At 38.0% G+C, this 144,179-nt stretch overlaps 1 protein-coding gene across 1 annotated transcript; it reads left to right on the top strand.

The window, feature by feature from the left end:
* Positions 1-57,577: 57,577 nt before the first annotated feature.
* On the top strand, positions 57,578-130,129 carry NKAIN2 (sodium/potassium transporting ATPase interacting 2; the record flags this gene model as incomplete). The annotated part of the gene is made up of 3 exons (XM_082303420.1): positions 57,578-57,745; positions 111,491-111,551; positions 130,044-130,129. The coding sequence occupies 3 exons, from the start codon at positions 57,578-57,580 to the stop codon at positions 130,127-130,129; spliced, it is 315 nt and encodes a 104-aa protein (XP_082159546.1).
* Between the last annotated feature and the right edge of the window lie 14,050 nt (positions 130,130-144,179).

Genomic DNA, 144,179 nt, shown 5'->3' with positions numbered 1-144,179 from the left:
GCATTTACATATATGTTGCTGTGTAGGGGTTTTTTGCCTAGAGAAAAACTGCCGTTTAACTTCCAATCACCTAGATAAGGTCTCTTCAATACTCCTACATGTACTTAGCCAGAGATTTACAGCATCGTTTCAAGGGATATTTGAATCTTATTTCTGCTACATTTACTAATTTAATATCTTGTGTTATGTCTTCAAATAACATTTATTATGTTCAGTGTGACCAGAACAATTTTATTGCCCTCTGTTGTATGTTAACTTGGAGAAAGTAATCCAACAGTGCTGCAAATTACTCTTTTTTGAGGGAGTGGAAACATGCTAACACCCAGAAACTCTGGCTATCTGCTGGTAGAGGTAGAACAAAGAAGCCTATAGGTACAATATTCAGGACAAAGCATTCTGGAAAGGGTTATAGGCACACTGAGCATCTTCTGGAAAGACTGAAAGGATTGAGCTGAAAGAGAACAAACAGAAGGAAAAAAAAGATGATGCTTTTATTGTTTATCTCTTATGACTGACTGGAAAGATCTTTAAAAAGCACTCTTTGATGAGGGTTGTCTAGTTCTGATTATTTTATTGCAAGTCCATGCCACTGCTGTGTGTTTTGATATATGTTCCTTCTCTTAAATAGTTCAACCTGTTCCAAAGTAATCAATGCATCTGTTTCTGTATTCCTCAGGCTTACATACACTGTGCAATCATTAATGAAGTCTGTGGCTGATATTTTATGCTTCTCCACACCCAAAAGTAATGAGAAACTATTTTATAGCCAGACATATCTTCTGACTGCTTACTTTACAAAAAGAAAATTTTCAGAGATGACAAAATCAGAAAGAGTACCGAAACTACTGTTAAGATTCATATTTTTTTTCCCCTAGGATTATTTTTCAATGGTCATTTATTTCTAAGAAAATTTTTAAGTAATATGAAGAATCTAAACAGAAGAGAAATGCTGAAAGAAAAAACATGCTTATCTGAAGTAGTAAAGGATTTTCAAGACTACCTGTAAAACATCTGTCTTATTTCCCACTGAGGACATTGTTCACTTCTTCTGAAGAAATTGTGCACCTTCATCAGTAAGACCAATCTGTAGAGACATAACAGGAAAAAAGGATTCTGAAGTCCAGATGCTGGATTTCCAGGGATTCAATCATGACAGGTCTGATTTGTTGTTTTCAGAATGGATGGAATTCACTCCTTCAGGCAGCCTGTGTACAAAAGTCACTCTCCAGTCTATTCCAATCTACTTTAAGCTCCTAAATATAGACTGTTACTGATATTCTAAGTAACATGCAGGGAGAAATTTTGTTTCATTTACATGCAATTGGTTGCCTTCACAATTCTCTGAGGAGGACTTTTGGTAAGGTGAACTATCAGACACAACCTTCAGAGGATGAAAACAAACATGGTACCCTACCTCCCATGCGGAGCACTTGCAGAGTAACAGCTGTGCTGAACTGCACCCACTGCTGAGCAAACACATTTCAAAGCCTCACTTTCTGCACTCAGAATTACTTTGGGATTGTTTGTTTTTCAATTGTTTTGCACTCCAAAATTACAGTAGGATACATGAAAGCCAACCCCATTGAAGTCTTTGTATCAAATTTCACATCAGGGTTTTATCTTATGTTGCAACAAAGGGAATAATTTCTGATGTGCTTTAATATATGCTGCTGTACCTGCTCAGAAAATGAGGTAGTTAGTATGAAATTTCACACAAAAATTATATATAATTATCTCCCCTCTACAAGGGAATGTACTAGGCCGAATAGTTGTAAGGAGTATTTAATGCTGTTTTAGAAGATAAAAATGTAGGCAGACAGATTTACATTTAAATTATATTTCAATCAACCTTAAAGGTTCAGTTTACACAGTGAGGGTATAAAATGTTAGCTCATTAAGTATGCACAATGTTTTGCATTGCATGAAGGATATGGATTGTACTTTCAGTTTCCGAGCAAATTAAACCTGCTGTCAGTAAGTACACTGTAGCAGGATACAGTGGGCTCTGTGGAAACCAACTTAAACAATTTATGCTACTGGGTATCAGTTGGGTGAATTGGATTTCAGATAAATCCTCAGTGACAAGCTTAGGTTCTTCTTGCAAGACTAGGAAGAATCCGCATCTCTTTTTCTGATCACATCTTTAGGACAATACTTTTACACTCTATGCAAAGGAGTTGAAAGAGTTGTGGTGGGAGATCCTGCACAGAAGGCACAAAAAAAAATTATTATGCAGTGAGAGACAGTCTCTATGATTTAGCAGTAGCTGCCTATGTCTTGCCACGTACACATTAGGGATTGATCCGGGAACATGTGTGTAGCTGGAGACCAGCCCACCCATCCCTAGCCCTCTTCCATGTGAATGTAGTCAGTGACCCCAGGGTATCCTTCTTTTTCATTTCACTCAAAGATGCTTTTTTTCAGCCCTTTGAAGTCTGCATAAGGAGCCAGATTGTGCGTTAATTCATTCCAGTCAATCTACCCCATCATACGGTTTTCCTTAATCACTGTGTTATAAAAAAGAGGTGGGCAAATCCTGCCTATCCCGTACCTCATGGTTTACGGGGTTTTTTGCATAAGATGTAATTAGTAAACTACACTTGAAATCGAGTTTTCAAACACCACCTTTCCACTCCTTCAAAGTGCTCTAATGAACAGCCAGGGAGACATCATCATACATAACTTCTTATGGTATTCACTGTGCTTAAAAAAGATATTCTAAGAACTTTCCAAACATTGATTCATCATCCAGCTGAGAATTCTGAGAATTCATCTGCTGAGAAAAATGTTTATGATAAAGATGAGACCATGAAGTAACTGCCTGCATTTAATTAAAAAGTATTTCAAATAACTGTATGTGCAACATAAACAAAACCAAAACAAATTTGAAGATAACCAAATGTCTAAGGCAAGATAATTTTATTGAACACGTACAATTTCTTGGTAATAATGCATTCACATCTTTAGGCTAGAGGGTTCTAAAGCCCTTTACAGACTGCATGCACTGTTTTCAGTGTATTCATAAAAACAGACAAAAATTTCTAGGTGGTACTCTTCAAAATTAAATGATTCAGCAAAGTCCTTTTATGATTCTTTCTCAAAAAGACTCTGTGAGGCTTTATATTGTCATTATATCCTCCCAGTCAAAATATTGTCCCAATATGCTGCGACTCCTGAAGAAATTGGTTTCTATTTGTACAACACCCAACCGTATTTTCAGCCATCTTATGTCTGGACAATGATCACAGCAAGTCCAATTTCCAGCCATAAAGTCTGTTTTTCCAAAAGTGGCATCCATCTCCCAAAAGATTTCCATCAGACACTTCTGTGAGCATCTTTTAAGTTTCCTCTGGATGCATCTGTCATGCAATTAGGTTATGGATGGGCTGCTGTGACAAATAGGTTGCCGTTTGCCTTTTGATGTACTTCTGATTTTGATGTTTTCAGTATTTCCTTCTTTTAGATGCTGTCTTCTGGGAGCTGTACCCACTCTATTTTATGTTTTGGATACAATACTTGCAGCAGCATCTTTTCTTTGTGAATCCAAAGAGCACATTATAATGTGTCATATTTTTCCCAGGAGTGAATATTATTTTGAATACTTACTGTATTGTGAAATAGCGTGCAGACTAAAGAGTGCATTTAGTTACTGGTTTTTGTGGCCTGAGAAATCTTTCAGTTGGTAAAATAAATCATAGAATCATAAAATGGCTTGGTTTAGAAGGTACCTTAAAGGTCATCTAGTTCCAGGCCCTCTGTCATGGGCAAGGACACCTCCCATTACAGCAGGTTGCTCAGAGCCCCATCCAACCTGGCCTTGAACACTTCCAGGGATGGGGCATCCACAGCTTCTGTGGGCAATCTATGCCAGTGCCTCACCACCCTCATAGAAAAGAATTTCTTCATTCTTCCAAAATATTTAAGTCTTAATGTTTTCTGTGAAGCCTTCATTTGGCTCTCTTGCCTGTGGCTTATGATACCATCTTTAATTATATTATGATTTAGTATTTTTTCTCAAGATCTCTGCCTTTGTTCATTGCACAGTGGACTGGATCTGCAGATAAATCACATCTAAGGAATGAAAGAGACTGCTGTCTGAGGGAATTCCTTTGCTGAGGTTGGAATTGTGAGGCAGGAATCTGAAAGAGAGAGAAAAGCTAAGACAGCTGTTGCTGCTCTGGAGGAATAGGTTCTACTCATCTCTTTACTGCCTGAGTTTCTGACTGGCATTACTATCCACTTCTAGAATAACTTTTTTCTAGTTGTTTTTTTCTTGTTCTCTTTTTTGCATTAATTAAATTTGCACTGAGATATCTTTCTAAGAAAAAAACAAATTGAATACTATTGTAAATTTAAAAGGTGGGAGACCAAATTTATCTTTTTATTATTTAAGTAATTCTATAGTTAAATCCAGCAGCTAGTCCATACTGCTTTGTTCCCAACTTCTCGCTGATACAATTTTCCAATTCATTCATGTCTTATTTTTGCCTGGCTTTCCCTACACCAATATGGACTATTTCAGGTCAAAGAGACTTAATTCATTGTTAAAATTATTTATTTAAATTCCAATCAGCATGAACTTTTTTAAAAATAGCTTCAAAACTTTCCTCAGTCTTGCTTTTCATTACTGCATTTAATGAAGAAATTATGAAGGCAGATTTTAATGTCATCAATGTGAGGATATTGCTTTTGAATTTTGCAGCACATCTAGGGGCAAAAAAATAAAATGCCCCTTTGAAAGCAATGTTTTGTACTGCAGGTAGTTAGGCAACTCCTTAGTTCCTCTGCACATGAGCAGTGACTAATCCTATGTTTCATTTATGCAAATGAATCACACAATTCAGAATCTGCCCCTAAACCAGGCAAGTGATCTGCAAATAAATTTGAGTTAGGTCATGAAGAATATTGTTGTCTGAGGGCTCCAACTCCAATTTTATTGTATTTTTTTCTTTTAGTTGTCTAATGTCCTTGTAGCTTAAAAAACCAAATTGCCTTGGTGTTAATGAAGCGTAATTACTTCCACTTTCTAAACACTAAATATTCTCTTTCTTTTTTCAAAGCTTCTAGATCAAAACACTAGCACTTAGGAACAGTCTACATTCATACTCTTCATTTGGGCTGTTAAAGGATGGGTTTTCTCAAAGCAATTAAGCAATTTAGGAAGGTATGTGGTACTACTTTTATGCACTGGTCAGCATAAGGTAGAATAAATGATTTAGAGCTCTTGATACACTAGCTGTCAAGTGTATCAGAAGATGTCTATGGTCTAAAAACACTTTCTCAATATCCAGGTTATAAAATAAGAAGAGATAAAGGACTGGAAGTAAAAAAAAACCAAGCAAACAAAATAAGCGCCATAAAATAAAATTAAAATTGAAAACTTTATCCAGGTCAGCCTATATTCCAAATTCCTACTACAAGTGTTTCTTAAGTATCTACTCCATTTTTATGCTGCCATCCTTCTATTGCAGGTAAGTAATTAACTCTCCAAAAGATGAGTTTAACTTAGAATAGGAAATACTTTAATTTAGGGGAGAAGACCCCTAAATTCTTCATACAAAAAATCAATTTCCCCATGAACTTGCCTCTAACACTGAAACTGCTGCCTATTTCATCATAAAGTTTCAATGTCTTCTGCTCAGTTTATATCGTCATAATACTATTACTTTTATGAGATAAGGAGGCATAGGTAATTATGCTATATACTACAAAAAATTTTTTTTCAGCTAAAAGTAGTTGCAGGCTTTGTGCATTAAGGATGCTACCTTTGTACTGCACGCTAAGGAAAAGTAGTAGAAATTATACTAACTAGAAATATAACTACTTCTTCAAATATTAATATACTCCCCATAGTCGCTATAACTAAAAGGGAAAAATTGCTTTTGAGCATTTCACATTCATCAATAGTTCATGAAAATACGTAACAAGTTATGACACATCTAATAAAGATGAAAGGGATGAAAATCCTTGTGAATTTTTAATATGGATAATAAAGGGCATTAATACAGCCTAATTATATTAATAAATAATTTAAATTACTTTTTAAACTATGCTTTATTTTTATTTGAAATAATTTATGTGGTTTTCTTGGAGGAATTATATACATGGCATTATACTGCCAGCCACTCTACAAGGGGAAGTAAAAGTTGTTGTACTGATGATCTGAGGAAATATGGCCATTTAAAACATTCTTAGAACATTTCAGCCAAAATGCTGTATCTTTTAAAATATCCTTTTAAATCCAAAGTTTAGATAACTATTAAATAACAGTAAAAAACACTCAAAGGTCTGTCCTGAGGTTAGATGTCTGATTGGTCTGCCCTCTTAAGGCAAATCAATTTCTGTACACATTATCATACAAAGGAGTTATGTTGCTGGCTTTGCAGGGGACACATTTCATTTTCAGTCAGCTCAGGTATAGCTAAGTTAAAAGAAATGTTGGTATTTCATTTTAAACCAGGGGCTTAAACCAAAGTTCAAGACTAAGTCCCTAGCTTTACCTCAGTGAAATATTGTAACTTTATTTTCTCAGCAAAGTAAGCTAATATTGCATTGGAGCTTTAACTACTTAGCAATTCAAGGTTGACACACTTTCAGCAAGATCCATGTGCCCAGATTGAAATTTGTCTTTTTCACCTTTGCTGCATTTTCACACGGGAGTGTACCAGTGTACCTCCCTTTCTCTCTTCCTTCATCTCTCTCTGTGTTCCCTGGCTGCAGCCTGCTGACACTTACCTAGAATCATAGAATTATAGAATATCTTAAATTCTAGGGGATCCATAAGAATCACCAAGTCCAACTCCCTTCTTCCCACAGGACTACCTAAAACTAAACCATATGACTACAAATATTGTCCAGACATTCCTTGAATTCAGTCAGGTTTGATGCCATGACCACTTCCTTACAAAGCCTGTTCCAGTGACCAGCTACTTTCTCAGTAAAGAAGCTTTTTCCTAATGTCCAGTCAGAACTTACCCAAACACAGCTTAATTCCATTCATTTCCTCATGTCCTATCACTGGTCACCAGAGAGAGATCAGCACTTCCCCCTCCTCTGTATCCCTTGGGAAAGCAAGGAGGACAAACCCTCAGCCTTCTCCAAGCTCAGCAAACCAAATGACTTCAGCCTTTCCTTGTAAATCTTGTCTTTGAGTCCTTTCACCATCTTCTCACTCTCCCCTGCATACACTGTAATAATTTTATAGCCTCCTTACATTGCGGCCCCCAAAACTGCCCCCAGCACTTGAGGTGAGGCCGTCCCAGTGCAGAGCAGAGCAGGACAATCCCCTCCCTTGCCTGGCTGGCGATGCTGTGCCTGATGCACACCAGGATTTGGTTGGCCCTCCTGGATGCCACACTGGGAGGACACACTGGACACACTGCAGGGCACACCATTCAACTTTGCATCCACCCAAGCACCCAGATCTCTTTCCACAGGGCCTCTCTCCAGCCTCTTGTCCCACAATTTGGCTATATAACCTGTAAAACTTGCTGTAGTAACTGGTTTGGTCTTACCATCTACCTGAGTTTTTCCCCTTCTGGCACTGAGAGCCAGGGAAACAGTTATCACAGCCACCTGAATCAGCCAGGGCAGCAAATTTATACCAGGAAATATATATTTTATTTTTTAGTAAGATGTATTACTTGCAATGCTCTCACCTGAGGACAGGTGCCCCCAGAGGTCCAAAGGAATTTTGTGTCTGAAACTCAAGTGTGTCTGATTTCTGCCTTCCCCACCTGAAAAGTTCCATGAAAATCTGTCAGGGCTGTTTCTTTACAGCTCTAGAGACCTTTAGTCCTTCTCTTCAAATTACATTTCTGGTCTTAAGCGGGGACAAGTCCAAAGACCCAGAGTTACTAGTTGTGTGCTGTCCTGTGTATCCTGTGCACAAGTTGCAAGTGTTCACTGTCAGGTGACTTTATTGTTCTATCTCCATCCTCTTGTTTAAAAGATCCCAGAGAGAAATACTTAAACCCCAACACTATGCCAATAAGCAAGCCAACATCTGTATTAATAAAGCATTAAAATCTCTGCATGTTTATCACAACCTCCACATAGTTAACTTCTGAAATATTTATAAATTGTGTAATCTTTTGTGGAATTATCTGCGTTTTATATTTAAAAAATAAAATTAAAAAAATTATCTGTCCTGTCCAAACAGTGGATGCTAACAGGAATTTTTGGTAGGAGCCAAATTGCATCTTTGCAACAGCTGAGCAAATCACCTGCTTTCCAGAGACAGAGTGTGACTGGTGCACTTCTTACACCCAGGGAAACACCACCTCCATGGCCTCCATAGCAGAGTAAAATCAAGATTTTTTTTTTTCCTCTCAGTCTACTTAAAGCTAAGGGTAATTGAATGGGTCACAAAGATGATAGAGAAGGAAAATGTCTCACTGTCCAATAATATTACAAGTCCTAAAAAAAATCAAAGAGAAAAAAAAAAGCCCAAACCACCATTCAGTTGCCTAGAGAATAACAGCTTCATAGATATCTATAAACTACCCTCTCATGTAAATATTCAAAGAAATTATTTAGTCATGCATTAGAATAAAATAACCCAGTACAGCTGAGGTAAAACATTTAGGAGCAAAGTTTAGTGATTTTATTTCACAAAATATTTATAAGTTTTAAAAAATGGTTGCATTCCAATTAAAAGGAAAAACATACAAAAATTTCCCTCGGAATCATGCAAGAAGAGAAGTGGAGCAAAACCTGCCCTAGCTTTTAGAAAATTGAAATCTTTCATCCAGAAAACACTCAAATTTGAAAGGAAGAAAGGTGACAGAGTGTGTCCACTTCAGTGAAAGAAGATCATGCTATATCAGGTTCCCTGCTGTCTGCTTTTGCAGCAGATGACATCCAGAGGTCCCTTGACAGGATGTGTCTCCTTGCACAAGGACACCTCTTGCCCATCATTGGAAACCAAGATGCCCCATGGGCCAGACCACCTGCAGATCTGGACCTAGGGACATGGCTCATAAACCCCTCATAAAACAAGGTGTGTGTCTGTGGTGTACTTCATCAGCATCCAGCTTGTATCCCATTTGGGCTGAGAGCGAGCTCAGGACTGCCTAAAACCTTGTGTCAAAACATTTTGATGTTGCTAACATTCCATCTTAACATGACATTTATCTCCGATTCAAAAGACTTCATAGTTTTCCCACTGTCTTCAGTATTTAAATAAAAAATAAATTCTCTCTTTTGATTAATGTCATCAGAACATAACTACACAGTCATCACAACAGGGCATCTTCATCTAAGGTATGTTTGGGGTTTTCTCATGCACTTGGACACCTGCTAAAGAATTCAGCTAGATGACAGTAATGCTACTGCTTATGGGAGAACCTCAAAATGACAGCAGTATGTGAAGGGATACTGCCAAAGCAATAGAGGAAACCAATGTCAATAAAGTTATATAAAGTCAGGACTGAAATTACATTTTTGTTCTTCAGTAATGATATTCAGCACTACCACACCTTAAAGAAAAATATGTTTCTTGGTGCACTAAAATTGAATCCTGTTCTTTAACAAAAAATGATTGATCTTATAAAGACCTACATAGAATAGTATTAAAATACATCTGTTGACATAGTAACCTTTGTTATCTCTCCTTTCTTCTTCTGTATTATTTTGCTCTTTTGAGCCTGTCTGTAAGAACTGCATATCAGACCATAGATAAAACAAAGCATTTTTTGGGTTGTTCTCAATAATTTAGTGCATTACAGAGACCAAGTTTTGAAAGAATTGGAAATTCTTTACTTCCTTTTGCTGGATTTTAGGCTGAAGTATGGGTACCTAAAACTCTGGGAGAAGGATGTCTTTACAAAATAAAAATCTCACAAGGGGCATTTAGGTAACTTCTTCAGACTATTCAGACATGCCAGTGATTAGATGTATGTCAGCTAAAATCCGTGCTTCTGAAAACAATGAGCAACTCTGTTATATGTAGATTTGAAACATCTAATAATAAAAACCCATTGCAAAATATAAAAACCTTGGCTTTTTCTGCTAAAGATTACTAAAGCTGTGAGAACACTGCACAGGTGACCCAGGGTCAGAACTCCAGGCTCTCACCTGCCAAGTCAGCTGTCATGGTCAATTCATGTCCACAGTTTTGTTCCCAGCTTGGTCTTGCCATTCAAGCAGCACAATTTAGGGCCAATTCCACTCAACAACTTGTTGCTGTTATGGGATTTTGCAGAGTGCAAGCATGCTTGTGAAAAGGGAGCTTGTTTTTCAAAAGGAAAAGAGGAGTTCAAGGTGAAGGCTCAGTTGTTTACCTTGCTACTGGTGCTGCTTGGTCAGATGTGAACTTTGGGGGAGGATCAACATTACTGATTGTATTCACTATTCCTATCACTTAATGGTAGTAGGCTAAAGTTTTACTTCACTATGGTCTTAATACAGTCTATTGCTATTGTTTACCTGTTTAAATAATATTTGTGGAATAACATCCTGTTTGGTTTTGAACTCTGGTTTACTTTTCGTGTAACAGAATTTTCATATGTGCAGTTTGACATCCTGGGATCTGAGGGATTTGTCAGCCATTCTTTAAGTTGAATAGTTTAAAGTGAGAATAGTCCAATGAAGTACACCTAAACTCATTGGGTACATAGTCAAATTAAGTAAATTCATAAACTCCAACTGACCTACTTATGCAACACATGCCCATGAAAACAAATCTAGGCTTTCATATCCAACCTAAACAGTCTAAATTATACATGTGCAAAGAGACAAAATTTTGAAACCTTCACATCATGAAAAAAAATTGAGCATATTTAGTGTGCAGTTGCTGGAAGGTGTTGGTTGAATGTGAAGGTCTTGATGTGACAGACAAACCATTTTGAGTAGCGCCTTATGCAATGCAGTTACACTCCCTAAGAGAAATTTTGAGAAGTTGTGGTTTAGATTCTGGTAAAAATGAAACATTTCGTCTGTGGCAGACATACTTTGACATAGCTCTGACTAGACAAATGGTTATAGTTCAAAGCCTTTGTAATATTGTTTTGCATGTCAAGGATAATGTGACTTACTCTTCCCCGTTTGTTCAATAAATGTAGGCAAGAAGAAAATCAAAACTACCTTTTAGACAATTTGTGAGGAAAGGTTTCAACTTAAACTAAGAGAAGAAACACGAAATAGAGTTGATGAGCAGTTAGATTCACCAGCAGAGTGTCTTTTTCTAATATAGAAAATAAAAAGCATGTGAGATCTGAAAGTGAGAAAAGTAGTAGTATTCTGGAACCCTGAAGAAAAATTAAGGAAAATTCTCAGTTAAAAAAAAAAAAATTAAAGACCTGGGATTAGCTACAATTAGAAATTAGCATACATGAAATCATAAACTTTATATAATTCAGACCTTTGCAAGGCAGATTGGTTTTTCTCAGTAAAATATTAAATCTCTGTTCAAGTCTTTCAAACACCTTCTGTGACCAGGGGAAAAAATCTGAATTTTGAACCTCCATGGTATCTGGGAGATTTTAAATTGTGATTTCAGTTCTAAACACTGTCAGCTATTTTCCAAATATGAATCGGATTCATGGGCCTGACTTATACTTTCCTTGAAGTTTTTAGGCTCAGCCTACTGCAGCTTTTTGTATGAGCACTGTATCTATGTAGTTGGGTATGTGTGTTTAAAATAAGTAACTGAAACCCACAAGGAAGGGAGTGCATCTTACAGTAAGGTATCTCAACCTGTAATGATTGCCTCTATTTACTGCTGTTACTATCTGCTTAAATTTTTAATATTTCTTTTTGTGAAAATTAAAATTGGAGTTTAAATTTCATTATTTCTCGAGTGTATTTGTTTCTGTTCACCATGGTGTTCCCTTCATTGTGAGAAAAGCTCAACCTAAGAGAAATGCGTTAGAATATTCTACTTCTGTAATTTTACTGAAGATAGAGTAGCAAAGTTTACAGAAAATCCAGGAATTTATTAGATGAAATGGAAAAGATGCTGTCAGGATTAAAGCAGCAAAATAATCAGAACTGCTAGCTTCTCTTTCCTCTACCTGTATCAGTTTAGGTGTTTTTCTAAGCCTCAGAGCCCTTTTTTGAAAGGAATATCAGTGTCCTTTTTATTATTTATATTTTCTTTTGAGGAGTCTGTAATCACTTTTAAAGTATTGCACTCCCAAATCCCTTTCTGGCACACCTTCTTCTCTGTAGTTCTTGAGAGTTAAGCCTTTTTCCTCTCCTCACATGTATTATTTATGTGAGTAGGCAGAAGAGCTGAAAAGAATAAATTGGTAGATCCACCACTGCACGCCACTCAGTAGAAAGGTTAGGGAGCACAGCACAACAAAAAATGTGCCATAACTTTCCAGATTTCATTGAACACTTTGAAACATTATACCTATTGGGCAAGATATACCTCTGCCAATAGAACTGAAAATTGATCATGGCAACAAATACTTGTAAAACTTGTACCTACAAGAAATGAACCCAAACAATAGTAATAATGAACCCAAACAACAGAAATAAGTCAAATCTCACAAGATTCTCCTTTACTAATTTTAAATATGTCTAGTAAAGAAAATGCAAAGGTAGACTGTCTATCAATTAAGATATTTTATGGAGGTTTTTAATTTCTTATGTCTTTCCTATGAAGAATTTTCTCTCTGTCTAGCCACTATGCAGAAAGAAAACGAGAATACCTATTTCGGGAGCTTTGCCTACACCTGTTAACTTGGTGACAGGAACAGTGGAAACAGTAAACTTCTGCAAATGTAGGCCAGTAGTAAGCTGCCAGGTTCTGCAGATAAAAATGAGAGTATTAGTATAATCTCTTCTATGGGATGTTCCTGGCGAAAAAGAGCACCATAGTATCTACTGGAATAGGCATTCCCACATCTCTAAAGAGTTGTTTAAGAAACACATTCAATTGTAGCAGTACCAAAAAACCTCCTGGACTTAGTCTAACCCTAGGCAAGTGAGCCTAGAACCCAGTGTGATGTGCAGCAAGGCAGAAAGAAAGGCTTCTCTGAGCTGAACTACCTCAAGGTGCAACAGGTTGATATGTTTCAACTGTGAAGTCCCTGAGTCAAGGCACAGAGTGGCTGTTACCTGAAAGAAGCATCCTGAAATGTAACAGTCATTGAAAATATAAAATTCAAATGAAATTATAATTTCTTAAGAAGTGTAAACCTCTGAATGATGTTTCTAAGAGGAATCATGCACGCACAGGTACGCTGTGGGAACCATAGCTCTTTACAAGTGTTTATGGTATCTTTCACTGTGTTTTTATACTTAAGACTTACTGATAAGAGAACAATACAACACTGAAATTTTATGAAGAAGAAAGCTTTATTTACCCCAGATGAACATTTAAAACCAGAAAGTTAGAAGATATATGAGGAAACTTCTCCTATGAGCCTCTCCATTAAAGAGTTTCTCATCTTTAGTGATTGTCTTCTATACTCATAGTCTACTTCAGAGATTTGCATGCCATTTAATTCAAGACTACTTCTGCTAGACTGTTGTTTGGTGATAATCCTTTACTGCTATTCATGTCCCGAGTGTTGTAGTAATATCCTATCAATCTCTATCAACATGAAGGCTGCATTTTTCTTATGTGCTTTACAAACACACATAAAATGCAAATGCACACAAATATATATTACTTTATCTCTCTGCTTAAAATAAAACAAACACTTAAAAAATGTTTTATTTTTAATTATAGTTTTTGTCACTGTGAGCTTCCCACATTTTTCCTTAGAGTCTATTCAAATATTTTCAAGTAATAAATTAGAAAGGAGAAAACCCTAGAATATAATGCTTATGCTCTGGTAGATAAACAAAACTGCACAGTATATCTTAGCTAAGGTTTTTTCTCTAGTCTTTTTCCTTCTGAAGGTGAGGACACAGTAAAACCAGGGAATGGAAATTCATGCTTTTATGCCATACTACATACTCTAGAAAAGAAGTTTTCTGGATTACTGAATGAAGACAACTGAAATGGAGATAAGATGATATTATGATTTTTTACTTCTGTGCCTAAAGCTATTTGTGATGGAGCAAATTGCAAAGTGAGGTTACAATTCAAATTCCCTTTTCACAACATGCAGTTCCTGTTTACTGATTTAATGAGTCTATAGAGCTTAAATTTAAAGAGTTGCCATTAATTTTAAAAGTCCTGGTCTTGTAATTCTTTGCAAACTACTTGTGTAAGGGATGAAGGATTGTGCACTATTTTTTTCTACTGATTTTGGACTTTTGCAGCCTGCAATGTCTTTTTTTCTCTGCACAATCAGTTATTCATTTGACTTTATCTGTTACCAGTTTGCTGTTACTTTTCCTGCAAATTCTAGCTGGATGTAGGAGAAAGAGTTGCTGATCAGCGCAAGAAGCTCACCAGATTTAGCAGGGTGTGCCAGGTCAAGCTGTATGCCTGTAGCAGAGGAGTCAAGAGAAGGTTCCTGGCCAGGCACAAGAAGAAGGTCTCAGTGATTGTGTGGATGATTATGATTAGCTTTATTCCTAATACAGTATCTAAATATTGCCAGTGCAATATCTATACAACTCATCATCTTCTACAATGGATCTTAGTATAATCCAGTCATGGTCCCTCCTGTTGAGTCATGAGCTTTAGTGAGACCTGCTTGCTTCCTAAACTTCTCAGAGAAGTCTAGGTGTGGCTCAGTCCACTGACTTTCAGATTTAGCCAACAGTCTATGTCTAAAGGGTTATAATATAAGCCAGTTCAGCTACAAATTCTGCAAAGCAGAAGGTTTACAGTCTTTAGCTTTGCAGAATTCACAATTACACAGCAACAAAGCACCTAGGTAGCCACCTGATTTTATGTCTGTATTTGACTGGACCTTAGTGCTTTATACTCACCCATCCAAAAGTGTTTCCCATCTTCAAGCTGGACATAGGGAGGGGATCTGCATGGAAGCTGCCTGAAACCTTGGTAGACCAGATCCCCAGTCTCCAGCAGCATTTTGCACCCTTTTGCAGGTTGATGTGCATCAAAGTCAATCACAAACATCTCAGCTCCCCCATTTCTGGAATGCATTGCTTATGTGAACATCCAAACAGTTCTTTCAGAAATACCAGCCTGGTGTTCTTATCTTAGGACAAACCCATCAGAAAACTGGAAAAGGAAGGAGGTTGTGGGGGGAGGACACCCTTTGGTCACCAACACAGTGCCATGTTTGATCACTACAATTAGAATTTTCCTGACCTGAAAAAACTTTGCTAACTGCACGTACTTTCTCATTTTTACATGGAATGAGAAAATGTTATGGTCCTCCACTCAATCTGTGGAGACAGAAAAATCTGCATGAGAGGAGAAGACAAATAAAGGACAAATAAAGCAAAACTGAAGTGTGTTGCTTCTCAGTTACCACATGCTGAAACATTCATCTTCCCTCTGACCCAATTATCCAGACTACGATTTTAAGTAGATGTAGAAAAAGGTACCATATATATATATATATATATGTATGCATGTATAAAGGAACAACATTTTTTTAATTCTACAAGAGACTGTTTCCCTTTGATTGTAAAGGGATTCTACACACCTTGCTTAGCTTGTCCATTATTACATTTTAGATGTTTAAAAGTAGGTACTACAAATACCTCCCTGCATGCCCAGAAAAGAGATCAAAGCAAACCTGCCCCTTACTTCAGTCCCAGTTACTACATTGAGTAAATAAAGCCTTCTTATACAAGACTCAGGTGGGATTCAACAGGTGGCAATGCATAACTCTGTGTTTAAATCAGTCAGCTTTCTCTCCTTTGACAGTTAGCAGAATTATATTTAACAGAGTTAATATGATCTAGGATGCAATTCATCTCATAAAAAAATAATCATCTAATAATACAGGACATATAAATCACAGTTTTAAAGTGGATGCTTGCCTTCCCTGGCTGTAAAATGGAAGCCTATAACGTGGTGATGGAGAAGCCTGGCACCAGGATGAGAGCAACAGGCTTGTAAAAGCCTGGCTTCCAGAGTGCAGTTCACAGCTTTTGCTTACAGACCAAAGCTACACCTTAAGGTCAAGCACTAAATAGCCTAGAAAAGTTATTTTTCCTGATGCCTTCTGTTGTCTTCACCCTCATTCATTCATTTAAGCTAAGTTATACTCTCTCATAATTAATTGGACTAAAAACATGCTCCTGGATACTTGTAGCTGCTCAGCTGACAGGAGGCAGCTTGTTAAGTCACTGCAATTCAATTGTGTTTGATTGTACTGCTGTAACCTGAAGCTTTGGCTTTCCTCTTCTGTGGGTTTAAATCACAACTTGCCTGAAGACATTAGATTTATTTCACAGAATAAAACCAACATGAGAAAAGAATCAGGGCCTTAGGCCACCCAGCTTATACAACAATAAAAGGGAGAAGGGGAATTTATGGATGACATCATCAAAGTGGGTCATAAAATCAAACTTACAGCTTGAAAGTGCTATACTAATTAAGAAAGTGTATAGCCAAAGTTGGACACTCTAATGTAGATCATAAAATTGTACAAAAATATAAAGATTTTTTTTAATAGAAAAATAACTGCTGAACAATAGCTAAAACCTACACAAGTCTTGAATCATGAGTGCTTTAACTTGATCAGAGGCAGAGGAGTTATCTACTGCACAGTGGAAATTTACAGCTTAGACAAACCATTGAAGTGAATATGAATCTTTAGATACTCAGAGTGAGTATTTCCTGTCATATTGCAGGTATCTGAGGCATGAAGTTTATTTGATTATTCAGTTAAATACATTAAAAAGCAGAAGCAAAACCAACACACCATACAATTCAACATTACAAAATAATTATTCTCTTCAGTCAGTGCTTTAAAAACAAACCCATTCCCGAACAGCTGGAAGCCTGCAAGTGACATTTATAACAATTGCAAGTGGTAGTTAACATAATGTAGCATAAGAAAAGCTTGACTCTTTTGGTCTTTTTTTTTCACATATTTTATTTCTAAATTTACATTTGGTTTATGATTTTCATGTAATATCTTGCCTATTCTTATATCTCTCCTGAAAAGTTCTAATTAGCAATTCTCACTGGCTTTGGTGCACCTGTCACTAGAATCCCTCCTAGTGCATTTTAACATGCCCAAAGCCTGCTCCAGAGTGCTTTTATACCACTATGTATATTTTGCTTGTTTGTGTGTTTCAAATTCAGATACATCCCTGTAAGCGCAGGTTTATCTGCCAAAATGAATAGTGCCAGGTATGTTAGTATAATGGTACTAATAGCTTATGAATTGCTTCTAAGTGTGGTAGAAATAAAGAGGCATTTTTATGGGTTTTTTTTTAATCCTGACCATTGGTTTGTGTCATTTAGGGCAGATATCAATAGAAAGCAAGGTAAACCACACTAAAGAGATACTCTGCAATGACTCATTCCTGAAGAAGAAGAAAATTAACTGGGAGAAGAATGTAAATGCTCAATTTGAAAGGCACTAGCCTGTTCTTATTATCTCAGTGGAGATGAATCACTACACTGACTAATACCAAGGCAGATCTATTCAGACTCAGATTCCCAAATCCAGAAATGACCCACTGAACTGGATTTATTGTGCTAATACAGCGAGTCATGATGCTGCCAATGAAGGACTACGTTAGTAGTGTGAGAGTATGAATGGATATTCCACTTAAATGACTGTCCTGGTTTGACACTGGCCCAGCGCCAGGCACCCACGAGAGTCACTGACTCACCCTCCCCTGCCAGAGCTGGGCAGAGAAAGAAAAAAAGTTAACAAAGGCTTCATGACTTGAGATAAGAGCCGGGAGGAAACACTTCAAGGGCAGAACAGGCTTAACTTAAAGTTACAAATTTACAAAGCAAGTTATAGACACTGCTACCAATTCAGATTTTACTGTAGCCTAAACCTTGTCTAAGATTGTTCATCCAGAGCACAATTTTGTCTTATGACAGCTTATGAATCTGTGTAACCTGGGTTTTATTTCAGACATTTTGGGATGTAAATCTCTCACACCTCACTGAATCTTATCAAAATTAGTGTTGATATCTGTAGTATTCAGAAAATGAAGGAAAGGTCAATACCATTAATTCAACTTCAACTGAGGTCATGCCAACCTCCAAGACAGATCCTCATGTAAGATATGATGGCTCATCTCCTTGAAGAAACCTGCAGCATGGTTCATTTCTTGGTTATTATAGAAAAATGTATTTAGTCATCAAGGTCTGCTGCTGGCAAAGAAAGGAAAATAAAGACTTGTCTAGCTCTCAACTTAGGAAAAAAAACCTGGTTTATTTCTTTATCATCAGGCATCTGTATACCTGTCTGGCCACAAAGCAAGTGTTGTTTATTTGGGTCTTACTGAACGCAAAAGCATTGTGCATTTTATAAGTATAGTCTTGCTCAGAGACAGTGCTGTATACAATAAAATCAAGGAGGAGTACACAACCCCTCACCAACACAGTCTATAATCTGAAAGATAATAAACATCCAGAGAATGCAACAGTGAAAAAGAAGGGAAAAATTCAATACAGCTTTTTCATTTGGTATAATGCCTTCTTTTCCATTTTATCTTTCACTCTTTTACTAAAGCTTTTGGGCAAAGCTGCTGACTGCAGAAGCTATGACCCAGAGCATACAAAGCACATGTTCACAGAGAACAACCTGTACAGCAGTCCCCTTCAGAGAATGAAAAGCCTGAAAGCTGTGGGAAGGAAGGAAATGTCTGAAGGAAGCTTCAAATTTTAGGAATCAAAAGATCTGCTTTCAGAAAATGTCTGAAAAAGTTTCAGAGTTGCTGTTGATTATCTGGTGTGCCTATAGTTAAGTAAGCCAGTATGTCCCTTTATTCCAGGTTCTGTACAGATTTAAGGAAAAATCTTTTCTTTTTGACTGAATTTGCAGGGAAGACTCAGATACTTAATAGGAAAAACATATATTTTAATGTAACAGTGCAATGTGTAAGAGTACTAAATACTGTTTGAGTTCTAGACCTCTATACCATAGTGAATTAATTATATTTAAAACTGAAGTGGAAACAATTTCCTACCAATAAAATGAAAGTTTATTGAGGGCAAGTAAGGTCTAATAATTTAATATGATTGGATTGTGTTTAAACAACACAATAAGGCATTAGAAGCCTGGAAAGTAAGGCAAGGAACTTAGATACTGAAACTGGTGAGGAAGCAGCAGCGGAGTACTGAGGAAACTTGCTGGTCATTTGATGGCTGGTATTGTAACATTTACCAACTGTCTTTTGTTCACAGTCTGGAAAGAGTGCTCCTAAAATTTTTCCCTGTTTGAGGTTTCTGATCATTCTGGAAGGATGAGGGTGAGGCAGCACGGACAGGGGAACTGGTCGCAATATTGGCAGTAGGATCCCCAGACTGAGTCAGATCACTTGGGGCACATCAAAATGTGCCTGCTTCTACAGGTGGCAAGGATGGAAATCTCCTGTTTCCTTGTAACATCTGTCTTTGGGCTTTCCCAACTGTGTAATTATTGCCTAAAATCCATATAATCTCATCTTCTATTGCAGTCTAAAGGTATGGAATCCTGGCATTACTTTGAGTAGGAGTGGCCAGCTGAAGCTGTCTGACAGTGAGTTGTCTAAAGCGAAGATAATCAACTTGAGGTATTCATCTGGGTAGGTGGGATGATACATCCACTGGAGGTGGCAGTCACTCCTTAATCCTGACAAAGGAGGCCAAACAGCTAACTTGGTCTAGAAACTTGACTGTTTGATCAGTCAGCCAAAGATAGGTAAGATGAATCTTAACCTCTGCACATAAAATTCTTCCTATCTATTACGAAGTTGTCCTTAGTCACAGAGTGCCTTAAGATGACAGATGCCAGCAAGTACCTTTTACTGAAGCAGATGCAAGAGTATTTCAAAGCAAGAGTGGTTCAAAGTGGTGCCAGGGGACAGTTGGACTTGGACATTAAGGAAGCATTTCTTTACTAAGAGGGTGGTTGACCACTGGAATAGTCTTCCTAGAGAGGTAGTTGATGCTCCGAGCCTGTTGGTGTTTAAGACATTTGGACAAGACCTTTAACATTATGCTTTAATTTTTGGTCAGCCCTGAACTGGTCAGAGAGCAGGAATAGTATGTTCCTTCAAATATGTCCCTTCCATCCAAAGTACTCCATTCTATTCTATTCTATTCTATTCTATTCTATTCTATTTTCATTATCTTTCTGTGGGGTATTTTGGTATTTTACTGCTGAAGATCAGCAAGTTCAGGGTCTTGTTAGATGAGCATTTTTACAGTCTTTATATTGGATTATCCTTAAAAGAGTTATAAATGACGCTCTTAACAAATTTTTCCCACAAGTTGCTCCTCTTCTTCTGGTTTGGGGGAAAGTCCTTGCGTAGATTGCAGATTGTTCTTGGGAGCCCAGACAAAGTTTTTAAATCCATAAATTTTTGTCCTTTGAGCATTGATCTTAAAATAGAGATATATAGTAGTGATTTCTCTGCTCAATTTTGTACATAATATCCCTCCAGCAATGAAAAAATAAATATATGCATGCCAGATAGGTTTTTTTAATCTATCATCAGCCCTTGACACCAGTTCTGCCTTACTTCATTGCTCTGGAGTTTTGCCTCAGATGTGTCACACACCCTATTGAACAATTATCAGCAAAATTAAGTTGAGCTTTTATCCTGCTCTGTCCCACTGTATGGACTACATTGCCTGGCAAGATTTGTAGCAAAAGTTGAGCTCTGCCATTAATTACAGTGTGTTGATAAGAGTAAATTCCATTTGTATCATTTGCCTTGGAAGTGCAGGTGAATAAATTAACTGGTGTAAATGTCCAGGGTTCGTGGGTAGTTTTACATTTCAAATAGACTTTTCTCAAATGATCCCTAGGAAAAATACTGGCCTTGGACACAAATCTGAAATAGAATCCCCTAAGATTTTCAATCTATTTTCATTGCACTCCTTTTCCTCACTTGCTGTCCAGAGGCAAAAAGGGTGTGAAACCATGAAGCAAATTGTAAAATCAATTCTGTAATTCCTTCTATTAAACTCAAGTTTGTTTTCAAGCAGGTGTAGAAAGATTACATTTTTTCATTAAGTAGCTAGTATAAAAGTGGATATTTTAAAATTTGAAATTATTTTGGATTATTTTTAATTAATACTGATGTTTTGCAGCTTTTCTATATCAGTCAAATGGTAAGAATTGTCAATGGTGAAAATTGCAGATGAAGGAGTACATATGCTATTAGCAAAACAAGTCGATGTTCTTGCTATTGGTAGTTGATAAATTTTTCTGTCTGTTCTTAACCAAGAATCTGTTCATGTGATTTCTTTTCCACAAACTTAGAAGTCTGCTGTGAATGCAGGCAAGTCAGAACAACAGTCTCTTTTATTTTTTATGTGATTATATGGGTTGCACAATTCAACTATGTTTCAGTATTTGCAATACTGCCACTCCAAGGTTAAAAACAGTTGATTTTCAGAACAAAGAGAAGCATTATTAATTTCCAGAAAGTATTAATTTCTCTTGGTATATTGGGCAGCATCTAGAAGAAAATAAGTTTTCCCTTTATAGAGGATTTTGTCTTTTATGGTTGTGAGTATCTACATGTACTGTGAAATTTCTGTGAATACTGAAGGTGTCTGTGTGGGAAAGGGTAAGAAGAAGCAGTGGAGTGGAGCTGAACTCTCAGCTTAAAGAAACCTTTTATGTCTTTCTACCTTGATTTGTAGAGCTGCAGAGCACTGCTTAGCTTCCACTGAGGTATCCAGAAAGAGCTTTATTACACCTCAAGGCAATTGAATGCAATTCAGCCTGTTTTCTTTTGGAGCGTGAACTCTCCTGTACTTGAAATTGTGAGAAAATATTGCAGCAGGAATAGTCAAATCTGCTTATATGTGAAGAAGCTATATATGTAATAGAGCTTTGTCATTTACCTCAGTTTCTTAAGGAATATGCCACCTATATTAGCTACCAGATAGAGCTACAGGTAAAACCTATTTTCAAAGATCAGCTTATTGGTCTTTTGAAAGTTACCAAGGCCATTAAATCTAGACCTGATGTTAGAAATGTGAACTTGGAGATAAACAGGGATCCTCCCAGTCTGGAATTGTGTTTGAGCTCTCTGATTCTATTACATGCATCACAGACTCAGTGGTGTAGCCTTGCAGAAATCTGTTATGAAATGAGCCTCAAGGACCATGAAGAGATTGATCATTTATATCAAATAATGTTCTTTTTCTGGTTTATTCTGTTTGTGCAACCACTGGAAAAACATTTCATTTCTTGACAAAAGTATTGTTCACCATCCAACCACACTTATGAAGCTAAAAGAAATAATTTATTTTGCACCAGTACATAGAATTCTTATTAAATACTTTGCCATTGTGTTGAGCAATGTTCTGCATGCCTTTTGACTTCTTCTTTTTTGTTTTTTTTCTTACAAAAGTATAGTAATTGTACCTTTCTTTTCTGTATTTTGGATACAACTTGATAGGAGGGTTTATAAAAACTGATTCTTTTGAATTCTATTGAACAAGGTTTGACTACTTAATTTTACCAAAAAAAAAAAAAAAGTGAAAAAAGACAGAATTTCAGATGAATTGACTTCTGAAATATGTAAGACCTTTGAGAAAACCTCAACAACATCTAAGTACAAGGAAAATTGCATCCTGTATCACCTCATTCTCCTAGCTGTTGCTTTTGCTTTTGTCTGCAATTTCAGAAACAAAAATATCACACTGGGAAAAAAAAGATCAATGTGTTTCAAAAAAGAAAAAAGTGTAGAATGTCGTTCTTCTGAGACTTATTCAGTGGGATGTTTAGGCTTGTGCCTAGCTTTTGCCATGTAAAAGCATTAGGCTACAGGCCAGGTGGAGGTTGGAGTCCTGAATACCTTGCTTATCTGAGCCTCTGAACAGAAGATGTTTTTGTAACATAATAGTTTTTATAATGGAGTTCAAGCTTAAGGTAAGCCAGGTCCTCATTTATGGTTCTGCTCTTCTTCATTGTTGTGGAATCACCACCAAACATCTGCAAAGATGCTGGAGAAAGTTGCCAGAGAGTTCCTTAAAACGTTTGATATGTCAGCAAAATCCCTAACAAATTAGTGCTGTTTTTCTGATGCAGCTAATCCTGTTTTCTCCAGTGATACAGTTCCTTTTGATCTTTAGGTGAAACATTTGCACAGTCACAAACAAAAACGTAGCAGAGTGAATTTCTGCAGATAGCAGATGTGATATGCACTATACTTTCTCTCATGGGTGATAATATTCTCACAAAGACACTCTCTAACTCTTTAATAATTTGAATTTAAAAAATAATCTTATCATATTACAAGGCAAAGCTGTAGTTGACTGCAAGTCCAATAAACAAAGTAATGTCATTTTTTCCTGTCATAACTCTGATGCTATCATGAGAAAGGATATCTTGACTCTAGAAAGGTCATTTCTCTTAAGCTGTAGGAGGACTAACAAGCTAATTATAAATCCAGCTGAAGGGAAGACTTATGGACTCCATCCATAATTATGTCTGGAATTGGTTTATTCTGAAAGTATGGTGAACTCAGTGGAATCTGCTGAGATTTCAGGCACTGTGCATAGATCATAAAAATAAATCCTTAACACTGTTCTAATTTTTTTTTTTCCATATAGACCAAGTTATTCTTCATGTAGAGGTTTTGTTTTAATTTTTTCATTGTATCAAACAATCATACAGTTTTGTAATACAATGTATTCTAAGGGCTATATATATTTCAATATATAAATGTATACAAAATTTGACCTACATTTAAGAGAGGACATGAGGCTATTTTGAGCCCAATAGGAAAAAAGGATGTGTTCAGCTATTTCCTGGACTAGGGCCCTAGTTGCAGCATAAATGAAGAATAATGGGAGTTGCAAGGGGGAATATTTCTCCCGTACTGCCAAGTGACTGGGAAAATTAAAGGAGAAAAAAAAATGAAATCTCAGAGGTTTTTATAACAAACCTTAGGATCAACATGAGAGATGGATGTGAAAGACTGTATTTTTTAAATTGTTTTACAAGTTCAAAAAATAATCGCTTTTCTCTCTTCATTTTAAAGAAGATTTTAACATCAGATGAATGACCTTTTTATGTACAATCAATAGTCCTGAATATGTAAATTATACATTGTAATCAATATATAGGAATAAACACTAAGGCAGAAATATTATCACTGACAAAAACATCCTCATATAGCTGAGAAAAAGAGGAGATGAAAATTTATTCTTCTAAATATAACCTCATAGCAATTTTTTTCCCCTCAGTGTGAATTAGTGGTTGGTACTGAAGGACAAACAAAAAAATAGATTTGAGATATATAGTTATAATACTCATACTAAAATTAATATCAATATCAATATGAAAGGTACTAAAATAAACTGAAAAAAACCACTTCTTTTGAATCCCTCAGCTGCAGTTCAAGAAACCTGCCATATTTATTGATTGGTATGGGATTACTACAGCAAAAGCTTTAAAGAGTGGAAACTTCCTGAGCAATATTCTGTCATTGCCAGTAAAGAGTTTAATGTTATTACTTCATCCTGAACAATGCTACCTTTTGAAAGAAATTTGTGCAACGTGATCCATTTGTCAAGCTGATCAAAACTGAGCTCTCCATTAACATATGATAAAAAAAGAACTCATAAAGAATCAGACATGTTGACAAAAGTGGATGAAAATGTGCTTTATTATGTTAACTGAATATGTAGAAATATCAAACAAAAAACCAGAATTTGATATAATTTTTAATTGTCCCCAAATGTTGTAATAAATGTAAAAGTGAGAGAAAGCTTTGAGATAGTATTGAAATTCTCAACTCTGATTATTTTACAAAGTCTAAAATTCCCATTCAAGAGCTTTTTTCCAAAGGCAATTTCCCTAGATAATCAAGAAAAAGCTTTGCCTTTGTTCGCACAGCTATGGAATGCACTTTCAGTTTGTAGACTGACAAATGAATTCAGAAACGAACATTACATTTGTTCTATTTTCTCTGACCAAGCAGAAAAGTTCAGAGGGTTTGTGATTAAAATGCATGTCTGACCTTGGATTATTAAGTAGGGAAAAAAAATGAGTATATATTAAAAAAGGTTTATTTTGATAGTGTTTCTGTTCTTCAGCCTGTCATCCAATAAAGCTGAACATTTAAGTCTTACTATCAAGCAGCTTTAACTATTCTGTCAAGCGTGACTTTTTAAACCTGTCGAGCAGTCATTCCTTTTCTGCTGCAAAACATCTAACTGCAAGCTTCCTAGTCTTCCTCCTAAACAAAAGTTTCAGACTAAACCCCTACTTTATAAAAGCCTTTTTATAACCTTACTTACCGACAAATTTTGAAAGATGCTCCAACGTCCACTTCCGATCAGAAGCTAATTTAACTGATGTTTCTGCACTGAGGTCAGAGCAACTTCGATAAACAATAGTTAAGTCAGGAACATTGTGAAGCAGCTAATATTTTTGCCCATTGGTTGCCACCTGAATAATAGTGCTATGGTATTTTGTTATCAAACTGTCAACATTAGATTAAAAGTTGTATTTTTCAGTTGTAGCACAGGTTATGTAATTAAAGTGGTGTCTTTACATTCTTCTACCTCAGCAGGAAATTCTAATAAAAAAATCTGTATCGTTAATAAGCTACTGAAAGTAAATGAAAGTGTCTTTCTCTGGCACTGGATAGTCTTAGAAATCTGTATTTGAGACTGCCTAATAATACATTCCACTAAGACATCCCAGTTTTCAGTAGCTTAGGTCTTTGCCTTAGGTCAACTTTTCATGCTGAAATTGTCCATACTTGCTCCATACTTCAGATTTTTCTTTTTCTTTTAGGGAGATGGGTGTTAAATTTCAGCACAGGTTCAAGTACTTCAAAGAATGAGAGTAGATAGTAGTTTTACCAAAATGAATTCTCAGGTATTTGATGCACTTTAGACCATTTATGCTTTAGAACAGCATTTTGGCAATAGTAGTAAAGACTACTGTTGGAGATACACATCTCTTCCCCATATGAAAGTCAGATTTGGCCAAATTAGCAGAGTCTTAAAATTTCCTGGTGCACCTGTTCAGTCAGTGCTGCCAGGATTTGCCACAGATGCCCTGTGCTTAAGCCAGGCACCTTACTCCTGCTCTGGTCTCACAGTGTGCCGGCTGCACTGAGCCCACTAGGGCTCCCCCAGGAACAGAGCACACATGCCAGAAGCAGAGAGGCTTAGGATCAGCAAATCCTTCCCATGTGGCCTGGGGAAAGAATGAGTTGTGAGACAGAATTCACATTTGAATGATAATATAGTTTTTCCAGGAATTGAATATAGATCAATAGCTTCAAAACTCTTCACAATTTTATAGGAGTTTCTGTCAACTACTACGTTGTAGGTGGACAGCAAACATTGCTTCTATATCTCACCAAAAACCCCTGAAAAATTCCACAAACTCTGTTCTGGGTGATCTGAAGCTGTGACTGCAGCATCCCATGGCAAATTTTCTCTCTGCTTAGCCAGTGAAGTGTAAGAAAAAGTGAACCCTTTTAAGATCTGTTCAAGAAAAAAGCTACTAAGTCTTAACTGAGAATGCTCTGCTTTTTGAAGATCAAAGGGCTAAGTAAATATTAGGCAAGAGTCTTTATATACATTTGAGTGTCACGAGAAGTTGGTATCATCCAGATGTGATCCCAGCTGGGGCTGGTTCCAGGCTGGGGTGTTGGAGGGATTGCCTGCTGTTCTCCTTCAGAAGTAGAGTACTGAACTGTTGAAACTTCTTTTCACATATAGATAATGGGAGTTATTCACTTCTGGAGGTTCTTTGTTGCCCAGCAGTCTTTTCCAGTGCCCCTGACCCAATGTTTTCTCTCCTCTGACAAAAAACCACCACCAAAAAGAGCTTCCCTCTCCCCTGACTATGCAGTTGTACTAACAAGCTTAGCAACATAAAGAAATTGGTAAAATGTTTTTACTACTTAAAAAGTCTTAGGACAACAGAGACCAAAATTTTCTTCATGGCTGGATCCTGTGCTTTGTTATAGTTCCCTCTGAGAAGGTTCTAGGAAATCCAAGGCATAAACAAAAAACCCAAGCCAAAGATCATTTTCCTTCTGACTCAGCCTCTCTGAACAATGTTTCTGACCCCTGAATCACGTTCAAAAGACCCAAACCCTCTAGCCTAAAACTACATTGTTATACACTTTGTTTCAGGGCACCATGACAACTAAAATGAGAAATCACATAGAATGTGCAAACTGAGCTAAAATTATGCAACCAATTTTTTCACAACTTGAATTATGATAGTGGAAAAGAAGGGCAAAGAGCTCTCTTGAAAATTGGGTTCACCTTCACACTTTACATCCAAGATCTTGCTTTTGGGGACTTGACAAAGCACAGCAGTATATGGAATGTCATACCTGGTTTTAGTGATTTCTGTTTTGTGGACAACTTCACATCCAAGATAGAATGAGGCACTCTATTCCTCATATCAACTGAATACTCAAAAAAAGTTTCTCACTATACAGAGTTTTTCTACATTACCATAATGGCAACTATTCCCACTGACTTACAAAAATGAGTCATGAAATCAACCTACACTGTGTTTTCTAGGCAGCATGGTGAGACCTCAACTGAGTTTGTGGCCACCTTTGCGCAAGTAATTGAAGAGGACAGGTAGTGACTTGTGACTGATACTTGAAATCAGATTGACACCTCCATGTCTGAAGTTTCTCTTTCTATTTAATTGCAATAAAGATATTTTAACAGGCAAAAGGCCCCTGGAGACTTCGGTCCTCAAAGTAAAGACTTGAACAGGCTTATTGAAACAAGTTCACACCATCTCCTTGTAATTTTCCACAATGTTTCTAGTCCTTTTTGAAGAGTGTACTGTGCGGGGGCAGAGGCAATATTAACAACATTTTTCTAAAGTATAATAAACTCTTCTTAGAAACTCAGTAGCATACTGCATTTTGAATGTGTTCTGTACTAGCCTATGTTATTGAGAAACTCTCCACGTTTTAGTAAAACCACCATTCTCAGGGAAACAAGCAGAATATCAGCAATAACATGTATAAATTCAAGTGTGCTTTAAAAAGTATATGCCTGTAATTTCAAAACTGCTGACAGTGAGTTAGAGTTTTCTGCATCCACTATAAAACTGGGCAAAGCCTTCTGCTTTGTCCTGTTTGTCCATAACATTTTTTTGAGGGCTGTTTTTAGCAGAGTTACTCTGAGTAATTAATGGAGCAGGATTGTCACCATTGCACAGAACAGAACCTAGGAAAGAATGGCAGGTCATTTCAAAATGTGTCAAAGCAGGACTGTTTTCTCTTGGAAAAAGCAATATAGCAAGTTGTAAATCCCAAGGTCAAAGCAGTTTTACAGCTTCAGTCAGGCATCCTAAAACCAGTAAACACACAGCATTTCATACAATATGCAATTAAAATGATCTATATACACAAATAGAGATCAAAAACTTACTTTGCACCCACCCTTTCCCCCTCCAAACAATAGGAAAGGAAACAAACAACACATCACAGACATGCGTCATTTTGTTTTAGTATTGGAAAACAGCCAGAGATTATAATGATGAGATCAGTATAAGGCTGCTATATTGAATGAAATGGAATTGCTTAGTGACAGCAGAGAGGCTGATTTTGTGACAGCAGTTCTGGACCACAGAGCAAGGTAGAACAAAATGGTTATAAAAACACCCACAGTCGTGTTTTAGCTCCATAGCTGATATCAGTAGCAAATGGCTTTGCTTTGTTTTGAGTTAAACATATCATGATTCTTAAAAACTTCATGGAGGTGGATGAAAGCATCAATCTATAAATGGAGGACTTAGCAGGCACACAAACATAAAAGCAAAGCTCCTGATTTTAGAAAATGAAAACATCTTTTTACTCTGTACTGAAATGCAAGACACAGATTTTCTAATGTTATAGAAAGTGTTACGGAGAGAAAAAAGAAGCTGTCAAAGCACCAAGACAGTCTCACCAAGTCTCCTGGGCTAGTATGAAATTATTTACTGGCTATACAATGCTTCATAGATTTTCATTCACAGTGAATGTCTGAATTTGCATATAATGGTTAGTTCTTTGAATTCGCTTTGCTGCTTGTTATTATTCTCTAATCCTTTACTTTTCTAAGAAATTACAGTGGCCTTTGGTAAACCGTTTCCATGAGACAGTTGCCTTTGCAGATATCTAGACTTTGCAGATTGGTGCCTATTACTAGATTCATACAGAATCGAGCATCTCCAAAGTGATAAAAAGACTATAGTAAACCATGTGCCTAGAATATATTCCTACTGGGTTTCAGACCACTTCTGTGTAGGATAATATTAAGACCTTTCTGAAAAATTCATATTATTCACTAAGCTAAGCACACAGTGCCATTGAAATTTATGTGGTTCATTCTTTTCATTTCTGCGTGGGGCAAAGTCAAGAATATCACAGAATTATACTCAGAGAACAGATACATATGAAATATGTAGCAAATGTTATAATTAATTGCTGAGAAGACAATGTCCAGTTCATTACTTTTAAAGACATTCTGATAGCATCACTTATAAAGTACTCTGATATCAAATGATAAAATGGTACATTTTATATTTGTTCTTGGGTAGAGAAAAGGAGCCCTGTGAATGGAAAAACACCTCACTATGAAAGATCTTGTACTAATAAGGAAAAAATTTTAATACTGAAAATTTTAAGATAATAATTTAATTATTTCAGGATGCTTTATCCTGGAATGGAAAAAGTTAACATTGCATTCAGGTTAATTTAGAGGCAGATTGTATACTAAAGGATTGACCTAATTAATTTTGAATTTACACTAGCAAGCTGAAACTGTAAAAAGTGGTTTATAATCTTGCAGTACAATGTGTCTTTAGGCAGTTCTCTGAATAACTGTCACACATTTTGGTGAAGGTTCTGTATTACTGTATCTTATCAATACATTGATGTACTTCATGAAGATACCAGGTTTCTGGGATCTGAAAAATATTATTCATTTTTGATATATAAAAAAAAGCAAAGAACTTTTGGATTCTTTTTGGGTTTTGGTAAACTCAAAAAAAAATTAAGAGGTAGATTTGAAAATAAGTCATTTTTCAAATGCAGTGACTAAAGAGTAAAATAAGGTTACATTCTAGGCATTTTCTTGGAAGTAATCAATACTGTGTGACAAATTTTCAAGTTACAAATCCTGGGGAGGATTTTTTATCCCTCAACTCACTTGTGCATGCATTTTCCCTAGCTTTAAGCAACAATTCATAGGCTTTTAAAATTTTTCAGTAGTACTCACAGTCTTAACTTCATCCTTATTTCCCCACTACTATTAAATCTCTGCAAATCTCTCCTAAGTAAGGAGAGAGGCTTCTTAAACTATGTAGTAGTGCTACTTCCTTTTTCACAGAAGGATGATATGTGGGTTTTTTATTATTTCATTACTACAGTCTTTTTTGCTTTTATCCCCATAGAAGGCATATAATTAAACTTGATATAATGGCAGAGTTTTGTTCCTTATTAAAGTATTGGCATCGAATGAGTTACGCAATGGAAAAAATTACAGAGACATAATCAGTAAAAAATTTTAATAATATAACCCTGTAATTGTTGTGGGTTTTTTCAAGGAGTGGTATGACAGAAGAGCAATTAATTTCAGCTCTCTAAAGAATAATGCAGAAAGTATGTTAATGAGCATAATAATTTTTGTCTGTATTTAGTGTGCTTATGCCAACATGCTGTTCATCCTCATAGTAAGGGTACAGACGACCCTTAGTTCAGAATGTTTGGAATCTTGAACCCCTTGCAAAATAGACTGTGATGGCTGACTCTATTATCTGAATGCATGCAACTGTGTTGACAAAAAAAACAAGTATGAGAAAAGCAAAACTTACAAAATTAGAACTAAGGGACCGCTGGGTCACTTAAACATAATTGTTACATCAGACCAGCTACAAAGGTGCCATGAAGCATTTTATTGCACCTCACATCCTAGTTCTGCCTGTGAGGTTTGTGCAGAAAGCACTGTTCCAGCAGGTTTTGTCACGCAAGTGTGCTTTTGTGTCAGTAATTTGCTAATGCTGTCACCTTGCAGAATGAAGCAGCATTAATTTTAGGAGTAGCACAGTAACATTCCCCAAATGATCACAGAAGTTGGAGCACCTGCATCTGGTCTCTGCCTGCTGCTAGTGCTAAACCCTTGTCTCACAAAGATGATCTGCCTTTTTATTATCTTAGGTTTGGTCTGAGAAAGAGAGAATTTCTCAGTTGCAGGGTGACTCCAGCACAAGGGTTGTGGCTGCAACAGACCAAAACCTCCTAACTGAACAAGACACAATTATAAATCCTTAAAATGTCAGACTTACTGTGTCCTTACAAATGCACTTATGCCCCGTGTTTTGTAATAGATATTGACACTTGTGGAAGCCTAAAGAGCTGTACTTCTACTTAACAGGAGGGAATGTCATTAGCTCCAGCAGATTTCATGAATATGCCCATCAGCTGCAAAGTCTTTGTTCCCATCCACATCCTGGGCTACATACAACTCTGGTAAACACTTATTTAAAATCTGGTTCTTAAAGATCTCTAATCAATCCTCAAGAGAACCTAAGACCTATAGAAAATGTTTTATAGTCCCTTTCATATAGAGGTGCAAAACTCTATATCTAAACATATTTTTATTCTTAGGCAGGGTTGCCAGATGTTCTTCTTTGGTAGGTAGAAGGCCAGTTAGAAAGGAAAGAAACATTCAAAAAAAGTTGAATTTTTCTAAAGTTTGCAACAGTGAGTTCATATGTTTCACTTGTATTATACAAATGATGAGGTGCCTCACTGCCATAGAGCAGAAGTCTGGACTCCACGAGGATGTTGCAGGCAGCGCTGAGACCGGCAAGGGGGTCAGCACACCTCATGGTACCATGGAAGGAAGCAAACTGTGTCTGGGTGGGAAACAACTTCCTGGATCAGGCAACACAAGTGCTCCTCACTTTCTGTAAATTCTAGAGAAGATAACATCTAACCATGATTCCATGAATCCCTTCCTAAATCTGGGATTTTATAGCAAACCAAAAAAATCTACAGAACAGATAAACAAAACCAGATTTCTGGCACATGACAGAACACATCCTGTAAATATCAAGACAAAAACATCCAGCTTTATGAATTTAGAACTTTTCTCTTAGATTTCCTGAATATACCTCTGTAACTTGGAAAGACTATGAAAGTTTTCAGAAGCTTCATTTCATTTAATTTTTTATCTTTTTATATTTGTCACTAAAATTCTTATAATTCTGAAAAATGCAGAAGATTTTTTAGCAGATGAAAATTCAGCAGCAGATGTCTGGCAATATCTATGCATACCAAAAAAAGAATTGTGAGGTGTGTTTCCATCAAAAAAAAAAAAAGAAAAATTCCAGGTCTATGTAGGGAATTATCTAATATTAGAAGAGAGTAAAAAAAAAGCAAAAGATGAAATTACAGTTGGAATTCCTTTTGAACCCTTTGTGTGAAGTTTGCACTGGTGGTATTAAACAATTTTTAGGTTGCTGTGGTGGTGTGCAGTTGAGAAAACTGTGTGCCACATGGAGGTTACTGTAGTAGTTTACATCTTGAGTGGGTTGTTAAATTTGCCTTGTAAATATAGCTAGTAATTGATCCAGAATGGGAAAACATTGTTTATTCTCATTTCCTCCATAGCAAGAGTTTTCATACATTCAGTTAGAACCAGGAACAAGCACAATTCATTTGGTATTCAGTGCTATAGAGGGAGCTGAACTGCCCACCAGGAAGGAGGGGTGGAAATTGCTTCTGCTGGTGATGCTACCACCAGAGGAGGAAGTTTTTATAAGCTCTGAGTATCTATCTCTTTGCAGTATTCAGTGTTGTGGTTTACTTGGAGGAAGATGAATTTGGGGTCTAGAAGCCTGTGGGCTGGCAATTGGCATTCATAGCCGCAGATTGATGATATATTAAATTGATTATAAGCAACATGGAGTATAAAATAGTCTTGATCTAGCGAACTTTTCTTCTTCTGAGCTGAGTTCTCTTGAAGGAACATCCTTCTGCATATTGTACAGAAGAGTTTACAAAAGCTATGTAACTTGCAATGATATGTTTTTCAAGTAATTTGACTGCTTAAAATGTAATGTGGTTGTCAGACATGGATCTAAATGGGGTAACTCACTATAAAAGATAGTACATTAGGCTGGGGTTTGAGTTTTTGTGGGATTTTCTTAAGAAGGAGTTTTCTTTAGAAAATATTTTGTCCAAAAATATTGTAATAAATTCAAACTGTATTTTCCCTTTTGCAACAAAGCTAATTCCTCTATGATTAACAGAGACAACAATTTATTTACTTTTATGCCTATCTCCTCATTAGCGAAAATTACCTAGAAATGTTCAATATTAAATAGTTATGCATTCACTGAAATCCTCAGAGGTGAGAATTTAAAAATAGGTCAAAACATCCTGTACAAAATGTACTTTTCTAAAAGTATTGCACTTAACAGCACCATAAAAAGTGATCGAAATTGCATTAAGACTTTAATTCCCAACTCAATCAGACACATGCAAAAAAAAGGCTTCTAATTGCCTAAAATACATTTTGAATCTGTTCCTTTTTGTATTGTTAATATATGAAATGGATAAGTTATTCTCATCTTTATCTTCTGAAAGGAACTTCTAGACTACTGTTAACTAAAGCAAATTCTAATCTTGAATCCTCATTAAGCAAAATAAGGAAGATAGGATTTGGTCTAATGGCCCAAAAAACAAAGTTGGAAAAGAATAACTCTCGGGTCCCAGTTTGTCAAAATCAAGTCACTTTCCTGTCTAGTTTTCTCCACCTATCATGATTTTATTACTCCCACTATATACGCCATGCTATTCATTAATTCTAAGTTCTTTTAAAACATAAGGAGTCAAATGTTGTTATTAAATCAATGAACAAAATAATTAAACTGTCTAAACAGCATTGCAAAGAATAATTAGCAATTAAACAGGATGCTATTATCTGTGCAGTTTGATGATGAGAGCAAAACGAAGACAATCAGAACCTATCTGAATATAGAAGAAATAAGCAACAGTGAAAATTTATTTAAGTTTCAATTCATTAAAATGCACCTAAATGACTCCCAAATATTTTAGTCTGTTAAACGATCAGATCTAAGACTTTGAAAATAATTTTCCCTTCTATTTACAAATTAATTTTGTTACTTAACTTCAGCTCTACACAACCTAGCAGAAACTCCTTTCTGAAAGTATCAATGAAATGCAAGCCTCCAGCAATTTCATCAGTGTCAACTATAGCTAGTATCAAAAATATAGGTAGTACCACATTCACAACATATTCTTATTCTGTGTGTTCTTAAACCCAAATATTCCCTTTAGCTACATGTGTTCAGATCTCAGTGGAAGTCACTGGTAATTGTATCTGGCATCTCTGGGCATAACATGATTTATTTTAGAAATATGTGCTTTGAAACTCTATAAGTGGCAGGTAGATTGTCAAAGACCATGTCATTGCTATGGTTATATTGGCAGAAGAAAAAAAAACAACCCAACTATATGACCTGCACTCTGAAAGAAAACCCAGCAACTTTCTTAGTTATTATTCCATTAAAATGAAAAAACTAATTCTCTCTCAATAAACAATGTGATTTTCTGCCCAGGTGTGGCGACCAATTTAAATCCAAAGGTAGAAATAAAGCATAACATATAAATTTGTAGAATCTGAGGTTATTAGGAAGTCCTGTTTGGGAGTGAACCCATCAAATATTTCAATCAGCAACCTGGATTCTGGGAGATTCAGATCCATTCTTTGTCACAAACTTAATCATTCTTAGATACAGATTTTTCAAAGGATTTAAATACCCATCAAAATGGACATAGGCTTTTATATGCCATGGAAATCCTGCACAATTCTCACTTCCCCACAAAGAAAAAATGTGAAAATAATATTATTCTACTGAAGCAGGAGACCATGAACATAAGTACAATAATCTTGATTTATTCAGACAAACAGCACTATCTAATGTAGGTGAAGTGGCAGAAACACATGCTCTTCTCTGCAGTAAATGTGAAAACACCACTATTTCTTGTGCTGCCCCAAACAATAGACATATCAGAGAGCTACAGTGTCAATAAAGGAATGCAAATACTACATCATTTGCATATAGAATCAGGCCACAGGAAATTCAAATTAGCCACTTTATACAGGCACCAATCTGCTGACTTCTCATGAAATATTAGGAAAGTGGAGGAGGCGTTCAATTCTCAATGTGTTTTCTTTCTTAGAAGGTTTTCCAGATTATTGTGTCATCATTAAACATGTGAAAACAATCAACAGAAAAAATGTTTCATCCTATGAGTACAGTGGAGGATGGAAGCAATAAACAAGGAACTCTGCAGGCCATATTTTCATATAGGGCATCTTTAAAAATATTGAAAAGAAAAATATTTGGTGAATAATCACCAAATGTGATTGATAACCAACATGAGATTAAAATATTGTACAAAAAAAAATTTGATGTCATTTTTAAAGCACAGCATTTTGATTTATTTTAGTTGCCATCATAGGAATAACCAGGTGCAGGCCTGTAAAAAAATGGGGTAATTTCACAAAAACACTTGTGTGATCTGCTGACAAGAGTCTCATTTTCACAAGTTATGTAAATACTCTAAAGACTTTCTCTGAGATGCTCTAATAAAAGTATTCTTGATCATTTAATTAAACATCCCACAGAATCTAAGAGAAGATTGAAAGAATATTTAGATGTCAGCACAAATGTGCTAATTACCCATAAATCCCAGAAAACAAACAAGGAATGTTAGTGGTTTTTAATCAGAAAAGCACCTGATTTAATAAGAAATCTAAGCTGAATAACTGTCATATGAAGTGTCAATTTTGAGCAATTCACTAGTTACTCTAGAGACTAGGGGAAAACACATACAGGTGAGTTCCCTCACTCTTTTAGAGTGTATAATCACACTGTGCAGACATCAGATGGTACCAGCTTGGGTAGAGAGGACCAGTGAGCACAGCAGTGAAGTGACAAGGCAGAGATCTCCAGACAATGGAGCAAATCTCAACACACTGCCCAAGGGAGATAATCAAAAGTAGGTGCAGGGCAGGCCTAAAACTGTAAATGCTAGGCTGCCATCCAGGTTACAGGGTAGGACAGCAGACCTGTGAAGAGCTGGGATTTGAGATATATCTAGGGGGAAGGCATGCAGTCCTGAGAGGGTAGCACAGGGAAAAAGCAAGAACTGGGAGTAGGAATAGACTGTTGGAAGCCACCATAAAAACCTTGCAATGATCAGTAAGACGCAACAAATGAACATGCTGAATAAACTCAGTGGTGAAGCCAGGCCTCTAGGAAACTGACTGACACTGCTAGTTGATAGGAGCTGGTAACTGGCCGCAGCACTCTAGACATGCTTATTTCCTGTACAAATCAAAAGACAGATACTGGTCAAGACTGCATCCTTTTTTTTATTTGACTGCCAGGCTTAATGATGTTGACCAGCTTTGCTTAACCATACTTTTCAGACATGATTATACCACATACATCTCAGCTGCCCAAATATGTTCCATCATCCAAACATCTGCCAATATTTATTATATCCTCATGAAGCATGTCATCTCTTTGTTGTTTAAGAGAGGCAGATAAGTTTAAATAATGTAACTAGTTGTTCTTTGTTCGAAGTTACCAATTTCTTGGATGTGTCATTTAATCAAAACCAATGCTACCACTATCAGTCAGTCTAATACACTGTGGAAGTGATCAGGTCTTCATCTAGCACAAATACAGTGGAGAAAAGGTGTTTCTGAAGCCTACCTTTCTTCTTATTTATTTCGTTATTAGATTTGATATAACTGACTGAATTCAATTGATTGAATTCTATGATATTTTTAAGGTTTTTAGATACATGAAGATAAGCATTTTCAATTTTCATCTGTAAAAAACAAAAACAAAAAAGAACAAACCAAAACCCAAAAACAACCCCACCTCAAAAGAAAAGGTCTTAATGCAAATAGAATTAAAATTCTTTATTAAGCTTCCCTCTTGAAAGGCAAATCCTGAAAAACATTAGGACAAAGTACAGTACAGCTTCAAGAAGCCAAATGACATCAAGAAAACTAAAAAGCTACACAAATGAATGATCAAACATACTGGCTGAAAGCATAAAGTCATAGTAATCCATGCCTGCTCAGTCGTCTCGCACTGCATCATTCTGTCTGGAATGTGCACACTCTGTGAAATACAAAAGGATGGGCAGAAAGAAAAGAATTCATTTTGTCCCATTTATTAGTCACCTCCTGGTTTTCTGGATACTGTTAAATAATAAGGGAATATTCTCACCTGCTATTGTGAGTTACACTATCTCAGATTAATTTCACATGTTTCATAGAATTGTGCCCGAAGAAAGAACTATTAAATGAAATTCTGAACTGAATATTGATGTGGCGTTAACAGCCTTTACCAATAAAGCTTAGGGGTTTAAGATGATAAAGTAAGCAAGGTCAGAACTCTGCAAACTAAGCCTTTTAGCATGTGTATGTTCAAGTCAAATTTATTATTATCTAATGAAAAATATGGCTCAAGAGCTTGGAGGGTTTTCTAGCGAGTAAAACTAAATGAACACAGCATCTAAAGCCAGAAAGATCTAGTTTAAATCCCATAAAAGAACACTAGAAACAATCTTCCAGAGGGATCAAAAAATGTTTAAAAATAACAGTGACAATAGCAATGCATTTTAAGATCTTGATATACCAGAGGAGGCCATTTTGGAATCCGTACCTGTAAAGAAATGGGGAAAAAAAAAGTTGGCCTGTGTAAAACTGTGCAAAGACTTTTCTGCAACATTATCTGTAGCATCCCTTTTATACCTATAGTTGACAAACAACCAAGAAAGTCTAGGAAATGTTTGCAGAAGTTTATATGGTAAACACATAAGGCTATTCACAACCTATATCCATTGCAAAAATACTTGGGAAGTTGTGTCGCATCCTTGAAAACCCTAAAATCAGAGTTCTTACTCAACCGCAATTCATGCCTTGTTGTACGTCAACATTGTCATGACACAGTTCTCATGTAATTTTCACATCCTACTATTTTCTGCAAAGATATTTCTTGCATCTATGTAGATACATACTACAATGTGTTAACTTAGTGTTCACCTCTTTCTTTTTTCTCTTCCCTCTTTGTTCACTGGGTAATGAGGCTACTTTATGCTGTTCAAATTCTGCTACTTCCGCCTCAGTGGATGGCTATCAAAAAGAAGGACACTGAAAGAGAAATGACAAAACATGAGGCCTTTTGTTTCCTCCTTGCCAAGCATACTCGATCAAATATATAAAATTGTTTCAGATGCCCTTTCTACCAGGAAAAGGGTAGTATTATACTGCACACCAGAGCAAAGGAAGTAGAAAATGAAATATGACCTTAAAATATCATTTTAATTGCAGTAACCTGTGAGATGGCATTTTATGTAATTTTATGTAGTCAGAACCATGACAGCTTTATTTATTTTTTTTTTAGGTTAAATCTAGATAACCATATAGTCACAGCAATGTAGATCTTATTGCCCAAAGCCCAGACAGGGTCTCCAAGCAAGTGGCTGAATATCTTCTTAATTAATATTACTAAGTAAAATTAGTTAAATTAAAGCTAACCAAGACATACACATCTAAGCTGCAAACTCACACTGAATTTCAATGTCACAAGACCAATTTTTCCTCTTTGGGTAGTTCAGTTAATATGAGCCAACATGCTGGAATAACTCACATGTCAGTTTGTAACATAATTATCATAATGACCAGAAGATAGATGGAATTTCAGTAGAGATTATAAAACTAAATATTCATTAGAGCAATTTCAGTGTGGTTATCTAGGAAAGTTCAGGGTCTGGATCAGTTAAAATAGAATTAGAATTTACTTATTTTTTAATATACAATTTCCTGATTATAGAGGAATCTGTAACTTGTACTCTACATTTCTGAAGAAATATTCCATACACAGTATGGTGCTAGCTGTGTTGAAATGAAGGTTGAATGGTAAAGATTCTGCTCTGAATTTAGATGTGCTACAGGAAACTTTCTATACCAGTGTTGATTTGGTTTTTTATATAGACGTGACTGGTCCTTCTACTCTTTGTTTTCAGTGTACATATTGCATATGCAACATACATATCCATATGATCTGTAATCTTCCTCTTCTTTGAGTTGTGACAGCTCAGTTGTTTAAAACATGGTGCTAATAATGTCAAGGTCAAGGGTTCGATCCTTGGGCCCATTCCTTTAAGAGCTGGACTCAATGATCCTTGTGGATCCCTTCCACCTCAGAACACTCTGTGACTGCAGTTTGCCAAGTGTCAGATTGCAGAGTTATTTTACCAGAGCTTTAGTTTACAGGCCAGCATATACTCCTATACTCGTATGTTACTAAAGTAAATGAAGCAAAATCAGAAATCCCATTTTAAATAGATTTCCCATTAAATTATAGTTTTCTGTTTAGTGATCCAATTGTGATGATCTGAACACATTAACAATCAGGAAGTTTGCTAATAAGTATTTTCAATAAGTTTTATACTCTTTCTGCATACTAAACTAAGGAAAGAGGTTCATTATCTTGATAGATTAATTAAAAATAGATTTCTAACTCTGAGATCAGATAAATAAAGATAGCTTTAACTATGGTCTACCAACAATAACACAGTAAGAAACACTTTTCACAGATTCCATACTGTTCTTATTTTTCTATCCATTTTTTTAAAAACCTTGATACAGTGAATGAAAATGTTTCAGATATGCTCTTGATGAAAGAAAATATGATTAAGTTTTTGTTTAAGGCAAATGAATATACATTGCTCTGTAATAACGTGCAAATTGGGCAAATCTGGAAATATATCCTCTGAGAGAAGGCAGGTCACAACCATCCCCCCACCAGGTTCAGGAAAAAATTAATTGTCCTTGAAGGAAAGTGAAAGAGATAAAAACTATTTATTTAACAAACACACAGGAAAAGGATAATGATGCTAAATAATAGAACCTGTCGCTGTGGGGAGAAAAACCTGGGAAAATTTCAGAGTCCTTCCATAGATCTCTCTCTCCCTCCTTGGAGCTGGGACAGGGTGGTGGGCCCACCTCCAGGGTCAAGGCCTCGGTGGAAATTCCTCCCGATGTGTTCTGATGTTGAAACTGTCCAGCAGAGAGAAAAGAGAAAAAACAAAGTCTCAGGAAAACGAAAGTTCAACTCTCCATCTTTCTCCAGAGAAAGAAAAAGGAGCTGAAAAACTGGCTGAAAGCAAGCAGGTTGCTTTCCCCACTCTCGCTCTGCTGCTGCAGCTGAACACAGAGAGCCGTCTCTATCTCTGTGTCCTTGAAAACATGAGAATAAACTGCTTAGAAAGTTCCCTCGGTTTTGTCTCTCCCCCCTCTCAGGCTCAGTTTAAAGGCATAGAAAGGCATACATACTAATTTCTGGGCATAGTGCAGCGATAGGGAGTACAACAAGTCACCCCAAGACAATTAATCAGAGGAATAATACACCTCTAAGAAAGTAATAGCTGAATTTCACTAGAAAATACAAAGTATGATTGTTCAATTCATCATTCAGTGGTAATATCAGAAACTCCATTACACAGAATTGCATCCAGAGATCCAGTGAAAATGTTCATGACTATTGAGCAAACACTGCCACTAATGACTGATTTAGAGAGTTGCAGAACATGACCCTTGCACACAGAACAGTAATCATAAACTTTAATCAGCTTGTATTGCATGTTAGTCTAATGATTAATGTCTAATTTGAAGTGAGAAATAGCTGATATTTCAAAAGCATATGAACTCTGTGCAGGGATCAAGAACCACTGGATCTAAACCAATCACAGGTATATTACATGAAAACAGGCTGGTAGTTACAGCTGGTAGCAAAGGAAGTTGACACTGGACTTATTCAGAATAAAGGTGACAACTGGTATGATGGCAGATAAAAAGTTGAATAATACTGAGTAGGAAATCAGGACTTAACAGTTATGGAAATTGTCATCTTAAATTTGAAAATAGAAAAATAAGTTTCAGATTTGTACAAAGAAAACTGAACTTCCACACAGGGTTACCTGTCTCACTTAGCACAGACTAAATTAACTACAAGTTAGCTCACCTTTGCGAAATCTAGCCTGTATCAAGGACCATTTAATTTGTAAGCAGATGTAAATTTAAAGATCCTAAATCAAGTGAGATCATATTTTAATATTCTGAATAATACGTGAAACAAATATTCCCCATGATACTACAAGCTATTTCTGACTCCAGCACTTTTCATTTGTGTTGCTTTTTTTCTGTATCTGAGACTTTTAATAACTGATAATTCATGACTTCACTTTCTTTGTGACAATTTAACATTTGTGTTCAAGATAATGCTGTCAAAAAAGAAAACCCAACAAAAATCAGGTGTGTTAAATGTCATTGTTGTTTCCTTTTATTGCATCTGTAGTTTCAGTTGCAAATCAATTCCTCTCTACAGAATTAGGTAAAAGTTAGCTGCCTGTAATTTTTTCCTTTTTTTTGGTTACTTTATCAACTCAGTGGTGCCAAAAAATAACTCTGTAGAAGTTTTTGATATTATTATGCTCACAGTTTCTCTTGTATTCTTTCCAGCCTTGGGGTGGGATATAAGGTATCTAACAGATAACATGGTGTTCCCATGGGGAAGTTTTGAAGTTTGGAATTTTAATCCAGAGCGGTACATTCACGGCAAAATGATGGCAGAATGGTGGGAACTTCCTACAGCACTGTCACAGTTCCTGGAGGTCACAGACACCCATAAATCAACTATTTAGTTGATTAATTTGGAAATCAATTTTCCAGTATTGCAGACACCCAGGAACCTTATATCGGAGTCCTCAAATTTTTCATGCTGCATGAGTTCATAGCTGGTTAAGGCCAAGTTTCCAAAAAGCTTCAGAAGTTTTGGAATCATATGTATGTGTCAAAGTGAATAGTCTTCTTAGTTTTCAAGTAGGACTTCAGTATTCTTCCAAAGGAAATGCCACATTATATATTTAACTAAAAAGAAATTTTTTTTTCAATTCATGAGGGAATTTCCAGCTTATCAAATATTTGCTCTAATACCACATATTAATACTATTTCTAGTTGAAGTACCTTCATATCACATCTCTCTGCAGAAAACATGCAGTTTGCTCACAGGTTAGATATATAGATATATACATATATACATATATATACATTTATAATTATTTATTTTTAATCTGATTTCTATTTATTCATCTATATTTCTGGGTTTATTTGTTAAGCATATGGAGTTGAAGATATGTACATTTGGATTAGTATCTCAAGCTGCTCTAAAGCCAAAGGACCGCAAGGCATTGTTCACCTCATTCTGAAGAAAATTTCCACACCTTTTGAGATCACTCATACCCGAAAAGTACCTTTCCAGCTCCATTGGTCCATAGGCAACTAGCTCAGAAGTAGACAGCCAAAGCTAGGGAAATGCATTCCAGCTTTTACAGGTCATACTCTATTTCAAGAGTTCACTGCATAGAGTGTGCAATATTATAGGAATTATCCTAGCAGAAGCTGGGAACATAAGAAAGGTGAAAAATTTTATAGAGAGTCATTCCCTTAAAATTACTTCTATAAACAAGGTTCCTTTTTCTTGCATTAAAACTGCTCATATCTCTTAGAAAGCTCTAGGGAAGGTCTTATATTTAAATTCAGTTGTGTTTATGCTTTACATGTTGGGTACTTCCAATTATTATATTAAATATATCAAATCTCTGTGGGATGACTGGTGATAAGTGTTACATATTTATAAATATTATGTATTCCCAGATTGTGCTTTGGGTTATTAGAATCACAGATACACATTGATCAATGGCTCAGTAGGTCAATTAGTCCATGTCAGCGGCCTAAATATGTATGAAAATGTGACAGAACATGCTCTATTTTGTTCTTAAATGCCAGTAACAGTAGATCAAGTAGACTCCCCAGTCAGGTCTCTCCAGTGTTTTCCTCTCCTTTGGCTTCAGAAACTTTTTCCCACAAGATCTAATTGCTATCTTCTTTGCAATTTCTTTGCAATGCAGTCGAGTTCTGGGGCCAGTGATGCTGTACCTCCATTATAGCCAGGGAAAGAGGTTACTCAGTTCACTTCAACACCCAGTCATGCTCCCAGGCTTCTGAGCCAGGAAACCCCAATTTCTTCTATCATTCTTCACATGCTGTTTTCAGACATCTGCTCATTCTAGTCCACAGTTTTTCTTGAAGATTTTTGAGTTGAAACCCTGCCAATATTAGAGAGAGTTTGTGAACTCTGATAACTTTCCCTTTCCTTGTGAAAGAGAAACGTCCAGGAGTTTGTTACCCATACTGTGTTTGTATATGTAGTTATTTCAACACAAATGTGCTTTCCAACTTGTCCTTGCTGAATAGCACTTTACAGGACAAATCTGAGGTTTCTCAAGATGATTTTAAATGCCAGTCCTTTCCTAAAATGTTCTTGCAATCTCCCAGTATCATATATTAACAAGCCTTTCCTCTTTTCTGTCATTCACATAATTAATTAAAATATATCAGTATTGGACCCAGAACAGATCACAGCATAACATCATTTCATGTTTCTTTCCAATATGAATGTTATCTAGTGAAATTTCCCTCTGGATACAGTTTCCTTTTTTCGCAGAATGTTTAACGGGTAGGTCAGAACAAAAATTGTTTTGACAACATTAAACTTAGTCTCATATGACATTCATTTTAGTGTGGTAAGGAATCACAGTATATTTATCAATCTCAGCAGGAAAACCATACCCAGAATATAAAAATACCCATATTACCATCAATAAGGAAAGATATATTAATGGATCCAGATATATGTAAGACATAGTAATGACTTGGAAAGTGTTTATCTGAATATGTGGTCTCAATGTAATAAATTTAATCTCACAAATGCTGTGAAAGGTCCATTAATTTAATGGAATTATTTCCCGTACCAAAAAAAAAAAAAAAAAAAAAAAAAAAAAGAAAGAAAGAAATTCTGAAGTTATCTTGGATTAAGCTGTAAGTCTCTACAGGTTAAAAGACTGAAAATTACATGAGGGCAGCTTAATGATGAAGTTGTACAGGATGCTGTGCGCTCAGCCCAGGCAATAAAAAATTGTGTGTAATTAATACTCTATTGTAGTGCTGAGGTACACTAAGGCAGAACCAAGGAGTTTGTCATTTCCTAATCTTTGAGGACTTAACCATGTAATCTTTATTTTCAGTCTTAACTCTGCCATTCATTTTTGAGATTAGATCCTTTTATTTATTTAAGAGATGTATGCCTTTAACGTTATAATACTTTATAGATTCATCTTTCACGTTACACTAAAGCATTTATTTTAGATTGGAAGCATATAAGGCTTTAATGCTGCCTTCTCTGGGCAAATTCAACTCTCAGTGAAGTCAGAATTGCACTAATGCACATTGCAGAAAACTGCTTTGGTCCTGGGAATTCAGAGAAACTTTAATACTTCCAATGCTTTTCTTCAGGAAAGAAAAAAATCAACGATGCTGATATAAAAGTTATGTGTCTTTATGTAAACAAAAGATCCCTCTCATAAGTATTTTATGAGAGTTTTACTCCAAAGAAAAAGACAAAGCACATGTGGTATATTGCTGGCATTTCAGAGTGAAGTGATTCTGTAGATTCTGAAAAAATGAATTATTTATTGAAATTTATATATTCTTCCATTGGGCAGATATACAGTTCCTTGAAAATATTTTTACCCAGTCTAAATTTATTAAATGAGATATGCTATGTTTATTCTTTGAGCAAAAAAAACTGAACTCTGCTTCTTTGAATTCACAGCATTTTGCAATATTCCTAAGCACCAGGAAATCAAAGAGCTCTTTGTATCATTCTTCTCCCTGTGACTGTTCTGTTGTGTGTACCAGCTTTCCAATTCCAAGTAATAAAAGCATCAATCTTCTAACATCTTGACAGTGGAGTTCGTATAATTCTGCATTAGCACTAAACACAAACAAAAAATTTAGTATAAGCAGCCCCAAGAGACACTTCAACCAGATAGCTCCATTTCCCTGGGCTAAATCAGCTCCTCAAAACTCAGTTTAAGAAACTGACACAGACACTACAGTTAGAATGGTAAATCTACTCCCCATCAGTTTCTTAAATAAAGTTTTCAATCACTGATTTGGTCTACAGAGACAGAGCTCTGTTCCAGGTACTCCTCTCAAGCTATGCTCATTAAAGACCATTGCTCCTAGTGTTTCATCTTAATCCTGGCTGGAGATTGGAGGGTCTTTGAGTACAGAGCTGGATACTGAAGAGATTTTCTTAAGTAAATTTTAGCTAGCCGGTAGGAAATGCTTGCAAGTAAAATATGAACACTGAAATACTGTGGTATGATTCAAAAGGAATGAAGGCAAGAGACAGAAAATATCGTGAAATAAACTTCCTGAATTTTTGCACATTTTCATTTTTTTCTTCCCAAGTAATGTGCTTTCACTACTACCATGGCCCGCAGTATGTTACAGTAGGATTTTGAGGGATAGCTCATAGATATTCCTGCTTCAGGAAGACAATCCCTTCTGTAATTGGGGGGGGTTGGGATTTTTTCTTGATTTGCGTGGTTGGTTGGTTCATTGATTAGCTGGGATTTTGTTTTTTGAAGGACTGCAACAACCTTCTAAATCTTCAAGGAAAGACACATTAAATCGCAAAATTATTTAGGTTGGAAGGTCACCTTGTGTAACTCTCTTCTCAAAGGAGGGCCAATTAAATAGCATTGTTCGGGTGCTTTTTTTGGTCAAATTTTGGATATTACCAAGTATGGAGTTTTTACCTCATTTCTGGGCACCCATTCTAGTATTTGGAAATTCTCATGGTTTAAAAAGATATTAAAATAGAAGTAGAATTCTCTGTGTTCCAACTCATGTTTGTTGTCTCCTGTCATTCTGCTGTGGACCTCTGAGAGGAGGCTGCCTCTGCATTCCCTAAACTCTCACTTTCAGTGGTTACGGGCAGTAGTAGTAGCATCCTCACAATCCTTCTGCTATTAACACTGAACTGGCCCCACTCCCTCCACCTCTCCTCGAATGTCCTGTGCTCTAGTCCACAACCACCTTAGAACCCTTTACTGGATTGGCTCCACTCTGTGTGTGTCTCTCATACTGGGAAGCCCAGAACTGGAGCGGCCCTCCAGGTGGTTTCTCACCAACCCTGAGCAGAGACAAAGAATCACGCTCCTCAACCTGCTGGTGACACTCCACCTAACACAGCCCAGTTTTTACCCACCAGCATTCCCAGGTTCCTTTCTACAGAGCTGCTCCCCTGCCAGTCAGTGTTCAGCCACAGAGAGAGCTCCATTCTCATTGGAAAGGGAGAAAACTGCTGATGGTCCTGTCTGAAAGCAGAGCCAGAGACCCCTCACATTCATTCAAACACTCATGGGAACACTCAATGTAAATTTTAAAAAGCCAATCTTCCCTTTTCCACAGCCCTGAGAGATGCAGCAAAGCATCCAAACAGAAGCAAAGCGTCCAAACATAACTTCAGCAACAGTGAAGTTGACAGCTGATGTGAACTGTCAGTGAACTGTCATTAAAACATAGATGATCTAGGAATTAATTTTTAAGGATGCCTGCCAGGTACTACACCCTACTCTTCAATTAACAGGGTTTGCTGTGCTGTATTGTATAAAATATACATTTGTTTAACACATGAAGTAAAGCAGTTTGATTAGATTTTAATCAGTCTGTATTGTTTCTCTTTAAAGAAATTTTAATTTATCTCTTAAAAACAGAATAAAGTTTCTGCAGGACTATCCTTGGAAAATACAAGAAAAATAGCATTTGTTTCATCATTAAATAACATAGTTATTTGTTAACCACTCTATCTTCTACAAAATACCAGATGGAAATATTCGAGTGTAAGAGAAAAGAGTAATCATGGGGAAAAAAAGCTGTTGTAAAAAGTTTTAGAAAGAAAGAGCATGATATCTGGGAAATTACTTTTTACCACCTAATAGCACTCTCAGTTCAAAACCATAATGCCACACACTGAATCTGCATATTTTTTCTGCATCTTATGTATATCATACAGGCTGGTATATATGTTGTACAAACTGGTGCTAAGTATAAGCTTAGCAAAATAATGGATCTTTTTGTTGAGCTGATTTTGCCATCTTAATATAGGTGTTCTTGCATTATATGTAAGAACACATATATTCTTATAAATCCATTATGCTTTACAGTTTCATATGCCACACAGACAACATGCAAAAGAGGGACAGTCTAGTCATCTGTGGATTAGACCTAACTGATTTAAATTGCTGCAGTTTAATTTGCAGTACATGAGATGCTTTCCTTCATACTAGCTAAAAAAACCCTAGCATGGTATCGTAAGATTATTCCTCAGGGGGTGCTTTTGAAAATGTAATAAAACCCATTCATTTATCCAAAGTTATGCACTGAGTCTTTTTAAATGGCTTTGAATTGTCCTTAGGAGGCTGTGGTTTACTACAGTGGTGGAATTTTCAGGTCATAGCAGTACCTTACAAGAGGAAAGGACACCCACTTGGAAAGTTTTCTAATGTCAGCTTGTTGAAGATTATAGTTTGTTTGTTAATGTAGGTGATGAAGTTTCTTTTTATCAGTTTCCATGAGACTTGAAATGTCAGAATAGAAGTTGATGAATTGCTTACTTTTCATCTCTGATTCAAGGATTTGAACCCATATTCCCTCCACTGAATATGAGGGACTGCTAACATTTTTCAGTTTACAAATGCAGCCTAGGCATCTCACGTTTGGAGAACTTCAACATTTTCCTAGGAAATTTTTGAAACACATGTTCCACAGTGTAGCTCATTTTTTGGTTCTTTTCATTTTGAAAGCAAAAACTAGCTAAAAAATGGATTTTCTCCATAGTAGTCTCAATATTCAAAATTCTTTCTGAGGTACATATAAAAAAAAAAATAAATAAAAGAGAGAAGAAAAAGAAAAAGAAAAAGAAAAAGAAAAAGAAAAAGAAAAAGAAAAAGAAAAAGAAAAAGAAAAAGAAAAAGAAAAAGAAAAAGAAAAAGAAAAAGAAAAAGAAAAAGAAAAAGAAAAAGAAAAAGAAAAAGAAAAAGAAAAAGAAAAAGAAAAAGAAAAAGAAAAAGAAAAGAAAAAGAAAAAGAAAAAGATAAAATTATCAGCTCTAGAACAGGAGAAACTGTATACCTTTTTTCTTAAAAACAGTTAAAATCATTTTCAAACACAGGAAACAGCCAATGCACAAAACATCCATAATTCACTCTGTGTTCAAGATCAGTTAGACCTTATTATTTCTGGGCTTAGATGACAGTATTGGATAATCGTATTAGTTTTAATAAAACTAATCTGTGGTCCATGTTGAGTGACGTGATATCACACCACAAAGAGAGCAGTTTCACCTACTGCTAAATTAATTAGTTCATGTAAAGTGAAAAGAGTTTGATTTATCAAATCTGATATAGCCTTAGGTATTCTGATAATAGCCATCATCACCTTCAAGGACATGAATAAACACTTTATGAACTAAAGTTTATCAGAGTCATGTTCAACATAACATGTTCTTGTGACAGATGTCTTTTCGCTTAAAAAAATGAATACGATCTTTAAGACAGGAACTGAAGGAGGTTTTTAAAATCTGTAGGGTAAATAAAGCTCAAGCAAAAGTAGCTCTTGCCACACATAAGCATTGAGAACTGTGACACGGGTTTTACTATGTCACTTGATGGATTACAGCTGTACAATCCCATAAAATTGGTAAAAGTCATATTAAGGAGTAAAATGTGTTAAACTAATGGTCAGAAACCTTAGCTATTCAGCAGGGTTGCAATAAAGTCTGCTACATGCAGGCTTTGTGCACATCATGCTGGGCATGTATCAATGTTTGTTCAGAGATCTGACTTTTCTTTTACTGGCCCAAATTTGCAGGGTACATGAATGTTGTACAGCTTCAGATCTGAATCTAATACTGTGGATGATGACAGCTATCAGCCTGGTCAGTAGTGGAATAAGTTACAGGGAAAGACCCTGAGGTAGATGATGCAGTACAGTTATTCCATACCTTTTCTTGAACAGGGCTGAAGGGCTACGTAGAGAGAGCCCACACTTCCCCTTCTGTGCTTCCTGAAAATCAGTCTGTGGCTGGTGTGCTGCTCAACATCTTATCTAGGTTTCAAAACAAGCTTTTCAGAATCCTTCAGGAATATTTATCACTCTGTTTCAACTGGGTCCTTTCTACTGACTTCGGAGGAATTCAAACCATTTAAATCTGGATATTTTATTTTGCACTGGGAGTGCAAGTGGGTTGTGAGAACTAGCTATGCTTTTTAAATTGATGCTTTAGCTCATTGCAACCTCCCCACAGAAGTAAATCCTTTTGAAAATATTCACTTTGGAATAGATACGAATTAAACTGAGAAAGATGACTCCACATTCTTTTTTAGTAATTTTCTCACTTATCTAGGCTTCATTTTAATTATTATGAGATCTTAATGCTTAAAAAATCACCACTGACTAGAAATGCTTAGTCTATAGAGCACAATGTACACAAACATATTTCTCCTCAGCCTGGTATTTCAGGAAGCCCTCTTGTTTTACAATGGTCTCACTTTTCCTAAGACTGCTTTGGGGACAGCAATGCCATTTTTGTGATCTTAGAACTCCATTAAAGTCTTCTGACTGTTTCCTGCGCACGCTATAGGCAGTAGATAATTATTTAGATTTTAAAAGATAAGAAACAGAAAACATAAATGTATCACTGTACACATGCTTTTTTTGTTTTACGGTACCTAACACTAAGTAGTAACCAACAGCAGGGGACACTGAACAAACTGCATCAGCTGGAATGTCCTTCTGCCTACATTCTATAAACTTTCTGATGTTTAAGCTCTACATCATACGCTTCTGCATCCTTCTTTACTAAATATTGGACCATACTAAAATTTTTCCTTGGACAGAGATGATCAAGCAAAGTATTTTTGAGGTGGTTTGGTAACTTGGTACACCATTTGTTCTAGAAAAGGAATGAATTTTAAGTATATTAATTTCATGCTGCAATTTTAATCAAGGCCTAGACCTTTCTGTTTGCAGCCTTCAGAATGGTGATGCCAACTAACTGGAAGCTCTCCATCATCTTTTGGATATAATCCAAGTATAAGATGTCCTTGTGATGCCTAAAGATTTTTGCTATTTGTATATTTTTCATGTACTCAAAGATTTGTAGACTGTTTATACATAGTTATATAGCTTCTAGTACTTTTCCTGCCCTTTCTCTCACATTTTAGAACAATAAACTAACCCCTTCTAACACATTCCTGAGATTCTATTTAGTCTTATTCTCAAGAAGAGGAATTCTAACAAGGACACTCTGTTTTGCACTAGAACTTAGAAGACATAACAAGAAATAGGGCAAAGAAGCCCCTGGAACAACTCCAAGGGGCAGACCCAAGGGTGGGTTGCTGGGGTAACTGTTATCTTTTTGGATGTACCTGCTCAATACACTAATTATTAACCTTTTAAAATTTGTAGTAAATCAATCGTATGCATGCGCAGAGCCATACTTGTGCACCTGAAAGCTTTCATTAAAGATCTGGTTTTTAATATTGTTTTGAAAGTTTTTGTCTTTGATTCTGGGCAAAACTTGTGATTAGAGGGATTTTATTCAGAATTAAGAGGTTATGTATATTTTTGTCTGAAAATTCTAAGCACTATTGATCTGTGTATTAGCCTGGGTAAACCAAGACAGGAGACATACTTCCTTTACTGTTTAAAAATAAGGGGAAATAAACAGTCTCGAGAGAATAATGAACTAAACATCTTTAAAAGCGTTATGCCTTGCCCATAAAAAACTGGTAGTAATATATTGGGAAAGCAGTATAATCATGCATTTTCTGCTCAGTATCACTAACCAGGGTTTGGAAAGCAATCAGAACATTCACTTCACTTCAGAAAGAGATCCGAAACCACACTGAGTTTAGCTCAATCATAAAATTCCTTGCTAGTTTTGTTTCATGGGACACAGATTTGGTGTGGGAATAGAGACCATGTGCCACAACCCTGTGGAAATCACTTAAAATACTGGATCAATGCCCTAAATCAGGCAATTCAGTCCACCTCACAGCAGAAAGTTCAAGGTATCTGGGAGATCATAATTTTCTAGTTACACAAGTAAATAAGGTTTTGTACCTTCAGGTTTAATCCAACAATTAGAATAGACTTGTCTTTTGCTGGAGGGGAAAAAAAAAAAAAAAAAAAAATAAATAAATAAAGCTAGTTTTCATAAGTTTTAATGAGATTTGGAGATTTGGAGATTTGGTAATCCCAGGGACAGAACAATCTAGATCACCTGGAAACACTCACATTATCAGAGCTTGGAGATAAGATGTCTTTGTCAGAGAATGGCAATTTGTCAAAACAAGGTATTATATTTAACTCAATTTCCTTAAACAAATTTTCTCAATTCCAGAATGATATCCTTGATTACTGCACAATGAGAAATAAATAAGATTCCACAGTATTAGCTACTACTGTGGGATGTGAGTGCCTCTAGTCAGCTTTCCATTTCAGTATATTTTTTCACAAGCTTACATCCTCCAGAAAGTAATTTTCCAAGAAATTAAAAAAATTATAGTTCTCAGGATCTTCACTAAATATGTGCAATAGCTAAATTAAAATTTCTATTTGACTGCAATTCTCAGTCCTTGTGATAAATGACATTGGGCTACTGTGAAGAGCTAAATTCTCATGTTCTCATGTTCTGCACAAGAGAAATTTCAATGGATCTTAGTCCAGAACACTCTAAAAATATTCAGTTTAAATACGAAAAAAAATATTCACAGAAGAGTAATATTCATGCAGTAGTAATAATTACGGTAACCTTGCAATATAAACTGAAAGTTTCTACTCCCCTTTTATGATATCTTAATTGAAGAACTAAATAGAGAGAAACTTTTTGAAGAAAGATGTTAATAAAATATGTTGATGCCACTGAACTAATTAATATGCTGGAGCTTAGCAGGTATCTTTTTTTAATGAGTAGGAACAGAGCAGATTAAAATTTTTAGGTTTGTCAATGTATGTATTTAATTACTAGAAAAATATGAAGATCTAAATTAATGTAACATTAATTGTAGCTTTAATAACTTCAGAAGATAATTGACAGGTGTAGTAGAATATTAATTGACAATGTCAGTCTTTGTATAGCAGGGCCTATGCTTTTTGAGGATTGTTTATAGTAATTTATTAATATAGCATCCTAGTTTCATTTTAGAGAAGAAAATCAGGACATCTGAGTCATCTCTATCATGCTGGTAACTTTATAACTAATTCATTGAATCTTTCGGAAATACACTGGCACACAAAATATATTAGTAGCTTTTATAACAGAATACTGAGAAAAGCTATCAGTGGGGCAATTTTTGCCAGTTTTCATAGATGAACTTCAAAAGTATATCAGTTGTAGATTCAAACTGGTTAAACCTTATCTGATTAATGACACATATCATATTCTGTAACCAATTTTCAATTATTCTGGTACAAAATTATTTTATAAGAGGAAATTGAAGAGAATTCCAGTTACTGAAAAAAATTCAAATGAAAGGGAAAGCATCGCACACATACAAAAATTGGGGAGGCAAAAAACACAATTCAGATGCAACAAAATAGAAAAAAAAAATCTTTAAATATCCATTTCCCCTGCATAACTGTACAATAATTATTTTCTGCATGTCAACTTTGAGCTAATAAAAACCAAAACCAAACAAACAGAAAAAAACCCCAAACAAACAACAACAACAGCAACCAAAAAAAACATAGCTGATAGGTTCTATTTTGGTTCTTCAGTGAGGAGAGATTTTTTCTTTAGACAGGAAAAAGTCTGCTTGCATGAGAAAATGGTACTGCCTGGTGGGAGTTAGTTTTAGTGGAAAAGTGAGATAACAGAAGGAAAAAAAAGCCTGTAGAGGCCTCTGTGCATCCTAGGCATCCAGTAGTACAAATGCTTTCAGACCATGATCTTTTATCACTGAAACCTTATGTGATCATTCACTCTCCAAGCAGCCTATTCTTGCTAGCTGGAGTTTGATAAATGAAACAAGTGGTTACATGGTTGTATTCGACAAAAGTTGTACAGAAGCTTGGCAGGTTTGCACAGATTTCAGCAATTCCTAATTAGAGAAATAGAAGAAACTTATTTCCTGAGACACAGCAAGCCACAACCACTGAAGTCAGTACAATTCACCTTCCCTGAGTCTGCGAGATCTCCTGGACTTTCAAGGAGAATCACCCTGAACAACTCCTGCCTCTTTTTTCTCATGGCACTCTTTAGAGTCAGCTTCTGTAAGGTGAAACCAACAAAAATCATTCAAACACTAATATATTGTGATTTCTGCTAAGAGATAGTGCGCTTACTAATATGTACTAGTACTAATACAACACACAGAGCTGCCTTCCTTTTGAGCACTGCTGTCCTCCTGCTGTGTCTGATTGCAAAGAAGCTTGTATTCTTTTTCTGGCAGCTTTTACAAAGCTTTCTGTTGCCATATGCTGTCATCAGCTGTCCTCCGCCAGAAAATACTATGTACGGGGCAGCTGACCCCAGAAAACGTTGCTATCTAAGGTATTAAACATAGGCACAAAACCATCAGAGCTCAAAATTCTTTACCAACTAAGCTGAAATGAAATTACAGACATAATTTGAAGATGTCTCATATACTAACCTCAGAAATCTGAGCCTCTGAGACTTCCAAACTCCAAGATTTGTCTAATCTCATAGTACTTTTTCTGACCACTACAAATACCAGCACTTTTTCAGAATGTCAGCAAAGACATCCTACAAAGTATTTTCCTTTGGTTTTTTTTCTCCTTTATGAGTATGAAAATCTACTTTAATGCACCAATTTTTCCTAACAAGCTTTACAAATACCAGCAGAATTTACAAAAGCTGCACAGTGATCGGCAGTAAAACCCTTACAGATGAATTTCTATGTCCACGAAGGAAGCAGCTGTTTGTTGAATTTAGGATAATGAAATCTTCCTTGACATACAGACTTTGAACAACAACATATTGGTTTGCCCAATGTGTATCAACAATTCTTGTTAGTTTTCATAGCTTCAAGGCTTATCAGACCATTTCTCTGCATTTCCCTGAACAAAGTTTGAGCCACAGATGTTGAAAAGAAAACAGACGGCAAATACACCAGAGAGTATAATAAATCCCCAGCTTCCAGTGTAGACTTTGTCTATGTCCACTAGAACTGTATTCAAACAGGGAACAAAGTAAATAGCAAGCAGAGTTTGTCCAAAAATAGCTCTAAATGCTGTCAGTAGAAGAGTTGTTAATGATAGATACATCATCCCCTTCTTGGCTTCCACAGTCCTACAAGGAGACTCAAGTCCTTAAGTGTTTTCTCACTAAGGGAAACTTTTTCATAAGCTGGGTGACCTTCACTAATGAGCAACAGGAACTGCTCTGCTGATATGGTTGCGTGTAAGGGGACATGGCTTGAAGGTTATAGGCAAGTTCAAAGCGCATGGCAATTGATACCTGAGATTTAACTCTGCAGCAGCTTTGTAGTTAATAGGCCCCTTCTATGCTTATTCTGATCCCACATATTTTGGGGATAGAAATTTACATGGTGAGACTTACATGTTGACTTCTCAAGATTTTATTTCATCGTCATTCTCAATCCATCCAAGTTGGACCTGAGCTGTGAATGGTGTCAAATCTTACCAGAACCAGATTTCATATCTTATTGTTTTGCTTTCTGAAGCTGACCTTCTTTCCTTAACTGGCTCAGTATGTAACAACTGCTTCTTGAAAGCCTTCTCAACCACATGATTCAAAGTTCTTTAAGATTTGAAGCTGGGCTTTAGTAGGATTTTTTTTTTTTAATTATAAAGACTTAAGGAATATAACATTTCTATGCCAGGTATCGGGTCTATTTTATGACCAAAGGAAACAGAATAGCATTTTACTGATTATTCAGAGAAAGAAATAGAATATAGATCTGATAAAGATCTATATTATTTTTTTACTGGTAAGCACTCAAAGACTATTCCTGAACCAAACAAGACCTAATCACAGCATTTAACTTAACTGCAAAAGATGATTTGAAGGCAAGGGAATTTTGAAAATATTTCAAAAAATCATCTGGGGGTAAATTCAGGCATGGAAGAAAGCTAGATTTTGAAAAGTTTTATTTACATATGTAATTATAAATATTTTAGTGTGTAATTATATTTCCCATGTAACTTGGAAATTTACTTGTGCTTTTAACTAGTAAAGTTTTTTGATTATTGCACCCTTTGTAAGCAAAAATGGCTGCCTTTAGAGAAATTATATTCTACCCACAGAGCCCAGTTTTGATTTTTATGTTTAGCTCCTCCTGATCTATTATCACTTCATCTGGCAGATGCATAACAAATATTCACTTCCTGCAAGACAGTTTATCCCTTTCTTTTTCAAGGAATACATTTTTCATCCCTAGTCCGCACTTCGTAAAATATATTTAGTCCATCATGATTCTTCTCAAGGTATTGCAAATGCTAAAATAGAGATAGATGATGAGTCCTATTCATTTGTGCTGCATCTCTGATAAGAAATTAGAGGTTTAGAATTTTCTGTGGTAACTAAAATGGCTGAAAGTTCTTTTGACAATAGCATGATGGATTCCAGTTTTATTCATGGAGGAATAAATCTGTTACTTTAAGCAAAGTTACTCCAAAGATGTCAATTTTTCAACTTCTTACACCAAGTGAGAAGACCAGTGTTTTACTCGAGGGGTTGTAACAGCCCTGCCTTCAGAAAGAAAAATAACCTACTGGCTTGGGTGAAAGGTAAAAATTCCCATTTCCAAGAAACACATGGCAGACACTTTCCAGTGTGGCTTTAGTAGGGAAGGATCCATATTGAGGAAAATGAAAGGAGAGGTTTGTTAAGGATGCAGACTTGTAACCATACATCAACATATATATGTGGGCAAAATTCACATTGTTTATAGAAATAGTTGCTGTTGCTTTGATCACCTTCAAATGCTTGAAGTTAGTTGCATGATTAAATTCATATGAAGCATTTTAAATTTCCTCATACAGCTCATTATTTGCTGGATTTGACTGTTGTGAGAATGAAGGGTAATTTTTCATTGCAAGCATATTTAAGGTCCTTCCTGCCATCTGATAGCTGTGTGTGCTTATGCAGGGTAGCAATTGATTTTTTTTTTTTTTTTTAATGTACTAAATTTCCATGCTTTTGGTCAAGAACTGCAACTTAGAGAAAAAACACTAAGCTACACTGCAGTGTCAAGTGCAGTCACAGATGGATTGACATGTGATATTATCCAAAACCTGTCCAGATGGAGTTACCTTTTCATGAGTTAGTGAAAAAAGGGGAAATAAGTGGGACTGAAAAAACGACTGTTTTGAAGGGAGGGAAATGTGGCTACAACTTATCTGCTACAGAATAGCATTCTATTCTTTTTGGCGCGGTAAGCCTAATTAAATAGTTACATTTTAAAATCTTTATGAGAATCTTAATTATTAATGACATCAACAGGCTGAAAAAAATGTAGGTTAGGTGTGGGGAGAGTTTGGTTCTGCAAAGACATTACTTACAGGAAAATTTTTTTGCATGACTGAGCACATGTGCACACAGACTAGATAGTTACATTTTACAATGAGGTTACAGTTATAAATTATTTATAATGTGTTGGGTAAACACTGTAGGCTATTACAGAATCCACAGAGTCCATAGTTTTGTTATAGCTATGTGTAACACCCTCAAGTAATATGCAATCACATATAATTTATGAAAGCAATATCCATAGTATTGTTTATGATGTATATTAATAATTTATTAATCCTTTATGAACTATTTATAAATGCAATCCTAATGGAAAGCATGGCTGACTTGTTACTCCATCACACTAGCTGTATGGGAGTTAAAGGTTGCACGCCTCTGCCCCACCTTTTCAACTAGCCAAACAGTCTTTAGGCAAGGCAACACTCACTATTTCCTTACAGGCTCCTAGGAAATTAGAAATCAGAGAGAGACATTGTAAAGAGATTTGCCTGCAAGTAAATGCACAGGATCTTTTTCTTCAATCTTCTCCAATATTTCAGTAGAGCTACCACAGGTCTCCTTCACTGGGTCCATGAGACAAAACTTGCAGGTATACAGATGTGTGTCTATTAAAGTCTATGAAGTCTTGTTTCCAGGGGATTCTTGTCTAGTTTGGTACATCAGACCAACAAAACATGGGCCATCAATCCTTATGGTATCCTCTGGAAAATGGGCCATCAACAGAAATGAGTGCTATAGTCTAGGCTGCCATGATGTCTAGGAACAGATCCTGGCTTGCAGGATTATTTTTCTGCTCCAAAACATTTCCGCCTGACAAGGTACAGCTACTTCTCCTTGCAGCGGGCAAGCTCCACTAACTTTCATGTAACAGTGCAGTTTTATTGCAGCTCTTTGCTTCTTTGTGTGTGCTGTGAAATCTCTTGCTGAGGCACTGGATACCAGAGTACCATCCCCACGCATTAATTCTTCTCATGTTTTTCTGCAGGAAACAGATCTCATTCTGACCTTTAACATCTCAATGCACCGTTCTTGGTGGATGGAGAATGGGCCGGGCTGCACCGTGACCTCAGTAACCCCAGCACCAGACTGGGCACCAGAGGATCATCGTTATATCACTGTCTCGGGGTGTTTGCTTGAATATCAGTACATAGAAGTGGCTCACAGTTCTCTTCAGATCTTCCTTGCAGTAAGTGTTTACAAATAACTTAATTCTACCACCTTTTCTGGATTTCTTCTTTTCATTACTGGAATAGTGGATGATTGTGGCATTCATTCACAACCCCTGGCTTTATGTGTTAGTTTAGCTGTGAAACTCAATTGTCATGCAGCCAGTTCAAGATACCTGCATGCAAAAAGTTTCAACATACATATTTATTATTGTGCTAAGAACTGACATGACGCACTCTGTTTTTCTGATACTTAATATATAAGCTGTGATATAACAGCAAGTTACACCTATTGTTGTGAAAGGCAAATTAAATATGAAATTGAATACAAAAGACAAACCAACAGTGAAAATAAATTCAGTGATCAGTTGACAGGACTCAAATGTCATCAATTTGTCTTCAACCATATTAATTAAGAGACACTAGACTACAATGGGAGAGGTTTTCCCTGCTCCCCCTCCCCCCCCCCGAAAAAGTTATACTTATATGAAAATCAAAACCAGAGATCTTAAATCCTTTTTAGAAGTAAAAGAATCCACTGTTGTACTGAAGAAAATTTATAAGAAATGAAAACTGTTTGCTTGGGGGAAAAAATGTATAATGGAGCTCACAGCTATCCAAATAGTGGTCAGCTTTCCATCTGTCTATTCCCCATCACTTTTTATTATTCAAGCTTGACTCATGGAATTACAGCTTCATAGAATCATTTTTGTTGGAAAAGGCCTCTAAGATCATCAAGCCCAACCCTCAAGCACTGCCAAGTCCAACACTAAAGCCTGTACCTAAGTGCCACATCTACACATCTTTTAAATACCTCCAGGGAAGGCGACTCCACCGTTGCCCTGGGCAGCCTGTTCAAGTGCTTGACAAACCTTTTGGTGAAGAAACTTTTCCTGATATCCAACATGAAGTTTCCCTGGTGCAAGCTTGATTTCCCTTCATGCAGGCCAGGATGCCATTGGTCTTCTTGGCCACATGGGCACGTCGGCTCGCATTCAGCTACTGTTGACCAGCACCCTCAGGTCCTTTTCCAACAGGCAGCTTTCCAGCCCCTCTTCCCCCAGCATGTGGCACTGCCTGGGGTTGTTGTGACCCAAGTGCCGGAGCTGGCACTTGGCCTTTTTGAACCTCATACAACTGGCCTTGGCCCATCGATCCAGCCTGCTCAGATCCCTCTGCAGAGCTGTCATACCTTCAAGCCTTCAAAAACAGATAACCAGGCTATTTTTCTGCCTTTTTTTTTAGTTTTATTTTAATGAACGATGAACAAGAAACACAAGGTATATGTAGTTCAAGCTCAATTCTGTTCCTGGTGCAACAAATTTTTTTCTGTGTGTTGAAATAGAGCTGTGTTTTCAGATAAGCTCATTCTTTTCAAGTCAGAGTAATGGTTCAAAATAACAAACTGTTAGTAATCTGCTAGCTGTAACTAAATACATCTGTGTTATATTTCCATTCACATTACTCTAAATGTGAGTATCACAGGTAAAGAGCTGCACAGTGTAAGTATGGGTCAATTTTCCAAACCTAGTGCTTGACTACTGTTTACATCACTTTCACATTTCCCACTGAGGCCATTTTTCTAATAGAAATGCTAGTGTAAATTCACTCCCATATTAAATGGGATTAAACGGAAAGCAGGAATTAACTGGTACAGCTCAGTGACGTATAACACAAAGTAAGAAGAGCAGATACTGCTTGCTTTTCAGCAAATTAGCTTTAACAAAACCAAGCGTTAGATCAGATTTATCTCCAGTTATTAGAAAGAAATTAATCTTTCCCTTCAATTTTCCTCTATGGGCACTTAAACAGATCTTGTACTTTATCTGCAAAACTGTAAATAGCAACCTACAAATTGGTTACTTGTTTTCTTTTTGCATTTCTGTATGTTCATGACAATGATCATGCTAATGCTTTTCTTGGCTTTTTCATGGACTGGTGGCACTGTAGCACATTTTTAAGGATGCTTTCTACTGCCTACAGATAAAAGGTAGACATCCAGCTTCATTGAGGACCACTTTTGTCAGCCTTTGGAAATATTATACTGAGTGTATTTTGTACAGCTTGCCAGTAAGCTCACAAGGATTGGAACTACCCAAGGTTAGGCTCACATAGATGTGATATTTGCTTGGAAAGTGGAAAGAGCATGACAGCCAAGATACAAACTATAAAACTAAGATAAAACTACACCCCCCTCCCTCCCCCCCTCTTGTAAAAAACAAGTCTTATGGTAGGCTGTAAAATATTTCAAGGATGGGAGACAGATGTTCTGCTGATGAAGTGCAGAATATTTACATCTCCAAGAGAACTTTTCTCCATGGAGGAATGTGTCCTAGAAGCAAACAGCACCCGATTGTCCACCATACAAATGCTGCTGCTAATTTTGTGTAAGTCAACACAGATTTTAGATTTTTAAGAGTGAAAAATTTTGGAGAATTTTCATTTCTCCCACTGCTTAAACAAAATAGCAATTAAAACAACCAGAAGGTTACATAATCCTGAAAGTCAGGGGAATTCCCAATGTGTATAGTGGTGGTGTTCATTGTGTAATACCAGCCTTAGAATAGAAAAGAGAGATAGATGTGATGATGCACAGATATTTTGCCACTTTCTGCTGAGGCATATATTTTGCTCAGGATTAATAATTGGACAAAATTGCTAGTTTAGCTCACACTGAAGTAACATAAAATTCAGTTTGGTAGTCTCTATACTTCAACCAGCAGAATGCTCACAGTTTAGAAAAACTTCAAAACAGGCAAAAATTATTTGAGAACAAATGTGTAGAAGAAAATGCTTTGATAAATAAAGGATTGTCCCAGTTTGTGTATTTAGCTTGTTTGTATGCAAAGCACAGCTGGAATAAACAACAGTGATAATAAAGAGCACATAGCAGCCACAACCATTCCTTGGTCCCGTGTCACAGAGCACTCACTGCATTGCATGATGGTGGTAGAAGACTAAAGCCTCTGTAGAGCCTATCAGTAAATCAATCCTTGTATCACAGATGTAAAAAAAAGACCACATAATGCATATTTATGTCTGTCCTCTAGCCATTCCCATGTCAGCACATTACATCTTGCTAAGTCGCTGTCTGGTGTTTTTCATGCTTATGGAAATTTATTTTGAAAATCTTACACTGATTTTTTTACTCATTTATTGTGGTAGTTGCCTCTCTGAAGTGGTACACCACCAAAATCTCAGTGCCACACACCATGTTAAGTCAGTTTTTACTCTATTCTCCATATCCGTACCTCCCACTTGTCTCTTTTGAGACTGTGCCTCATTGCTAGCAATTTATCTCTACGTATTACTTACCAACAAGTTAAAAAGAGAGAGGAGTCAGAGTGAAAAGCAGAGAACTCAAGGGAGGGGAATCTCATTCATGAGTTCAGCTTTGCGGGCTTGCAGTGCTACAAAATAAAACATATTTTGTGGGCATGCCCTGCAGTATGCAGCTGTATGAAGTTGAACAGAACTCCTAAGGGTGGCATTTGCTCTGCTTTCTGTGAAATCTGGGGTCTGGAATACATATAAGTATCTCAGAGGGGTGTGCCAAGAGGATGATGCTAGACTCTTCTCAGTGGTGCCCAGCGGCAGGACAAGGACCAATAGCCATAAACTAAAACACAAGAAATTCCTCCTCAACATTGAGGAAGAACTTCTTCACCTTGAGGGTGGCAGAGCACTGGAACAGGCTGCCCAAGGGAGGTCGTGGATTCTCCCTCTCTGGGGACATGAAAAACCCACCTGGATGTGTTCCTGTGTAGCCTGCTCTAGGTGACCTTGCATTGGCAGTGGAGTTGGACTAGGTGATCTCCAGAGGTCCCTTTCTACCCTAACTGTTCTGTGAATCTGTGATTCTGTATATCCACAGAACAGCTCCTTCATTTCCTGCCCTCCCCATTTCTTGATCAATATCATAGCTGAATCTGGAAAGGTGAGATCTTAGCTTCATCACATTTTGACAGCAACAGCTATTTAAGGGTTTGCTGATACGTGCAGAAAAAATGCATCATTTTGGCCATAGCTAATTCAATATTTTTGTTGGACAAAACTAACCCTTAACGTAGCCTGTACTACTCTCCACTCAATGCTTCTCTCCCAGGGAAGTCTCATTTACAGAGGTCCAATGTCTTGAGCATCTGGCCCATCCAACCTGTTCTGCAAGGACCACAACTCTGCCTGTCCTTGTGTCTACAAATTATCAAAATGAACTGGTCTAGTGATGGCATGACTCATATACTCATACACTTCAGACAATAAAGTGTCCTTACGTGTTTAAAGGTTATTGATTCTTGCTGCTTGCATTAGAGAAGCTATTTCATTTTCAGGCCTACTGGGTTATCAAAGATAGATATACTTAAATGACTGGTCTCTGGAGACAATTGTTCCAGGTAAAGAGTGAGGTCAGTGGTACTAATGGGGCTTTGATTTGCAGCTGCAAATCAAAATTTGAGCTGCATTCTGTATAGAATTTACAGAGTGGAGGCTGAATGAAAGTTGCCACCTCTAAAAAATAGGAGGTATAGCTGCCACTTGACCATGGGGAGGGCAGTGCTTGGGAGGTGCATTTATACACCACTGCTGACCTTGGCATGTCCTGTCAGGGCTTAAGGTAGTCGTTGGCTCTGTGCATAAACAGCATGTGCATCCCAGCCTTTTGGTCATATAAGCTGGCAGTTTCTCAAGTACCCACACACATCAATGTCTAATTCTACCTACAGAGCCTACATACAATTTTCTTCATTTCCACTTTTTATTGAACTTTTGTCTTATAAGAGAAGGTGAAAATCTTTTCAGTTCAGGCCCTGAGCCGTGGTTCAGGTCAGAAGGTTCTGCTTCCAAGTCTATCACAATTTTCTTTTGAAAGACATTTCATCTCTCTGCACCTCTTCCCAAATGCTGAAGAGAGAGAAAAGCATGCCTAAATTTTTCATGTTCAGTTCATAAGACTCTGTACCATTTGCATAGATAGAGATCTCTTGGATCTTTCAAAAAGCCCCTAAATGTGGGGGACACCCAGTACAGTAAGGCCTTTGTGTGGTACAAGGAAATTATAATGGTAATTGCATTTCATACAGAAATTGAGCTCAGATTCTCTGCATCGTCCTTCTGTCTTTGTTTTAGTCTTTGATTATGCATGACCTGCCCTCACTCCCACAAGTCAGTTCTTGCAAAAGTCAACAAATTAAAACCCATTTGTAGATAAAAACTCTGAAAATATGCAAATTAAAGATCAGCCTTGAAGATAAGTGTAACAGAATCACATATCTATTTGCCAACACAGGATTAAAAGTATTTAGTATGCTCATCTTTTACTTCTCACACTCAAAAATCTATTGATTTTAGTGGAGATAAGTGCCCGAGTTATGGGAATAAGACTAATGTGAAGGCGTCACCTTAGCCAGTTTGGGTTTTAGTTATATAGCCCTCGAAGAGATGAGCTGTGCAATATTATTCCAGTAAAACAAGTGGAGAAAAAGCATTTCTTATGTACTGTATCTGCATTATTGATGGTAATTTACATACCAGATAAATAAAACCATAAGTAAACAGTTACATAAAAATATTGACCATTTTCAAAGTGATCCTGTCCACTGACTTTTATGTGCTGTATATTAGTCTTAATTTCTTTTTGTTCCTTCCTGTATTTGTACTTGAGTATATGCTTCATGCAATCATTAAAATTATTATTTCATGCTTTAAAATTTGCAATATGTAATTACCCATCCATAGTATTTACAGTAAATGTATACCATTTGGATTTCTGCAAAGTCTGCATCATTCACAATACCTTTCAAGCCCTGATGCTGTCAGATTGATTTAAAACATCATGAAGCATAACTGTGCTACTAAGAAGCAATAATACAGCTATGAAGTTAGGGCGCCAGCATCAAAATCTCTGCTCTATTGCAGACTTACCATAAGGCCTTTGGCAGGGTGATTAATTCATGCCAATTATTGTCTGTACTATACAAACAGTGGTTCTTAAATATTTCAGAAAGATGCTGCCAGGATAATTCCATTAAACATTGCAGGTAATCCAATATTATGGAAAGATGGTCTGTGTATGTATTTAAGAACTTAAAACAGTAGAATAGCATTAATGTTCCCTTCTTCTCTTAAGGATTAATAATTAGAATAGGATGGTCTTAAAATTCTTAATGTTAGCATAACACAGGTGGCATTAAATACTCTCATGCCCTGGTGGAGAGATAGGAGTACTCAGTAAAAGTCTACTTTTACAAGAATATATTTACTGAACTGTCTACCTGTGTTTTAGACCTCCATGCTCAAATATGTTACTCACAGTCTACCACTTAAAGACCCTCAGCATTGCTGAGGAAATATGATTGGGAAGAAAAGCAGTGGTTCCTATTCAAAAGAACTAACCTTCAAAGTATAAAACAAGCCAGCCAGTCCATATGGAAAGGAAAGGAGGAAAAGACAGGAAAACAGAGAGGGAATACTAGTTTGAAGTTCCATTGCATCTCCTCTTTGACCATTGTCAGCTTTCTTGTAGGCATGATAAAAAAGTCCTATGATTCAGAATGAGTAAACTTCTAATAAACTTTATTTGCTGGAAAATTGTCCTAAAAGGCATCAAAAGACAGAAGTGTGTGAAAGTTTGAAATTTAGGAAGTAACTGAGGAGAAGCTGGTGTCTCATCAGCAGTGCACTGTCATGCTGACAGGAGGGGACAAGCCAGGTGGGACAGGCCACAGAGAGTTTTGCAAGAGAAAGAAGTAGTTGAATTTCACTGGAAGAAACTAAGGAGAAGAAATGGAGGGTTTAAAGCAAGATGTGGAAAATAATCTCAGCAGTAGGCTTTGTCAGGAACAAGGAGAAGGCATGGCACAGAAGGAGAGGCAGGATGCTCCTCAGAAGCTGAGACTCACGGAGTGAGAGACCAGGAGGGTATAAGCAGGACAGCAAAGGGTAAAGAAACAGAGAGCTTGTAAAGCTTCTGCATTTAGGGCAGGAAAGGGAAACAAATCTTCTGCAAGGGAAGTATATTTGATCTCTCTTTTTTTCCCTTGTGGTTTTAATTTTATTTTTATTTGGGAAGATATGGATAAGACCTGAGGAGAGGAAAAGGCCAGAAGTTCCTCCAGATACACCAGAAAATCATAGAGCAAGACTGAAAGAATTGAGCAGTGGGTACATCAGCAGGATGGACTGCATGATAGGAGGAGAGGCAAAACAGCAAAGGCAGGGGAGATGAGGGACAGAGTCACAGGAACGCATGGAAAACAAAGACTGCCTAACTAATAATGTCATTAGGATGAGGCAAACAGCAAGAGTGTTTCTGTGGGTCCCAAAATATTCATGAGTGGAATCAAACAAAACATAAGTTGGCCCTGGCTAATCCACATTGAAATGCTAAAATTAAACAGGCAAGTCCTTTTGACAGAGCTGCAAAGGAACAATCTGAGAGCTTGTACTGTAGTGAAGGTCTTCACTGTGCTCAGATGGATAATACTCATCTTTTAGGAAGAGTCACCTATTGATGTAGCCCTTGGGTTCTGCTAATAAACCAGCACATTCCATTCCTGTGCTGAAAATACATACAATGTGATGTGCTGGGAAAAAAACAAAATGCAGCAAAGCTCTTGCAAAACATCAAATTCAGCAGTAAGCCTAATGCTGTGTTCTTCATTTTCCAGTCCTTTTTACCCAACATAAAGGTCTTCACTTGTGCAGGAAGCACATCTTGCACATGAAAGCCCTTTCTCAGATTTTTCCTTGCTAATTTTGTTCCCACACCTCCCTTCTGACAGCAGCCTCTACGCCTTATACTCGCTTACACTCATACATATACCTTGCACATCAGCTGTCTCTTCCTGTGCTTGTAGAGTGGTGAGAATGTTTATATGTGAGAAATGAGACGAGAGCTCATGTAATTAAGTTTTGACTCTTTGAACCTAATGGAGAAAAATAACATTATTTCATTAAGGCAAAGTTCTTTTCTAGGGCAATACAATAGTTGAAAGAAAATTGATTCTTGATACAGATTGGTACTTTAGAAAGACTGTTTTTTCACTATGGTGATGCCATGAAGATTTTTTGCCTTTTCTTTTATACCCCTGTTATACCTTTTTTGCAACTTCTGTATTCTTAGTGCTTTTTGCCTACATTCTTGGGCTTGTTTGCCAAGCTAAGAGACTAAACATTTTAGAAGCTTCGTAGCTAGAGATCAGTGTGCCCCAGACCCCAAGGTCCTCTCCAGAACATATTCTGTAAACTAAGAGAGAACCATCCAGGGGAAGGCTCCTTGGGGAGGGGGGCTCACTCAAGCCTCTCATTGGGGAATCTTTGATAGATATGCTAATTAGTAAAACCTATAATGTTATACCAGATCTTTTGGGGTGTGCATTTTGCGGGGTGCATCTTGATGCATATGACCTGGATGTGTACACCTAAGGATCCTTAAAATAAATACCAAGTAAAATCCCTTTTCCCCTTCTAACCGTGTATGACTCTTGATTTTAAGACCAAGAAAAGGCATCAGTGGGACGGGGCAAAATCAGCACAATTTGAAGAGAGTATGAATCATTGCAAAGTGTTAATTTAATAACACTCTCTTGCCATGTTAGCAGAGAGGCATCAGGTTCAGGCATCTTCGACATTGGCTCAGAGCACAGTATATTGCTGTGTCTCTGTTTGACAGTAATGCTAAAGCATATGTCATTAGTATTTTGAAGGATTTCTAGAAGAGATTTTTTATGTCTATACGTATTATCTGTTATTGCTTCTATCAAATTTTACCTGCATTTCTTCACTACTTCTTGCAGAAAACTGAATTGTACACATCAAAGCATAAACGTTTTTCATAATGAGTAGGGAGCTTTGTCAATAGAATTGTACTCATTCATTTCCCTAAAAACTTCCCTTCTTAATGAGCTGTGTTGGTACAAAGCTAAGCTATGTAATTGTCTGAAAACAAGTTTTCTCCAACTCCGAAAAGAGAAGTCATCTTTAAACAGTCTTACCTGACCAAGGCACACAAGATTGTCTCTGGAAGGTTTATTTCCCTCATGGAGAGAAAGACAATAGCACCAGCATGAGCTGAGACTAGAAGAAGCAGTTCTGCTTCTCACAGATGTTCTTACACTAGCAAAGGCAAATAGTGATTTTTTTGAGCAAGGTTGGAATTATGAAAACAAAGAGCTGAACATTGTACTCATTACTTTGAGGCCCGAGGGAAGTTTCCTGAGAATTTGTTTTGACCATCTCATATGTATCCCTCCACACAGGGGACTCTGATTCTGGCTGACAGTGATATGACACAGCAATGAGGTTTTGGATCCCCCAGTTCAGTGCCTCATGGCTGTCCTGGGGCTATGTGATGCTGGTGGTGCTGTGCTGACTGGTGATGCTTGCTTGCTGACTTGCTTCCTCCTTAAATTCCTCAGTTCTGGTATTGGCATAGTCCTGTTTTTATGACACTCATATCATGAGAACTTCATATGAACATGTTCCATCTGTATGCAGGTCAGATTACTTGGACTGGGGCCTATTTACCCAGTTTTGGTGAGCCTCTCTCTTTGAAGAGATTCTGGATAAAAAGCCAGATTTGATTTTTCTGTCTATACAAATTTTTTTCTGTCTATACAAAAGAATTTATAAAAAGTGGAGAAAGCTTATTACATTTGTTTTAGATGTAAGAATAGTACTAAGAAGAACAGCAATAACAGTAAGTAGCACAAGCTTCTGTAATAAGTATTCCTTTACAACATGTAGTTAAACAAAAAGCAATACCTCTTCACACTGAAAACTCATAGTCAAGTGCCAGGTTCACCAACCCCATTCCTGAGCTGACTCTGAAAGTACAACAAAAATGAGGGCTGGTCCTTGGAAATATTAAAGACCCCATCCACTTGTGTGGATGTTGATAAGCTTTTGTCACCCTGTACAAAAGTGACATTTGCCATTTTGCCATTTTGCCACATATCCCAGAAAAAAACCCCCTAGTTCTGGAAGTACAAGGACTCAGTTCATGAGCAAAGGTAATTTTTTTCCTGAATATAATAAGTGCTTCATGTTTCATTTTTGTGTGCTTTTAGCACAGCTTCCTGAGCAAAAGACAAACTGAGCACATAAAAGTATAGTGTTATGAAAAGATAGAATGAGCTGTTTTGCAGCTTTAGTCATGACTATTCTGGTCACAATACCATGGTTCTGAAAGTCTGGTCTGTAAAATTTACCAAAGATAGACAATGTCAGCAACTGTAACTGAACCCATATGAAGTGAAGTATTGACCAGTGAAGGCACTGATCAATGATAGATTCCTGAAATTCTATAAAACAACTTGAGTGCTTCTGGTAGAGCTAACTACCCCACTAAAAATAATAACCATGTCTAAGGAAAATAAAAATCTAGGAAGTATTTAGATGTCCCTGATCTTTGGAGTGTGTACAATAAAAATAATTATATGACATTATGAATTCTGCAAATTTTTTCCCCCATTTTCTAGCACAGACAGCATAACAAGGCTTTTGCCTTCCAGAAAAAAAAAAATACCTTGCTTTCATGCTGTTGTGTACCCTAGAAGCTTTGGAATAAGTGTCTGATCCAGGCCAAGGTAATGGGGTCAGAAAACTGATCCCAGTATTTTTGATAAGTTTCTCTTGCAATCTCAGAATCAGAGCTGATCAGGAATTTTCTGAAGGAACATGATTCTTTTGAAAAATGCATCAGCCCTGAAATGTTTTGTCTTAACAGTGTCATGAACTTCATTTAAAGCATAGGCAAGTGGTCTTTAACATAGTACCTGGTTTTCTAGTAGATTTTTTGGCTCGTTGCTTGGGCTCTGGACTTTTGTAGTACATTTATACTTGGACAGGGCTCATCCTAAAAACTGCAGCATGATTATTCATAATGTTTGACTTTTGCTACAGTCTCTGTCACGCATTCAGCCCAGACTAGTATCACTGTCCCAGACACTGTCGGGTCATGGGTACAGAGGTAGCAAAAACCAGGCAGCATCTGTGACAGCCAGTTTGGATCTGCTCATCTTCTTCTGAGGCAGAAAAAGATCTTATTTGTGTGAACATAAGCTGTGCTATTCCATTTGGCCTCTAGGTCAGAAGACGGCCTGTAGGTTATTTCAGTTGATACTATGTCTATATACACTTCTGTGCATTCCCAATGTTATGAACATTTAGAGTCCATGTTCCCTGGACAATTAAGAATACCAATGACAGCTGGATCTCCAGTTAGTGTTTGGGCCCTCAGCTGGGAGTTCAGGTAGGAAGCAAGAATTGTAAGTAGTACTGGGAGAGGAAAGTTTATTATATGTAGGAAAAATATTAATTTTTAGTGCTTATGTAGCATGCAAAACAATGCATGCAATAAAGGTCCTCTGTAGACATGCCCTAAAGATTCTTGGCTCTCTGACTTCTGAAGCGCTGCAATTCTAAGGAGAATGGAGTCAGAGAAAACTTTTGTTGTAAATTTTCTGAAATTTCCACCTGAAGCCTAGATTTTAAGTGACAGGTAATATTCATTAGTGAAAAAGTCATTGTTCCATCCAACTGAAGAAAATTGCATTCCTTTGAAATCAGAGGTTATCTGTTCTTTGCTCGTATTCTCAGTAGACATCAGCCAATTCTCACCACATCTTTAATAAGTGTTATGTTCAGCACTGGTTGGGCAGGTAGAGAGCACACACATGTACCTCTGATGTGTTTGGGGGGCTTTCAGGGCGTGCCCCTGAGAAGCACCATTCACCTAATCTGCATCGCTATTGAGACATCAGTTTTGCAGTACCCAACTGCTTGAAACTGACTGGCATAAAGTGATTCATGTTTTCAAAACCATTAGAGCAGGTTTTTTTCCCAGCAGGCAGCATGCTTTTAACTCTACCTTTAAGCTCTGTCAACCTCCATTCTGGTCTGAGCGCAGTAAAGGAAACAGCTATTTCTTAATGTATAAAATTTAATAACTAAATGTTGTGACTTTTCCTCTGCTTTATTTTACGTCTGTATGTCCATGTTTTCTGCAAACAGATCATGCCTAATCACAACTGGAGGAAAAAAAGCATCTACAAAGCCACAGGAGCATTTGTCTTCTGGTAACAGTTGTTGCCATAGATGGGAATTCAACATTGCCATGACAGAATTTATTTTTCCTTATATGTTCACAACAATCAAGTAGTGACATCTGGAATCTACCCCAGAGGTTCAAATCAATAAAATATTAATAGCTGCCGTTTCCAGCAAGGAGGTTGTAACAAGAACACGACAGAGGAATCTCTGGCATTTTTGCACTATTGTTTTGCACTTAATTAGTTAGCTGTTTCCTCTTCCACGTACTCTTAAAGATTAGGAACAATAAATCTGGGACTAGGATGCGATTCCCTACCTTCCATTCAGGTAAACTGGTGTTCAGATGGCCCTGTTTTTTGTGAGTGCTCTCTTGGGAAGGGGCTACTGACAAGGGGCTGGATCCTCAGCTTCTCCTCCTCACTCCCACTGAAGAGCAGCTCCGAGAGGACTGACTGCACATCTAATTTACAATTAAAACCAGGCGCAGAAATCAAAGCAATGCTGGGCAGCCTCATCCGAAGCACTCACCATTTTACCAAGAGATTATCAAGGCTTTCCTTAGTAATTCAATTCAGTGTATTCAGTCACGGCAAGCAGGGAGAGCTGAAGGAAGAGAAGCACTGTCAAACCTTGCTTTAGACAACTCCATTCTTCCCATTCCTCCCATTCAGTGAGTAAGTATTAACAGTCACTTATGCATAAGAAAAAAATAATGAGGTTTAATGAATCTCCAAAGATCAGCTACTTCATAAAAGCAAATGCCATGCTTTTATCAGAAAAAGTCCTCCAAGTCCAACATCAGCAGCAGAGGGAATTTCTATTTTAAAGCAAATTGCACCCAGTTTCAGTAAATTATCATAGAATGATTACTCAACTTTTATCCAGTCAATGTTATGCCTCCCTAGTGAACTGGTTTATTTCAGTATGTCTGTTTCAAAACATGTCTTCCCTGGAAAGCACTCCTTCATTTAGCTTCTGCCGCTGGAAGCAGGCAACAGCTTGAAGCTAGCAGCTGCTCTCGAACAAAAAAGGTAGAGAGGCAGAAAAGCTGCTGAATCCATAACAATAAGCACATCATGACATAATTACAGTAAATCTCCAGAATGGTCTGTACACACAAAATGCCTTATGTTTTGGACAGAGGAAGTGTGCGTTAGCAAAACCACAGTATAACAAAAGCATTTTCCAACAGAAGTCCTGTTAGCTTGCAATGGATTTTTTAATCTTGAAAATTATCATTGACAGAGCAGAAGATATTTGAATGGTCAGTTAGGTAGCCTGAAAGGGATATAATTAATAACCTGAAGGGCAAGAGCAGGTGGTACAAAGGTTTGAGGGGATTTTACAGTTGTAACTGTGCATAATCCAGTACTGGTGCATCCACTTAACCTTTCTTTGATATGCTCCTCTTTCACCACTGCATGTAACAGCAGTTCTGTTTTCTAAATATCTTCATTTGACTTTGAACAGGTTAATAGGATTTATTGCTTCTGCAGCCTGCCTACACAAAACAGATTGTCAATATGGGCAATACTTTGTGGTCTGCCCGGGAATAATAGACTGCTTTCTCCATCCCTGCTTTTAGGAAGTGATTTAGTTTCCTGAAGATTTAGGTACAAAAGGGAGAAGGGGGGGCAGGTAGTTTTTCTGTGTGAATCTATCATGAGCTGGCACTGCTAAATAGCCACTTGTCATTTGCTGTATCAGCTGGTGGTGTTTGCCTCCTTTTCAGATGGCAGCCTCCTGATTCTCCATTAGAGGTGCCTGCTGCAAATTTGCTGTGGCTAGGTAGCAATGGTAAAAAATACATAACCCAGATACATTTCAAAGATTGCAGTGGACTTTTGCAAACATTTTCTGTTACAAACTGCATGAACTGATCTCATCTTCAAAAGTGTTAATCTGCCAGATCATTGTTCTGTACTCTGTCTGAACCTACATTCTAGGTTTCTGTGGCTTTTTGTTTTGTAAAGATCATTCTGAAATCACTGTGTATCATAAAAAAAGGATTTTTCCCCAGGCTGTTAGCTCTTTTTTGCCATGATTATTGCTTCCTGCTGCAACCATCATAACGGTGCAGCAAATTTTACAGAAATGTGAATTACATGAACTAAACAAATTGTCATTTTTAAAGTATAAGATCTTTCCAAAGTATTCTGACTATTTACACCTTCATGTGTTATGAAGCTCTGACTGAGTGGAAGAGGTTAATCACATTAAAAATTATTATACTGATTATACGTAAAACCTGTGTTTTACATATGTTAGCAACACATGCTGCATTTCCAGTCTCCTTTTGATCCTGGAAATAATACTGCTATGAGAAGTTCATGATGAAGATCCTAAAAATTACCAGAAGTAGTAGTCATTTAAATTTAATCCTATGATTTTTAAATATGGGGATGAACCAAATCCCATCACAGTACATTGTATTCTCTATCCTGAAATACTCCTTTTGTGTAGCTGTTTAGCTTCCTTAAACTTTCTGATTTATTTTAATTAAAACAGTCAAAAAGAACATGAGAAAGAAAAAGGAATGAGGGGTTTTTTGTTGTTTCTTGGTCATGTAATTTTGCATAAGCAAAAAAAAAACCAACAGAAACCAAACAACAGCAGCAAAACTAATAAACAAACAACAAACAAACAAACCCAAAAACACAAACAAAAAAATCCAACAGGTTTGTTTCCAAAGTCATATGAAGGTATTATACTTTTGTGCACTTACTGGGAATTTCCTTGGATGATGAGATCCATATCAACTCAGATACTAACAAGAATTCATGAACTTCCATAAAAACAAAATTAATCCCACCTATTTCCAGACAAGGGACTTCTAGACAAGGGCAGCTACAGATGACAGCTGACTTCAGTGGACTGAACAAGCACCATGCACTTTGGCAAGGTTTGATCTGGGGAGTTTGATCTCAGAACAGGTCTCAGCTTGGAGCTGAACTTTGCAAAATTGTCTTCCTCAGCTCTAAGACACTTAGGAATAACAGGTTCCATTTGATCCACAGCTCCTTAGAGAGCCCAACTCAGTGCATGAAACTTTGAACAAGTCTCAGGGGGAATTTTGAAGGCAATGTGAAAATCTTTCAGGCCATTAGCTGCCTCATAGAGGGGTTTGGTGGCATTTTGGAGTCAGCATATGCAGCTGTATACATCATTCAGGAGGTTTATAATTCTTCCTCTAATTTCAGGTGTTTAAACAAAACTTCACTGAAATTAAAAAGTAACATTCTTCTGAAAGACTGTTAAAAGGTTTTTTCTCTCTCAAACAGACTGCCGTCTGGAAAAGTACAAGCAATTTTAAACTGCTGAGAGATTACAGATTAACTCCTGGTATGTGCACATAAAAACAGAAGTGAATTTATCATCACTTCTGGAAAGCTAGCTCTTTTTTAAATTTTATTTTTAGTATCTTAAGGAGGTGTACAAGAACCTGCCATTCTTTTCCGATATCTACAATTACCTACAAAAACCATTCTTCTGATGATCTTCAGAACAGCTTCTAAGAGTCTCTTTGATTATATATGAAGATTTTTTTTTTATATGAATCCTAGAATCTAGTATTTTTCTATAGAAAACTGTTAACAAATCATAGACTCACATGGTGAGTCATATTCAAATTTTTTCGAAATAATGTCTGAGAGACTGAAGTTTTACATGAAAAAGGCCTGGTAGCTGGAAATGGTGAACATCTGAATTGTTAAACTGTTCAACATTCCTCCCTATAGATTGCCTATTGAAATTTGAAAATATGCCCTTAGTTCAGGTAGCATTTTCTTATTCTAAATTAAAAGTTACTACTTGTGTTGTTTGTTGCAGTTGTTATTGCTTCATTGTTGATGCTGTTGTTGTTGTAATTTGATTTTATCATGTAGAATTCTTGTCACTCAGTTTGATCATTTAGGCTACCGAACATCATTCAGGGTGAAATCAAAAACTAAGTATATTGTCATGTCAGACTGTTTTTTCCAGAATTGTCATAGTATTCTATAAATTGATGTTTGTTTACCAAAGCTACCTTAGAGTTCCAGATACGTGACATGGCATCTATTGAGCATTACGGAGTTTACGTGAGTTGTTAGAATACAGCACGTTTGTTTGGGTTTTTTTTTTCCCCTTCATTTAACATAAATGGCACTTGTCAAAATTGCAACCTGCTAACTTAAATTTGGGCATCATTCAGCCAGCCTCCACACACAAAGGTACTTTGGCTTTACTTCATGCAATCTGGGACCTTTGTTTGCTCTCCTTCTTGACAAATGGCCACACTAAAGCTACAGAGACAGACAGACTGACATGGAAGAGCATACAGAAATTTGGAACATGCATGGCTTGGATTTTTTTCATTGCCATCTCAATAATAGTACACCAGTGACTAAAGCAGGTGATTGGAAGTGGAGCGGATGCATACAGACAGATGGATTAAGACAGCAGTAATTGTGCTTTCACTTGATTATAATATTAACAGGCTCCAGGTGATTTCTATTTTTCACAGCATCACTCATCTCAACAAATCCCAGCAGGCTTGGAAGCAGGGTAGAGACACATCCTGCTTTTCACACAAACCTGTTTCCAGCATGAGCACTTAAGAGAGTTCTTCTGTCAAAAAGCAATTAGCTTCTGCAGTCTAGGGTGCCACTTAGAATATCCAGGCTCATGTGTTTCATCATAAAATTGACCTTTTTAATTTTTTATGCATGAGATTCCCCACTAAAAGAGTAAGCATTAAAAAATACAACCCCAGAGAAAATACTGAAGGCACATGTAGAATTTATTAAAGGATGTCTGGCCCAGAAGTGCTGCAGATAGGAACTCTATCTGAATATAATAAATATGAAGTATGCATTATTGTGTGCTTAATTTTTAAATAATTGGTGTCATTATGGAGCATAATTATACCAATTACATAAAAAGCATAGGAAAGCAATACATGCTACATTTACAGACTCACATTTTTAATAATTGCTTTTCCATACAAATAGTGTCTGATTGCTGATACCTTTGAATTACTATGCACAAATTATCCTGCTGTTTTAGAGTTTGTTCTGCTTTTTTAATACCAGTGCCTGTCTTGGTAATACACTTTTTGACAAAATTTTGTGCCATTTTCATGTAACAGAGACTTTCAATTGGCATTAACATTCAGGATAGGCAAAGAAATACCTCTTTTGCCCAGGCAACTTGACTAAAACTATTGCCAGCAACAGTAACGTCTTCCCTCCAGCTCTGGGATCTATCAGGTAGGAGGGTTTCAGTAGTACTCAAGACTTAAAGTACAAATAGGTGTTAAGCTTTAGTAATATCTGGCAGAAGCTGGCATAGTTTTAGAACAGTACTGCAGTATTTTGCTCTCAAATTTAGTAGCAAGTTTCACTCACATCTCTACTATTCAGACAGCAAGAGGACACGACAGCACCTTTAGTCCTGCTTGGAAGTGGCATGAGGTCAGCTGAGATTCTTGAAGCTGACATCTATTCCTACCTATGACCTAGTACGCACTATCCCTACAAGAATGATCCTCTCTTGTAGCAAGGTAGAGACAGAGCAGAGAAGAGCAAATGTAGGAAGTAAGAATATGCATCTATACAACATACATACACATCTGTGTGTGTGTGTATGAAATGAATGAAGCAGAACTCACTGCAGTCTGTATAGAGGAGATCTTTAGCCAATGTGCTGTAGAACATTAATATAATGTGTAAAGAAATTGTCAAGATTTATGCCTTGTGTCACTCTTTTGTCTGCATTCAGCTTCCGACCAGGTCCACTTTGAAAATCCGGTCTCTGCTGTCTGGATAATAAGTTGTACAAAATCAGCAAAGACATTGTTGTATAGACATGATATAGACATCAGAATAACTCAGGGGTCCAGCAGCTTCAAAACCCAATCTCTGACACTGCCAATGAAAAATTGTCAGAATAAGCTGGAAGTTAACTCAGTTCCCTAATGAATTTATTGGGTCAAGTCTGAACTCTGGTTTGAATGAAGACACATGAGAAATCATTTTTGCTAGAGGATGGGCCATCCTTTTAAAAAGTATAAAATTGATTAATTTTCCAGGAGAAAGAAAACAAAACAAAACTAAGCAAAACAATTAAAAGCCGCAAGAAAATCCACCCATCCTGTGCCCTTTAATCACTTGAAAGTCCTCTTCTCACCTCTGAAACTTTTCCATGCACACTAGGCTACTTCTCCTTTTCCCTTTGCTCACTGGGGATGCTCTAGCTCATTAAACTGTATTTTCTCTTTCTATCATTTCCCAGGAGTTCAGTTTTGCAATTCCAAAACTTTATTTTTTTCACCTTTCTCTTGTCTTCTTTGTTCTTTATGCAAAATGGTGCTGTTTCTCTTTCATCTTTTACCATCTTTGCCAAATCACCCTAAAACCTTATGTTTTGTCTTAAAGCTTTTGGAAAATTCAAATTTATATAAAGGATTCTGACTACAATCACCTTAATCTTTTTCCTTGTCATACAACTTCCATTTGTTTTCTAACTGTTCCACTCCATTTAGAAACTACTCCCTGTTCCAAAATCCGCTTTGAAACTCTCTGTTGTCTCATTCTTATGGCAAATATTTCTTCTCAGCTTTTGCTCCATGCTGCCTTTACTGTGCATGTTTGTCTTGTTATTTAGATGCTGAGTCCATTGGGGTACATGATGTCAGTTTATTTATGTTTATGATACTCAGTGTAATATTATTGCCCTCTGTAAAGCAATAGTGAAGGCACATTAAGACTGATAAGTCAATTTCAAGGAAAACCTCCAATGATTAATGAACTTGTCATATCAACCAGGACACCTGCTAATCATTTTTGAGGTACTGACAAATGTAACAGCTGTTAATTATACCAGCTGTGGCCTGCTTAGTGCTCAGGCAGTTTTATTATCATTAAAATAGTAAGAATTTTCTGAAAGCTACTTTGTCATTGTTTCCTTCCTTCACAATACCTGCTGGAATAAGAAATATAGTGTATTTTGCTTGTTAATGAGTTATTTAGGTTTAAGCTCCCACAAGCTGCACTGTGAGGAGAAGGAGCACAGGCAGACACAGAGGGCTGAAGCAGTCAACAGAAGAAAGCACTGTACTTAGGAAACTAATTTTCCTCTAAGTATGGTAGATTGCAGCTCTCTGAAGCAGAGTCTTTGCTTTCAAAAAACCAATTTCTGGCAGATTGCAGAGGTTATTCCCCTTTGGTTTTCCAGCATCAGACAGGAGATGGGAATGGTGGACCCTCTCTCAGGGGGCTGGCAGCTTCACAAAGAAACCCAGATGGGACCTGACAGGCTATTTCCAAGAGATGGAGTCTCTGAAGCAGGAAGCAGGGATGCCTGAACCACTGTGGAGAAAGCTCCTGCTTTTAAACTGGGTGAATCAAGGACTCTTTTGACAGGAGGCAGCATCCTTTCACAGGCTACCAACTGTCGCCTTTGTTATGTGACAGTCTTACCAGTCAAAGGTTGTGCTATGAATTGAGAATTATTTGGTTAGGGTAATGTTTGACCTGTGCAACACAAGCTGTCTCTGCTTGATTTTGACAAGAACCATTTGTTTTGCCTTGTCAGTGGGTGTCCCTCCCTCAGTCTCCAGCCCCACCTCACCAATCACATCATAACCTCCTCATCCTGAGCTGACATTTAAGTTTCACCTACAAAGGACTTGAAGCATCCCACTTTTTTCTTATTTCCTACAAATCCTTTAAACTAAAAAGAAATCATTTTCTGAAAATACTTTAAATTTAAACAGTTGGAGGTTTAGTTGTGAGAACCTTTGAAATTCAAATTTCTCATCTTGAAAATGTAATTGAGTGTTTGCAGAAGATGCACATTACATCTGTCAGAAAAACGCTGTCCCTGAGGAGCTAGCTCTCTGCTTTCAGGCATGCAAGCAGGTACTTCTCTTCACCAGCTGCAGGAAAGTGTGCCAGCTTTTTAGCAACTGATGAGAATAAGCTCATCAAAAAAAAAAAAAAACGAGAAAGCTGGATGAAAAGGGCAGATATGGAGGTCCTGATCTAGTTCGCTGAACAATGCCATTAAGCTTGTAGTTATTGGAGAAAGGTAAAAAGATGGATACTCCAGACAGCCACTCAGCTCTTAGATACTCCTTCTTAAAACAGAAATATACTGAACATGCAGATATAGGTTTGAGCTATGGCTTGTGTGCAAGACAGTGTGTTTGGGCTCTTTCTCAGTGCAGGAAAGGACCTGCAGAGATTGAGGTCTTGTTTACAAGGCGTGTGTGAAAGTCCGCATTGGAACTGGTGGTCATTTCAAGCAATTGTCTTGGAGCAGGTGCTTTCCATCCTTGAAAAAAGGGAGATGGGATTAAAACCTCACCAACACAGGTGGATCTAAATATGGCTTGATCCCAAGAGGTGAAAGTTATAGTGGAGCCCATGAAGTGATCCTGCAGCTTTAAGTGTCCTCCTGTCTTCCTGCTCCTGGGCTGTGGCAGGGTCAGATGTGACCCCCATGGAATCACAGCTGATGCCATGGATGCCTCTGAGAGCTGGTCTACGGGTGCAGCACTTGCAACCCTGCGCCACACCCTCTCTTGAGGATTCTTAGAAAGCAACTTTATTATTGTGCCTTGCAAAGCTATTCCTGACACAACCAAAAGTCATAATTAGGGTCAGACAGCTTTATATCTTGTCAGACTATATTACAGCTTGCACAGAATTTCAATATGTTTTTAAGCAGCTTTCTGTCTTCCAGGAAAGGCACTTCACGCTAATATAGTTAATAGAGTTATTGCTTGTTGCAATATTAGGAGTAGATTTCTAATATCTCCTGTCATCATTAACATGTATTTAAGTGGATTTCAAATATGTAGGAAATTAAACACAGTGTAACGTAAACATTATGTCAAGTTGAATTTTTGATGCAAATCAATGTATTTGTAGCTGTGTACCCATTCACACGAGGGTATGCATTTGTTCATTGAGTTTTAATTAATAGAATCCGTGCCAATTCCTCTTTAGACCTTTATTATCCCTTTCTTTTAATGCACTTCATTCATCACTTTTAAAAATTAGACCAATTTAGTTGCATAATTTGAATCCATAATTGAATCTGCTAGCTACTCTCAGACTTTACAAGTTAATCAAATGGCATGGTTTTAAACACATTTTCAGTGCATGGGAAAAACCATGTCAGTGACCACCAGCCCATTTAAAATCGGGAAGTCTCCTTCTAAGCCAGGCTCTGTGCTGATTAAACTTCATCTCCAGACTAAATTTTTCCAATCCCTGATAAAAATTAATAACATAAGACTCTGTGGAAGGATGAATCTAGTGTAATTCTAGTTAAGAATGGGAAATGACAAATGAAAAATACTATCTGAGGTGGAAAAGAGATGTGTAATTGAACAGCACTAGAACCATATGTCAAATGCCTTCACAGAAAGAGGCAGGAAAGGAAAATCCCAACAGTATCTCAGTGAAAAGAGCAGCACAACTCTTTCTCCTTACTAGAGTGCTGTGGACTCACCAGGGATATCTTACCTGGTCTAGCATTTGACAAGTCCCTGTTTATGTGTGTGCTGTCACCCAGAAAATATTTTTTCCCCCATTCTCTCTCTCTCTCTTGGGCTAAAAAAGCTATGCATAAACTACCAGAGGGAACCCAAGTAAATTAGGCGGGACTGACAGCTATCAGAACTAGTGACTATATCAGAAAGTTGCTTTGTTTTAAGCCCTGATATGTTTGAACTGTACCTTCCATCAGATTTTCATGGATTTGTGTTAGAAATTATTCGAAAAATATGACAAGCAAATAATGTTTCATCTATATAGATGAAACATTTCCAAGGATAGGGGGTATGTGAAATAGGAGAAAAGAATATGTGGATTTTCTTGGAAAATCAGGATTTGAAAATTCATGGAATGCCATTTTGAATGTCCATAGTATTAGTTTATTTTCCTGCCTCCAGCTGTATAACTTTACCAGCAAAAATGTAGATGTTTATGTTATTATATTAAAATAATAGAGTAGTGAAAATGACTTAAACTGTGGCAGCAGAAAACTAGTTTTGTCAATATATTCTACATCTCTTTTAGAAACCTTTGCTTGTGTGGCTGTATTGATTCTCAGTGCAGATATATACTTCCATTTTAATATTATACCTCTGCTTTTTCCTTACTTTATTGGCTTGTGGGCGAAAATGTTGAGTAAATGCTTCAGTGCAAGCAACATAATCCTTTGCCTTTCCACTGAAAAAAAGAAACATTATTTTTAGAGCATAAAATAAATAAATTTTTGCAGCAATAGAATGTCTTCCAAATTACATGTTGTGGCTTCATTGATATAATTACTATTAACTCTCTGAAGTCCTTTCTTAGCAGCTCTTCTCGACAGCCAATAAAGCCATCTAGCTAATGACCTGTAGACAGCAGGGTGTTACTTGAGACAATAGGCAGTGAGCCCTAGATGTCAGGAAAAAAAGAACTGGAAAAGGAAAGGTTAGGTGCTGGCAGTGAAATGAGCAAGATTTCTTTCCACTGCTCTTAGTTTTCTTTCTTTGTTTTATTCCATTGCTGTTAGCATCACCCAAATCCTGTCACTTCCTCTTCACTTTCCTCCTATTGCCAATTTAACAAAAGAAAACAACAGCTGCCTAACACATGTGCAGTCAAATATTCACTCCATTTATGTGAGAAAATGTTCAACCTTTCATCAGCTTCAGAGCTGTAAGATTACCTCCCAGATCATGAGCTTCTCTCAGGTCTCCAATATACATTTGATTCTGGAGTGCATCACCTGTATTGTATTGATAAACAATTGCTGGCCAAGGCTCTCTCCTCTGGGCTTGTGGTTGTGTTTGTGGGCTACCTCACCTGACTCGGCATTGTCATGAACTCAGGAATTCTGATGCTGCTTCGGCTGCAGAAAAGAAATAATTTCATTACAATATTACAGCATCATTGCAGTGATGCTATACATCCCATTTCAACGCTTCTTTCCATTGGTAAAAGCCTAGAATAGTTCCAAATCATTGTACTGTTAATTTAACTGTTTATGTATATTTTTATCCTAAATAGAATATACAATGAGTATATTAGATATAATGAAGGGTCTGACAGAATTTGGTTGTTCTAAAAAAGACTATTTCTTTCTTAGAGTTTCAATTAATATTTGGCTAAAAGCCAAATAAAAAATAACAAAGATCTAAAATATATTTGTCAGATTGATTTTTTTCCTGATAGATTTATACTTTTAAAAGGAAATTCTACTAGATTCTAAGTCCCCAAAACCTGGGCTCATTTCCAAATTTAAGCTTGAAGATTTACTGCATTTCCACCCTCTATTCTGCTTCCCAACCACTATCTGCTTTTGGCAATTAATACAAATGTTACGGGGTTTTATTTGCTTCACTGCAGCAGTGAACTCAATTTCTCTTCATTTGTAGCTTTGAAATAGCATGAGCCTCTTTGTGACAGTCTTTCACATTGCACTGGTGCTGCTTACTGAGCTGTGGGCGTACACCATCACAGTCAGCTGTACAGAATGCATCCCTTTTGTTTTAGTGAGGATACACTCACTTCGTGCCATGCCAAGGCAGGAATTTAGACAGACGAGTGTTACAGCTGGGTTGGAAATGGGTTTATCAGCCATCTGATTAATGACACATGTAGCTTTACATGGGCTATAAGGGAAGTGGAGGGAGCCCCACAGATAAACTACACAACCACACCAGAGGTTAGAGCTTCACTTATTTTTATTATGCAGGATGACATGTCTCATATCTCAGGTTGCTCCCACATTCATTTGCCCACACACCCTCACTAAAAGAATAGAGTGTTAGTACTGACTAACGTGTCCAAACAATCCAAACTTTATAATGAACATCTCCAACCAAACTTCCACAGGTGTCCACTGCCACTGCAAATCCTCTGGGAAATAGCTGGTATCTTTAACTGTGGCTGGAGCAGATACCAGCATCAAATTTGAGCTGGTATCAGTAAACCTTGTAGAGATACATTTTAAACTTGTTCCTGTGTCAGAATTTCTGCTCGGGAAGAAAAGCATTCATTGGGCACAGAAAAGAAAAATAACTGATCAAATGCATTTGAGATTAAAGTTATCCCATGTACACAAGTATCAGTGTAACTCTTATGTGGTCCAGAACCAGACTGTTCCCAGCTGTAACTAAGAGCAGACTGGAGAGCCTGGCCACCAATGTAGCTGCAGCAACAACTGAGCACAGCGTCAGCTGGCCATCCCACAACCGAAGGATGAATCCTCCTGGATGGGCTGATAGGGCTTGACAGCCATTCTACCCTGCTCCAGCAGTCTGAATACATGCACCAGATATGAAAAAATTAATAGTGCACCCATTGTCCTTAAAATCATTCTTTCATTCTTCTCTGCGACACTTTTGGGGGGGAGGGATGGGGCAGGCACTGATCTCTGCTCTGGGGTAACCAGTGACAGGACCCAAGGGAATGGCCTAGAGTTGTGTCAGGGGAGGTTTAGGTTGGATATCAGGAAGAGATTCTCTACTCAGAGGGTGGCGGGGCACTGGAACAGGCTCCCCAGGGAAGTGGTCGCCGCATCAGCCTGACAGAGTTGAAAAAGTGTCCAGACGATGGTCTCAGGCTCATGGTGTATCTCTTGGGTTGGTCCTGCACAAGGCCAGGAGCTGGACTCAATGATCCTTGAGGATCCCTTCTAACTCAGCTTATTCTGTGATTCTGACTCCTGTTGTATCGCAGCCTCCATTGAGAATTTGGAAGATGACAATGATTCTTCCTTCATCATCAGAGTGTTTCTTATTTTTAGTGAACCTCACAAGACTTTTTAACAGGGTGAACAAAAAACAACTAATGATGCTTAAGTTAGATTAATGTACCTGCATCTCTTTTTATTCTCCCTTATAGTAATACAGTGGTCATCAGTCCAGTGTTAAGGGAGCTTTCTGTAAGAAGGAAATGAGGAAATTTAGAGAAAAAGTACATCTACATCACACAACAGAACCCACCCACAAATACCCAGAAAATACCCTGAGCAGCCTAATTTATAAGCTAGAAACACTGTGCTCTGTCTGAATTTATCTGCCTGTGAGACAATCTCTTTTATTTTTGCCCAGTTACGGTGCACTTTAAATTGCACAGTTGTCAAACTCAAAGTGTTACATGCTTGATATGTGCAGCTATGAATTTACTGAGACCAATTAAAGATTTAACAATCCTATCAAAACACAACAATTATTATTAGTCAAATTACAGTGATACTAATTGTCTAGTTTATCCAATTATTAGGAAGGTCTGAATAACCATGCAGTTAAAATTTCTATGCAAAAACTTTCCAGTATGTGCCTCTTTCTCTGGTGTTACATTCATCCTTTCAGTCTTCTTCTGGGCTTAAGGCTGTGATGTCAGTTTTACTTGTGTGGTATCACAGTCTGAAAGATAGGTAACTGAAATTCAGCATGCCTTCTCCTAGGCTATCCTGCTGTTGAAGAGACAGGCTTTATAATTAAATAACTTGGAAATGCTGAAAGATGATAGAAATAGTTATGCTTATTCCCAATATACTGGGTTTTTTTTCAGAGATACCCATTTCTCACAGTCTTTTTCACAGCCTACTAGAGGGAAAAAGATTTCCTCTTACCTTGTTTTCCTCTGAAGAATGAAAAGATAGAAAATGCAAGAATGAAGAAAGCTGAGGAAAAAAGCTCAAGACTAAAATACATTATTTATGTGATAATAGAGATGAAGAAAATTAGACATTCTTTAAAATTAAAGGAAGATGTTTGTCCTCCCATTCATCTCTACCATCAACAAATACAGATCTGGTACTGGGAAAGACATCTGAAAATGTAAACTGTATCAGAACTCGGTAACTCAAATATCAGAGAGAGTTATCAAAGATGTAGGTTGTTCACATATCTAATCTCCCCTTAGATTTGCTTGCACTAAAACCTCTGCATTACAAGCTTCTTCTCAGTGCTCTACTCTGGCTGTCCTCACTGACACCACCTGAGAGCCAATGAGTGCACATCTTCACATCATGGAAAAGGTTTTTGCACTCACCTCAGCGAGTGTTGCTGCTTACAAGTCTTGCCCCCACACTGCAGGTCTGGGAGCTCCTTTGAACATACCATTTTCAAACCATCACACACCTTCTAGTCAGAAAATATGCCACCTGGTTTGCTTGTTGAATAAGTAAACACCTGCAGACTCAAAGGCTGTAAGCATCACTGCAAGTGTGGGTGTGAGGTGTGGAGCCAGAAAACTGGTCTTGTCCATGGAAGAGCCAGCACTGAAACTTGAGCTACAAGATACTTACATACTAATCTCCACTAAAAAAAAAAACCAAACAAACCATAACAACCTGGTGTTTATGTTCATTGAGCTCTACAGGCAGCATCTAAATGAAATTTCTATAGAAGCAATGTAAATATGCACTTTTCAGGACTGCAAAATTGATCTGCTCAAGTCTAAACCCGGATGAGTAAGACCTACTGAGAAGACACTTAGATTCTCTCATCTCTGTACATCTTTTAGAATACTCAGGCTGCTAGAAAAATAAGTCTTAATGTTCAAGAAAGTGTGAGTAGGAGCCCTGGTGTGAAAATTTTGTTATTGTAGGTTGGAACTGACATTTATAACACAAGTAAACCAATTGTTGGAGCTTAATAGCATGATGCATTCTTGATTACTCCTGTGTACACATGTCATCAAAGATAGCCTCCGCTATCAGCTGGCATCATCCAATCTAGGTTAGCAGTCAAGAGACAATGATGTGTCATCTTGTCATGGTTAAAAACAATTCTGTGAAACTTAGAGTATCACACAGTTTGGGAAGTATACTTAATTGAGCTAAAGCAGCTCAGCCACTGGTCAAATCCTGATGGTATCACAGTGACATAATAGGCTACAACACATGACAGTATGAATTATGGAGAGTCCTAAATGATAGGTAAATAATTGGAATTACAAGAATGGAAGTGCATCAGGGGATGCTGGGAGTGCTACAATCAGCCCTACATGCAATGCTCTGATAGGATCACATCTACTTCCATTCTTGATGTTCACAGTTCTTGCACTGATGAGGTATACATAGAAATACAGTTCCAAATGAGCCATTTTGCTTTGTTGTTTGAAAATCTGAATTCACACTGGTGTGATTTCTCTCTGATGCCAATTTTCACTTTACCATAGGTAATTTAATGTGTCTTATTTCTGTATTTTCTTTTTAACAAGACATACACCACAAAGTGGTAAACTGTGTATTGGCATTGTTTTCCATGTTTCATTCAGCTTTTGAAAAATATTCTGGTCTGATTTGCCATGACTTGCTTTTGTATTGCCTCTGTTCACTCATTCTCCATAGGGCTGACTGGAATATTATAACTTGTCACATCCTGCAATCCAGGAGGTTCTTCCTGGGTTGCATCTACTCTGAAAGGCACTTGCAAGACAAGACCAGAAAATAGGTGCCATGCATGTGAGTTGATTCTTTTCTGTAAGTTAGGAAGGAAAAGACAAGGAGTCTGAAAAATTGTACTGAAATCCATATGAGTACAAAGGATGCAAGGCACACATCTGGTGGGAGCAAACATTTCCTAAACTAATTTTATTATTGGCTTATGCAATTTGTGGTAAGCTACTATTCATTTATTTCAAGTCAAAGTCATTCATTTTTTGACAACTTAGTCCAGCCCATGCATGGAGACACATTACCTGGTGTCTGGCAAATGTCATTAGTATCTGCATATCCAGTCATATGGTCTGGGTATTTAAATCCTCAAGGAAGCTAGAGACTCTTCCTAATGTGCTGATAAACCAAGTCCCTTGGCAAAGCAGCCTCAAGGAACTTGAAGTTGTGGGGTTTGCCTCCCTGGATTTAAAATGCTTTTCTAACCATGGGAAAGTGAGTCTTGAAAAATTGTACTCTTTTAGGAGGACTGTCTTTTGGAGCACAGATAAATAATATAGGAAAATTTCCTATTCCAAATGCCTGCTCTTATTTCAAGAAAACAAATTGTGGCTAATGAGTTCTCAGCTTATGTCTATGTAAATATGCTACCTTTCAGTGATATTAAGGACAAACAAAGTTACATCTGCTCTTCCAGTTGCCAGTAAAGCATTATTAGTTGCTCCCATTTCACCCACAATGTAAAAAAAAAACCCAAACCCTGAAGTTTCTGTGTTATATCAAAGAGTTTCTCAAAGAGATGATAAATCATCTGGGCACTCTATAAGAGCTTTCTGTTGGAGGCCTTGTAATTCCTCATCATCTTCAAAAAAAGGTTTTTTTCCTTTCATTTACTCTTAGTTTACGAAGTACAAAACTGAAATCTTATTTTCTGGTGTAAGAAGAGATTTTTAATAGCACACACACACCATAGGTTGTGATTCTCTCTACTTCTGTAGCTGGGCTCAGTTTAAAGTAGTAGTTCTTTTGATCTTTGAACAAGCTATCCTCCTGGAACAGCTGCATTTTTCTGTTTCTAGACTATCAAGTAGAATCAGGATGTACATCAATTGCACTTATTCCTAGGTTAGCTGTCCTCTAGCATAAGTCAAAAAAAAAAAAGGAAAAAGGAATCCGAGTAAGTAGCTTAAAGGTAAGAGGATTTTTCTGCTAGTGTTTTATCTTGAGTGTGCATATAGTCACCTTCTGTGATGAGTGGAAAAAACAAAAAATATTTATCTGGTCCATCATCTGGCCTCATGACAGCATCGTTTGTACTTTTCATTTGTTTTCCTCTAAGAAAGGCTTTTCTGACATGAATAAATTTCTTAGCATTCAACAGCTTAGAAATCCAACAGCTTTGTGAGATTCTCTTTATTGTTTCTCTATCATTTGCACTTTGCTTTGATTTCCATTAACCCATAAGGAAATTTATCTGCAAATTGAAAAATAATTGCAGGAAAGTTTGAGTGCTATCCCTGATTTTGTTCTAGTTCTTGTGTTTTTAAATATAGTATGATTACCATGGCTAAAAATATTCCTTCTGTCACTTTTTCTTATAGGCTTGCAGTAGTGGCGCCTACCACAATTTTCCATTTACAGCTTGCAAATATAACACTCAGAAAAATCACTGTCAGACTTCTCTTTCTTCAGTGTCTTAGAATGGCACAGTCTTAGATATAAATGAATATGAATTATGTTGATAAATTATTATTTTTTGTCATTGCAAGCAAAAAGGTCTAAGGCACTCTAGACCCTCTCTCAACAGAAATTCAGAGAGGAAATAATCTGCAATAAAAAATTGTGAACAGCTGTTGATCAAGGAAACAAGTCATCATATCAGCACTTAAATCAGTGATAGCTGGTTTATAGTGGCAGAAAACAAGGGAAGACATACCAAATATCAGGGACAGAAAGACATATGTTGCCTTTGTAAAATCTTGTGTTCACAAGGGTACTTAAGTACTCTTTAAATGTAGTTCAACATCTTAGACAATACTGTAGGATGATATCAATATCTGCTACATTTTTCTATTCACATTCAGTTTCTTCCCTCTGAACTTAACTTTGTATCTTCATCCTCAGTTGTTTAACAATTTCATTTTCATCTGTTTGTCAGGTATAGCTGAAAACAGAAAAAAGGCATAGCCACAATCTAACTACAGATATAAATTAAAAAATAGATTATTATTTGCAAAATGTATATAAGAAAAAATAAAAAAGTTGAAATCAAAGACAGTAAATTTCAGTTGAATTCAGTGCCATTCAAGGCTAAATGAAGTCTTTTGTTTACTTCCCAGAGACAGGACAACTGCCTCTTGCAATTAATTTAAATTTTCAACACATTCAAGAAAAGTTAAGGACCAGAACATTGATTTGAGCCTTAACCAAATTACAGCTGCTGAAGCATATCAGGATGATTGCAGGCTCACTCATCGACAATTTAATTGACACCAGTTCTTGGGCACCAGTGACAAGCAACAAAAAAGCCAAAAAAAAAGAAAGGAAGAATTGCGTATTCTCAAGCCACATATTAGAGAATACTGTTTATCAGTAAACAGATTCAAATGCTGATATTCTGTCTGTGCCAGGCTCAAATCCTGATGTAGAGGTAATGCTGTACATATTTTGCTGTGCTGGGGGACAGTATGCATTAGAAATGAAGCATTTCAGTAAGTCTATAAAAACCTCTAAACCAATCAGTTTTCTTTTTGCCTAACAGAGTAGATTTGTAGTTGCCATCAGCAAGTCTGATAAATTACAACAATCAGCTACTCAATGAATTATTACGCAATTTATTCCACTAAACCATTTTGAAGTACAAATATGAATTCTTCAGTCAACAAGAAGCAAACAACAACAAAAAGAAACATGAATTTCTGTTATTGCTGTTCTCACTATTACTGCTGTTTTCATAGGACCAGCTCTGGCAGTTAGATCTACAAAGAGCCTAATCATCTAAAAGAGGGCTCTGGCAGAGTAGGGCTATTCATGTTTGATTATTGAGATTCAGACTATGTCAAATGAAATGTAAAATCCTTTTTACAGTGTAAAGAAGGCTCAGAGGTGATTCAGAGCATCAGTCAGATGTCCATTGCTAGACATCACGATTAACTATTTGCTGCCTTTGTTCAGCTGAGGTGCAAAGACATCTCACCCTGTGCGTGCCTGAAGCCTACATTTGATTGAGCTTTCACCAGTACACTTCCTTTAACATCTAATGTTTTGGGTTGGCTCAGAGGTATCAGTCTTCCTTGTCACTGAGCATTAGGTAATTGTATGTAGTCTGTGCCCCTGGTCTCTGATTTTGCAGTTGCTCTGATTTTACAGTTAACTGCAGGTGATGCCTGGATGTGAAACATGGCTCTGATGATCTACTGACCCCACAGTGCCCATCCTGGGCACCTAAGAGCCACACAGCTGAGAAACAAATATAAAGGCTGAAGACTGATCCTGCAAAGAGAAAATGGTGATGTGTTTGTTTCTGACTTCACAATTTTAGTGCTTGCTAAAGCTGGAGGCAAGAAGGCTGCAACAAGCTTGACAGCAGTCATGCTAGAGCCTGAGGGTGTGAACCCAGATCCAATGAGAGCCCAGGACCAGACCCTGCATTAGGGCCCTTGAAAGCAGCTGCTTTCAGATCAAGGACCAGAAGCCAGGACTCTTCCCTCTCCCACCTGCTTAGAAAATTCTTGTTTCAGAAATGAACACTAGGAAGGAAAATGGGAATAAACATCTCATCGTCTAGTCTAGGGCAGCAAACCTTGGGTTTAAATTGCAATGAGGAAAATACAGCAGCAGCATAGTTCTGCACTGAGCATAGAAGTAGGGAGTTACTGACATCAATCAACTGGGCTAATCAAAGATTTTTTTCCCAGAAGGGGTTTCTAAGGCATTTTTCACTCATCCAGCAAAACATCTGTCAGGAACAGTATAGGTAGAGCTAACTCTGCCTTGAAGTTGGAAAAGTCAGTAGATGTGCTTTCCTCCTTTCTTTTATATGGTCCCAAGTGTTCTTTAAAAATGGATTATAAACCTGAGAGGTGTGATCCAGGAAGTAATTCTGCACACACACACACCCACGTGAAAGAGAAGGAAATTTATATGATTAGACAAGGAAAAATCTTATAACACCCATCAGAGGGGACAGAGAAGGGTTTAATACAGTGGTTTCCCTCCTTTTTATAAGACTGGTCCTGAGCTCTTTTTCTAAGACTGGTCCTGAGCTATTATTGCTTCACTGGACACTTTCCCCAAGCTTATGATGTTGGGTTTCCCTTCCACAGCATCTTTGGACACAGCATGTTACCTTCAGGACAGCCAGCACTGGGATCTGGGCAGTGAATAGGTGAAGACACACAATGGGGCATAAGCATTCTGAGTCTTTTTTTGCCTGGTTTCTTTCTCCCATTAATTCACTATTGATCAGGAGCTGGGGTGTGGGATAGCAGACCAAGGGAGACCAAGACAACAAAGGGATTCACTGGGTGGGTTTGGAGAGAGGCTGCCTGAAGACAGATTGTGCACCATGACTGTACTCATTTTATAAAGAGAATCTTACTTGAGTTGGAGAGACAGAAGTAGAATTGAAGGGCTACTGAATGGAGCAAAATCCACTTTGCAGCATTCCCCTTTGACCTGCAGTGTTGACTTGCACTAAAAAAAGCATAAAGAAAATCATTGGCTGTCATAAAAGAGACAGATTTGCTACTAACACCTCTTCATACTTCCATGTTGCCAAACCTCACAAGTTGACAAACCTGTTCTAGAAAAAAAAATACTGCCTTTCTGCTGAGGACAATGTAGAGCAAGGAGAAGAAGTGTTTAGAGCTGTTAAGGGAAAATGAGACAAGTATCTAGGCTGGAACTAAAGAAGGGAAGAGGAGTTCTCACCTTTCAATGGAATATGATTTCATTCACCAGGATCTTCACAGAGCAGCCTGCCTATTACCACGGGGAGGGAGTAGTCCTTGCATATATTAAAAGATGGGCTGAAGCTCCCTAAAATTTAAATTGCACTGAAGTAATCTAGAGCAAATCCTACATGAAGCAGTGCCTGTGGTGAAAAGCCTAGGATCCTAGACTCTTGCTGCATGCCCCAACCACCAGCTCCAGTCCTGACAAGCCCCAAAACAGCTAAAAGGAAGTAAGGCACCATGACATCTTTCTGTCCTTTCTGTCTTCATGGCTAGTGAGCCCTCACCTGAGAGCTAGAAAACATATGAGAATAATTGTATGGTTATATTCTGGCGTAAGTTAGTTACTACTGTGTTAGGGGTACTTTCTGAAGGGAAAAATTTCACCTTTCCTGTTATTCAAAATTAGGGGCTTGAAAGGAAAGATATGCTTGCTGTGATGCCTGTGAAGGAGGTTCTAGAAAAACTTTCAAGAGTATGGATGTAGGACACGTCCCATGCTGAAGAGAAGATATGGTGGTGCTGCAGTGTAGCTAGAAAAGGAAATGGCATTTTGGCAATAGGTTTCAGTGCATAGCATATGCACTTAAAGACGTCATGACCCTCTTCCTCCGTGTTCACACATACACACAAGAACTGCAACATGGCCCATTTATTTTAAAACACTGCTGCAGTTGACACTGATTCCAACTGCAGTGAAGCAATGTTAAGTAATACAGACTTGGTTGTAATGTACTACACAGAAAATATGTCCATGGGATTTATGTATATAACTCCTCTGTACTCCTTTAAATACTCTTCTCTAAAGGCTCTTATTCACTAAACTGTTTGTTTGGGGTTTGTGCAACACAAACATTCAAAAAAACCCAACACTGCTAACATGTTTATCAAGTAGGGTGGCCAGATGTTCAAAAACACCATCAACGACTAAGGTTAAATACCTCCCTCAGGGGTTGCTCTTCTGACAATATTTTATGACTGTAAGTTATTCTGAAAAGTATTGAATTGTCTTTTTCTGTTGCCTTCCCACAGCATCACATAGAGCACAGAGGAAACAGGCAGAATGACAAACACAGAAACTAAAATATCAAGAAAGTGCAGTTCTTTACATTTCAGAAACACCATATAATTTCTACTAATATAAAAGACTAGAATCTGAAGATAAAGATTTGTTTAACTCACACTATTGAATTATAATGTAAACTGTCTCTTAAGGTCGATGCCTCAGTTATGAGGTTCTGCTTAATGGGGTTTAGCCTACATTAAAAAAAAGATCAAGACAGCTAATGTGAATAAACACAAATTATTTCAGATGTCCTGTTACAAATTCAGAAAAAAAAATCCAGTAGATTTTTGAAGAATTAGAAGGGGGTTTTTTTAGTTTTGGAGGCCTTTTGGTAGTTTGGTGGCTAGTTATGCATTTTCTGTCTTCATATGTGTCCCTTATGTAAATTATTACTGTCTCTTTCTCTGTGATTATTTACATGATTATTTACATTTCATAGTCAGACATAGGGTGATTGTTTTGGAGTGGCATAAACTTTCTGGCTGAAAGCAGTTTTAGCCATGGTGAAACAGCCATCCCTTAGGAAACTTCCTTCCCAGTGTTTTACCTCTAAAATATTTCCAAAATTATTTTACTGGTAAAGAGGTTAGTGTCTTTTTCATTATTATTTTTTATTTTAACTCCCGTGCTTTGGTGTTTTTTCCAAGAAAGTATTTGCTGTCATAATTAAGAAATATGTTAAACCTTCTGTCAATTAGCCTAACTGATGTAAAACACTGATTGGGTCCTGAGAGAGATGAATTTTTCCAGCTGAACCTTATCAAAAAAAAGCTTAGCACAAAATAAGGAAGGAACCAAAACATGAAAGACTGCCAAGAAAAAACTTGTGATGCTTTGAGACAAGGTGAAAGAAAAATTTAGGTGTTACAGCAGGCTGCTGTGTAGGTGTTATGAAAATAGGCCAAGTGTTTTCAAAATGCTTTCCTTTTAGTGCATAGATCTAATGTAGAACCTTTAAAAGTAAGAGTAGAAATGAGGAAGAGATGCCTGTGAGATAAAAGATTTATCAGGAAATGATATCAGAATGTGGAAATGATATGGAGTGTAAAATGCAGTGGTTAACAGAATACAGTGAGCACAGAGGCACAGGAGGTGTGATGGCAGAGGGCTCTGCCATATGATGCTATCAGCAGAACTGGGTGTTAGAGGGTAAAAACACAGGTGGGGGTGAGCACACGAAGCTCAAACCTGAATGAGAAAAAGCTCTATGTGCACAAGTGCAGTGGAAAACTTGGCCAACCAATGGGATCAACTGCCAAATTATTTCTAAAATATTCCAAGTTTTCCCTAAGAAAACATTCTTTTCCTTCAGATGTGATGAATTAAATATTGGCCAGGAGCCAAGTACTAAGGAGTTCAAATTCTTCTTGTAGAGAAGCTTTATCTGCACCTGAAGTTGCACAGAAATTCAGCCTCTGAGTTAGGATTGGAGTCTGTGTTCTTAAATTCTGGTCATAGTATAAATATACAGTGACCTCCTGGTAAACCATTTCATTGTTATCTCCCATTCTGCACTTGAAAACAGAGGTATTAAGTTGCCTGCTATTTTGCTATAACCTTGTAAATTCCTTGGCTTATCTGAAGGGGGGAAATAGAACTTCATTGGAATTACTTATTTTTGTTGGCTTTAAGGTGTATGTGGAAAAGACTGTTCAGATTCATCAATTCTGGTGACGAGATGGACAAGTGGTGCTACATGCAGAAAGCTTGTGCTGGACAGGTTTTACTGTATTTAATCTAAATCTCAAAAATGGCTCAAGAAGCTGCAGTATTATTTTGAGTGTTCTGATTTCTGCTAGTACACTCTTTTGCTGCCATAAAATACTATGTCTCATACATTTTTCTCATAGTAAGGACAGAAAGGTTAAGCAGACATGGCAGAAAACATTATTTTTTATGCTAGTGTCAACTCTGAGCTTTCCTTGACTCTGTGCTTTAATATTTACTTAAGCAGTTACTAAACTAAAGCTGGACTCAAAGCCTAGATGACATTAATGCTCAGTGTTGGTGTGCCATGATATCAAAGCCTTTGAAGAGTGATTTTGAGAGGCTGCCAGACTGTGTTTCACATAACATCTTTCTCACTTTGGTTAGTCTGAGGAGTAAAATACATTCCCTGCATGTAGAAACTCATAAACTGTAAGAAGTAGCTAGAATAGAGCAACAAGTACAGCCTGTCCCTTTGCAACAAAATCTCTCCTCCCTCTCTGTCGTGCATGTCCTCATATGCATGTGCTCACACAGGAACATGCACATACCCATTGCAGAAAAGTATTTTAAACCAGCTAGTGTCTAGCAAGTACTTTCATCATTTTCACATCTTTTATTAAAAGATGGTAGAGGGGAGGAAGTCATGTCTCAAAGCAAATCTAAGCATCTCGGGGAAAAAAAAACAAAGACAACATTACAATTAATAAGATGCACCATTTTATGCACTGTACAGATAAGCGGACTGCTCACAGAGTAAGGTGAATGCAAATGCTGGAGACCTAACTTCTACCTGAGAGAGGTGGTACATCCCCACACAGATACAAGGAAGATCCTAAATGTGGTCTGTGCAAAAATGTGAAGGGAAACTCGATTCTTATTCAGTCTGACTGGTTCCAGTTGTGAAGCTATTACTTGCACTAGTTTGCATTAATTTTCAGGAGACCATTAATCTCAGCAAGGCTGTCTGAGGGACCTAAATACTACTGTAGCTGTGGAGATTTACAGAATAATAGTAATCACACTAATAATATGTGTTTCAAGTATTTTGGCAACCCTTTGGATCGTAGATGTTGAAATGCATAAAACGTGAGTGTCCTCAAAGGGAACATCTGTGTTGGTAATGACAGAGGGCCAGAGAGAGACAACTCAAGCACTGGACTCGTGATAAATGACATTACTTATTTTTCAGCTTACACTCTGCCTCTGTTTTGAGTACTCCCATGAACATTTTCTATGACACTACATGAATACATGAGATTGCTCCTTTCAAAGAATTCTCCCAGAAGGCAGGATGGATAAGACAGGACCATCCTTTGTTCCATCAAGCTTACAGAGTTTCCTGGTGTTATCCCAGATGTCTTTTGAAATCCCAAGCACCCCCACATACCCTCCTGTTACATCCAAGAGGCATGGCACAATCTTCAGTTTTGCATCCAGGAGTAGTTTACGGAGTTAAAGACAAGACAAAATCAAGGAACTATCTCAATGCAGACATCAATATCAAACAAGAATATTTTCTGCTCTTTCTCCTCTGCATTGCCACTTTCACTATGAGAAAAATTTGGATGGACTGATATGACATAGCCATTTTACGGTACAGCAACAGTAAACTAAGTGCAAAACCTTGCTCTGTTGGGCTGTGACACTGTCCTCATTGTTTCAGACATATTGAATGGAAAAAACCCACCTCAGAGAAGATGGCATTGCCTCAGATATGTAAGTCACTACCCCACTGGACTCAGAGGAATCTCAGTTAAGTGCTGTGCAGTTTGTGCAAGGCCCCTGTGCTTTAGCTGGAGCTGCACCAAAGCAGTGTTGTAGAAAGCCAGTCTACAAAATCTGACCTTGAAGCCGGAGATTGGCCCTTGGCCCTTTCCTATTTAACAGCATAGCCATATCCAGAGTATCTTTCCCTGCATCATTAATTGCCCAGATCCCAGGAATGTACTCTGCTTTATTAAGATAAAATATTTCCAGTTCTGCAGTGTCTCTGCACCTTGAGTGTATCCCTATTCCATAAGACAATTGATTTATGCAACTGTACTGCTTCCTGTCATTGCTGGCTCTACGTTCACTTCTTTTAATATGTTTCATGAAGGCTACTTGCTGACGAGGGTGGGCTCCACCAGCCATGTGCTGCCCCAGTGTTCTCATAGCCTTGAAGTTTCTGCACCTGATTATTTCATAAGAGGAAATGTCTGGCACTGTGGTTATGTGGTGATCAGCAGAGAGGAGCTCTGTTGGCCTCAGGCAACCTCCTGCCAGCAGTACAATGTCTAGTTTGAAATTGTGTCCCTCTGCACATTTCATATTAATCCACAGCCCTCTGTAGAGTAGACAAGTCAGAAATAATATGCTCCATAAAAAATGAAAAATTAAAAAAAGGGAAGTGAAAGAGTGAGTCGAGGTGACAAGTTTCCTCAGTTTTCTCTTTGCCTTATTCCCAAGTGCTCCTTACCTTCTTTAAATTCTCTGTATTTTGTTTTGGAAGGATATATTTAATATATATATACTTTCTTCCTTTCTGAAAACTCACATGCAGTTCCAGACATGAGGGTTGAAGCTTTTGAGGTGTGCCTTCTTTCCCCATATTTCCATATTGAATATTAAGCTGAGATCTAGAACAAGCTGGTTACCCCTCTCCTGAGATTCTGTGGATTTAATTCAGCACTTATATAAATAGCAATGCAAATCTAATGAATTAGATGTTGTAATAATGGTGTAATATGGACTGTGCTACATATTACTGCATCTGAAAATTGAAGTTAATTTACTCAAGAAGAAAAAAGTAAAAGAAATCGTATTACAGTTGAGGGTAATTTTACTCCACTGTACCATAGCAAACCAGATACTAATTACAAATATTTTACTATCACTACAAGTTTCTCTGTTATTCTTCCACTAAAGCAGTGCTAATTTTTCCCAATTTTCAGAATTAATTTCTTTTACAAATACTCCTATACACTAAAATCCTTACATACCAATATTGTATACACCATAGTATAGTAGAAAACCATGAAGACAGAGAAAAATGCTGCAATTATCTAGTTTGACTGCCTATGTAACATGGGGCATAGAGATTCCCAAATTAATTCCTGTCTTTAGTTAAAAAACATTTAATGTTGATCTTAAAGTGTCCCACAATAGATAGCTCACCATAATTCTTGTTAAAATTTACCTTTAACTTGTCTAAATATCTAGCTTTCAGTCCAGATGCTTACAATGCAGTCATCTGAAAAAGTACATCATCCTGTCATCAGCAATATTTCACTAGCTGTTTTTTATGATGACAGTTAATTTCCTTTGCTAAGCCAAACTGCTTTGTCTCCTCCCCCTAGCCCTCTAATCAGTCACACAGCTTTTTGCTGAACCTTCTCCATTGTTTCCAAATCTTTCCTGGAGTGTGGACATAGAAGAATAATTTGAAAACTAGCATCAATGGTACCACTGTTAAGTACAGAAAAAATATAGCATCCTTGTTTAGACTCAGAGTTCCCTTTTAAATAACCACAGAGCACACAATCTGTTTAGCCACTTTGTTAAGGGAACATCCCTGTCTATCCAGGAGCCACTCTGTGGTCTCAGACTCTGGCCCGGCAGAGCTCAACCTGCAGCTTACACTGCAGGTCCACACCAAGATAAAAGCACTAAATGTATTCCTTAACAGCTGTGTTAAACTGGGAATCCACATTCTATTTCTAGTGCTAATTATACACTATGAACCACAGGTCTGGAGTCACTACTCCACAGACAACCCATCTGTGAGACAGGCTTTCCTGCCTCTGTGTGTTCAAACACTTTATTTGCTTGTACTTGCAGTATCAAGATGTCCAGATTGCTCTGAAGGAGTGTCAGTCCTCCAGTCTACATATACTAAATTCAGTCGATTTTTAAGATTGTTGTAGGCATATGGAAACTGAACCTCTTACTTTGTTCTGCTAAAATAGGCTTAAGTCAAATCATCAGGCTTCAGTCTTCAAAAAGCTGGTATCTAGCTGAAGCTAGACAGTAGTGAGGTTTCTTTCCCAGACATGAAACAAAACAGGCACCCCTGGAGAGATTCATCCAAACCTACTTTTGGATAATTTAGATGCCTGAAATAGGTGGGAAGTTTTGTTCATTCTATAGCTGGCTCTCTCCAGTGACTACAAAGGAAAGCTAGTTAGCATTTGTTTTCTCATTTATGGGGGAAAAGGAAGATAATTTTAATTGTCACCAAATACGTCTGTGACTCTTGCGGTGAAAACTTCAGAAGCTTCTGGGCAAGTAAAACATGAAGGTAAAACACTAGGCCTGACATTTTTATCATGGACACTACCCTATGTCACAAAGAGTGAAGCACCAAGCAAGAATATGTGGCTCTTAGAAGAAATATTGGTATTCCACTAATCTCTCACTAAGCGCAGGGATTGCCTTGATATTACCTTGTTCATTTTGGAAAAGTGAATAATTCATAATATGGACTGAGTGGAAAGTATTTCAGAGGTGATATGCATACCACAGTCATTACATTCAAGCAATGTTACTCTAACGTTAGATGTAAATGCTGCTGCTAATTCAACATTACAGTGTACTTGTGACACCTTTCCATCTTCATTTGTATACCCGCATACAAGTATACTTGTTTGCATCTTTTCATGATAGAGTGGCTGACTAGGGGAAAAACAGAGTTGATGGAAATAGCACAAGTCAGTAGATGGTTAATAGAAACTATATGGCCACAATTTCTGTTTCTTGACAGCAGGAAACAGACTAGTTGACAGATGGAAGACAAAAGACATTTTATTAGAATATAGGATCTCCCCACGATACACACAGTATCAGTGTGAAAAAGCCATAAATAATGAAAGCATGCAAAAGGGTGCATGTGAAAGATGCAAAAGATGACTCTAAATTGATTGAAAAAATATTGTTATCAGTAATGAAAGTCTGCCTGACTGGGACAGCAGCAAGGACAATGAAGACCTCTGCAGTACTTAGTGGGCTCAGTAAGAGCTCAAGATCAAGTAAACCGATATAAGAATGATGAAAGAAAATATGCCATCATCAGGACCTTTATATTTGGTACAGAAATGTAATGACCTAAAAAGAATTTGGAAGGATCTCTCCAAAAGAACACTGAAGAGTTTTAGGATGACTCTGCCAGATTCAAGTCAGGTGGATAAGGAATCATTATCTAGATTTTGTGTTGAAGTTGAATCGGATGGCTTGGCCGAATGATCAGCGTGAGATGAAAAAGGATCCCAAGGCAGGCTTTTGTGCTACATGCCATCCTCCAGATAAAATAGATATCTTCATGAATTATGCAACTAACATGTCTCTGAATACCAGTAGGGCTGCACATCTGTTTGCTGCCCACTTCTATAAAGTCTTCCTTCATGTCTACATTGCTGCATGCTGAAGATCACCATGAAATTCAGAGGCAAGCACCTACTAATTAGGCACATATTAAGCATGAAGTTTAACACCTTGTTGTGGAATTGTGTCTTCACTGACAATTTTGCAGAGTTTGCATGAGAAACTTGTGAGCACACAGACTTTCTGGGCACATAAGCAGCCGCCTGCCTCTGCAAATCCCATTTCCATTGCAGAGGAGCAGCAGGCCTCTGAAAATCTGAACAAAAGACCATGAAGGTTGTAAAAGAAAGATCTCCACTCTCACAAGCCAAAACTGAGCTCAGACCTCAGCACACACTTATCTCCTCCTTCCTGATACCTAAGTTTCCACATAAAAAAAAAATCTGGATACAAGTGCTAAGCAGGAGCTGTGCTTGTTCCAACCAGGCCCCCAGTAATTCAAGAGAAGGGACCAAGACCATCAGATTAGAGCTCTTTAGCTAAACTGGTCGTTTAGACACTACTTGCAACACTTTTGGAAATTGAATGCTTCTGCCCTAATGAATTCTGTATGTGAAGTCTGCTGGCATTTTCAATTTAATTTTAACCTATTTGTTTAGTGTTATTAATGTATTTGATACCCTTTAGTTTTTTGGGAAACAGAGACCTGCTTAATGGACCTGTATCTGCTCTGGTTCATAGACAACCAAGCAAAGGATCTGTTTTATTTGGGTATGTCATAGGTTACAGGGGTAGCACATTCGTATGTCAAACCTTTCAAATCTTTTATCTTTAATAATGCCTCCTTCCCTTCCAGTTCCTGTTCACTGAATTTTTGGCTGCTTTCTCTTTTGTCTTGGCATAAAATATTTTGGTTTTTTTTCAGACTCTCTTTTTCCTCCATTTTCAGTAACTCTGAATTTGTTCTGCAATGTCTCTGGCCTTCCACTGGGCTTGCACAGCTGATGTGTTATACATGTACATTTCTGTACTGATGCTGCAATCTTATGTTCCTACAGATTCATGATTTCTTGCCCACTAATGCTGTTATTCATTTTCCAAGAATTTTCAAGTATCTTCTTGAGTATTCAAAAGATAGTGTTAGTGTTTTATTGCCCTAAATGTGAAACACCAAATAAATCTGAGTTTATGAAATATAGGACATCTGTAATAAGAACCTTGAAAAAGGTATGGTGGTTTTAAATCTTAAATCAAACAATATATTAATGTACATCTTCAGAATTTCAATAAAATTTCATCTTAGTGATGTGCATAGCATTTAACAAATTAATAAAGCATAATAGGGGAATGGATCTAGTGAAAAACAGTTTTTTGCCTCCACAGTGAAATGTGCCAGGGTTTATTTACCTATTAGATAGGTTTATCAATAAATGTTATTGATAACTGTTATTGTTAATTGAAATATTCTTAAGTATTTTTGTGTGGACAAAATACAACTCTCACTTTTCATTTACTGTTACCAAGTAGGATAAAAAACTTGTGTAATATGATGCTTATAAAAATTTTATCAAAAGCTCTCAAATCCACTTTCAAAAATCATTCACATACTTCTCCTAAAGGTCATCACTGAGCTCCTAGGTCCCTTGATCAATTGAAAAATGAGGTTTCTATATCAGATTTACTTTATGTAAATTATTTCTCCACTTTGCCCAAAAGAATGCCAAGAGTAAATAGTCAGTGAATATACTTAGTTTTGTCTATTCTATAAAGCAGGATGGTTTCACAAATTAATATCCTAGCTAAATAATGGTGTAATCCCCTAGCTGTTGACCTGATAATCACATAATCTCTCTAAACAAGTAACTTCCTAACCCATGAGTTTTGATGAAGTAGGATGTTTTCATGCACTAGCAAACTACATAGCTAAAGATAGGGGCAAACTGAGCGTCTCTTGCGTGTCAGTAGATGGTTTAAGGTGTCCGTGATTCCATGAGATGAAGCCACGAGCCACTAGACAGTGTGGACAGATCTCCTAATTCCCAGTATTCTCTTGCTCACATTGGCCAATATACTCTATCATTAGGGCACCAGTGAAAAATGAAGGGCACAGCATGCCTGTGTGCATTTGAGTACCTGGTCCCTTTTTCCAGAGTGTGCTGGCACTCTTCTTTCCCCTCTGACAGCACACTCCAAGCCGTTCTCCAGGGCATTGTACTGCAAATAATGTTTTTCTTCTTCCTTTGGAACATTCTCCTGATGTTTCCTAGTAGATATAACTTTGCTGCTGAATAGCATCATGTATCTTGATATTTGAAAATAGGCTAGATCATAGAAAACATTTGAGATTAAAGCTCTTGAATTGGAAACGTGACTAGAACTGACCTGTGACAACAGAATTTTTTTCCTTCTTTTGAGAAGTCTAACTCAGCTCTATGCACACTTTCCCTAAAACTCTTTCATTAACTTCTAAAGATTTCAATAGAACTTTTTCCACTTATTTTGGACATATAAGAAACCAGGGGGAAAAAAAGCTGTCACTAAAAATGACATTTTGTCTTTACCCTATGTTTATTGCTGCTATGCAGCTGTGCATCTCAGCAGTCTTCAAAGATGGCTGTGCAAGTTGGATCTTATTGCACAGTGCTGTGTTCTCTCATGTCTCTTCAATTATATTATCCTTCTACTCTTTATTCTGCCAAGTCAATACAACCAGATGAAATATTTCTCAATTCTGTCAATGGACTGGTGATGTAGAGGAACCAAACATCTAAAAATAATCTCTTCTCTAACCCTCAGTAGGAAATAATATTGTCTTTCATTTTTCAAAGACTTGGTGAATCTGTTCAAGTCAACATAAAATTTCTATCTACTAAATATATATTTTTGATAGAGAATTGCACAAGTGACACTATAAAGAGTTGGAATACACAGGTTAAATACAAAAAATATTAAAAATAAAGCATTAACACTTTGCTGATATTCTGAACAGAGTATTATAATGGATTAATAACAATGTAGAATAGTATATGTAGCTGTAGCATTTTTCATGCCTTCCATGCAAAAACTGAAGCCAAAAGTCATAATGTTTACAGAAACTTTGCAGTGCCCTGGCAAAACAGGCACCTTTATGTCAATATTACAGACTTTATGAGGGGAAAAAAAAAGAATAAGATGTGACTGGATTGCATTGTTTTGATATTCATGTTAGGGATCTGCATCACAGAAGTGGGACTTTCTGGAGGCAAGAAAAGCAGAGCATTTTCAGGGACAAATAAGGAATACAGCTGCTATACCAGCATGGTGGCTACTTTTGTGCAGTTGTCAGAGCGAAGGAAAAGGTCTATGGCTTTTGCTCTCACTTCATGCAGTCCATTGCCAGTGTGCAGGCTGAATGGAGGTTGGCCTTCTCTGCTAGTGCAGAAGCTTTCCCTCACCTTTCCTTCTGGGGCCAAGGCAGCCTAATCTGCCACTAGATAGGTTGCCCTGAGTGACGTGTGCCTGGAACAGCTGACAGAGCTGCAGCCTTCACCACATGTGGGTTCAAGAAAACACAAACCTCACATTTTTCATAAAGGCTAACATGTCAAAGTACTGCTGTCACTTGTGTTCTTCCTACCAGAGCAGCTTCTGCATCAGCATGTTAAATAGCCTGTTACTGAGACCTAGGGAAGAGATGTGTGCTGTGTTACTGAGAGCTACACAGGGCTTCAGAGCTTCATGCTGGTGATCACTGCTTTAGAGAGAAATGTGCCCAGTTCAGATGAAACATTTATTTTTAAATCGGCATCTGATGCCTGTCAGTGGCAGAGGTCTAATTCAGACTTCCTTGATCACCATGGCTGGCACACTCCCAGGTACTGCATTATATTAACAAGGTTCATAAACTGTCAGAGATATAACTCATCCACTTAACTCTCTGCAATGAGGCACAGACTCTGAGGACATGGCCTTTCCGAGAATGTTCTCTCTTTGTAATTCGTCATTCCCCTGAAATGTCTCATGTGATATGATGTTACTGGAATCTCTGGCTAAAAGTTCTGATTTTTCTTTTGGTCACACATCTTGCAGAATTCATTCATATGTATTCTGCCATCCCAGGTGGTGACTGCGATCTCTGCCTTCAAACTATTTCCACTCGGCACAAGGCGATCACTATTTTTCATGCTGAATGAACAAGAGAGTGATCCCCTGCCCTTCAGCAGAAGGTCTGTAAGGGGAAAGGTGCCTTTGACCATGGAATTCAAACTGTCATTCTGCTTGGAGCCTCTAGAGCGTACTCTCTCTTTGTACCAGCCTAGCCTGCATGGTGTGATATTCATCTAAACTCTCCAGTGGTTTTCCTTTTGCAGGAAAGGTTTTCACAAAGCACTTTGGCATTTGCTTTTTGAACCCTGCTTAGCTGATTTTGCTGAGTGGAAAAGGTAGCCCTGAAACATATCTTTTATTACAGTTTAAAAAGGTGAAAAAAGCCTGCAGTAGCCTAATGCTGAGAGGAAAAATAGCATTGAAACATTAGCTGAGTTCAGTTACTTTAAACATTAGACGCCACAGGAAGAGGTTTTATTGACCTTGAAACCCCCCTGACACTTGATGCTGTTACATTGTACTCCTGGAGCAAAATGTTTGTTCTAAGCAATGCATTTGCTAGGTGTATGGATCCTAAGGAGATGGAATGATGTGGAGCACCCTATGCACGCTGCTTTGTACTTTCACTGAGATATCTCTCTTTCTTTACTCCCGAGCATGAGGTTTAAGGGAGTCATTTGGTTAAGATAAGTTCATTCTTCCTCATCTTTCTTACATGCATTGCCAGAGACAGAGGCTGTCCTGTCAAGTATCTCACATTTCCATGTTGTGCACAGGCATGTGCAGCCAGAGGGCTCAGGCAGAGCCTCCACCTGACAGTCACCTTCCTGGCAGCTCTGCTGCTGATGGCACTGTCAAAGAGATCTGTCAATTCCTCTGCTGTTACTCCACAATTCCCACTGAGCTTCTGAATAACTATTATTTTATTTTGATAATCCATCAGCATTCAGGTTTCATAAGTTCAAGCCCTATTCAGCTTGATCACACTCTCTAGAGCTGTTCTTGTGAATGCCTTATTTGTTTTTCTTTCTGTTTGTTAAAGTAATGAGCCTGAGTATTCAGGCTGGTGAAGGGCTGCTTCAGCTGAGCTGGGCACTTTGCATACCGTGCATCCATCTGCCTTGTCAGCACCACCATCACCAGCTGGTGTAGGAACACTTTGATCAGAGTGTTATTAGGCTGTTACAACATGACCACCACCAGGAAGTCAGCGCAGTGTAAAAGCTGTCGCGTTCCATGAAGTTTCCTGACCCTGTGACAGTCATCAGAGCCTTCAAAAAAACAGCAATTCATCACAGGGAAAATAAATATTGTCACAGAGAAAGAGTCAGCTGCTACTGAAAAGTATCTTACCTCTGATGAAACGTTCTGGCTTTTGTCATTTATGTGACAGCAATGATCTAATTTAATCTAACATATGATGATGAGAAGAGCAAATTACCTATGCTTTCTTTCTGAACTCTTATTTCATACGGTGTTTGTAGTTGGCCACAGTCCCGAGAAACTGGCAGACACAACACATTATTCTCTTTCTCATGTTCTACTCACTCTCTTCTGAATATTTCCATTTCCCAGATCCAAGGGCCCAGTGTTCATACTCAAAGCATTGAGCTTTATTTGCCATATGGATACCCCAACAGGGAGGGGTGAATTTGCATTGAACAGAAACACTCATATGTGTTTGTTTATCAGAAATTCAGAGCTCTCTTGTACCATCAAAATATTTTCCTCTATACAATCTGCACAAATTTCAAATATTTTTTTTTCCTGCTGCTCCTCAAAAGAGTGAGTAGCATTGATAATCAACTGTTTCTTCTAACAGAGTTCAATTTAAAATGCTAGGCATTCATTTGGTGGGCTGCGAGGAGTCTGTGGCTTTGTTAGATCTGCAGTATAAAGAACCAATTTTTCTTATCCTAATCCTATGGCTGTCTGGAAAAGGTGACACACAGTTACACATAATGATAAGAAAAGCTACTGCTGCCAAAGGCAGTAAGATACCAAAGCCAGATGATTAAACCATTCCAAAGCTTTCCCAGAAGACAAGAGGAGGCAAAGGTCCAAAGTTTTTTTCATGGAAGTTATCATGCTATAAAGCCTTCAGAGCAAAGCCCACATACAGACACGTCATACACTTCCACTTTAATAACCCGTTCCTAGTATTTACAAAAAAAATGGGGTGATATGTATTTTAAAGCCTTTCACTTTAGTTTTTTGTTTGTTTAAGCTTCATTCTTTGTTGTTGTTTTCTGTTGCCAAGTGGACAGAGGCAGTTTACTTTGTTTAAAAATAAATGGGATTGTTCTTCACAATCTACACAGCTCTAATAGCTAAATAATTTTTGAGAATAGCAGGCACCACACACTGTTGACCCCTGTACAGTCAAAACTCTGTTCTAACAATGACAAGTTGGGCTACAGAGCTACACCATGACAGGAAACAGAGCAATAGACTTTTCCATCTTCAGGACTTTCCACACACTTGGATTGGATGGAATTAACAAAATTATGTAACCAAATATCTCCTCTGACCCTAATGAAGTCAGAAAATGTAGAGTGGAGACAATTCCACAAAAGCGGAAAATAGAAAATTAAAATTACTCCAGGTTTAACATTTTTTTGGCATCACTAATGCCTTTAGCCTCCACTGAGCAATGCACACTAGAGCTGCATCCAGTACCTGCTGAATACAGCTGGTGGAGAATTTGTTCCTGGTGTCTCAGCCCTATCCTTGCTCTAAGCTGTCATCTGGGGATCTGCACAGGTCAGCCTACTGTCGCCTCCCCTCTGTCCAGTGAGACATGCCTGCCTCAGCTTCCTGAGGGAATCCAGCAGAGCCCTGGCTGGAGCATTTCACCTGTGGGAGCAGGAATGTGAAGGTCAGTGCTAAGTCTGAATCTACAAGATGCTCCCCAGTTCAGTTAACACAGAGGTCAGCAGTAAGTGATCCCCAGTTCTACCTCATGGAGGCTGATAGCCACTGTATTTTAGGTTGCCTTTCAAGTCTGAGGCAGGAAAAAAGGACATGCTATTCTTTAGCCATGAGATGAAATCATGGAAAAGTGCCAAATATCATGTGGTTATCAAAAGCATAAATCACTCTGAAATACCTAGGAAGAGTGAAGATTTGTAGAAAGTTTTAGGTCAAAATTGCAGAAAACTCTCACTAAAGTTTAAACTTTCTGGAAATTTGGGTCGAGCCAACTGTCTGTAATACAACTACAAAACAGGTAAGTATCTCTTGCTTTCTCCTGTTGTTAAAGGTTTGCACCGCTCTTTTCTGACAAGCCACAGTGCTGTGATTTTCCATGCTCCTGTAGCCTCTTCAATTCCTCAGGTGGAGATACTTGCCAGGGAAGATGCTCAGGGAGCCCTGAACAAGACAGAATTTCAAACAAAAGCTTTCTAGCAGGTCTTCAAGGGGATCTTCAAATGCTTATATAAAAAGGAAATCTCCAGAAAATTGAAGAGTCCACTGAGAAATAAGGAAAGATTTTATGCTAAACACCTTCTAGACAGCTGATATAAAAAAGATTATGATGCACTAGTTGAAATAAATGCAATTTTTATCACACTTCTCTTTTCCAATGTGCCTAGACTTATCTGTGTTTGTGATTCATGGTTTTACTGTGTCTGCCAAAAAAAACCCCACAAAACCTTTGGGGAAGTTTTCAGCTCAAGAAATGAAAGAAAAATAACTTGATGACTATATAGGCTAAGAAATTATCATTTTTGCTTGCTTTTAAATTTCATAATTGCCCACTAGATATTATTGTGGACATGTCAACTTGATATTGACTCTTTTAAGTAATTACTTTATTGCACAAAATAAAGCTACTTGACCATAATAATGAAATATTCTTTCCAGACAGCACATAGATAGTTAATTCTGTAAAAGAATGACAGCAAGGCCACACAGTCTACCTTCCCTATCAGGAATCTGTCCTTATACCAATAGTTTTCCTATTTGCTCCTCTTATGATGAAAAATAGTTAAACTTGGAGGAATGACAGGGCTCTCATAATGTTAAATGTAAGCACAAATAAAAGCATACCTCAACAGAGTAGTTTCCATGGAACGTAGCTTGAGTTTTATATTAAACTCCAGCAATGATGTTCACTCACTGATGCAACACTGCTGAAGGCAGTGAAATCATTCTTGAAAGGGTTTTTGCAGGGGGCAGCTTTAGAACCCCCATGACACTGAATTAAATCTATAGATAGCGAGAGAAAGGTCTCTGCCTCACCTTTCCTGCTAAATAATGAGTATGATTCTTCTGAGAATCAATACACTGGAAGCTTTCTAGACAGTAATTCTCCAGTTCTTCAGTTGCTCATAATGTGTGTGTATATATATATATGTAGCAATATATCTCCAGACTCCAAAAATCCATTTTAAAGAAACATTGTCCCTTAAACGCACACTATTACAAAGGTTTTTTGTGTGCAGACCACTGTAAGCTTAAGTAATACAATTAATTTGCACATGGCTGGACATGTAACATCACAGCTTTGCAATACAGCGTTCCCAGAGCCAGAATGATCCCCGTGCATTTCTGCCGCATTATTGCTTGAACTAGCCCATATTTTGGTTAGTTCTTAAAAGCAGAGTGTTTATAGAAACCTGTGAAAATTTAATAATGAAAAGTAAAGGCACAAGCCTCAGCTGTTTCAGAAGATACTGAAACATTTGTCCGTAGGAAAACCCAATAGGTTTGTGGTTTTTAAGTCTAAGGTTCATTCCTCTAGACCAAGTACAGTTATAGAATAAAATATATTCATTCAATGAAACCAAGACTATGTATTATTTCCACAACCCTTAACTCATTAATCCTCATCTCAAGCCTTCTCCTCACCACCTTATCCCAATTAGATCTTACCCACTTTTAGTTTTTGTTTCCTCCTTGCTGTTACTCTTTTGTTTCAAGTTCCCAGCTTAATAAACATAGCTTGTAGTAATTACCTATATATATATTGCTTTAGAAAAGGGCAGTGTGGGGGCCTTGACCAGCATTTATGGTTTTTTTATATGATAGCTTTTTTCCCAAATCTGGTGCTATTTGCAGTGATAAAAACATTCATCTCCATAAAAGAAATGAGAAAAAATAGCAAGACAGGATTTTGATCAATACTGATTCTGATTAAGTTTGATCACAGCACTTGACATTTTGAGCAAGTCTGGAAGTATACTCACAGAAACTCAGGATCTGCTAAGAGTCTTTAGCAGTGTAACAGGACATTGTTGACTTAGGTGGGGAATATTCTATCTACTTTTTTGTTTGCCTTATATGTCCAGAATAAGGTAAAATACATTAACTTCATTTTGTAATTAATCTTATTACCAAAGCTTCAGTAGTGCCGTTTTATTGGTGATTTATTTTAGGCTTTGCCTGTCTCCTTTTTTTTTCTTGACAGAAGGAAAGATGGCTTTATCAACATGCTTATAGATTAAAAAAATCCAAAACCAAATAAAATTATTAAATGCTTGAGATCATTGTTTATAAAATTAAGGTCATCAGATGCCATCAAAGTACACCCAGGGTGCTGGTGCAGGCATGGATAATGTGTCACTTTTAGAAAGAGCAGTATTCATTTACACTCTCATATGGACATATCGGGGAAAGATATAAAGAGCAGATTTTTTCAAGCTGCAGAAAATGAGGTTCATAAAAATGTGCATTCACTAATCACTATATGTATAAATGAGCAGGGATGTTGTTAATGGTTCCTTCTCCTCTAGAGGCCCATACTACAGCATTAAAATGTGAATGGGACAGATGTAGACACCTAATCTTCATGGGTCTGGGATCCATAAATGATCTTCTGCTTATTGCACCTATTTCTTTTTATCACTTTATAAATAACATAGTTCAGTTAATTAAGAAAAAAAATAGGTAGGGATGCAAAGCAACAAGATTTTTCAAACTAACTTTCCTAGTTTTAAACTGATTTTCTGAGACAGTCAGGTCCCTTCTCTTCTTTATCCCTGAGGACTCATTTCCTTCCTTCTCATATAAGACAAAAATCTTTTAGAGATACTGAATCAGAAAGACTCTGCTCTGTGTAATTCTCATACTGCACTGAGCACTCAAACACTGCTGTATTTGAGGATTTCTCATGAATTTATTAAGCGATGTGACTAACTCCTATCATTTGCTTTGGTTTGGTTTCTTCTCTCATATTCTTCTCCAGGGTGAGGAGTGTATTCAATGTTTTGTTTGGATTTGTTGGGGTTTTTTGAATACCTTTTGTGATACAAAGGTACATTGTGATGTGTTTTTCTTAGAGAGGAAGGGTCAAAGAAGTGTATCTTGCACTGTAACAAAGGTGGCAAATTTTGGGAGACACCTCCATCCATGTGGGAATTCATTAACAATTTTAGTTGTCTTAAGTGCTCAGGAAGTCTCTGCTATGTGCGTAGACAAGCTGTACCTTTCTTTTGGAAGTCCTAGTCCACAGGTGAGGAAACATTTTCCTTATCTCTATCCCAGAGATCTCTGCAGACACCACGGGCTCAGGTCCTTGAGCATCATCAAAGTGAAAACTGCCACTTTTTAGTTCTGAGCCTCAGCTCACAGCATGTGCCCACTGCTGCTGATGCAATTAGAAGATAAATCTTAAATGGCTGCCACTGTATCAGAACTGATAAATTGCTTGGCTAAAAAAAAAGAGAAAGAAGAAAAAACTAATGTGAGATTCAAATAAAAACAAAATAATTTTGTTTACCAAGCAAAGGGTTGGATGTGGGAGAAGGGGAGGCTTCTTTTATGAACTCTGATTATCTCATGGGAAAAAAACCCTGACATTCGTACTTAGATCAGAACAATTTGAGTTTTAAGGCATTCTTTTAATCAACAAGCTCATCTGATGAAATGCTGTAGGATTCGCTTATATATCAAAGGAGTTCCCTGGAGATTTAAGCGATGTAACTGAATACAATTAAAAGATCAGTTATAAACACCATTTGTGATACAGTTTGCTCTGCTTTGTAAGATAAGTTCAGTTAATACACATGAACTTGTGGTGGTTTGGAAGGTAGTAAAGTATTGAACAGCAGTGCAAGAAAAGGATTACCATAGAAGCCTGCTAGAGATGTAACCATTCAGCTATCTTGGATCTGATGGTCTGTAAAAAGAGAACAGAGAAACTATTAAGCCAAGGTTCACATCCAAGAATGGAATCATTTATGAGCAACCTTTCTGGGCCTAATTCGTTGCTGAATTAAACCTCAAGTAATGTCATTGAAGTCAATGGGGTTATGCAGGGCATAAGTCAGTGGAGCAAATTAGCCCTCTGTCTTGAAGCCAAGAAATGAAAGGGAAGAGTGGTCCAATAAAGGAGAGATGAAATGCTGATATTAGCTGATGCCACTTCTTGGTACAGTGCGTTCTTTGTGTCCAGCAGTGAATATTTCATCCTTCCCAGGTGTAAAATCTTCCCAGCAGCACTATAAGGCAGATTTATAATAAATGACAAAATAATGGTTTAGTTCCATTGTAATGCAGCTTCTGGGCTCCCAACAGGAATTTCAGCAGATAGCAGGCAACACTTATGCTGGCTTCAGTGTGAGCTCCAAATCAGGTCTTGTTCTCTTCACAAAAGCCTTGAGTCTGACCTTTTTTTTCCCCTTTTGCCATCTCTTACCCATACAAATGTTAGAAGATAGCATTTGTGGGCGTGGGTAGATTTCTATATAGGAAACTGACAGAAATTCCAGGAATATTAGTGTAAGAGCTGGAATAAACTAGGCATAGTCACTGCCTCAGGTACGAAGGTACTAGGAAATAGAATGGATTTTTTTGCATTTAGTTTATATATGGGTAATATTAAGGGCTCTAAGAACCCACAGTATTGAAGTGATTGTACATGTGCCTTGGATTAATGAAAAAAAATCTATTTTCACTTACCAGCATTCATAATACATGGTCTCTCAAGTTTCACTTTTTCTACTGTCCAACCCACTGATTACTCAAACAGAAGTTAAGATCATCATCTCCCTCAGCCGGAGATTATGGGTTTTGCACCATTCACAAAGAGCTCAGTGCTGGCTGAAGCCTCTAGGCATTTTTACTAACTGTATAAAGAACAAATTCTCAAAGTGTACAGATGGGTTCGCAGCTTATGAAAATATCTCTGTGAGGTGAACTGTGCAGAGTAACACATTTCGGCAACACGGCTCACTTTCACTACACAGAGATCAAACAAATGGAATTCTTTTGACATCCTGCCATGCAAATTTCAGTGACGAGCTAAAAGAAGAAAAATGGTTTATTGTGATTTAGTAGAAAAAACTCTCCAGACCTACATGTAAGGGAAGTTGTGTAAAGCACGCAGCATGTGACACGTGCTGCTGCTCCGGTATTTGTTCTGTTACTTCTGGTGTAACTTCTTAGCAGCAACAGATCTCGTTGGAGGGACCAGCAGCTGACTGACATGATACTTGGCCTGTTTCATGTGTGATATTGGCCATTTATTCCTTTTTTTATTATCATTTTTTTCAGGAGGTACTTCAATAACCACTCCAGATTTTCATTTTCTTTACATCCCATTGCTTCTGTTTACAATTCAATTCTGGGCATGCTCTGCAGAGAGGATTGAAGGGAGCAAGATACAAATTTGCCAGCTGCTGTGTGTGATGCTGATGTAAACACATCCAGGACGATCCAAACTGATATGTCATGAGGCTTGGGGACTATTGCAGATATGAGAACAAGTTCCATTAATTCATAGCCCTAATTTCAACTGATAAAATATCATTATAAAGCTGGTTTACAAGTGCACTGAATTTGTCCTCGGTTTAGTTGGCACAGTTCTGATTTTTAAAAAAGTTCTGCTAGAGGGCCAGGTTCTGTTGGATAGAAAATCTGATTTTGACAGAAATATTTACATTTTCAGTGGCTAAAATCTCATCCATCCAAACACGCATTCACTTTTTTTTCAATAATCAAAAAAGAAGTCAACTAGGTATTGGAAAGATTTTGATCATTTTTTGGACGTTTTATTGAGGATGTGTTTTTCAAGAAAGATGCAGAATTGCCCTGACTATTTCTAATTAAAATTATTAAACTATTGTAGAGAATTATCTTTACCTTATCAAATAAAGTCTGTTGCATTTTGTTATTTCTGTTTCTGTTGTGCTCTTGTAAAGCCATCTCTTGTTTCTCTGTGGTATCCATCTTACAGCTAACGCTATTATATTTTGTTTCAGCTGGCAGGCTTCATCTATGCCTGTTATGTTGTGAAGTGTATTACCGAAGAAGAGGACAGCTGTAAGTACTAAAGCTTTATTTCATACAAAATTAATTCTTTTTTTTTTCTAAATCACCTCTCCACTATGCTGGTTCTTGCTGACTTCAACCTAAATGCCTTATAAATAGATCATGTTTTCCATGCATCCTTCTTGGTCTAAAATTTGGAAATATCTGAGAGACAAAGGAGTAATGAAATTCTGGTTAAAAATTACAAATGCCTTTCTTCTGGAAAGATCATTGCAATTCTTTATCTCATGGCTTAGCTTTAAAAAAAAAAAAAACAAAAATCCCAATTAGTAAATACAAGCTTTTTTTTTCCTTACTCCGGACTGTTATTAACTGTCTTCAGAGTAATTGGTTACCACTGAGGTTATAGCTCTTTTGTGTTGGCATGTATGTTGGCTTGTAAAAGCACTTCTGGCAAAAAAAATAGCTTTAGATCATCGCAGGACCTTCCTTTATGAGAGGTGAAACAGTGGAGCTCCTCTCTCTTCCTGCTGCTCCCAGGGTAGAATTACATGGAGTGAAATGATTTCATATAGATGTATGTTTGTGTTTCTTCTGCTTATTTATATTAATAGAAGCCTGTTGAGCAGAATTTTCTCTTATTGCATGCTGTAGAGTCAAGCCATTTCACTTTTTTTCTCTCCTCTAAACTTGATTTTTTTTATAAAGGGCCACTGCAGCATTTCAGTACAGCTTGGGATTTATACTAAAGCACTTTAGAAACAAGTATCAGAACTGCATGTAACTTTGATAAAATATACATGAATCCTAGAGAGAGCTCTGCAACAGGAAGCTAAAGTGTTTTTATTTGATTGAGAGCACTGCTAGGGCTGGCGGGGGTTCCTTTGTGTGTTCTCCTGTGTGGAAAATAGCTACAGCCCTATAATCTATTGGCAATACAGTGTCACTGTGAACCATCAAGGGGAGATTTAATGCTGAAATCAAACCACCACACTTTGGAGGTCGTTTTAACTATGCTTATTTCAGTTGTCTTCGTGTTACTGTGGAGGTGAGGAAGGTATAAAGAGTACAAAGGGTTTGGGACAGCTGTGTGGAGCAGGGATGTGTCACAAATAGACCTGTCTGTTCAGGGACATACCCAGTCATATGTACTTTCTCCTGCTTTGCCGTTAAGTGCATTCACAATCCACAGGGCTGGAGGAGAGCTACTCCCTGTCCCCCAAAATGAAATCCCATTTAATACTGTTCTGCCCTCTCTTCTAAGGGCTTAAATCTTTTTTTCACTATTCTGTAATGCTTTAGAGCATGATAAAAGTAAAAAGCGAGGAAGGATTTGAGAGTTGGCTGACCAATCAAGTGCAGAAGTCAGAGCACGTTTGAGAGATTTCTCTCATGGTCCATAAGGCGGCATTCCTGGCAGCAAAGTGCCATGGCCAATATGGTATTGTTTTCCTCTCACTGCAGCAGGAGCTCCCTGTTGTTCAGAAGCCACAGATTGTCATGTTTCTTTGAACATTTTCTTGCCATCACCTTGACTATTTTGTCATTACTTTTGTCATTTAGATTTTGTTATTACTTTGTTCATACAGCCCAGCCAGGTCTCCTCATTCAGTCAAAGAGCATCTCACCCATCTGCAAGCACCTCTCTGAGGTACCAGGGTGAATCCCCTCCCAGTGCAATACAGCCAGCACAAGCTCAGGTGCTGCAGCTTCCCCTCTGGTGAGGTTTGGAAGCTTGACTGGCAAAAAAGGAAAAGGGAAATTCTGTGGCTGAGTTGTGCCAACAGTGTAATAATGCTCAGATTGGATTTGGCCCCTCAAGGTATCGTAAAATTAAAACAGCTTTAGTTTCTACTGAGAGGCCTCATGAAGCAGCAAGTAAGAATGATTCTAGTTCTCTCTCTGCTCAGACATCCACTCTGCCATGTACCAAGTGTTCATTGTGACAGCCAGGGCCTGCAGTCTGTACAAATACCCCCTGCTCAGGTTTAATTTAAAATTATTTCATTTTCTTAGATACATTTTCTCACCTTTTCCATCCCTTTTGGCAACTCATCCATCTATTGTGTTCTTCTGAGAAGTGTATGGCTTATGGCTGTCACGTTATTTAGTATTTGTACTCCAGGGGAAGATGCCTAAGCCTGACTTTCTCCATATATTCACAGGTGGGGTCATCTCATGCAGACCAAGTGAATGCTAAGGAGAAAGGCTTTCAGGAAAAGTGGAATATGTCCCAGATTCATTGCTAGAGCTTCTTGCATAGAGTCTTTGATCTGAGATAGCTCCAGATCCCCTAGGTGTGTTTCTCTTTCCATAGGCTCTTCTTCCACTTTTCCAGATCCTCACTCCTGCCTGTTGCTATGGAGCAAACTCTGTGACACAGGGATGAAGGTCCCTCTCCTATTCACAGTGTATTCCCTCCTCCAAAGCTGCTGGGCACCTAGTGTAGGAGAAAAAAGCTTTACTGTGCTACCCCCAACCCCTATTTAGCATCCACACCTGATAAGGAGTGAGGCCAGTCTTGTGTTTCCATAAAATTTGGCAGCTGGTGTTCTCTCTGTGTGCTAGCAATGTGTCAACTGCGAAAGATCCTCTGGTAAAAACAGTCACCAGAGAGCAACAACCACACTGCCCTTCTTTCCCAGCACCAAAGTGGTCTATGAAGAACAACAGAAGGACATTGTCATCTTCTTACCCTCATCCGTATTCACAGACATCACAGGAGAAATCTAGATCTCTGGCTTTCAGGATCACTCATGCCTATAAAAAAATGGGATGCCTAACAGACAAATAGAGAGAGCGATAAGGATAAACACATTGGATCATACCAAAGTGTCATTTAGCCACAAGTCCTTTCCGATGAGACAGGACCAACAGAAACAGTCTTTTGTTTCTCACGATGGACACAATGAACACCCATAAACTCAATTCATTTTCTTCTGCTGTGCTAATGGGCCGTGGGAACAACAGCAGTCCAAAAGAGGAGCAAAAGAGGCAGAAACACTGAACCTGGCAGTACTGAGCAGCAAGACTGGAGAAAAAGCCATGCAATGTCCAAGAGCCAAACATGGGCATGTTCCAGATTTTAAACAGAGGAAGATATTGACACTGCTCTGGAGTATAGAAGGTGTCTCATCTTCTGCTGGCACAGAGCCTCAGCTGTAGAAACACAGTCAAGTTGCTCTTAAGCTGCTTCAGCTGAATTAGCTTTGCTCTCAGAGTAATTGGAACAAGCTGAAAGAATTACTATTTCTCCATTCTTTATGCAGATTTTATTAAGAGAACAAATGAGCTAGGGTAGAATTAAGCAAACATTTCACTAAGATTAACCTGCTGTAACCTCACTAAAGGATTAGGAATGGAACAATACAGTGATCAAATCATGGTCATAACTAGGACTGAATCAGCAAGTCTAGAGGTTTTAATTACTCACACACCAAATAAATCCCAGCTGCAGGCCCCCTAAATCAAAGCGCAAGTCTGTGGTACCTTTCATGAGAACAATCTGCTTTGGGTTAATTCTGCACCGAGGATTAAAGAGGAAGTTGCTTTCCCTCCTGCTGCAGTCCCAGAAGCGCTCTAACACTGGGTGCACCAGAGTCAAACTGCGGCACCCATGTCCAAGGGGCAGACAAGAGTGGCTTTTCCATGGCTGCTTCTCTCAGTGGAGGTTTCCCACTCCCAAATGCTCATTCTGCATCATTTTCCCTATGGCTGTATAAGAAGGAGGAACTCTGAGGGTCGGCTGTATAAGAAGAAGGAACTCTGAACTCTGGGAACGATGAGGGAGGATGGGTGGCCAGCAGTGCTGTTGCCAACTCCACGCCCTCCTCTTCACCACTGCCATTGGAATGCCTAAGCCATTGCCATTCTTACCTCATTAGCATTATTAGCTGCACCAATTAAAAATAAAACATGAAAATGTCAGCAACAGCCATTACTTGGAGGCATTCAATGGCTGTGAACTTATTGGAGCTCCTCATTTGTCTTCCAAAATCATATTAGGCCTGCATTTTTCAAAGGCTGCACATTATTTTTAATAACATCAAAATGTTCATTTAATGTGCATTTGCTCACTAGCAATTTGGCTCCCTACTATAAGCTGCTACTGCCTTAAAGAAAATTCAGTGTATTTTTGAAAACTTTATTAACTATATAGACATTTTGTGGAAAACACTGGAATGTAAGCAGTCAAACAGCATCCTCCCAGGGCTTTTTGTCTCTAAGCAATTAAGAAGGAAACCTGGGTTACTGAAATGGGAATTCTGCACTCACCTTGTAGGTTCTGTTGAGGGTAAGGAGACTGGTTTGTTATTAGAGCGACAGTTTTGACTGGGAATGAAGTCCAGCTAAGAGAAAATCTCTAGTCTGTGTCCCACAGAAAAATCCTAACCTAGAACCCTCTCTTGCTGACCCAGAGAGGGAGCAGAAATATCTTTACCTGCTATTACACAATGGCAAGGCAATCAGGGAACAAATACGGCCTCTCTGACTGTTCCCTTGAGTACCGTGAGGTACAACCTTTGCACCATCTAATGCTAGCAGGGATCTGACTTGCACATACACTCTCTTCTTGTCTTCTGGCATTGTTTCCAGTTAAACTGCAAAGCAAAAGAAATTGCAACTGTATCCAGATTTTTGCTGCATATTCCCTGGAACCTTGCTCTTGGGGATGTCTGGCACAGAAGTAAAGCTCTATATAACCCTTTAAAATTATTTCATTCCTCCCCCTCCAATAAAAATTTGAATTCAAGATCCCATTTGAATTACTGAAAAGGTTCAGGAAGACAGTACCCCAGACAGGAAATATCTTCTCGTGAGTAATACAGTATTATGTGCAGTAATGTGCCAATAAACTTGGTGCTAAACAATAATCCTTTCTGGGATCCTAGGCCTGACCTGGGAAATACAAATGTGATGACAAAGATTTTCTTTTAAAAGACAATATTAAATTCATTTTATGTGAGAGATGTGAAATTTTGACATGCATATGGAATAGATAGAAAAAAAACTTTGTTTTATCTCTGTCACAGGCAGCCTTTCACCTTTGGGCAGGTTATTTAACCTCTCCATACTTCTATTTTCCATATTTAAAATGAGAAATAATGACAGGGGACAAACCCACAGGCATGTTGCTTCATAACTCTGAGCTTCTGGGATGAAAGGCACTATTGAAGTGCAGAATATGCTCAGGTATCACTTTATTTCTGTGCCAAATGCTTTTCACAATCTGCTTAGCAAGACATTACAGAGAAATAATACCTCAGCTTCCATTCCTGCTTAAAACGTCTCTAAAACAAAGAGAAAGAGAAACTGGTAGCAAACATTCGAGTATTAATTCTGCTTCTTTGTTTCCCATCCCAAGTTTGTGGTTCCCAGAAATTCTTGACAGTAATTTGCTGTTCATGGACTTCCTTAACCACAAGAGGTCTTGCTGTATTTAGTTTCCCACAGTGGTCTTTTCTTCCTGAAAGTGTCCAGCTATGTGTGAACCAAGAAAGGTTTTATAAAACAGCCTCCTGAGAAAAGGAGATCAATACATCAGCTATACACTTTGTTAGCTTTGCACCTACCATTTGTGTAGCGTGTCCTGAGTCTTTCTCTGGAGAACACCAGTGATTCCATCTTCACCTTTTCCATGCTGTCACAGGTGGCATCCATCTCACACTCCTACAGCCACATGTAAGTAGGCCTGCAGCTTAAACTAACAATCAAGATTTCCACCACAGTTAGTGGAGGCAGGGATGTAACTCCAAAGAGCAATCTGCCCTGTGGCAAACATCTCTTTCACAGCAGAGTGAATCACTGGTCTAACTTGTTTGGTTAGGGCTAGGGACAGCCTAGGCTGTCTGCAGTGGCAGCACAGCAACAAATTATAATAGGAACAAAAAAAAAGACAATATTCAAAACACAGTTGTTCTCCAAACTGTTGAACAGGTCATTGTGAATGGGAATGCAATGAACACGCTACAGATTTGAAGCTTCAGCTTGTTTTTGCTCAGCTGCGCTCTCCAATTTACAGCCTGCAGCTCAATTAGAAGCTTTTTCCACTTACTTGTTTCATTTAGTGTGGTGACTGCTACATGAAGTAAACCAAGGGGAGGAAAATGGGATGCTTTTGACTGTCAGGATGCTGATAGAAGTGTGGAGGAAGAAAAGCCTTTGAAATCCCATGGTGCTACTTCATGTTTGTCATCCTAAGGAGAGCTGCCTTGGAGAGCTACTGTGCCACCAGGAACATTTAGGAAATTCCCTGAGATGCCTGTACAGCATCAATCTTTCACACAAATCAATAGCTGGTTCCTGTGTTATTATTTCCAGTCATGTCCTGTCCTGGAGGAGGCCCCTCACAGAGCAGAAGGCTGGTGTTGAGCATCTTATTCTCCTCAGAACAGAGCACAGGCAATCTTCATCCCCTAAGGTGTGCTCGCTGCTTCCAAGGCACAGGCTGAAAATATCTGAGCTGCAGAGTGCGAGGCTGAAGCACAGGGGAACAAGTTTATGGCAGGAAGATATGACAAGTGAAACCAGCTGCATTTGAGATGCAAATGGACCTAAGCAGTCCAAGGTGTCAGAGGGCTTGGCAGATATTACACAGCCTGCTCTGTGATCATTTGGCACAGCACTGCAAAGAGAAACAAACTTAAAAGCTCTGAGGAGGTGCAGTTTGTTTAAATAATAGCAAGTAATTAGTCTGAAGACAAAATCAGTGATGGCATTTTATAATTACAATTAATTTAAAGGTTAATTTCCTTTGGTGCTAAAATCTTATTTAAAACATTTACCAGGAAGGGAAATTAGGATGTTACTATCTAGGTGCATAGAATGCTTCTGGGAATCCATGCCTATTATCACTAGAAAATTAGGTTAGACTCAAAGTGGGAATTTCAATTCATTTTAGTGTATAATAGATGGTGGTCAGGGCCTTGAGTCAGAAGGGTTGCTTAGGGTAGACTGTATGATTTGCATTTTCTTTGTTTGTGGGATTAATTGCAAATGTTTCCAACAAAAAGGCTGGGTTTATACATGAACAAGCTTGACATGAAAAGAAAATTGGTTATGGATTGCTGCCTTCGTAACTAATGAAGCTGATGTTCAAGGTATCCCTAGGAGACAGGCTTGTGGTGTGAGACAAATATATAAATAAAATCACACAAGGGAAAATGGTGGCATTGCTGGCTTCATCTATGCTAATTTCTTTTCTCCCTCACTTGTCTTCCCTGCCACTCCCCTTGCATCCATCATCACCTCCGGTGGGGATTGTCAGGCCCAAGTTTAAAAATGTCTAAATAACATAATGTAAAGCTTGAAGGAAGTAACATTTCCTTTCCAGCAGCTCATCACAAATCAATACTGCTTAATAAAATCAATGCATTGTAACAGCCAGGGAAATATACTTACCTTACATAATTTTTTTTAACTATAGACCACACAATTTGTATCTCTTCAAGAATGACATTGCATAAGTGTTGGAAAAGATCTGCACATGTCAAAAAGGAATGAACCACTAACATCTGGTTTTTTGAAGAAAGATATGTTTCATACCGAACCATCATGAAAATATTACTCGTCACGAATTATTTGTTTCAGGAGAGGAACACAAAGGCATTCAGACCATGAAACAATGTCCCAGGCAGTTGTGTCAAGCCAGTAGCAGGCATGAGGTAGTAACTAGTCATGGCTCTGACAAAAAAAAGCTACAGATCATTTGAAGAGATGGTCAGGTTGTTGATGTAGCTGAATAGGGCATGGTTTTCCTGGACATGGAAATGTTTTGACATTGAAAAATAGACAAAGCTCATATTCAAAATCAGAAAGAAAATAGCAAAATCTGAAACTCTCCACAAGCTGAAAATTGCATGAAAATACTTTCAGGAAAGTTTTGTTCTGGTGCTGGTGAAAGATTCCATTTCATCATCAGTCCTTTCCTGCTACTTTGCACTGAACATGGAGGGATGGCTTTGAAAGGAGGTCCTCCAATGGGGAGCATCTCCTCCTTCATCCCCCAAGGGAGAGGCAGCTTGGATCCCACAGAGGAACAGCCTGCAGGTGGCCATGTGGGGCTGCCGGCCCCCTTCCCCACCCTGGTGTTCCACCCTTCAAGGGCAGCTGGCTGCTCCTTAGGGTTTCAGCCAAAATGGGTTGGTAGAGCATGGCAGGTTCTGGCCATCCAAGCTCACTCCAGGCTGACAGATAGCAGAGTCTTCGAGAGGAATGGTGACGAGCTGCTGCAGGTGGACCAGACTAATTATTTCCAGTGGCCCTGAGAAGGACACCTGCCCACAGCCTTAGTGTCCTTCCTGCTGAGATAGTCAGTGTGAGCTCCTTGCAGTTTCCTCCATGCCATAAGCATAGCTTTGTACTAAATTATTTTTATCAGCATGACTCCTGTTAAAGTTTTCCTTATTACTTTTCCTTTCAAATATCTAGATAGATCTTCATTAGCTTTGGATTGTTAACTTTCATAGATTTGGGCCTTAATTCTCCACTTTGTTGCACCTACTAATGACTCTTTTTCTAATTTATTAGTGTGGCAGTCACACTTGGAGGCCACTGCCCCAGGCATTTTCTTTTTCCTCCTTTTTTTCTTTTTCTTCTCTTTATTGCTTGCCCCTAGAAGTGTTCTGGCTAAGAACAATTTTTACTAATGACTCATTTGATAACTTCTACAATAATTCAGTCTACCACACATTTAATTCTTAGAATAATTTGTCAGTCAAAAACTATATTGCAGGGCTGTATTTTTTTGCTCAGCACTTGGGATGAAAATTTGAAAGCAAATGGCTATTATCCAGCAATGTTCAGGTCTGTCCAGTTTAGAAAAATTATATATTGTTCAGACTATTATTGTTCTCTTACCTTGTTATTGTTCTCTTGTTCTCTTAGCTGAGCGAAGGTCTTTTATGTGCTTTTCTTTACTGAGCATCAGACAAGCCTCTTTGCAAGTTTGGAGACAAACCTTGCAAAGCCTTGCAGAGGTCAGGCAGCAACCCTATTTCCAGGTGCACAGGCTGACAGGTGGCTTGCTGTATATTTGTCAGGTATAAAAAGGAGTGCTGGCCATTTCAGTCCAGTATTTCTCATCACTACAGTTATGCTCCAGCTGTTTCCTCCTGGCCTCTGGTCCTTGTTCCTGACTGCTTTATCCCTGGTCCCAGTTCCTGCCTTCAACTACTGAAGACTTGCTCATGCCTCCCAGCCCTTGCTTGGTTATTCCTGGCTGCTTTCATCCTGTCTCCTTTCTGCTCAGCAAGGACCTTGATTCCCATCCTCTCAACGTGGTTCCCACTGTTGGCTAGCCCTGCCTTGCAGAGGCCTTGCTCCAGAGCATGGTATTCCTTATGTCATGCTCCAAGGGTCCGCTACTGACCAGATACCTTCTCCACCTCAGAATCAGAGACAAATTGTGACTTGTCTAATTTCTGGACCCACAGCACCATTTACCTTGGTATTTTCTGCTGGGTACAACCATGAGCTGGATTCACCTGGAATGCAGTATCTGCATGCCTGCTTGGTCCTAATTATAGAGAGCAACAGGCAGAAATCCTTGCCCATATTTCTGTGAGGACAGAAACACCACATCATGTTTATTAGACTTCACAAACCTGAGTGCCTTCCCAGTCCTGTATCTTGTCTCAGAAGGGCTGATCAAAGACTCAGCCAGGAGATCAGCAGAAACAGAGACAGAAGAAGATGCTGCCTTATACCAACAAGAAACAAAATAAGAGAAGAAAGTGGAGGACAAGACCCTGTGAAGCAAAAAATTACTGAGTAATTTTGATTATTATACAAGTAAACAGCATGAAAATAGTGGCAGTGGGGCATAATCTGAGCTGAGAAGCTCCATCAAAATTTATGTAAGGGTTTCCCTTTGCAGCTCCAGTGGCCATTGTAGAGCTCAGAAATGCCATGAGGTTACAGCTTAAAATCTGAGATTTTATATTCACCTTGCAAATGGCTGAGCCGAGAGCACTCACAGGTCCTTCATTACTGGCTGTTTGGCAGAAATGCTGCTCATTGCACCACAAGAACTGGACCTCATGTCCAAGTCCTTATGCCATTTCTGCATCCTCCTGTGACAGCACAAAGGGCACAGCCTCATGTGCTGGCAGATGTCTCCTTCCCCATGCTTCCCTGGTGTTTGGCTGTGTTGTGGTTTGAGAGCCTAAATCACTGTGTACTCAGCACAAAGACCAATAATGTTTGATTACCATTGTAAACAAACTTTATGGAGATCATATTCAAGCAAACCTCCTCCTGTGTGCTATATTGTGGAACAGCCACCAGGCCATGCTCACAGCATAAAAAGGCAGCAGAACTGAATTATTTGGAAGTGTCTTCACCAAACAGAGAGCTGGGTAGCAGGATACTGGCAAAGCAGCAAGAGCAAAGGTGTCCCCATATGTTCTTTTATCTTTTTGCCCCATATGTCATTTCCAAAATCCTTAAAATCAAACTTAATTTTACTGCCTTCCATTTATTTGTTTTTCTCAATCTGGCCTGTTTTTAGCTACCACTATTTGTGTACAGCTCTCTCTTGCCTCACAGACTCACTTCTGTACCAGCAGTGCTTTCAGTGATGTTATTAGCTGTAGTTTGTTTGCCATTTCTCCTTCCTTCCAGCTACACCTGCAGTGAAGTGCCTTGCTGTGGCAGTGAAGCTTAATTCCAGCACTTCAAAAGCCTGACTACAGGGAACCAAGTCTTTGGCCTCTGGAGAGAGCACATATAAATTTAACACCTCACAGGTCAGGTGTAGCATACGAACACCATGTGTTGTCTCTCTGCTATACCACACAGGAAATATGTCCAGTCATGGCATGTACATGCAAGGACCATCCATGAGCACATGCACATACACTTCCCTGGTCATTAGCTCTTTTCTTTTAAATGGTATCATCTTTGTCATGGGTAATTCTATTTTTTTTGTATTATTTTAGTGCCTTAGGTTCATGGATATATTTAAGGAGTACCATAATGCCAAGCACTGTACAAATGTGAACACCAGACCAATTTCTTGGAGCTAGCAATTTGCATGTTAGACAACAGGCAACTGATGGGTACAGGCAGAAAGTGAGCACAAAGAAACTATGAGCAAATATTATTCATTGAAGTAGACAGGAGTGTAAGGGCACAGGCAACCTAATTATTGTCAACAGAGCAAAGAAGAATTTTAGGGAAAAGAACGAGAGAACTATTTGTAAAGACATTCTCACAAGGAGAGACAAGAGTTTGGAAATCTGACAGGCATGGAGGTCAAGCTGGTGGCATGAGAGCAGAATTTAGCTTTTAGCCCTGAAAGGAGGAGAGATTGATGTCAAGTCTCTACAAAAGGCTTTAAACGTAAGAAAATTTAGTTCATACTAGATGTAATATAGAAGGTTAAATCAGTAGAAGGATGCAGAGAAGAGTAACCTAAACAAAAAGGTGAGTCCTGCAGCTTAACTCCACATTTGGTGAGTTCAAGAACAAAAAAAGGAACAATTGTCATGTCTAACACTGGGAGCCCTGAGTAAATGTTACAGCTGTGTCAACAGGTAGAAGAGTCTTCTTCTTCACTATGCAAAAATAATCTTCAGAAATTAAATCCTGCACAGCCCACAACAAAGTTGACATCAAACTTATATCCTCAAGTATAAGACAGACTTGAAGACACAAGTTCATTCTGAGAGACAGCAGAGAAGGTTAGGGAGGAGCAGCTGAGAGTTCTGGTTTTAGCCAGGCAGAACTGGAACTGATGTTTAATTATCCATGAGTAAATATCACAGAGAGAAGCTCGGATTTAAATTTGTATAGGAGGAGCAGAGTGAGCCTGAGCCAGGTAATCTGTGACACCTCAGAGAGCCGATGACAGCAGAATTTGTGTTTGTGAGTGCAATTACCCAGACCAGGAGTGGGAGAAAAGTAAAATGCAGAGGTTACTGCTCACTGGACTCCAGGAGCATGATGGAGAGAGAACCTCAAAGAAAGGAGATGAATGATGACAGGAGGAAGGTGAGCACAAGCAGAAGAGACAAAGGAGCCCAGCAAGGCAAGTTTCAGGAAAAAGAGAGCAGCAAATGCATGAAAGGTGGCTGGATGGCCACAGAGAGGACTCTATGGGCCTAAATTTGAATGGGAAGAGGTGATCGGACTGCAGTTCCAGCTGCATGCAAAGGACAGGATACAAGATGGAAGAAAAATTCCTAAAGAAGAGGAGAAAAGTAGCTCCAGAAACTGCCTGAAATCATTGAGAGGGGTTGGAGGGGGAAGGCTGGGACAAGCAGGGATAAGGATGGAGTCAATTTTTAAATTATTTTTATAAAAAGAATTTGCATGTATTTTTATTGGGAAGGAAATGCAAAAAAAAAAAAAAAAAAGAGAGAGAGAGATCAAGAGTGTGTCACTGGGACAAGCAGAAGTTTTATGGAACAAAATTCTTGTGACTGTAGTAAGAGAGAAGGGGAAACAAATAGTAAAAGGAGTGGAAAAGGCTGTCAAGCTGAAGAAAGGAGTGCTACTTTATCATTTTGTTTGCACAAAAAATTGAACAGTTATGTGCAGAGCAATGACTGAAGATGGGGGCAGTGAAGCAAATGAGGAGATGGTTGGGTGTCTCTGGGATAGAACTAATAGAACTGGAGGAGACAAACTACTTCATACGGGAGATGAAGTGAAAGAAAAGAGAGGAGTCAGTAGAGAAGTCACCCTTAATACAGAATTACTACCAAAGGCATTTTCACTTTTAAAGAAGGAGCCACGGGCAGGAAATGGATGTGATGATGAAGACAGGGTTGAGTGCTGGCAGTAGATTCACCACAGTGAGAGGCAGATCCTCGTGCACCAAGGTTAGGGATGAGATAATCAGCAAAACTAACAGTAGTAGCAAATCAACAAAGAAGAGGGTTTGAAACCAGTCAGGTTGTCATCCATACTGCAAGTTCCAGGTTGGCCAAGCTGGGTATTTTCCAATCTTTCCCTTTCATTTTGTTTGCAGATAAAGCAATTTATCCCCTTCCCCATTCCTAAACTCTGTATCTTTTCATATCTAGTCTGCATTGATTTTTGCATGCCTACTAAAATGCAAGGAAATTCATAGTGTCAGTCACATTTCTATAAACATATGCCCTAAGCAATTCTTTGGGTTGGATCCTAAGCTAATGTAAACTACCATTCCTTCATAGAAGTCACTGGAGTTATCAACATATTTATTAGAGGACCTGAATCTTTGTGCTTCTGTATTTATATCTTACAGAGAAAAATTTCTATAAGTAGAATAGTGTCTAGTTTTCTGGTTTCTTTTAAGAACCTTTCTTTTTGCTTTCTACAGGAAGATGTTGCTTTTTTTCCATACTCAATCCTTTCTCTTTGTCCATCTGTTGATTTCAACAGCTTTAATTTTTCTCACTGTGAACTTTCTAAAAAGAAATTTATTCCATATCAAATCCATGATAATGGGGTCTTTTTTTGTGCATCACATTTTAATGGTTCTTCTATATACCTCAGACTTCCAGAAATGAAAAATGAGAAATCCATTTATGCCCCTTATCCTGTCCTGATGTACACCAGAAACAGTGGGTACTCTGACCATGAGCAGAGGCTGAAATTTTGCATCCCTGTGGGTGCTTATTGATAAAAAATATGTCACTATTTTGAGCCATATGTCCTGTCTGTGTTACACTTGTAACAACAGTCATATGTCTGACAAGACCCTTAGCCCGGGCAAAAGAAGAAAATAATATGAATTTTTTATAACACATTTTACAGATAAGTAGTACTGCTATTATCCTATTCAAGTCCAGCTAGGAAAATAAAAATTTCAGGATAAAATATTTCAAAGGTGCATTTGCATGGCCAGGTTTTGAGGGGGCTACAGGGGTGGCTTCTGTGAGGAGCTGCTAGAAGATTCTCCTGTGTCTGATAAAGCCAATGCCAGACAGCTCCAAGATGGACCCACTGCCCTCAGAGGCTGAGCCCATCAGCTATGGTGGTAGTGCCTCTGGGATAACAGATTTAAGAAGGGGAAAAGGTTACTGTGCAACTGCAACTGTGAGAGAGGAATGACTGAGAGCAACTCTGCAGACACCAAGGTCAGCAAAGAGGGAGGAGGAGGTGCTCCATGGACCAGAGCAGAGATTCCCCTGCAGGCCCTGGTGCAGAGCATGGTGAGGCAGCTGTGCTCCTGCAGCCCATGGAGGTCCATGGGGGAGCAGAGACCCACCTGCAGCCCCTGGAGGACCCACGGCAGAGCAGGTGGGTGCCCATAGGAGGCCCTGCCCCTGTGGGAAGCCTGCGCTGGAACGGGCTCCTGGTGGGATCTGTGGATCTGTGGAGAGAGGAGCCCACACCAGAGCAGGTTTGCTGGCAGGACTTGTGACCCTGTGGGGGACACCCGCAGGCTGTTCCTGAAGGACTGAGGCCCAAGGAAGGGACCCACTGGAGCAGCTCATGAAGAATTGTAGCCCGTGGGAAGGATTCAGACTGGAGAAGTTTACGGAGGACTGTCTCCCATAAGAGGGACCCCACACTGGAGCAGAGGAAACATGTGAGGAGTCCTCCCCCTGAGGAGGAAGGAGCAGCAGAGAGGTGTGATGAACTGACCACAACACCCATTCCTCATTCCCTTATGTCGCTGGGGTGGAGGAAGCAGAGAATCAGGAGTTAAGTTACGCCTGGGACGAAGGTTTAATATTTGGTTCTATTTCTCATTATACTGTTCTTCTTTGGTAATAATTCAAAGCTATTTTTCCTGTGATGGTAATTGCTGAATGATCTCTCCCTGTGTCTATCTGGACCCATGAACGTTTTGTTATATTTTCTCTCTCCTGTTCAGCTGAGGAGGGGAGCAACAGAGTGGCTTTGGTGGGCAACAGATGTTCATCCAGGGTCAACTCACCACAAAAGGAATGGGATTCTGTTTGTTTATATGTTCACATGTATGTTTACTAAAGTGAAACATGATATGAGCCACTTGTGATAACAGTGACATGTAAGATGAATGTAAAACAGAATGGTCAAAAAAGTGTTTGATGTGTGAGGCTAAGGATGGAAGCCTCTGTACTGATTCAGCTAATGAGCCTTGTTTTATTCATCTGATGTTATGGCTGCCAGGAACGTATCAGTTGTATGACACTTTTAGTGACCTTTAAGGCACAGCCAGGACAAAATGCCTGCAGAAAGGGCAGCCTGGTGCATGCTTTAAGAAACTGGTTCAGAGTCCACAGGGAGATTTTAGCATAGTCCAGACACCACAGGGCTTGCAGTGCTGAGAAGCAGCCGCCATGAAGAAACCTTGCTACAAAGAAATTGATGAAATCCTTTTGTACTGGAGTTCACTTTCTATTACCTCCCTTCACCTCCCTTACGAAGCTTGTTGTTGCCTGTAAGAAGCCATTGTTGGTCTATAGTGAGGCCATGGTAGTAATATCTGCCCTGCCATCATTTGGTTACACACATGGGAACTTCTACAGTGAGCTGAACACAGAAATGTCTCTATGACCTTTCTTTGTTTGTCACTTGACAATCTGGCTTGTTAACACTCTGTCCTTGCTCTGTGCAACAGGGCAAAGCCACAATGCACGAAGAGACATTCAGCGCACATCTTTCCCTCATGCCCACACAAAATCATTTTGCTCAAAGAAATCTTTTTCTTAACACATTGGTTTCGCTTTCTGAAAACAACCCTGAAGACCTTTTGCCCCACATCTGCAAAGTAGAGTGTCTATGCCTACAGCCTACTAATAATGATTTAAAGATTGCTTGAAGGCTCTAGGAAAGTACAGAAGAAATGCTAAGCTGCACAAATGAGTATAGGCAATATCCCTAAAGCAACATGGGTTGACAACAGTGAGATACTCAATCCAACACAGGTATTTTCTGACTTGTGTTGTCAGGGATCAAGAATAACAACAGGAGAAGAAAACTGGGCAAGCAAACAACAAGCCATACCCACAGCAAACATATGCCCATTCTTTCTTCTGCAATCTTTGTATTTGAATAGAGGGGGAGGTTTCCTCCCAGCCTAGCACTTCAATAAACAATATCCTTCATTCTGTGCCTGTAAATTTAGTATGTTCCCAAAGACATGATCACATTTTGATAAAGGTATTCTGATGCTTACAGACAGTGATTAAGTAGAAAGCAACACACGGTATTTATCTTGATTTTAGCAAGATTTTGACACTATAAAAGGTTTGTAAGAAGGGCAGGGAAGTACTGTCTGGATGCATAGGTTGAGTGCAGAATTGTTTCAATCTGCATTTGAAATGTAGCTATAAAGCAGATGGGACATTTCAGATGAGATCCCACTGGTACCTCAGCTAGGGAAATAGTTCTCTTCATTATTTTGGTTAAGAAAAATGAGGATAGAAGAGAGAACGTTTGTAAAAATCTAAGATTAAACCAGACTGGGAAGGGTACAAGCACTTGTGAAGATACGATTAGAAGTCAAAATAATCTTGAGAAGTGGCTTGAAATCAAGAAGGTAAAATTCAGTACAGGCAAGTGCAAAAGAGCTCCTGTGGGGAAGAATCAATCATCTTCAAACAAAATATGGACTACTTGGCTAGGCTACACTTAGTGTCAAAACACAAAAATAAAGATCTGATTATTAGGCATTTTTATGATGCTGTTGAAAAAAGAAATTGAAAACCAAACCCAAATGACACAAAACAAGAACAACAAAAACAAGATGAAAAAAACAAACCAAACATACAAAACCCCAAATCCTACTGAGTTATTTCAGGTAATGCACAGAAGACTATATGGCAGTTGTCCCAGTTAGTCCTGATTTGTGCACTCCACTGTAAGAAAAGCATAAGTAAACTGAGGAAGGATCTTCAGGCTTTGAAATGTAGAGGCTTGGAAAACATGAGCTGTGAGAAAAATTTGAAATAACTAGGTTTGCTTAAACCTGAAAACAGTGGATAGCATGAAATAATTTTTTTAAAGGCTTAAAAGCAGCTATAAGAGAAAAAAATGGCTCATTTTTCTTCACATCCATAGAGAGAACAGGCCAAAATGTAGATAAGTAGTTAATTTGCAGGAAATTACATTTAAATTAGACATTGGGAAATTAGGCACAGGGAAAAGCAACACAGAGAGGCTATAGAACCTCCTTCATTAGAGATGTCAGGGATTAATTCAGTAACACATCTTTCTGGGAGAGGAGTATACATAATGCTGCCACAGTGCACAGAGCTGACTAAATTATTTCTGCAGGGGCCATTCTTGCCAGCAAAGAATGACTTGATGACAGATTCAGCATGTGTGCAGTTGTAATGGAGACATACTATACCCAGCCAGTCTAGTGTTTTGGTGGCTCTTTGCTTGCAGAGTAAATGGTGGATAGAGGGGTACCAGAATTTGATTTTTTGTAACATGTCTGGAATGGGTGAAACTGCATTGATAAGTGTGACTAAGTGTGGCACATATTGAGGGGTACCTTAGTACTAAAACAACCTTATAAATACAAGTGTTAAGGAGTCCAACCACTGTGGAAGTTCTCAAACCATGTAAACTTACTTTTTTTGTTTGTTTGTGACTGTTACTGCATTTTGGAGCCACAAAAAATTGTTGTCTATAACCTTTTTTTTTTTTTTTTTGCTTTTAATGTACACAGAGCCAGTCTGTCAGTAGCAGTGCCCAGATGTGTGAAAAATGCACTTCTATACCTGAACTCTTTGGCCCTTTTCTATCAAAGTAAAGTCAAGTTCACTTCTGTGATGTAAGAGACAATATTTCAGGGACAAGAACTGCCCCCAAATAACCCCTATAAGCCAATAGTTAAGTCTCCTGGGACAAAGGCAGCAAAGGGTACCCTTTTACCTGTGCAAAGAAAGTGTTATAGCAGAGAAATAGGGTTTTGGTCTCAGATGAGATTGAATTTTCCTGGATATTGTTTAAAACAAACATGAGAAGGCCATCAGGAATACCCTACAACCTTCCTGCAGACCTTCAGCATCTTGAGAGAAATGCAGGTTTCCTTACATCTGTGAAGTTTCATCTCTGAAGCTCAGATAAATTGTTCCAACTCTCTGTTCATGCATTTCAACCCAAATGTCAGAGCAGGGAATCAGAGAAGCTTCTGCCTCTCAGACAGAGTTGGATCAACAGTACTCCCTCCTCTACATCCTCTACTGAGCCATGACAGCAAGCCAGACACAGTAATCGCAGTCAGAAGCAATGCATTCATGCCAATAAATAAATGGTTTTCAGCATTTGTAATGTCTGAGTAGCATGTTGTTTTGTATTAGTGAGGTGGTCTACTTGAAAAAGAGGGATGTGTGCTTATTCCTGGTGGACAGATGGCTGTTATAAATCCTTTACTGTTTTTATGTGGTTTTAAAAATGAATTGATTTTAAAAGTAAAGAAAAAAAAAAGAGGGTACCTTGCCTTTCCTTACTTTTTAACTGTTTTTCTGTATCTTCCCAATTAGCTGGTCTAATTTTAACAGATTATTAGGGGACCTGTCAAAAATAATCTGTGTGCTGGGTGGTTCTTGATGATAGTGCCTATCAGTTCTAAAAGGATGTTGCTAATGTGAGCAATTTGTCCCCTTTCAGTTGATTTCATAGGTGGATTTGACTCTTACGGCTATCAAGGTCCACAGAAGACATCTCATTTACAGCTACAGCCCATGTATATGTAAGTACTTAACTTCTAGGATTTTTGGCAGAGTGGCAGCCTGATATTAAAGGATCATTAAGCTGAAAGATGGCATGACTTAAAAATTCAGAATAGGCGGAAGCCTTTTTTGATGGACTGAATTCAAGCTACACTTACGCAGCAACATTACTCTTGTGTTGAATTATAATGATTTCATAGGGCAAGATATCATGTGTCACAGTTGTTCAAACAGCATCCAGCTCTCACCTGATTTTTCCCTATTTTCATTCAAGCAGGTTTCACTCAGAGACAGTGACAATTCAGTGCAGAAAAAACACTGTCCAGATATGACAAGTCTTGGTGGCGAAAAAGTGGATTTTTATTAAGTTTTATCAAAAGTTCATAAACTTGCTAATTTAGTGGATGCATTTAGCATTTGTCTTACCAGAGCATCTGTTCACCAAGGCACCTCTGAACCTCATTTCCAGTTTCCACGTTTAAAAAAGCCAAAGCAAACAACATATGGCTTTTAAAATTAGTTTGAATAGAAAACAGTATTTTACCTAACCAGTGAGTGACAACTCCATCTTAGAGTGCTGTCTCATATTTTTGGGAATTAAATGGGGAATCAAATCTCAGCTCATACACACAACTGGAGTATATTCATACTAGAGCTGACATACAACCATAGACCAGTCCAGGAATAATCGTTCTCCAAATATTTCTTGTACTGATGCCAACTGAAATTCAGAACAGTCCTGACTGCCCAGATAAATCTTACCTCACTGCTGCAGGCTTTTGGAATATTTTTTATTTGCCATCAATGGCCTGCACGCTAAAAGCACAGCACCCAACAGCTCATAAAGAGGCAACATTTACTTTTTTCCTTTGTTTCTCTTCTGAACATCTTTTTTGAGGAGAAGAACTAAATTCAAGCACACAATAGCCATCCCAACACACAATTCCATTCACCTTCGAATGCAATTTCATTTCTTCTGATTAGTGGAAGCAAGCCTGCTAATAGATTAGTGTATTTTTGCACAGAGCTCGCACTTACTCCTTTATCAGTGGTACAATCTGTTCTGTGGTAGTGTTTAGAACTGGGCCCTTCAGGAGTTTTGCTAGGAGCTTTTTAATAATCTCAAATTACAATAGTGCATATCTCCAATGTCGTCTTAACTTCAGCTTCCCATCTGTCTGTGCTCAAGTACAGGTTTTTCACCTGCACTTTTGGCACAGTACTATGCATTTAGAAAACGTTATTTCCTTTGTAGTATTATATGAGGTACATAGGTACTTAGAACAATGCTAATCCTATCTCTTTCTCAGTATACCTTGTCATCAACATATGGAGCCCTCTAGCTATTATCCCATTCTCTTTATGCTCTCGGTGTTTCCTCTAGAACTGCAGATTGCATTTACTGTGCATCATCACACTGACTGGAAAGAAAGCTAGATCTGTGGGGGAAAAAAAAAGAAGGCAATATTTTTAATCTTGTAGCTGAGATGAAGAGATAGATGATTAATCCATGTAAACAGTGTTCTGTCTTATTTCAATGCTGCATTCTCACTGGAGTAGAGGTGATTTTGTTGTCTTAACTGAGAGACAGAAATCAGAATGTGAGTTGACATTTTGTCCAATCAACCCACAAAAGTATTGCTATGTCCCAGCCACAGACACTTCATGTTTCCCTCTGACTGTATAGTATTTGACAGATTTCTCTAGGGTTGCTACAATCTGTCCTTAAGAAGCTTTTACAGCATTTAGTAATACCTTTCTTTATTTACAGCTGCGGCACACCAGGAACACATGCATATGTATTCACGCTGCAGTTGCTCTGTAAATGTAGGCAGTCCATTAGGTAGTGGAGTGACAAATTCGAATGTCAAGTTAATCAAGTCAAGGTTTGATCTGTTTGTAGCACTATTTACAGCAATATTATGTATTAGAAATCAAAACATGCTGATATGGTAACAGCAGGCCATACTTGATATTTTAAAGCTTTATTGGTTGGGAGGAAAGGTTTGGTTCCCTACGGAGGTTGCTCGCCAAAGATCATCAATGTAAGCCTTCAAGAAAAGAAAAAACAGAACAAACAGGCTTTATGTTATTCTCTGGCTAGTATCACCTCCAGTTTACAATGCTCAACACCTCCGGAGTATATGTAATAGACAAGAATTATTCGAGAGAGGAGAGGAGAGGAGAGGAGAGGAGAGGAGAGGAGAGGAGAGGAGAGGAGAGGAGAGGAGAGGAGAGGAGAGGAGAGGAGAGGAGAGGAGAGGAGAGGAGAGGAGAGGAGAGGAGAGGAGAGGAGAGGAGAGGAGAGGAGAGGAGAGGAGAGGAGAGGAGAGGAGAGGAGAGGAGAGGAGAGGAGAGGAGAGGAGAGGAGAGGAGAGGAGAGGAGAGGAGAGGAGAGGAGAGGAGAGGAGAGGAGAGGAGAGGAGAGGAGAGGAGAGGAGAGGAGAGGAGAGGAGAGGAGAGGAGAGGAGAGGAGAGGAGAGGAGAGGAGAGGAGAGGAGAGGAGAGGAGAGGAGAGGAGAGGAGAGGAGAGGAGAGGAGAGGAGAGGAGAGGAGAGGAGAGGAGAGGAGAGGAGAGGAGAGGAGAGGAGAGGAGAGGAGAGGAGAGGAGAGGAGAGGAGAGGAGAGGAGAGGAGAGGAGAGACTTTCTGCTTTACAGAGTCCATTGCCATGCTCTTACCACTATAATCATGTCCCTCCAGGATACAACTATACCCATTTATGTCCATATATCTGTATTGAAATAACTATTTCCACAACTTTATAAATTGCAACAAAATGTCTTTGAATCCATAGGCAGCAGAAGATACATTAAGCATCATTCCATCTATTAAGCATGAATATACAAGCATTCCATATATTAAGCATCAATTCCCGAAAAAGATCAAGAAAATACAGAGATCACTTGTCGCCGCCACTGCGTCCTCTCCTATTCAGACTCACACTGGGCATATCTCATATGGAGCTCTGGATTTATGAGAGAAATTGGAGACAGTTCACTTTAAATCATCTGATTGCTAACTGTATGCAGAGGCACAACAGCAATTCATTCTCCATGCTGTGGTGTGCTGGGCATGATGCAAAAGGGAAGGAGAACTTATGGCCTCCTCTTTGAAGAGCTCACCAAAACAATACCAGCTTCTAATAGTTGTTCAGATTCTTTCAAAACACAAATTCCAACATGTAGTTCAGTAATAGAGAACACAAAAGCCCTTATATATTTACCAGATCGATTCATATACAGAATTCATATACAAATCTTAAAGACACACAGAATTTTGTGTTAGGCCTCAGTCATTATCCACGTACTGCTTGCTGATGTGAGTTGATTTAGTGAATTGCAATGACAGAAGTCCATCAACAGAAACTTTTATTTCTTTGGAAGTCAGACAGTTTTGCATCCAAGTGATTTAAATCAATTTTAACTCCTTTATACATGCACTATTTAATTATTATCCTGAAGGAATACTGGGTTTAGTAATTGCTAACTGTTAAGACATACTGTTTTGTAACCAGTTTCCTCCTGTGTGCTAAAGTTAGTACTTCATTTTGTTAATGTGGAGGTTATATTGAACCTACACCAACTTACACATGCAAATAATTATACTGATTTATTCAGGCTTCTCATATTTACATTTCTATTGTGTCAGGACTATTTTATCTGAAGATTTATTGCTTTTTATTTGTGATATCAATCAAGCTCTACTTTTAAGAACATTCTAATTCAGTTTAAACACACAGAGTTGCTTTGTGTGGTGTTTCATCAGTTATGCAAAAGTACTCTAAATGAACAGGATACCTAAGGAAAAGAAAAATCTTGGTTTCTGAAAAAGAAAGATTATGTCTGGGTAGTTAATTGAAGTTACTATCTCTGGTTGTTGCTACCTTTAATATTCTAGAATTACTAGATTCAGGCTCACTTCGGTGTTTTTTTTCTCTATGCTTTAGGCTTTGAATTCCAGACACAGTTTTCTTATCACCTTTTCCAATTTCATATTTCATTTAAGTCAGTTTACTTTTTGAAGTAAAAATTATACTCAATTTAAAAATATGTTTTAGATAAAACACTGGTGTTTTGGGGAAGAATTCTTATGGTGACATTTATCTACCTGTTATAAATGGGATTTTTTTATTATTTAAGTGCCAACAGTGTGCTCTATGCTGTACAAGCCAAGAAGCCTAGACAATCCCTTCAAAACGAATACGCTTTTTGAACAGAACGGGACAGAACCGATGCTCATGTACCTCCTTGCAGTGTGGCCACAGCTGATGTACTCAAAAGCAGCTTCCTGGCATTCTGTGCCGGAGATGCCAGTGCTCATTTCCAGACCATGGGAGAAGGACACAATAAGATGGCGGAAATCAATTGTCAAGACAAAATTCTCCTCTTGGGAGGTGACCAAGGAAGGTGACTAAACACTCCCTGACACTGATTCTGCTGCACATGAAAAAACACAGTCGTAGTTGTGGAACGAGACTGCACTGCATGATCACTGTTCTAAAAACAGTAGGAAGGAGGGAGGGGAGAGAGATCTTTCTTTATGTTCTTCACAGTAAACTTGTTTGCTCGAGAAAAGAAGAAGTGAAGCAAAAAAAAAAGCATGCATGTCTGATGCTGATGCCTAATGCACTGGAGAAATTGCTCAAAAGCAGTGCAACCCTGAAGTGAAGCATGTTTTCCTCCTATTGTGAAGCCCAAGAATATTTGCAGTATCTATACTCCTGTGTGCTCACACGCACATATAGGTATTTGTCTAGATAATTGCACATACTGAAGGTGCTACCTACTTCACCATTCACTTAAAATATAAATGAAACGCAAAAAAAGACAGTAAAACCAGCAACTTGAATATAACCGCCACAACACTCAGCAAATTCATGCAGTACAAATCTTCTGTGTAATTATATCCTCATGTTTTGGGATTCAGACACATTTAAATAAACTACCACCTAAGCTCTCACTATCAACAAACAACATCTTGTCCATTTTAGACTGAAAGCTTTAGTTACAAAACATGGGTTTGGGACAACATTGCTAAGGTGTCCAGGCTGTGGCACTTGCACAGGCTCTCTGCATTGTGAGTGAGCCGTGGGCAGCTTTTCCCTGCACCTGTAATTCAGCCCTTCTGTCCTCATACAGGGACACTACTTGGTTTTACAAAGACAGCTACATATCTGATGGATTATATAAGACAGATCATATTCCAGTTGACCCTTGGATATACAGTTAAGATTATAATTAAATATAACTCCTGCCTAGGATTGTTTAGAAAACCTGTGCTGACTTCTCTGAAAATGTTCCAGAGAGACCCAAGCAGTTACTTGAGCAAACACTTTGTCTTTCTGTCCTCTTCATCCCGTGTGCATCTGAACTGTTACTGGTTTGTGGATGACACTTGCTTGCAAAAGGGCACCAGAGCAGCAGGGCAGGGATCATATAATTATATCGTGGATTATAAGCATTGTCCTTTCTCTGTCTTTCTTCTAGGTCAAAGTAAACATGGGGACTACTCAAGGTGGGCTGGAAGACCTGTCAAAAAATCTGTTTCAGGATGGCCTCCTGGTTCTTCAAAGAGAAAAGAAATCAAATTTTTGTGCTAAAAATAATATATAAAAGCTGATTGAACAGTGAGACAGAAAACAACAGAGACCTTCAGCCTCACTTTCTAACAGGTACTAAAGGAGATGTCCCAGACCCCCTTCTTGGACCTCCTGCTTCCCAGCACCAAAGGGACAGAGCAGAGGCATTGGTGCCACCTTTTGTCCCTTTCTTTCTCCGGCCACCGCCAGCATGGTTCATCTGGATTAACACATGAACCCAGCCCACTCAGTGCTTTGGGAGCCTCCTCCACACTCTGGGCCACATTGAGTCTCCTTAGTCAACACAACACTGAAATACCAGGATGACCTTGCAGCAGAAGTCAATAGACAGCGCATTGTTTGCCCTGAAGGCTGTACAGTTCATACTTGCCTTAACCCAACTGCGTTGCACATTAGAGAAACTACGTGCAAGCTTTCTGAAGTTAACATGCTGCTGTTAATTCTGAACAATTTCTAAGTCAGTGGTTTTCTTCTGTTTGGTTTTGCTTTGTTTTCATGTCAGGGAATAAGGCTCTGTTGCTCCATGGCTCCAGAGCAACCAAGTAGAAAACTGCCAGCTGTCTGATAAGTGCTTTACTTTTGGGGCTCCACAGTGGTCAAGAAACAGTTTATAATGATTAGAAAGAAAAATAAATAAATAAATAAATGAGACCTTTTGGGGGTCAGGGTGGGGAAAGGGGTAACAGAAACTAATAATTGAACCTACTGGAAATAAGCAGCAGAATCAGTGCTTCTTAATCCCGCTGGTTTTATTTATCGCACTGTAGGTGCTTTTATAGCTATCTCTAAACATCTTTTACTAACTACAGAGACATCTGCAGGTTTCTATCAACAAATGCCAACTGAATATGTACTAGCTACGTTTACTCTTTTATATCTGATTTCAACTAAAAATTCTCTGTAAGTGAGCTTTTTTTTTCTAATTGCACCATAAGGGATCCACATCTTTTATTTTTCGATTTCGGTTGGAGAGGGCGGGGAGGGACTAGTTGAGTTGAAGACATACTGAAGACCTTTTTGTGGTATATTTGAGGGATCTGTTGTGTGTTAGAACGTGTATTTTATCTTCCTGTATTATTGTGGCTGAAAAAACCCCCTGTGCTGTTACGTAGTTGGCAACAAGATGCCTTTGGGAATTTTGCTAGTAGGTCAATGTGTATATGAAATACTCTGAACTCCTAGGAACATATGTTTTATTCTACATCTGATCTGTATTTTCAAGAACGTAGATGGCTTTCACTAGGAAAACCCAATATTTTGCTCAGGTTTTTCAGAAACTTGGATTGTCATTGTTTCTTTGCTCAGACCTTGCACAGACAAACGCACGCACCTGCCACACCTGAGGTGACCACGTAGCTTTTGAGGGCAAGAGGGAAGGTCAGCACTTGGAAAGGCTCAAGGTACCCCTGAGCAACTCCCTTTTCCCTGCTGGCCAAGCCCTTGCTCCAAAGGCCTGTGCACTCACACCACATACCCATCCCTGTACAAGCCAGTGCCCTTTGCTGTGTCTGCATGGATGTACAGTGTCACAAGCAGCAACTCTGGACAATGACAGAGGAACAGGCATTCACCAGTGAAAACAAGATCCAGGCCATGTTCAGGAGCTATACTTACATCAATTCAGTGAGATTTATATAGATATAGATATAGATATATATATATGTAAGTGTGTGAATGTGTGTGTATGTCTATATATATAAAATACACAGGACTAACTATTGTTGGGAGCTGCATCACCCAGGAAGATTCTGATGCAGTGGACCAAGGGCTCCTGTCTCAGATACTGCTGGGAATTTCAGGCATGAAACAGCCACGTCCCCTAGGCCTGATCCTGTAAAGCATTCACTGCTGATTTGGATCTCAAATTTAATTTTTCATACTTGGGTACCTGAAAATCTGAGTTCCTACTGGATGGAGCTGCTTTTCACCCCCCTGAAAACCCCATGCAACTTCTAAGTGCCAGGCTGAAATTTCCCATAACTGGAAAAATTTTAAAAGTTTCTACTTTTATGTAGTATTAAATATAACAGATGTATAGCATTAAACACAATGAAGACGTTTAAATGGGATGAAAATGTCATAACAGGTTATTTTATCTTTCCCTTTATACCAGTTAATCGAAACGATATTTCTATAAAAATCATTTTTTAACATGAAAAGAAACCAGTTTAGGCACCTAAGCAGCAATCCAATTTTCAGAAGATAATTTTTCATACCTTTCAGTGATTTCCCATGGAACAGCGGCTACTGGTAGTTAGCAATTTTAGAAGTCAGACAATTTAATGAAGTGTCTACATGTAGCTTATAGGCCTGATTTTAATTTAGAAAATTTTGGCCTTAATTTCTCTGTGTCTTAGTCTTCCCATCTATAATACGGGAATAATATGTGCCTCACAGGCTTTTTGTGAGGTCTGAATTGTTAATGTTTGTAAAATGCTTAGGAAATAGGAAGCACATCTAACTACTACAGATTGCAATATAAATGTGTATTCATATATTACATATAGAGTAGATACACACAGTCACATACACACAGTATACATATATATATACACATACATACCTATATGAAGTTGGTTTTCATAACCCTGCTTAAGTTGCAGTTAGAGAACCACCATTTAAAAAATCAGGACTGTTGACTACTCAACTAAATGATTAGTGGACAGATCTCTTCTGGAAGCAGTTTAGAGCACAGTAATGTGAGACTATCTGGATGGCATTTTTGATTTGTACAGCTGTATCCTCCTCAAAATCCAGTAAAGAATGTTATTTTTCTAGGCTGGGCTTTTGTTATAAACTAAAATATTCAGAAGGCAAGAGATACAATCCAAATGTGTCTTTTTTTTTCTTTTCTTTTTGACATTTGTTAATTCTGAATGTATTTTTAACTGAAGTGATTTTTTTGACTTACTAGTGTAATTTGCATTTTAAAAAAATAAATGGAAAAAATATAGGTTTCCAAGCTATTCATGGCCCCCTGCTGCTATTCAGAATTTACAGGAAACTCAGAATTACTATTCCCAGATGAGCAACAATGCAGGATAAATAATCCTATTACATTTACATGATGACAATCCCGATCTGTGCAGTGCATGGATGTGACAGCACTGAATAGAAATTGCCGGGTCATGACACCATTTTAACGCTGTCATATGTACCAGGTATTTTCATTATCACTGACACTAAAAGGTTTCTTTTACAAGACTGACTGCAATAGACTCTTTACTTAGAAAACAGGGCTGGTTTTGCCCACTCATCAGGAATTTTAAGCCTGTGATAAGTATAGAGTTGCCAACAGTGTTAAGTATTGCAAAAGTAATCCTTGTTAAGAAGGAGCTATGTAACATGGATATTTGCTCTGCATTCATATTCTTTTATATGCTGTTTATTGTCCCTACACTGAAATGATGAAATCCTGTCTTAGGCAAAATGTTTATAGAGATCACATATATTGACAGTTTGCCTGAGGTCATTAAATAAAGGTGGAGCAGAATGATACACATTTTGAGATACTCGGTCATGCTCTCTTAGGATGATTCCTTAGGAAGAGAGTTCTTTCATTAGGATTTTTTAGGTCTTCATAATGATGCAAGTGATACTTTTCAGTCAGGTAGGAGAAATGGTTTGTGCTCCACTTGCTTAATTTAAGTCCTGTTTACAATACTTCACTGCTGTACAACATTTTGACATAGTCTGGCACAGTTACATATTGATCCCTGGATGTCTCCAGATAGGAGTGGCTATTAACTCAGTGTCTGAAGGCTTTGGTCACTTGCATGATTACCTTCCATTTGAGCACATTGATAGTAGCCAAAGCAAAACTCCATACACCATGAATCACTCCAGCTTGTAATATTTTCATTTCTGGTCCTCTGTTTTATTTTTAAATGCAAACACTAAGAGGAGAAGGACTTTTCTCACAAAGATGGAAAGCCCCATGAATAGTCTATGTGTATGTATTGCTTGCTGACTGTCTACTAATGAGTAGCTGAGATGAAATTGATGGACTTCTTGAGTTTGTTTTCTAGCTGTTCTGAATCTGGCTTCTTCCCAGTACATGTGGATTGACAGCAAACACTAAAGGTAAGCCAGGTTTTATTGAAGAACCAATGCACAGCAATGCTGCAGACAACACCGTGTCCACTGCTCCTTGGAGAAAGATGAAGACAGTTGTTATGCTAATTGGTCTTCTTCAAGCTATGTGCAATATTAAATGCAATCACCATGCAAAAAAGAAACTGCCCTTTATCCTGCAATTACTCATTCACACACACAAGTGGCACAGCACAGAATCATTCAGTAAAAGAGATTTTCTTCCTGTAGTCACCAATATGCTTCATCTCCTGACATGGCTTGGAGAAATCAGCTCTGTTTGATCTCATGTCCTGACAAATTCCTCTGTTCAGATCTTCACCAAGAGAAGCAATTGCAGCAAGTTAGATTTGAGACCTTGGCATAGCTGAGTGGCTAAGGAAGATATTGCACCAAATGTGAAGTTTTAAGAAGCATCATATATACATTTGTTGCACATCTCTCTCCACCTGTACAAAAGAAGGGTCTTTTAAAATGCACTTTTCCTTTATATCTCAAAAACCAATTGAGTCAGATTATGTCTTTTACAAGTGTCTTCCAAATCCTGCCAAGATCACAAAAGAGATTTTTAAATAAAAAATCCAATAAAAACGCCACCTTTTCTGCTCTCTGTCGAGTAGACAGCTTAGCTCTTGGGACTTCCAAATGCCTCGAGATTATTATTTTGGATAGATAGGTGCACTGTGAAACCTGAGAATTAAAAAAAAAAATAATGTTTGTGTTCATGTCTGATTCAAAATTAAATCTGTACAAAAGCTATATTTCTGCATCCACCAGTGGGAAAGGGTCTTTACTGCCATCTGGCACCTTATCACTTTCCCAGCTTTGCCTTTGTCCAGCTGGGAAATAGGTTATGGGGAGCTTAAGGTGAAGAAGCATCTTCATATTCAGCATGTGCTCTTCAACAGTCTCCAGTTCTGCCATACAGAATGGTGTTTCGTACCTAGTTAATTTCTTTCTCTCTCTTTCACCATCTTCTTGTCCCATTGTCACTGTCTCTCTTCCTGAACACAACCCCAAATACCCTCCCAAAATTACATACTTTGTCACATACATTGTTTCCAGCTCACATAAAGGTGGTGATGGCTGTCATGGAGGACAGTGTCACTGAGGATGAGTGCAAAACAACAAGAAGAGGAAGCACAAGGGTTACGTACATCCTCTAAAGATCCCAGACAGAGAGACATTTAAGAGAAAGGTAAAGGATGGCAGCACTACAGAAGCCATGAGACATAGCAAGGCCTGGTAGGAATCATTTTCACATGTGCAATTACATTTGCTAAAGCTATAGATCACTGAGTACACAGAAATTCATAAATACCCAGAGCCACAAAAGGCACAGGTGAATTAGAAGAAAATTCATAAAAAATGTTTGTGAACACATTTACTGGATCAGATTCACATTTCATTTTCTTCAAAATTGTCTCAGAAGTGTGTTTTTTCCCCTTGCAAACATTCAGATAGTTGGTTTCTATGCACGCAGGTGAATATTTTGTTCCTAGAAGAGCATGTAAGTATGTGCAATTGCTTTAATTTACATGGGGTTCTCAGTATTGATGCATCTGTGTGCATTTGTGCTAAATGTTGGCTCAGTTCACTCAGTCACACATACACACACCTGTTATGTGACTATATTTATGGTGGAGATACATAACCACACACAGTCTCTCTCCTTTCCTGCTTTTTCCTATCCCTCCTCTCAAGACATTCAAAGTCCCAAGTGCCTATTTTCTAGAAAGGCATTTGATACACAAAAATTATTATTTCTGATAATTACTGGATGTACAAGCACTGTGCAATCTATGAACAGAGTAAGACAGTCCTTTCTGCAAAGAGTTTATGTGATAAATAAAGTAAGCTAATGAGAACATTTCAATTAAAGAAAAAAAAAAGAAAAATATGGTCTCACATTCTCACACTGCTGTTAAATTTTAGTTAATCAAAGAAGTGGATGACAAAAAAAAATCAGAAAAAGGAAAGGAACAGGGAAACAAGAACTTGGAGTACAGTTAAAAGGTGATATGGTTATTTACAGCATTACATATAAGAATTAAGTAAAAGCATCAGCCAATTATATCTTATTAGGGTATCCAATTAATTTACAATAGCTCCATATAGATGTATTATATCCTATTTATATTTTAAAGGCATTTAAAGCAGTAGCTATGGAAGAAGAACAACATCAAAGGGACTGCATATTGATGTAATCACAAAAGGTTGATGGATTGATTCAATTAATCAGTGACTCATTTCTAAGAGTTCTGCAGGGATTTATTTACCAAATACTTTCATTGTTTATTTTGCTCTCTGGAGGGTTTGTATATTGTCATTTTTCTTCATCATTCTTCTTGTTTCACTCCTCAATTTCTGACAAATGTTTTCATGCTGATACATGGCATGTTAGGCATGTAAATTGTCCACGTTTACTGATTTAAAGCAGTACACTCCAAACTTTCAGTAGCTGAGAACTTTTGTTTATTTCCTTCAGGTCCTGAGAAACACTAGCCATCTATAATTAATATAAAGATGTGTTTTCCATTTAATCTTTGCTTTCAGTGTCTGCTCAACATGACAAAGATGTAAGTTCTTGTCTAGCATAACCTGCTTAAACTTTAGACAGAAACTTACTATGAAAAACATTTTGAACACTGTTGATGCTAAATAGATTAACTGTTCTTCCTTCTTTAGTTTTTCCTTATATTTTGTAGTTAAAATCCAGCAAAATAATGCAAGAATGTTTTAAGAAGGTCAGCAGTTTCACCATGTTTTCTGTAGGTTTAGACAAGTTTTTACAAGGGCAAGTAGTGATAGGACAAGGGGGAATGGCTTTAAAACTCAAAGAGGGCCGTTTAGATAAGATATTAGGAAGAAATGCTTTCCTTTGAGGGTGGTGAGGCACTGGAACAAGTTGTCTGGAGAAGTGATGGATTCCTCATTCCTGGAAGTGTTCAAGACCAGGTTGGATGTTGAGTGAATTGACACATACAGGTAACCAAAGGCAACCATCAAACCACAGCCAAAATGCAAAGAGTGCATTTATTTCATTACCTTGCTAACAACACTGGGCAGCAGAGACACACAGGGACACAGGCTCCATCCTGCTTAGTTCATCCCAGCAGGTAGCTGCAATCTGGTCTGGTGGAAGGTCTCCCTATCCATGGCAGGGGTTTTGGAACTAGATGATCTTTAAGGTCCCTTGCAACTGAAACCATTCCATGATTCTATGATTTTCTATTTTAATACTGTCACAGTGTGTTCTTCAAAGTCACTACAAAGAAATGGCCAAATTAGGTCCAGTCACAGATTACAAAATGGCAAACACTGGGCACAACAGAGATCTGTGAAAGATGAAGTAGTGAAACCAAAAGGAAACCATTCTTTGAAAGTGCTGGGTCTCATTTGGGCAAATATTTTTATTTTAAACTATCAGGAACACTGAACCTCTAAATAACTTTTTTTTAATAAACAGATTCATTGCATACATACATGCAGCATGGGTGTGATTTTCAGGCATCTTCAGCAGTGGTCAAATTCTTACTTCACTTTTAGGTGGTTAGTAGTGACTTCTCAGGAAAAGTAAAAGATCACAGACCCAGTGACAAGAGCTCTGGCAGCCTGCATCATGTGACAGCCTTCCCTACTGGATTTAGAAAACTCCACCCTACCTATTAAACCTATTATAACAGACAGATGGAGACAGCTCTCAGTGATACCCAATGACACACACTGAAACACAGGAGGCTCCCTCTCAATATCAGGAAACACTTTTGTACTGTCAGTCACCGAACACTGGCACAGATTGCCCAGGGAGGTTATGGGGTCTACATCCTTGGAGACAGTCAAACCTTGACTGGACATGGTCCTGGGCAGCATTCTGTAGGTGGCCCTGCATGAGTAGGGTTGTTGGACTCAATGATTACCAGATGCACCTTCCAGCCCCAACCATTCTCTGATTCTGTGATTCGGCTCTCATTCAAGCTACATTTTTTTTCCCTACTGGGAATACTCCTATCTCAAGAGGATGCAGAATTCTTTCTTGTTGGTCCAAGGGAGTCTCAGAGTTAGCCTTTGGAATGAAAATAAGAGGTCTGTGTAATGAGAGAGAAAAAAGGCCCATCAGTTTCTAAAATGTATTGGTTATTATTTTTCCCTTATTTGAATCTCCTATAGTTGGCTGCCTGGATGAAATCCCAGCTCCATTAAGGCCAGTGGGAATCTTGCTGTTTGTTTCAAGGAGATTTCAAGATCTCATACTTTGCAATTAAGATGCCTGAATATTTGCTTTGCTTGAAAAAAAACCCACAGCCATTATCATCAATAATTTTTAAATGCTCTACAAAAATTGATATTTTTTTTTCCTTTTTCATGCTCAGCATTTGCG

This window comes from Coloeus monedula, assembly GCF_965178545.1.
Source record: "Coloeus monedula genome assembly, chromosome: 2".
Taxonomy (NCBI): domain Eukaryota; kingdom Metazoa; phylum Chordata; class Aves; order Passeriformes; family Corvidae; genus Coloeus; species Coloeus monedula.
This window is presented reverse-complemented; position numbering and strand designations above follow the sequence as displayed.